The following is a 144,179-nucleotide window of genomic DNA, read 5'->3' as shown; positions in this document are numbered from 1 at the left end:
ATTCGCATTGGGCGCTAATTACTAATCTAAAAATGCTCTGATTTGTTACCAAACTTTGCAAGCATGTGGGGGTAGGCCCCTCACACATGCTTGCAAAGTTTGGTTCCCATCGGAGGATGTTTGGGTACGATGGTATGGGAAAGGCCCGGATTTTCCATGGCCTTTTAAGCACCAAGAGACGTAACAAAATCCGCACTGGGCACTAAAATTACTAACCCGAACATGCTCCGATCATCATGACCAAACCTTGCAAGCATGTGGGAGGGGACCACCCCCACATTCTTGAAAAGTTTGGTCCCCATCAGAGCATGTTTGGGTACGATGGTATGGGGAAGGCTCGGATTTTCCATGGCCTCTTAAGCATCAAGAGACTTGAAAAATCCACACTGGGCGCTTATTACCAATCCAAACATGATCCGATTGAGACCAAACTTTGTAAACATGTGGGGGTGGGCCCCTTCCACATGCTTGCAAAGTTTGGTTCCCATCGGAGCATGTTTGGGTATGATGGTATGGGGAAGGCCTGGATTTTCCATGGCCTCTTAAGCACCAAGAGACTTGAAAAATCCACATTGGGCGCTAACTACCAATTTAAACATACTCCGATTGTGACCAAACTTTGCAAGCATGTGGGTGTGGGTCCCCCCCACATGCTTGCAAAGTTTGGTCCCCATTGGGGAGCATGTTTGGGTATGATGGTATGGGGAAGGTCCGGATTTTCCATGGCCTCTTAAGCACAAAGAGGCTTGAAAAATCTGCACTGGGCACTAATTACCAATTTAAACATGCTTTGATTGTGACCAAACTTTGCAAGCATGTGGGAGTGGGTCCCGTACATATGCTTGCAAAGTTTGGTCCCCATCGGAGCATGTTTGGGTATACGATGGTATGGGGAAGGCCCCAATTCTCCATGGCCTCTTAAGCACCAAGAGACTTGAAAAATCCACACTCGCCGCTAATTACCAATCCAAACATGCTCTGATTGTGATAAAACTTTGCAAACATGTGGGGGTGGGCCCCCTTCACATGCTTGCAAAGTTTGGTTTTCCTAGCGGAGCATGTTTGGGTACAATGGTATGGGGAAGGCCCGGATTTACCATGGCCTCTTAAGCACCAAGATACTTGAAAAATCCGCACTAGGTGCTAATTATTAAGTGGAACATGCTCCGATGGAGACCAAGCTTTGCAAGAATGTGGGAGGGACACACCCCCACATGCTTCAAAAGTTTGGTCCCCATCGGAGCATGTTTCGGTAGTACGAGGGAATGGAGAAGACCCGGATTTTCCATGGCCTCTTAAGCACCAAGAGACTTGAAAAATCCGCACTGGGCACTAATTACCAATTCAAACATGCTCCGATTGTGTGACCAAACTTTGCAAGAATGTGGGGGTGGGCCCTTCCCACATTCTTGCAAAGTTTGGTTCCCATCAGAGTATGCTTAGGTACGATGGTATGGGGAAGGCCTTGATTTTCCGTGGCCTCTTAAGCACCAAGAGACTTGAAAAATCTGCACTAGGCGCTAATTACCAATTCAAACATGCTTCGATTGTGTGACCAAACTTTGCAAGCATGTGGGGGTGGCCCCTTCCCACTTTGCAAGCATGTGGGGGTGGCCCCTTCCCACATGCTTGCAAAGTTTGGTTCCCATCGGAGCATGTTAGGGTATGATGGTATGGGGAAGGCCTGGATTTTCGATGGCCTCTTAAGCACCAAGAGACTTGAAAAATCTGCACTGGGCGCTAATTACTATAACCCGAACATGCTCCGATTATGACCAAACTTTGTAAGAATGTGGGAGGGGCCCACCCCCACATGCTTGAAAAGTTTGATCCCCATCGGAGAATGTTTGGGTACGATGGTATGGGGAAGGCCCGGATTTTCCATGGCCTCTTATGCACCAAGAGACTTGAAGATTTTGCACTGGGCGCTATTTACCAATCCAAAAATGCTCCCATTGTGACCAAACTTTGCAAGCATGTGGGGGTGTGCCCCTCCCACATGCTTGCAAAGTTTGTTCCCATCGGAAGATGTTTGGGTACGATGGTATGGGGAAGGCCCGGATTCTCCATGGACTCTTCAGCACCAAGAGACTTAAAAAATCCGCACTGGGGACTAATTACTAACCCGAACATGCTCTGATCATCATGACCAAACCCCACACCCACATTCTTGCAAAGTTTGGTCTCCATCAGAGCATGTTTGGGTACGATGGTATGGGAAAAACTCGGATTTTCCATGGCCTCTTAAGCACCAAGAGACTTGAAAAATCCACACTGGGGGCTAATTACCAATCCAAACATGATCCGTTTGTGACCAAACTTTGCAAACATGTGGGGGTGGGCCCCTCTCACATGCTTGCAAAGTTTGGTTCCCATCGGAGCATGTTTAGGTATGATGGTATGGGGAGGGCCTGGATTTTCCATGGCCTCTTAAGTACCAAGAGACTTGAAAAATCCACACTGGGCACTAAGTACAAATTCAAATATGCTCTGTGTCAGGACTATGGTCCTACGGAAGTCGAACCCTAGCATAAGTTAATAGCTTTCGGAGTCTCAAGAGTATTATTAGTGCTAGCGGGGTTCAGGGGTTAATGGGCGTTAGGGTTTGGTCGATGTTGTGTGTACACATCTAAGTTAGCACGGCTCTTAAGTAAGATGGGCGGCCGGGCTAGGAGGTGTGGACACAGGCCAGGGTTTTAGTATAAAACCCAACGAGAAACCCTAACTCATCATTATATGGTTGGGAGGTGAACCGACTTCCACCCTCTCTTCTTCTCCACGCCTAGGCTATGGCGGCTTGAGGAAGACGCAGCCGTATAGCGGAGGCGTTACACTGGTATCAGAGCTAGCGGCGACCGGCGTGACCTGCACGAGAAAAAGAGCTCAACGTTACAGCAAAAGAAACGAGCGCCGCCGCCCGTACGGTGACCTGCACGAGCGCAGACTTGAAAAATCCACACTGGGCACTAAGTACAAATTCAAATATGCTCTGTGTCAGGACTATGGTCCTACGGAAGTCGAACCCTAGCATAAGTTAATAGCTTTCGGAGTCTCAAGAGTATTATTAGTGCTAGCGGGGTTCAGGGGTTAATGGGCGTTAGGGTTTGGTCGATGTGTGTACACATCTAAGTTAGCACGGCTCTTAAGTAAGATGGGCGGCCGGGCTAGGAGGTGTGGACACAGGCCAGGGTTTTAGTATAAAACCCAACGAGAAACCCTAACTCGTCATTATATGGTTGGGAGGTGAACCGACTTCCACCCTCTCTTCTTCTCCACGCCTAGGCTATGGCGGCTTGAGGAAGACGCAGCCGTATAGCGGAGGCGTTACACTGGTATCAGAGCTAGCGGCGACCGGCGTGACCTGCACGAGAAAAAGAGCTCAACGTTACAGCAAAAGAAACGAGCGCCGCCGCCCGTACGGTGACCTGCACGAGCGCAGACTTGAAAAATCCACACTGGGCACTAAGTACAAATTCAAATATGCTCTGTGTCAGGACTATGGTCCTACAGAAGTCGAACCCTAGCATAAGTTAATAGCTTTCGGAGTCTCAAGAGTATTATTAGTGCTAGCGGGGTTCAGGGGTTAATGGGCGTTAGGGTTTGGTCGATGTGTGTACACATCTAAGTTAGCACGGCTCTTAAGTAAGATGGGCGGCCGGGCTAGGAGGTGTGGACACAGGCCAGGGTTTTAGTATAAAACCCAACGAGAAACCCTAACTCGTCATTATATGGTTGGGAGGTGAACCGACTTCCACCCTCTCTTCTTCTCCACGCCTAGGCTATGGCGGCTTGAGGAAGACGCAGCCGTATAGCGGAGGCGTTACACTGGTATCAGAGCTAGCGGCGACCGGCGTGACCTGCACGAGAAAAAGAGCTCAACGTTACAGCAAAAGAAACGAGCGCCGTCACCCGTACGGTGACCTGCACGAGCGCAGCCTACACGCGTCCGCGTGAACAGCCCACAGCGAGCGCCGCCGCCTACCCGTCGTCCGTACGGCCCTACCAGACGGCCACCACAGCGGACGCCTAAGGCGGCGACCAAGGCAGACCGGTAGTCCTTGAAGGCGATCGGTGAGCGATCGTTGGCGCGCCGTTGGCGAGCGCGCGAGAATTCTCCCTTACTTGAGTGGCACAAGGGGGAGGCTTCACCATCCAAGGAGTGGGGTTTTGAACCCACAACCTCAAGCTCCAAGGCAAGTGTGCTAGCCACTTCACCTTTTCACTTGTGTTGTTCTTCTCTTCAAAAGAGCTCTACTTATTCTTTCAAGGGAGGACACAAACTACAAGGAAAGTGACACAAACTACAAGGAAAGTGACCTTTTCACCTTCAACTTTCCTTCTTTCAATTTGTGAGAGGAGTTTTCTATGCTCCAAGTTTGGAAGTTTTTGGTGGACGGATCTTCAACGACATGCTACATGCAACACACTTTTTTGCATGCATGTGTTGATTGACGACTCAAGTGGTGATTTCTTCTCGATTTCCGTGCATGCAAGAGGAATTCTTCTACGACGCTTCAATTGGAGTTCGCTTTTGAAGGTAATCCGTTCTCTATTTGTAAGCACGTGCATACCATGGCCTCAGCGGAACCGTCTCATGTTCACTTCGATTTTGAGAATGATATGCATGATGTTAGTGAGGCACACCCTTTGGGTGGTGGTGTGGGTGATTCGCGACAGGCCGTTGCGCCTGATCGGGATGACAACATGACCGATGCCGAAGGGGGTGCGAGTCCAATAGATGATTATGGTTTGGTAGACACGGTAGAGTTTGGGCGTCTCACTTCAAGGGTAGTTGCACTTGAGCGCACTATAACAAATGTCAATACCAATCTCACAAACATGAGCACGCTTTTTACTGAATTTATGGCACGTTTTGCAAGTGGATCGGCGGCGGCAAGTGGAGGGCCTATTCCGATAGTTATGCCTCCTCTTGTTCCAAATCCTATAGTAGAATCTATTGCACCATCTGCAACGCAGGAAGGGGCTATGTTGAAAAACGTGAAGCCGCCTGTGTTTAAGGGAGAGGAGCGCGATCGTAACAAGGATGCGGTCCATACATTTTTACACAAGTGGACGGACTTGCATCGCTTACGCCGCACTCCCGCTGCTGTTATGGTCACTGAGACGAGTCTCACACTTGAAGGTGAAGCCTACAAGTGGTGGATGAGTCTACCTATTGAAACTCGCCCTAAGACTTGGGAGGAGTTTGCGGCAGCATTTAAAAAGGAGTTCTTACCGCAAAACGAGAAAGATCGGAGTTGGACAGCCTGGGACAAGTGCAAGATGGAAGGTCTTACACTTAATCAGTATGTGTCCAAATACCGTGAAGTCATTCTCAAGCTAGATGGTTTGGACGACTTTCAAAAGGTTCGTGGGTTTGTTAGAGGCCTTGATAAAGAATATCAGGCAAAGGTTAAAACCCAATATCCTAAAACTTTGGAAGCGGCTATCCAAAGTGCCCTTATCTTTGATGACACTATGGATAAGAAGGGCATGGATAGACCGGCCAAATTCAATGGCTCGCAATTTAATGCTAATAAGCGTAAACTTGCCAGCAATTCTACTGAAAACACAAAGAAGTCTAAAGGGTCAAGTGGTCCGTTGTCTCCACAAGACTTTGAACGGGCCAAGAAGGAGAAACTATGTTATCATTTCTTAGGTAGTGATCATGAGAAGAAAAATTGTCCACAGTTGCCTCGCAAGAATAAGGATAAGGAGAAGGTCAAGGAGAAGGCTGTACACATGGTGCAAACACTTCCCTTGGATGCTGATCCTAAGTATTCTGCGGTAGAGGTTTCGCACACTGCCGAGATGCATGAGTGTAATCTCACTGCATCTATGTGGCAAGAGACAGTTGGACCACATGATTTGGTCCGTATGCATGGCTCCATTTATGGTCATCGAGTACGTATTCTCATTGATGATGGTGCCACGCACAATTTCTTGAACTATGCATTAGTTAAGAAATTAAAGTTGCCGGAGACAAAGAGTTCTCATCGTTATGTGGTGTCCACCATTCAGGGGGATGATCACGATGTGTGGGATACTCTAGTACGGCAAGTGCCTGTGTTTGTGCAAGAACACACTATGGTTCTTGACTTCCAAGTGATGAATATGTCTCGTGCGGATGTCATCTTAGGACGGGAGTGGTTGTATGGGTTAGGGTCATCCCTCAAAAGGAGTTATGAACATAATACGTTTACGTTTGAGGCCAATGGTAAGCATGTTTTACTTATTGGGGAACGTGATGTACCCACAACACCACTCATATGTAATGCCGAACTTTCTTTTTTGGAGCATAGTAATCAAATAGAAGAAGTCTATTTTTGTTATTGTGTGTCTCAAACTAGTGGGTTTGATGTGCATGATGTTTCTTCTTCAAATGAATCTTCCTCAGCGATGCCTTCTTTCTCTTTACCTTCTTCTAAAATCTCTTTAAATAATCTTAAGCAACCAGTTAATGCTTTGTCTTTGCAACAACTGTTACAAGAATTTAAAGATATTTTTCCTAATGAATTACCAGAGGGTTTGCCACCCGAACGAGCTTTGCCTCATCGCATTGATGTCGTTCCGGGCACCAAACCAATTAGTAAGCCGTCGTACAGGCTTAGTGCGACTGAAGCAGCTGAGGTGGAACGTCAGCTTGCTGACTACCTTAGTAAGGGCTTCATTCGCCATAGTGCTTCACCATGGGCATCGCCCATTCTTTTGGTGAAGAAAAAGGATGGATCCATGCGCATGTGTGTGGATTATCGCTCCTTGAATGCGGTAACCATTAAGAACAAATACCCGCTACCTAAGATAGATGAGTTGTTTGATCAACTCAACGGTGCGAAGTATTTTTCTAAAATTGATTTACGTTCAGGATATCATCAAGTGCGTATTAATGCTGATGATATAACCAAGACTGCGTTCCGAACTCGCTTTGGACACTATGAGTTTTTGGTTATGCCGTTTGGGCTTACTAATGCCCCGGCAACGTTTATGACGCTTATGGATAGCGTACTAAGGCCGTACTTAGGCAAATTTGTCACTGTCTTTCTTGATGACATTTTGGTCTATAGTTCGACTTTAGAAGAGCATTTGGAACACTTACGAAAAGTTTTTCAGTTACTACGCGAGAATGCACTTTACGCGAAAGAAAGTAAGTGTGAATTTCTCAAGGATAGCATACAATACCTAGGTCATGTAATTTCTGCAGACGGAATTGCTATGGATGCTAGTAAGGTTGATGCTATTATGCGATGGCCAACACCTCGAAGTAAGGAAGAACTTCAAATCTTTTTGGGAATGGCAGGATTTTATCGCAAATATGTGAACGGTTATGCAAAGATTGCCGCTCCCATGACTGATCAATTGAAAGGTGCGGCAATTACCTTTCAATGGCATGAGGAGCAACAACGTAGCTTTGATAAGCTTAAAGTTGCTTTGGCTACAGCTCCTATCTTGGCAATTGTGGATCCTCAAAAACCATTTGTGATTGAAACGGATGCCAGTGCTAAGGCAGTGGGTGCGGTTCTCATTCAAGATGGTCATCCTGTTGCCTATGAGAGCAAGAAGCTCAATCGTGCTCAACAAAACTACTCAGCTTACGAGCGTGAGCTCTTTGCCATCATATATGCCTTACGAAAATGGCGACATTACTTATATGGTGCGCAATTCGAGCTTGTTTTTGATCACGAAAGCATAAAGTGGTTTATGAACCAAACAGATTTGCAGGGTCGAAAGGCCAGATGGGCTGAGATCCTTCAGGAGTATGATTGCAAGCTACGCTATCGCAAAGGACGTTACAATATTGTAGCTGATGCTTTGAGTCGTATGCCGGAGATTAATTCGCTGCTATTCACAGAGTTGAAAAGCGAATTGTTAGAATCTTTACGAGGCAAATGCAAGCAGGATTCAACATACTCAAAGGTGTGGAATCATGTTCAAATGAGGGGTCCCTCTCACTCAAACGGTAGTGTTTCCAGTTCTTCCACACATGGTTCTTCTTTATCACAAGATGAACTACAGCGATGGAAAAACTTTTCCATCGATGATGGATACTTACTCCACAAGGGGAGAGTTTGTGTTCCATTGGACTTAGACACTAGGCGCCAAATTCTTTTTGAGTGTCATGATAGTCCAAGTGCAGGTCATGCGGGCATTCGCAAAACGTATGCTCTCGTAAGAAAGCATTTCTATTGGCCTGGACTTCACAAGGATGTTACTGACTATGTTCTGCAGTGTCAGAAGTGTCAAGTGAACAAAGCAGAACGTCTTAAAGCTGGCGGGTTACTGCATCCATTAGAGATTCCTGACGGAAAGTGGGAAAGTATATCTATGGATTTTATAACGGGCTTGCCCACAACAAATCGTGCACATGATGCCATTTGGGTAATCGTGGATCGATTAACCAAGCTTTGTCGGTTTGTGCCTACTAAGAAAACAGTTACAACTCCAGAATTGGGACGCCTTTTTGTGGAGAATGTTTACCGACTTTATGGCTTACCATCCAATATTGTCAGTGATCGCGATCGCAAGTTTAACAGCCATTTTTGGCGAGCAGTATTCAGTAAGTTGGGTACTATGTTGAACCTTAGTACAGCTGATCATCCGCCGCAGACAGATGGTCAGACTGAACGGGTTAATCAAGTGCTGGAAGATATGCTTCGGGCATATGTCAGCAAAAAACAATCTGATTGGGAGTCTTATCTGCCTATTCTTGAGTTTGCTTACAATAGTGCAAAGCATGTCTCGACAGGCTTTAGCCCTTTCATGTTGATGTATGGTTTTCAGCCACGTTCACCAATGTCGGTAGGACTGGCGAATGAGAAAATCAGTCAGGTTAAGGATTTTATCCAAGACCATATGGATATGTTGCGCCTTGCACGATTAAATGTTCGTCAAGCGCAAGATCGTTACAAGAAGTTTGCGGACCAGAAACGTAGGCCACTTCACTTTCAAGAAGGTGATTGGGTGTTTCTGAAGGTACCCGAAAACTCCACTAGTTTAAAAACGGGTCCCGTACCAAAATTGTCGCCCCGATTTTGTGGACCATTTAAGATACTCAAGAAGGTGGGCTCAGTAGCCTATAAACTTGAGTTACCAGCACATTCCAAGGTTCATCCCATCTTTCACGTAAGCCGTTTGAGGAAACGCCTTATGGGTCATGAAAGGCCGGTGGATGATTCTTTCTTGGTAGAATATGTGGAACCCCCAATACTGCCTCATGAACCAGAAAGAGTATTGGATTACCACATGTTACGTACTCGCCACCAAGTTCGGAAACAAGCTCTTGTCAAGTGGAAGGACCGTCCAGAGGAAGGCTCCACTTGGGAAAACATTAGTGTGATGAGGAAACGTTTCCCCACTTTTGTTTTCGAGGACGAAAACTCTTTTCGAAGGGGGGAGTAATGTCAGGACTATGGTCCTACGGAAGTCGAACCCTAGCATAAGTTAATAGCTTTCGGAGTCTCAAGAGTATTATTAGTGCTAGCGGGGTTCAGGGGTTAATGGGCGTTAGGGTTTGGTCGATGTGTGTACACATCTAAGTTAGCACGGCTCTTAAGTAAGATGGGCGGCCGGGCTAGGAGGTGTGGACACAGGCCAGGGTTTTAGTATAAAACCCAACGAGAAACCCTAACTCATCATTATATGGTTGGGAGGTGAACCGACTTCCACCCTCTCTTCTTCTCCACGCCTAGGCTATGGCGGCTTGAGGAAGACGCAGCCGTAGCGGAGGCGTTACACTCTGATTGTGACCAAACTTTGCAAGCATGTGGGGGTGGGTCCCCTCCACATGCTTGCAAAGTTTGGTCACAATCAGAGCATGTTTGGGTATGATGGTATGGGGAAGGTCTGGATTTTCCATGGCCTCTTAAGCTCCAAGAGACTTGAAAAATCCGCACTGGGCACTAATTACCAATTAAAACATTCTCCAATTGTGACCAAACCTTGCAAGCATGTGGGAGTGGGTCCTGCCCACATGCTTGCAAAGTTTAGTCCCCATCGGAGCATGTTTGGGTACGATGGTATGGGGAAGGCCCGGATTTTCCATGGCCTCTTAAGCACCAAGAGACTTGAAAAATCAACACTCGCCGCTAATATTACCAATCCAAACATGCTCTGATTGTGATCAAACTTTACAAACATGTGAGGGTGGCCCCTCCCACATGCTTGCAAAGTAAGGTTCCTATCGGAGCATGTTTGGTTAGGACAGTATGGGGAAGGCCCGGATTTTCCATGGCCTCTTAAGCACCAAGAGACTTGAAAAATTCACACTGGGCGCTAATTACTAATCCAAACATGCTCTCATTATGACTAAACTTTGCATGCATGTGGGGGTAGGATCCCCCCACATGCTTGCAAAGTTTGGTTCCCATCGGAGCATGTGTTGGGTACGATGGTATGGGGAAGGCCTGGATTTTCCATGGCCTCTTAAGCACCAAGAGACTTGAAAAATCGACACTCGCCGCAATCCAAACATGCTCTGATTGTGACCAAACTTGCAAGCATGTGGGGGTGGGTCCCCCCCACTTGCTTGCAAAGTTTGGTCCCCATCGAAGCATGTTTGGGTATGATGGTATGGGAAGGCGCGGATTTTCCATGGCCTTTTAAGCACCAAGAGACTTGAAAAATCTGCACTACACGCTAATCCAAACATGCTCCGATTGTGATCAAACTTTGCAAGCATATGGGGGTGGGTTCCCCCCACATTCTTGCAAAGTTTGGTCCCCATTGGAGCATGTCTGGGTACAATGGTATGGGGAAGGCCCGGATTTTCCATGGCCTCTTAAGCACCAAGAGACTTGAAAAATTTACAGTAGGCGCTAACTACCAATTCAAACATACTCGATTGTGACCAAACTTTGCAAGCATGCCGAGGTGGGCCCCTTCCACATGCTTCCAAAGTTTGGTTCCCATCGGAGCATGTTTGGGTATGATGGTATGGCGAAGGCTTGGATTTTCCATGGCCTCTTAAGCACCAAGAGGCTTGAAGAATCCGCACTGGGCGCTAATTACCAATCGGAACATGCTCCGATCATGACCAAACTTTGCAAGAATGTTGGAGGGACACACTCCCACATGCTTGAAAAGTTTGGTCCCCATCAGAGCATGTTTGGATACGATGGTATGGGGAAGACCAGGATTTTCCATGGCCTCTTAAGCACCAAGAGACTTGAAAAATCTGCACTGGGCGCTTATTACCAATCCAAACATGCTCTGATTGTGACCAAACTTTGCCAGCATGTGGGGGTGGTAATCCAAAATGGGATTAATAGTGAGACAAAGAACAAGGCCAAAAGAAAGCATGGCAGAGGGATGGTTGATGCAAGAGTCTCTTATTATGTATATCTCAAAACATCTGTCTCACATAGATCCATCCATGCCATTACTGTGGAGAAATGAGGAGGATGACCCACTAATCACTAATGTGCCACAAGGAAAAGGAAGGCAATGAAGACTGGAAGAAGCATTACGCCACATGGTGAATACATTCTGCATTCTAAATAGTCCCATTATGGAGAAGTGGATTGGGAGATACAAGGATGCAATCAATGGATGAAAGTATGAGAGAAGAGTTTTCAGAAGAGAAAATAGACACTTGCGATATGTTTTATAGAGCGTTAGAATTACTAAAACTTTATAGTTTTTTGTTTTCTCTAATTTCAAATAGATTCGAAGATATTACTCTCCCAAAGAGATCAGTTGTCAAGATTTGCCTTAGAAATTCTTATCAAAGATTGACTATCTTATCTATATAGACCGGATGGACTAACGCATAAGCATAGTTAAGACTTTGCTATAGTGACTAGAGATAATCTCGGTGGTTCGAACATGATAATTGATTATGTTTAAAACAAAGATTCTCATGTGACTTAAAAGACTAAGAGAAGTTAAGGAATGTTTGAATTAAAAGCTTGTGTTATACATAAAGTCGATTTTGATTGATTTGAATATGTGTGCCTTGAAAGATTATGAACTAGGGATGAGTGTGAGATGATAAGAATGACTTGTGATTGATTTGTTTTGGAATGAATGATTGATATGCATGTGTATGATGAGACTTGACATGAGATTTTGAGATTCGGACCGGCCATACAAGGAACGCCAGACACACAGAACGAGATTTATGGCCTCTAAGAGCCATGTGGTAGAACCCAAAGAAGATGAGATTTAGAAAGAGGCATACCTGGGATAGCCGCGATGTCTAGTGTGGAGGTTGGGTGGACGAGCATCGAAGAAAGCCCTAGATTGGCTAGATTTTGGTCATTTTGACTAACCATGTTGTTGAGCATGGTGATGATGACAAAATCTTTGAGATGGACACATACATGGTAATTGATTGAGATGATATGCTTTAATTGATAGAGATTTGTATTATATGAATTTTTTTTGAGATTCTGTGATTCTTTTCTTATGTGATAAGAATCTTGGATATGGCATGCATGCTTATTTTGTTATTTGAGAGGATTGATTTGATTATATTGCTATGAAATAGCACGATTAAGTGAGTTTCAATGTTTGCTTAGATTAAGTTATATGATTAAGATATGGCTAGATTCGGGACCGTCGCAACCATGATGTGGATGTGCATTCTTATATGCTCTTGGAATGATGATTTCCTCCACATATGGTTTTATGTGTTCATTATCTTTGATGAGGATATTCTTATGCTTGGAGCATTGATGTTTCTTAAAGGATGCATGGCAGTGCATAGGGAAGATGGAGCAGATGTCACTCGTGATGCAAACAAATCTTATTCTTATGGATAATATCACCTTGATTGGTGATGTAAATGCTCTCAATCTTGATGATGTTTTCATGGTTAATGAGCATTATGATGCTCTAATAGTTGATCTTGATGTGCGTACTCATGTCTTGGAGGCAGATTCCATGGTGTTGGATCATGGTGGTTACATGATGATTTCTTTGTTGGATGTTCCTTCCATACATTCATTCTTGATACACATTCTAAGATTTTATTTTTTTATGGTGATGATATTTACCCACGTGCTTCATCAACACATTTTTTTGTGTTATGCCACCTTGGGCACATGTGCCAGATCCTAGAGGATTTACACCACCATGTTTTCTTCAAGATAGGCTACTCTTGGCCTATGATGCAATTGTTGGTGCATCAAATTTTCATGTTTCACTTAATGTCTTTGGATTATGGATCTTCTCATTGGTTCATGGTTCCATGCATTCATATTGTATGATACAACATGGTATTGCATTTACCTCTTGGGATTTCATTTATGCATACACCTATCATATGTGTAGGTTCGAGTTCAAATTTGCATACGACCCACGAGTGTCCCAAGTGTTAGGGATCTAAAACCTCATGCCTTATTATTACATTTATATGGTGCTTAGAAGTTGGGGCGATGCACTCATTTTGATACATGCTCATACGTCCTTTTCATAGCACAACCTCCACGTACCTCGAATTAGTAAACTTAATTAAATGCTCATTCTTTATGAACATGAATGGTGGTGGGTTGTAACTGATAAGCACTACTGGCCAAGTTGACCATCTACTTGATTGATGTGAAAAGGGGTTGATACCCAAGGGACATAAAAGTAGGCACTCCCTTCTAGGGGAGGTGAAGAGTCATTGGATAAGGAAAAGGAAATATCTAGCCAATGAAAGGTCAAGGGGCTGAAGTTGGAAGGTCATGCATCACTTAGGCCTATAAAACCAAGAGTAAAGGTACTATTTGGGATGTGGTTGGGTGGAGAATCAAAGTTCTAGTCTTACAAGTCCTCAAGCTTACAATGCAAGGAGAATTAAAGTGGTATCAGAGCTAGCATTAAATCTCGAAGGACTCTTCATACTTCTTGCAATGGACACAACGAATGGATAAGTTATCTTTTTCTCTTTTTAGTAGTAAGACGATAAGGTGCTTTCCTTCATCACTTTGCTATATTATCTTGATTGAAAGCTTGAATAGTCATAGCCATATTTTTGGCAATTATTGTATGGTTTCTCTTTTGAAAAACAAAGGAAAGTTTAAAGTTTTGAAGAGAAATTATCAATTCAAAATTTGTGTGTAGTCTCTTGCATAAAAGATGGAAGAACTTTTTCTTTTCAAGAGCAAGGATGTTTTTTAAAAAAGGGAGCCTATTTAGACTTTCTTTTAGGAGTTCTAAATTGGGCATATGGGGTATGTTTGAGTATACACACAAGAGCCAAGGATTCAAGGGAAAACATCATTAAGAGAGAGAAGGTGTGGAATGGAATGAGGAGTGTTAGTGTGTAGAAAATTATGAGAATGTGTGTGTGAGTATGGTGTGTGTGTGTGTGTACTGCACACGGAATGCAAAGAATGGTGGGGGCACAATAGCCCCCGTGCGCTCAGAGAGCCTACCCATAGCAAGCAATAGCCACCACATGGGTAGGAAACAACACCAGAACTACCAATAACAAGCACAAATGGCTCCCCCCAGACAAATAGTGTCATGGCAAGAAATGACGGGCAACAAATGGGTGCCATGTGTCACACGAAATGGTGCACACACTAGATCTGTGAGAAGAGGAAATATCTCACTCTCTCTCTGTCTCTGTCTCTCTCCCTCTCCCTCTCTCTCTTTTTGCTCTGTGCAATCCTTTAAGATAGAGAGACTGACGGAGTTATCTTGCTCCTATTTTTCATCTCTTGCACTAATCCTCTCTTTTGGCTTCACATAAGAGTAGTAAGCTCTCTTCTTTTTTTGATTGCTTGCAACATGTTTTTCCTTTATTGCATCCTTGGGTGCTAGATTTAGGCTTAGCTTAGGTACCTCTATGCATGGGCTCTATGCGTAAAGATTATATGCGTAGGCTCTATGTATAAGTCTCTATGCGCAGAATTTATGATGAATAAGGCTCTATGAGTAGAGCTCTATGCATAAGGCTCTATGCGTAGCTCTATGCATAAGGCTCTTTGTGTAGTTCTTTATGCATACTATGTGTAGCTCTATGCATAAGGCTATATGCATAGCTTTATGCATAAGGTTGTATGTGTAGGCTTTATGCATAAGACTCTATGCATAGAGCTTGATACATTAGGCTCTATGCATAAGCCTTTTATATTTTATGCTTCAAGCAATTGACTCTTATGCATGTATGTATAGGAAATGTCGATCAATCCATCGCAAGACCTAGATGTTACAAAATCTAATATCTATTTTAAATGAACGATATGGGCAAGCTTGGACTCAATTTACTCAGATAGGGAGATGGTTCCATCAAACCTTTTCACATACACAAAGTTAAACCTTTATGTGTTCTATAAGTCTTATTGTTTAATCTTATATGTAGTCGGCCTTTACCGTCATCAGGCTAGTCCATGCCATGGGGGAAATCTACCCTTCGCCAGTCTCAAGATAGACCATGTGTTTGATAGGCGCAGGTCTGAGTGGTGTAGGCCCATCAAGGTATGGCTGTGATGTGCCTACACCACCTACCTCGACTAGACCCAACCCCACTCCCTCATGCCCATTTTCACCACAACGACAACGTAGTAGGGAGTCAATGGGGGCTGGTAGCCTTTGGGAGGGGGGAGAAGGCTGCTTTTGCTTTGGCAAAAGTATCACTAGGTCCCCCTATGCATCTCGCCACCATGAGGGGGCTCTTCATGTGTTATTAACAGCCAGAGCCCCTAGGAGACCGATTCTACCATTTGATCCATGCACCCTACCATACAACATGGATGTCGATGGTTCCCTCGTGATGGATGCACGAGGAAAGTAAGTCATGAACTACATGCATGTACTTGCTAACTTGGAATTTATAAACTCCTTGAAAAAGTGGAAAGGCCAAGACGAGATTTCAAAGAAATATGTCATTGATGTGCTTAAGTTAGAGTTCCCTATTCCACATGCAATCCTTCGCTTCTCGGTGGAGTGGATGAAGAGAATAATAAAGATTTTGCTCTCTAATAGACGAGCAAACATCAATAGAGTGAAAAAGAAGAATTTGGAAAGGCCCAACTTTTGCATGCACAAGGAGTGGAGGCACGTACACAGCTTTGTGAGAAAGCACCCACATGATTTTCAACAACAAGCGGTGGTGAGTGCTTCCTTACTATGGAAGTAAGGAGCTTCACACTTCAGCTCGGGAGGAAAGTCTTCTTTCATTGCTCGTTTCTTAAGTACCTATTTTACTAATCATTTTCTTGTCCTCTTTCATTTTGTTTTATACTATATTGTTTTCTTTGACTAATTATATATTTACTTAATTATTTTTTATAGAGGGAGATTATTGGGTGTGATGACCCAACAAAGGAGTATGACTATGGCTATCGAGTCCCCATCTGTAATTGTAGCATACACTTGGACGAGTTCATTTTGGGAACTCAAGAAGATGAGGTAAGTAGTGAAACAATCCTTATTTTATCTATATTTAGATGTATTTTATTACCCTATGCTTACCTTGCGCTTGATGGCATGTCTAGGATGAAGGGGAAGAGGAAGATTAAGATCCAGATTACGAGCATGAAGTGGTAGAAGGAAGTGAAGAGGAGGACAAAGACGATGATAATGAGCACCCAGAATCCGATGAGGATTTCAATTAGCCACCTCTCCATTGATATATTTTTTGTATATATGGCCAAAGGCCCAACAATTAATAAATTTTGGACTCACTTGCATTCTTCTCAATATATGTGTTTTTCATTTTTATGTTTGTATCATAAAACTATGAGTTTCCAGTCTGCCCCAGCTTTTTTTACTTCGTAATACGTTTGCTACTATACACAATGAAAATAACAATAAAATATCGTTTCTCAACAACGCTATTTCGTTGCTATATTTGCTACTAGATAGTGAATCCGTTATTTGAAAAAAAAAATACCAGCTTTTTTAGCACCGAAAGTAGCCCAACATCTCCCTACCCTTCTAATTATAAAAGCATTGCTATTTTGGTTGCCACACCCTCATTTTGTTGTAGTGTATAAAAGATTATTTATATATAAAAGGTTGCATATGAATAAGGTCTAGGAAATTTCAAATAAGAAATACCTAAGCAATGGCTAATAGGCATTCAAATTAAAGTAAAAAGGGAAGTAGGTAGTTCACAATGGAAGCCCAAGGGACACAGAAGTAGGCACCCCTTCAAGGGATAGTTGAAGAGTCATTGGACAAGGAAAAGACAATTTCTAGCCAATAAAAGGTCAAGGGACTAAAGTTGGAAGGGCATGCATGACCTAGGCCTATATAACCAAGAGTAAGTACTATTTTGGATGTAGTTGGGTGGAGAATCAAAGTTCTAGTATTACAAGTCCTCTTGAAAGCTTATGAATTACATTGGTATCAGAGCTAGCATTCAATCTCGGGGGACTCCTTGTGCTTGTCGTCAAATGAACACAACAAATGGATAAGTTATCCTTTTCTTTTTTTAGTAAGAGGATAAGGTGCTTTCCTTTATCATTTCGCTGTATTATTTTGATTGAAAGCTCAAAAAGCCATAGTCATATTTTTGGCAATCATGGTATGGTTTCTCTTTGGAAAAACAAAGGAAAGTTTGAAGTTTTGAAGAGAAATTATCAAACTTCGAAATCTGTGTGTAGTCTCTTGGGCAAAAGATGGAAGAAGGATTTTTTCCAAAAAAATAGACTCTCTTTTTAGCAGTTCCAAATTGAGAATATAGGGTGTGTTTTTGGTATACACACAAGAGCCAAGGATTCAAGGGCAAACATTATTAAGAGAGAAGGTGTGGAATGGAATGAGGAGTGGAATGAAGGGAAGTAATACATGAAAAAGATGAGTAATCACCATGTAAACATGATGCCTAAGTGTGTTTAGTCTCTCACACCAAGAGAATGGAAATAGCCTTCCACAAGCCAAGAAGCCATGAGCTCCAAGAAACATAAGTTTCAATTTCTAAAAATGAACATCAAAAGTTACATCCATGGGCCAAGCCCCCTCTTTTATACATGGACTTGTCCCCATTATTAACCCTATTTAATAAAGTTCCTACTTTATTACAAACCATCCCTTCCCAAAGATTTTGTCCTCAAAATCTATAAAGTGTACAATCTCCAAGTATGAGACTCTAATGTAATCAATGGGAAGTGGTTGAGAGTCCTCAAGTACATCCAAAACACATATACAATGGAAGTCCGGATGTACACATCTCCACAAAGCTCCAAGTCCACAAAGTATGAGTGAGACTGTTATGACAGCCCTTCTAGTCGATGAAGTCCCTTGAAAATTCTTCATGTAAACTCCATAAAATGGGCTGGAAATGATATGTACACTCAGCCATATATGTCCCACATCATGGTCTTCCATTTTGATGCCGAATGAAGCTTGTTGGAGTAGAATGGTAGGCCCAATAGTAGACCTTCCCAAAGCTGTCCAGAAATTACAGCATGTACCATTCTTCTCATATTACCCAATTTACTCAAGTAAACCATACCACTTGGCCAAGAAAATCATCCCCAAGTAAACCATATTGTTGGGCATAGTCCAATGATTGCCAAGTAGCCATATTCATGGGTAATAGCCTCCATTTGGCAAGGTAGTTTCAGCACTCTAGGCCCCACCAACCTTGTGTGCTTGGGTCCTTGCAACCCATCAATAACTCTTGTGAGATAGAGCATATGCAAGCTGAAATTTCCGCATTGGTAGGCATGTCTCCATCCACAAGATTTTCCTTAACTCAACCTCCTGGGTCAAAAGGAAACTCACCATCCTCATGCACTTCATCATTGCAATCCTCCCATTCCACAATGTCATGAGAGTCATCCTTGTTCTCTTCCTTGTCCATGAGGATCATAGTGATCACCATCTTTTTTGATTTGCAAGCATGCCCGGGTGACCACCCCTCTTTGCACTTAAAGCATAGCCCTTTGCTTCTCAACTCCTCAATGTTTTGATCATCCATTCTTTGAATCTCCTTGAGATGTTGAAAGGGCTTCTTCGTAGGATCACTACCCTTTTTGGCATCAATATGCACTCCATCCTTTGGCTGTCCACTCCCACATGATGTAGGAAACCTCGGAGTAGAGGATGGTAATGTGGAGGTAGGATCCTTCCCAAGGTTACAAGTAGTAGTGGTTGGTTTGGGTGTGTCTATGGCGAAGGTCATGGGCTGAGACCTCTTGTACTTTGGCTCATAAAGTTCGGCTAACCTCATAGCTTCTTTGAGAGAGCTAGGCCTTTGAGCCGACACATCCGCCTTGATGAAATGTTCAAGCCCATGCACAAACTTTCTCATCTTCATGTCTTCACTCAAACCTTCCACATACATTGAAAGCTTCAAAAACCTCTTGATGTAATCTCTCACCATCATCCCCTTTTGAGAAAGCTCATACCATTCTTCATGGTATCGGTCAAGCACTAAGGGTGAAATGAAGGCCAAGTTCATCTCCCGCTTCAATCCTTCCCAAGTTGATGGCGTGTTCCCTTGTTTGACCATATGCCTCCACCATTGATGAGCATAGTCTTCAAGATGTAGGGAAGCAAATTGTACCATATCACGCTCACTCTTTGGGTAAAGTTGGAAGTAGGTGTCAAGCTTGGTAGCCCACTCCTCCAACTCTTGCGGAGATGACCCGTCACCTTTGAACTTTGATAGTGAGACTTTGTCTTTGACATCCTTAGAAGCTGTGTAGGATGGGTTGTCATGTTGGGTAGAGGGTTTGAACCTTTGCATCTTCATATACGATTCCATGAATTGCGCAAAGTCTTTGTAGTCCCTCTTGATGTCATTTGGTAACTCCATCCACTTCTCATGAGCATCCCTTTGTCTTTGGGCAAAGGACAATTGGTTCCAATCGAGTACCACCTCTTCATCAATCATGTGCATATTGGAATTAGATGGACCCGAGTGAAAAGAAGAATGAAACATGTCCTTGACAAGGGGCCTCCGTGCATCCGCCATGAATCCAAAAGTAGCATTCTTGGTGGCATGCTCATGCATTACTTTGGGAGAAACCTCTTGTGCCATAGGTAGCTTGCCTTCCCTACGGCCTTCAAAAGCTGTCCCATATTGCTTGCCTGCATGTGAAACACCATGACCACTATCAAATGAAGGTTGGCTCATTGGCCGAGCCACCCTCTCTTCCAAGACTTCCATCCTTGTGGCCATAGTATCAAGTCTATCATTGACCTCCACCCTTGTAGCCATCGTGTCCATCTTCGCATTCATTTGCATCAGCATTTGCATGATCGAATCGATGGGGATGGTATGTGACGCTTGTGGGGTGGGCTTGTGGGCACTTCCAACATTCACTTCTTCATGCACTTCCCTTGAAGTAAGCCCACAAGTATCTTCCGGAGCATCTAAGATTCCTTGCTCCATAATTGCTTCTTCTCCCTCTACCTCGTCGGGAGTCAAGGTGTTATGCTTTGGTCGCCCTCTTGTCCTCGTTCCCATGGAAAGTATCGGTTTCAAAGATTTGGCTCTAACTTGAGGTAGGGATGTCCGATTGAAGTGGTCTAGAGCTTGTTGGAGAGCTAATGAGGTGTACTAGACCACTATACAAAGACCCTTAAGAGGTGAGAAGTGCTACTATTCTCTGTTTTAGGGTTTACAGGGTTATAGGCTGAAATAGTATTTTGAGCATAACTTGAGCTAGAAATATCCAAATGCAAAACTTCTTAGCTCAAATCGAAGCCCTCGATGAGTACTACGAGCCTATGTGATTAGATCTTGAAGACCTTAAAACCCCTATGACTGAATTAGGGTTTACTGTTTCTGCAAAAACCCTAATTTCTACCCCAAAGAGATATCGAAACGGAAAGGTTAAGGGCTCGTTGGGTAGCTCTAAGGAAGCACTAAGAGCTCGTATGATCACCTTTAATTCAGTCCAAAAGGTTTGGGACTGAATTAGGGTTTTGTAAATCTGCAATTTTCTTGCCCAAGTGACCCTTTTGTGCCCCCAATGATCCTTGCTTGTTCCCGCACCTTTGTTAGCACCTTTTGCACTTCCTTTGCATCCCAAGGTCTGCAATTAATGTTTCACCAACCTCAATTGCCATGCATAGTCAAGATTTTGGAAGAATTTCGCCATAGTCTCCTTTGTAAATGGAGCCAAATCTCAACTAAAAATGCAATTTCTGAAGTCAAAATACAATGCTCTTTGCATCCCACAATGCCACGAAAGCTCTTATGCAATCTTTGTCCATCAAGGCATTAGCAACATCCACACAATATGATGGAATAGGGGGTCCCATTGCCCAAATGCATCCATAAAGTCGATGTGAGGATTGTTGAGGACGCGCGTTGAAGCTTGCCGATCTCCCGGCCAAGCCCTTCTCACCCCTTCACCAAGTTTCCCTCCAAGGTGAAGGTTGAGGCCATTTCTTCACTCCGTGTACCTAATCCCTCTTTGTACCGCTTTTCCAAGGCAATCACGGCACAAAGAGTTCAAGACATTCTCCCCTTGGCCTCTCCAACCAATGCCAAGGTACCCTCACACATTGCTAGATTCTAGAAAACTTGAAGTGGTAGCAATGGTGAGTGTAGGTACAAAATGATGTGAATGTAATGGAAGAGATCACTTTACAAGTATATGGCATGACTCATGCCATTTACAATTTTCTCATGAATCAATACGCATGAACTCATGCTCATTCTCCTCACTCCAAGTGTTCACCATCCATCAAACAAATTCCAACATCAACAACATCCAACAACACATTGACACTTGTGAAATATGAGTTCAATCCCCCAAAATTGATCCAAGAGCTATGCTTTCTTATGCCAAAATGCAAGTCATAGCATTGAATGGCTATGTAGATGATTCAAGGCATCTATGTGGCATAAAGATAAGCATGAATGGCTCCCAAAAGCATTGAGTAAACTTGATACTCCATCAATGGCATGCCAATTGAATCAAAGTGAAGAGAATCTCCAAAAATATGATCCATTGTTTGGCCAAGGCTCATGTGGAAGCAATCCATTGCACAAATGCAAGCAATAATGCATAGACAAGCATCATTGGCATGTGAATGGTCAAGCCAAATGGTTAATTTCTGAAATTTAGGGTTTCTGAATGTAACCAACCCCAATCAACTCCCAAAGCTCCACCAATGCTTCAAACTTGCAAGAGATTGATGGAATCACTCACCGATGACATCCCATGAGCTTCAATGGTGGAAAATGTTGAAGAATGCTTCATGTTGGAGAAAAACGTAGCTCTCTTTTGCTCTGAAATTTGCAGCCACAATACACCTCCCATGTGCTTGAATAAGGCTTGAAAATATGCTCCAAATAATAGCTAAAAACCCTATTGCAAAGCTTCCATGTCTTGAGGTAGTAGAGCTAGGTGAAGCCTAGCTCTCCCTCTCCATCATTTCAACGCGTTTTGAGGCGGTAGCATGCTGCAGCCCGCCGTGTGCATCTTAGCCTCCTCCATGAGATGATTAGAATGCCAAACATGCCTATGAAATGTGTAGAAGCTTAGCAATGCAAGATATGGTTCAATGGAAGGTAGGTTAAGCTCAACTTTCAGCCATGGAGAAATGAACAAAAGCTCCCAAATCTTGAGAAAAAAAATTAGCAAGAAGAGGCTCAAATGAAAGATCTCAGAAAGCTCTACAAAAACCCTAAGGTTTGGCATCAAAACGGGCGGGGGGGTCACTCGAATAAATATGTAAGTATCACGTGGGTTCAACAGAAGGACATTTTAAATATTTAAAACTTACAAAAATATATTTACAGAGGGGATTTATTTATTGTATTTTTTAAAAAAATTACAGATTTGAATAGGAAAGGATACATTATATTCACTAAAAAATTCACAGATAAGGGACTTTTTAAATAGGCCTTGAATGCACGTGATATAGAGGATTTACATATAGTGACCCCCCCGAGAAAACGGGTAAAGGAAGAGCATCCCATGGCTATGGAAAGCTTGAGGAAGAAGAAGATGATTACTAATCATGATTAACAGAAAAGTTAATTGCAATTAGTCACTTGCCCTAAGTTTTGGCCCGACTGCCCCAAACTTTTGGTCGAGAGGCCCAAAATTTGGTCCAAAAATGGTAAAATTGGCCAAAATCACTCAAAATTCAAGCAATTTCCATGAAATGCTCACCATATCCATGAGATTAAGCAAGATTAGAGAAGATTTGTCAAGAATCACTCAAGGATTACAAGAAAATGAGAAAAAGATTAAAAGAAACTCAAATTTTCAAGCAAATTTTCCCAACAACCCATGCATGCCCATGATCAAAATCAAGAGCTCTGATACCAATTGGAATGAAGGGAAGTAATGCATGAAAAAGATGAGTAATCACCATGTAAACATGATGCCTAAGTGTGTTTAGTCTCTCACACCAAGAGAATGGAAATAGCCTTCCACAAGCCAAGAAGCCATGAGCTCCAAGAAACATAAGTTTCAATTTCTAAAAATGAACATCAAAAGTTACATCCATGGGCCAAGCCCCCTCTTTTATACATGGACTTGTCCCCATTATTAACCCTATTTAATAAAGTTCCTACTTTATTACAAGGAGTGTTAGCATGAATAAAATTGTGAGTATGGTGTGTGTGTACTGCACACGACATGCAAAGAATGGCAGGCGCACAACAGCCCGTGCGCTGAGAGCCCCTTCCCATAGGAAGCAATAGCCACCACCAGCGCTACAAACTGCCGCCCCCAGACACAATAGTGTCATGGACAAGAAATGACAGGCAACAAACGGGTGCCATGTCACACAAATTGGCGCACACAGTAGATCCGCGAGGAGGAAATCTCTCTGTCTCTCTCTTTCTCTCTCCAGCGCTCTTTGCAGTCCTTTGAGGTAAAGAGACTAATGGATTAAGCTTGTCCCTCCTTGATGGTCCTTGAGAGAGAGATCTCACTTGCACGATGACATAGAGTGCCATGCATTAGACCATTAGATACCTCATCTCAATAGTTACATATGGAGCTCCTCCTTTCCAATCTTTGGTTGCCATTTTAAACTGCAAGTTGTCAAAAATTTCATGGAAGCCATTGGGAGGTGAAGACAATGCAAGATATACACTCATAAGTTTGTAATTTGTTTTACTACATGTACACCCAGGCATTGGTTTCTTGCAAAGCATAGTTCCAATTGCCTATTCTAAGGTTGGTGCAACATAGCTCACGACCAAGTTCAGAGAGTTGGGATGATTTGTGTGTGTAGTCACACACAGTGCACTTTATGTTATATGCTTGATGGGCATAGGGATAATATTTTTACGTCAAAAGCTTCATTAAGAGCGTGGAGTAAAGGTTGGTGCTCATTTTTGTTTGCAAACTCATGTATGGGACCATAAAATGAATTTATTCATATGACTTGTGTCATCTTAATATTTATAAGTTTTGTACATCACCAAGAACTATTATGTGTAGAAGGTCTAGTTGTACATATTTTACACTCGTGATATATGTGTTTGAGTATGATGGGCTTGGGATGTATGGGTCTAGTGTGTTTCACAATCAATTATTTGAGCTTCAGCTTGCTCTAGTTACTCTGGTATTGGCCTCATGTGGACATTTGATTTTTTGCAAGTGAGCATCTACATAAACATCCATGTATGGGTCATGCATGAGATTAAAGTTTAATATTATGTGCTTTTAGCATGAGATTGGAAGCATGGATATGTTTGATTTTTGCATGCTTACATCAAATATATAAAGCATGATTGGCCACATGTTTCAATACAGTTGACTAGTGGGTGTAAGAACACTAGTTAAGTTTGTTTATTGGTAAAGTGCTAGTGATAATCAATAATTAATGTTTTTATGGAGTTAAGGGTGTACTATTGACATGGGACTTGAAAGTTATGGACAAGAAATTTCCCCCTACTCTCTTTATGTATTGTATAAACAAAGTTTAAACTATTGGAGATTTTAGTTGAGGACGTGTTTTTCAATTCTTTGATTTATGTCCAAGCAACTCATTGGAGTCATAGTCTACATGTCTTAGTGTAGTACCCTTGCTTCCACAGTAAACAAGCTTTTGCACTTTTGAGAAACCAATGCGTTTTTCTCGTAAGTTTTAGTTCCATGTACATAGAGTTGTTGGCCCTAAAGTTTACCTATTTTTATGCATATCACGTGTATGTTTGTGTTATGTTATGTTATGTTGAGTTCACATCAAATAAGTTGGTTTGTGAATTTTTATCATAAGGTCCTATTGTGTCGATCACATTCCTTTGTAAATTTATGGTCGAAGGTGTTTCACAATGTTATGTGGCTAACCTAACACAGTTTGTGTTTATTGTTAAAAGCTAGTAAAATATACTTCAATATCAAAAGTTATGTGTCATGTGCTCAATACGAATATATTCCAATGAGGTCTTACCTTTCCGAAGAAGTTTGTTGCTAAAAGGGATATTCGTTTGATCATTAATTTTTTATTGAGTTCCAAAGGTTATCTAAAGATAAATGTTGATGTTTATGTATTTCACATACAAGTACTTTAAGGTTGAATTCTTTTAGTATTTATGTTGTGTACAAGCACTTAAAGGTTGGTAATAACTATAGCATTTCATCTTGATTTATGTAAGTTGTCTGAAAATGGAGTACAATTCACATCTATTATTAGGTAACTTCATTTATGAATTTTAGCCTTAATGAATGGTCACGGTGCATCAAATGTAATCTTTTTAAATTTGTTTAAAAGTATGACTCATTGAAAAGTACCACTTTGGGTCATGAACAAAGACATTTTATCAATGTAGATTCGGGATGGGAAAGATAGTTAATGCCTCGTAATAGTGGCTTGTCTATATGTAAATAAAATTCTAAATCCTTGGAAAACAGGAAATACTATAAATTCTCATGGTGGTGACATAATAAAGTGATGTCTACTTTGGCCACATCGTAAAGGTATGAGTATGTACTTGCAAAAATAAAGTAATGAGACGTGCTCATTTGTGAAAAGAAAAGTTGACCATATTAAAGAGAGGCATAATCACGAGTGGTTATGCTTGTGGATTCCATAATGGTAGACATGGTACAACAAACCGTATAATTGTTTATACTACGCATGATATGATGATCATGTTGATGTGGTCTTATGTGATGGTTATATAGGATCTCCCACCAATTATTGATCTTCATGATGCTCCTTTATGTCATAATGATTGGTATCTTGGCGATCTTCATGATGTTTCCATGCATGATGGGATCCATGTTAAAATGGAATTTTCCATGTGATGGAGAGTTCATCCCATTATTTTATGAGGCATGGTGGGGTTAAGCATGATGGGGATGCCTATTCTTTCCATGCTTATGTTTATCATGGGAGATGTGTTCTCATGGGAGATTTGCATACGATTCTTGGTGATACTAAGGATTACAATGGAAGGGATCCCTTTATGGGTTCCTCCACATGTATAGTATTTTTTTCAAGAAGCTAGCTAATAAGTTTTTCCCCATTCTCAGGGTCCTAAAGATCCTCCCACTAGCAATCAAGAAGCTTTTCAAAGCCGCACTTCCTTGCCCACTCCTAGTGTTCTTTCTTCATGTCGAGAATCATCATAGGCATGCAAAGGCTTTTCTATGACCTCTTGTCTAGCCTTAGAGTCTTGTTGACCTTTAGTGTGGCTTTGTCTTCTAAGAGAGTGTTGCGAATGGTGAGAAAGCTATGACTAAGAAAGCGAGTTGAGAGTGTGCACATTTTGGCTCCTTGTGCTCTTTTTTGGCGATGCCTTTTCCTTTCTCCTTCCTTTCTTGGGGCATTGTCATTTTTGACTTCCCACTTCTCGATGTGATTTGACTCTTGATTTGTATCATCCTTGCCATCCTAGCGTAAAGGAATTAAAGTTTGCCCATCGTCTCCCCATCTTACCATTGTATGTGGAGTTTTAATGATATTGTGAGAGTTTTCCTCCATGTCGTTACTTATGCTGACATCGTGGAAATTTGCATTGCTAACGTGGATGCTAACGTGGATCTCATTGGCATACACTTGGTTTCGTGCTTCTTTGCTGACCTGGCCTTAATTTGTTATGGAATTGTGTTCTTTTATGCACTAGCCACCCCTCTTGAATTCTTCCACGGCTTTGTTGCTTCTTGGATTTTTCGCATCATTGTTCGCTAGTGAGATCATGCCACAACGAATGCTCTGACTAGCTCCTTGTCCTACGCTTGTTCTTCTCCTCGTGTAACTTTCACCGGTTGGCCCATGTATTTTCTCATCCTAAAGTCTCTCATTGTTTTGGGAAAAGGTACACCACTTAGGCTTTCTAATGTGAAGGCATTCTGAGTGACCGGGTTTTCACCATAAATGGTCCTATCCACCGGATTTTCAATTTTCTAGGGTGCGATCCCAACTTGGAGTTGTGGACCAATACCAGGTTTGTCAAAATACCAGGTCTCCTTGCTTGAAAATTTTGTGCTTGAGATGCCTATCAATCCAGGATTTTCTTCTCCGCTACACCATCTCCTCCTGTAGAGAGATAAGTTGTCTTTTTTCTTCTAAGGCTAGGAGCTCCTATATTCTGTGCTCGTGGAATTCTTCCATTGGTATCTTTTCTTGGACTTGTACTCTTAGACTAGGCATCACAAATTCCATGTGCAATATTTTCTCCAAACCATAGACTAGTTTGAATCGTGTTCTCCCTATTGAGACTTTGTTTAAAGATGTGCGGAATGCCCATAGGGTTGCATCTAGCTTCTAGTCCCAATCATTTTTGTTGGTATTTATAATCTTCTACAGGATTTTGGTCATAACCTTGTTGGTAGATTCCACTTGGCCATTGCAGTGTGGGTAATAGGTTGAGGATTTCTTGTGATTAATTAGGTACTTTTCTATCAACCCTTTCGTCACCTTGTTCCTGAAATAGGGACCCTAGTCACTGACTATTTCCATTGGCAATCCATGCCTAGCAATACTATCCTTTCATCACCTTGTTCCTAAAATGGGTGCCCTGGTCCACTGACTATTTCCATAAAAAATCCATGCCTACTAGCAATAATATCCTTGAAGAGGAACTTCACCACCGCTTATGCGGAATTGCCCTTCATTACTTTAGCTTTTGGGCATTTGGTGAAATATTCGATTGCCACAATGATGTATTCACACTTGCTGCCTTTTGTGGGTGTCTTGATTGGTCCAACAAAATCCAATCCCCACTTCATGAATGGAAATAGCAGTAGTATGAGTGAGATGGGAAATCTATCAAAATCACATGATTGACCTATCCACTAAGAGACGTCACATTGCTTTGCTTTGCTGTTGGCATCGCTCATGATGGTTGGCCACCTTCGGCCTGCTTGAAAATTTTTTTGGGCTATGATTTCTCCACCCATGTGTCCTATGATAATGCAACCATGTGCTTCCCTTAATACTTCTTGCTGCTCATGGTTTGGGACACACCTACATAGGATGTGGTCTAAGCCTCTTTTGTAGAGTTGCCTTGTAGTCATAGTGAAGTTTCTGCTCCTTCAGCCAATCCTTTTCTTTTTGTCAACAATGTAACCTTCCGAGAAAGTTCCATCCTCTAGAAACTTAATCATATCATAATACCAATTTTCTTGCACTTCTGCGTAGCTGCTACTGTGAATAGGTTAGTGTCTCAAAGTTGGTCATCCACTCCATCTAGAGAAGGTTCTCCAGAATCCAGTACGGACAAAAAGTCCGCCACCACCACATTTTCTTTTCTAGGCATGTGTTGGATGGTGAACTCAAGCTCTTACAGTCGAAGCATCCATCTTGCCATCTTCCCCACAGGAAAGGCTTTGTTCACGAGATAAATCATGACTTGATGGTCCACATGGAAAACAAACTTGTTTCCCAAGAGGTAGTGTCGGAACTTGTTCACATCATAAATCATTGAGAGAGCTTCCCGCTTTACTGTGCTGTAGTTTCTTTCCGACCTTGTGAGGGCTTTGCTAGCATAATGAATGGGTTTCATATACCCCTCTTGCTTCTCTTGCATCAGTTCACTACCCATAGCTTTGTCTGAAGCATCAACATATAACTTTGCATCTCTATGGACATAGTCTTAAATGATAGATGTACTTTGCCTTATCTCCAGACACACTGAAGTCATCTACAAAAGCTTTCATGAAGTGTATCAGGTAATCATACAAGATTTCTTGTACCATTCTTTGAAAAGTAGTAGGTGCATTTTTCAAGCCAAACATCATGATAGTCGCCCGAAGACACCCCATTCAATGATGAAGATTGTTTTCTCCCTATCTTTTGGTGCCATTTTTACCTGTTTGTACCCACTAAATCCATCTAGAAATGAGTACATTTTCTTTCCAGCTACCTTGTCCAACAAAGAGTATGTAAATGGAAGTGGAAAGGGATTGAGGTAGTTCTGGCATTTAGCTTACAGTAGTCCAAACAGATGCTAATCTTCATGTTCTTTTTGGGAACTACCACAATTGGGGATATCTAAGTAGCTTTCTCTACTATCACAATGAAACCTACTCTTAGTAGTCTATCAATTTCTTCTTTGACTTATTTGACATAGTTGGTCTTCATTCTGTACCTCTACCATCTGACTGGTATGGCTCCTTGTCTTAAATTGATGCTATGCTGAAAGAATTTAGGGTCAATGCCCTCCATATCCTCAGATAACCAAGCAAAGAAATCTTGGTATTCTTTCAATAAAAGGACACCAACTCTTGCTTGAATTGTTCTTCCAGTTTCAAACTAATCTTCACAAGCTTTTCTTCTTTTTCATCTCCGAGATTCACCTCTTGTATTCTGTTTAGGCTTACTTTTGCGGCATTTTTCTTCTGGTTCTCTTTCTTCTTCTACACCCAATCATGGATCTCTTGAATTTCTTCGTATTGATCTAGATTCCACACCCATTCAATGTCTTTCGAGGCTTTCTCCTGCATAGTTTTGCTCAACTTTGTTCTCCTTGATCCCTCTAGTTTTGCAAAATTTGATTCTATTTCTTTATTTCTTTGGCTATTGCTTCTTCATTTTCATATTTTTCTTCCACATAGTGTTCCATCACTTCATCCACATGCAACATGTACAAGGGCACCAGGTCTGGATGTCCGTGGAGTATTTTGTCTTCTTCATCATCATCAAAGCCTTTTGACATAGTGAATGTCTCCGCATGAACTGGCCTTTGAGCAGGTGTTACTAATCCCCTTACATCGAAAAAATCAACATGGACTTTTTGCTTCATCTTTCTAATAGAGATTTTGTTTTTGCCCCAATCTTGCTTTACTTTTCTATGTCTCAATCAGGGCCTTCCTAATAACACATGGTAATACCCAGTGTGGTTTTTAGGGGTTATGACAACCAAGTTAACCTTGAAGTCTACTTGTTTGCTTTTCATTTGGACATTCTTGATAATTACTTTATGAACTACCAAATATCTGCCATTCTTATGTTGAATGGAATGGGCTCCCATATGAGACCCAATCCCACTATAGTTTCCACCATCTAGTACTACATCATTGATGAGAACATTGTTCAGTTAGATCGTGAATTTGGCTACTTCATCACCTTTGGATACTGGGGGTTCCTCATTTGGCATTCTGTTGCATTCTAGGATTCCTTCTTCTTCTTAGTGTTTCAGTTCCTTGCTTAGTCCTTCAATGCCATCAATATTTTAGCCTTGAACCTTGGACATAAGTCCAGCACATGTCTCAATAGAACCTACCTATCTAATAGCATTGATACTACATTGGTTTGCAACCAATCAACATCCTTCTTACTTTGCAGGCTTTGGGTGTCATGATTATGTAGCAGAGTTATTACTACACCATATTCATTTTCTTTTGCTCTTGTGACTACCAAGATGTCTTGAGCATCTATCTATATGTCATCCGTAATGTATCATGTTAGCACTTGGAAGATTTTCTTTGAGTTGCATTAATTCCGCCTATCTTTCTTCATCATGTTTTTTCTTCATGGAACATTCCGCCTTTATGTGCCTAGGCTGTTGACAATAGTAGCACGTAAAGGTTGTAGAACCACTAGCATGTCCCTGGCTTCTTCTTTAAAGTAATTTTCGAGGCCTTTGCTCCCATACCTTCCCATCTCTGGGGGTCTTCTTCTTGCTCCCATCTCTTGCGGTTTTCTTCTTTTTGTCCTTCCTTTTCTTTACTGCCACATCGGAGTTTCCTGTGAGGTGTCACTTGAATCATCCTCCTTAGTTGTGACACTTTTCTTGGGCTTCCTCTTTTGTCTTCTTTATTGGCTTCTTTTTTCTACCATTTTGGCCAGCTTGAGACGAGTTCCTTGAACTCCTCTTCAGTTTTCGCCTACTTTGTGCTGAGTGTTACATGGATGTCTGGCTTAAGCCCTTGGACAAACCAATCTGTAACTATTTGCATTGAGGGTTGGGTTTGTTTCGCTAATCTCTGCCTTAAGCTCAGCAGCTTTGTTGCATAGGCCTCTACATCCATGTCTTTGTGTCAGATTTCTCTCATTTGATCACAGAGTTGAGTTGCAGATTTTATCTTTTCGAAATCTCCCCAAACAAGTAGTCATGAACTCTTCATAAGTCTGGAAGTTTGGGAAGAATACTTGACCTATCCTGGCGGCTAAGCTTTCCAAGTCTCTTCTCATTCAGGGGGTGCCAGTGTGAGATAGCCTAGAATTTGAAGGTTGGATAAATAATTCTTTCCTTGGACCAAGTCGAGTGCTGGTTGACGGACCCATGCCGGAAGAATGCGCTTCCTCATCGTTGCTAGTTTGGAGACCAAAAAATCCCCGGGCTATATCAATGATACCACTGGATCTCTTAGGGGAGGGCGGTTTCTCCTCTTTCCCAAACCCAGAGAATCGTAGCCCTTCTTCCATAGATTCTTTACTACTAGTCTTTGATGTGGTTAGATTCCTTAAGACACTCAATTGATTGTTCATTGAGTGGCCTGAACCAACACTCTTTTGATAGGAATATCTTGGGTGATGATTTAGAAAGATAAAATATGCAACTCAACTCAACTCTGTAATCAAATGAGAGAAATATGACACGAAGACATGGATATAGAGGTTAGATTCTTCCATAGATTCTTTACTACTAGTCTTTGATGTGGTTAGATTCCTTAAGACACTCAATTGATTGTTCATTGAGTGGCCTGAACCAACACTCTTTTGATAGGAATATCTTGGGTGATGATTTAGAAAGATAAAATATGCAACTCAACTCTGTAATCAAATGAGAGAAATATGACACGAAGACATGGATATAGAGGCCTATGCAACAAAGCTGTTGTGCTTAAGGCAGAGATTGGCAAAACAAACACAAACCTCAATGTAAATAGTTGTAGATTGGTTTGTCCAAGGGCTTAAGCCGGGACATCCATGTAATAGTCAACACAAAGCAGGCAAAAACTAAAGAGGAGTTTGAGGAACTCATCTCAAGCTGGCCAAAATGGCAGAAAAAAGAAGCCAATCAAGAAGACAAAAGAGGAAGCCTAAGAAAAGTGTCACAACTAAGGAGGATGATTCAAGCGACATCTCACAGGAAACTACGATGGTAGTAAAGAAAAGGAAGGACAAAAAGAAGAAAACTGCAAGGGCACAAGTGAGCCCCTGAGAACTTGTGTTGCACAGAAGCAGTTGATGCAACAGATACCATATATAACATGTACAATCATAGTACATGGAACTACAAGTACAGCATGAAAATAGAGCTCCCATGGTGAACATCATGGAAGGACCAAGAAGAATACCCCGAGAAATGGGAAGGTATCGGAGAAGAGGCCACGAAACTACTCTGAAGAAGAAGCCAAGGACATGTAGGCGGTTCTACAACCTTCACATGCTACTATTGTCAACAACCTTGGCACACAAAGGTGGAATGTTCCATGAAGAAAAAACATGCAGAAGAAAGATAGGCGGAATTGATGAAACTCAAAGAAAATCCGCCAAGTGCTAACATGATACATGCGGATGACATATAGATGGATGCTCAAGACATCTTGGCAGTCACAAGGGCAAAACAAAATGAATCTGGTGTAGTAATAACTCTGCTAGATAATCATGACTCACCCAAAGCTCACAAGAAGGCAGATATGGAGTGGGAACAATAGGAGATGGTGACGATCCAAATCACTAAAGAAGTAGAAAGAAGATAAGGCAAGGAGAAGGAGGTTGGCTCATATGAAGTCATCTCGCAGATCACCCGAAAGAAGGTAAAAACTTGCACAAGATGTGCGTAGAGCAAAACAATGAAATCTGCTTAGAAGAAAGCAAGAAGGATGTTGATTGGTTGCAAAAAAAATATAGTATCCATGCTACTGGATAGGCAGGTTCTATTGAGACAAGTGCTAGACTTATATCCCAGGTTCAAGCCTAAAATCTTAATGGCAGGCATTGAAGGACTAAGCAAGGAACTGAAACACTCAGAAGAAGAAGGAACCCTAGAATGTAACAAAATGCGAGCCGAGGAACCCCCAACATCCAAAGATGATGAAGTAACCAAATTCACAATCCAACTAAACAACGTTCTCATCGATGATGCAGTACTAAATGGTGGATCGAATGTAAATACTATTATTGAGGAAATTGCAGTGGGATTGGGTCTCAAATGGGAGCCCATTCCATTTAACATAAGAATGGTAGATAATCAAATGGTTGTTCCTAAAGGAATTATCAAGAATGTCCAAATGAAAATCAAACAAGTAGACTTCAAGGTCAACTTGGTGGTCATAACCACTAAAAACCACACTGGGTCTTACCAGGTGTTATTGAGTAGGCCTTGATTGAGACATGGAAAAGTAAAGCGAGATTGGGGAAAAAACAAAATCTCTATTAGAAAGATGAAGCAAAAAGTTCATGTTGATCTTTCTGATGTAAGGGGATCAGTAACACCTGCTCAAAGACCAGTTCATGCGGAGACATTCACTATATGAGAAGACTTTGATGATGATGAAGAAGACAAAATACTCCGCAAACATCCCAACCTGGTGACCTTGTACATGTTGCATGTGGATGAAGTGATGGAACACTATGTGGAAGAAAAAGATGAAAACGAAGAAGCAGCGCAGCCAAAGAAATAAAGAAATTGAATCAAATTCTACAAAACCAAAGGGCTTAAGGAGAACAAAACTGAGCAAAACTATGTAGGAGAAAGCCTCAGAAGAGATTGAATGGGCTTGGAATCTAGAGCAAGAGGAAAAAATTCAAGGGATCCGTGCAGAAAAAAAAGGGAACCTAAAGAAAAATGCCACAAAAGTAAGCCCAAACAGAATACAAGAGGTGAATCTCGGAGATGAAAAAGAAGAAAATCTTGTGAAGATTAGTTCGGAACTGGAAGAACAATTCAAGCAAGAGTTGGTGTCCTTACTGAAAGAATACCAATATTTTTTTGCTTGTTCATATGAGGACATGGAGGGCATTGACCCTTAATTCTTTCAGCATAGCATCAATTTAAGATAAGGAGCCATACCAGTCAGACAGTAGAGGTACATATTGAACCCCAACTATGCCAAACAAGTCAAAGAAGAAATTAACATACTACTAAGAGTAGGTTTCATTGTGATAGTAGAGAAAGCTGCTTAGATATCCCCAATTTGCAGTCGTTCCCAGAAAGAACATGAAGATCAGAATCTGTTTGGATGACTACAAGCTAAATGGCGAAACTACCTCAGATCCCTTTCCACTTCCATTTACGGTCTCTTTGCTGGATGAGGTAGCTGGAAAGAAAATGTACTCATTTTTGGATGGATTTAGTGGGAACAAACAGCTAAAAATGGTGCCAGAAGACAAGGAGACAACAATCTTCATCATTGAATGGGGTGCCTTCATGGCAACTATCATGATGTTCGGCTTGAAAAATGCACCTACTACTTTTCGAAGAATGGTACAAGAGATCTTGTATGATTACTTGGCACACTTCACGAGAGCTTTTGTAGATGACTTCAATGTGTTTGGAGATAAGGCAAAGTACATCTATCATTTGAGACTGTGTCCATAGAGATGCAAAGTTACAAGGCTTAAGTTGAGTCCAGCCATGTGTGGATTTGCAATAAAATTAGGAACATTATTAGGACACATAGTGTGAGCTCAAGGATTGGCCATAGATCCTTCTAAAGCGGATACCGTATCTAGGATGTCTGCTCCTCAGAATATTAAGCAACTAGAGAGGCTCCTTGCTAAGGTTAAGTGGCATGCGAGATTTTTAAAATATTTAGCATATGTGGCTAACCCATTGTATACACTTACCAACAAAGATTCCAAGTATGAATGGAATCTGGAGTAACAAAACGAATTCCAGTAGCTAAAGAGAATGGTTTTGACTGCACAAGTAGTAACCATGACAGACTGGAATGAAATGTTCCATGTGTATGTTGATGCTTCAAACAAAGCTATGGGTAGTGCACTCATGCAAGAGAAGCAAGAGGGGTATATGCAACCCATTCATTATGCTAGCAAAGCCCTCACAAGGTTGGAAAGAAACTACAACACAATAAAGCGGGAAGCTCTCTCAATGATTTATGATGTGAACAAGTTCCGACACTACCTTTTGGGAAACACGTTTTTTTTTCTGTGTGGACCATCAAGCCGTGATTTATCTGGTTGAACAAAGCCTTTCTTATGGGGAAGATGGCAAGATTGGATGCTTCTACTATAAGAGCTTGATTTCTCCATCCAACACATGCCTGGAAAAGAAAATGGAGTGGATGACCAACTTCCAGACACCAACCTATTAACAGTAGCAGCTCTGCAGAAGTGTGAGAAAATTGGTATTATGATATGATGAAGTTTCTAGAGGATGGAACTTTCTCGGAAGGTTACATTGTTGACAAAAAGAAAAGGATTGCCTAAAGGAACATAAACTTCACTATGATTACAAGGAAGCTCTACAAAAGAGGCGTAGACCACATCCTATGTAGGTGTGTCCCAAACCATGAGCAGCAAGAAGTATTAAGGGAAGCACATGGTGGCATTATCGGAGTACACATGGGCGGAGAAATCATACCCCAAAAAAATTTGCAAGTAGCCTGAAGGTGGCCCCAACGGTAATGAGTGATGCCAATAGCAAAGCAAAGCAATGTGATGTCTCTCAGTGGTGGATGGGTGAACCCGATGATTTTGATAGGTTGCCCATCTCACTCGTACTACCACTGTTTCCATTCATGAAGGGGGGATTGGATTTTGTTGGACCAATCAAACACCCAGAAGAGGCAGTAAGTGTGAATACATCATTGTGGCAATCGATTATTTCACCAAATGGCCAAAAGCTAAAGTAATGATGAAAAGAAATTTTGCAGAAGAGGTGGTGAAGTTCCTCTTCAAGCATATTATTTCTAGGCATGGATTTTTTATGGAAATAGTTAGTGACCAGGGCACCCATTTTAGGAACAAGGTGATGAAAGGATATTATTGCTAGGCATGGATTCCCAGTGGAAATAGTCAGTGACTAGGGTCCCTATTTTAGAAACAAGGTGATGAAAGGATTGATAGAAAAGTCCCTAATTAATCACAAGAAATCCTCAACCTAGAGAGTTTCCTTTTCGTGAAGGTGTAGAATGCTACTTTTTGGGCGAAGACTTTTTCAATCTACCACAATTTCTTGAAAAGAAGAGATTTTTGACTCAATTGTAGTAGAGGTTTCCCTCAGCAGGAAGTTTTCGATTGAAGTTGTGGTAGAGTTTTTCCCAACACGATTGACAAGTGTTTCTTGCCGACTTCCCTCTCGACGACGACAGAGTGGCAAGACAGTGGGCTGAAGTAACAAACCGATCTAGAGTAGTCATGGGGACACTCAAAACACTGCTCAGCTTTAGAACTTCACACACTCTCACTCTGCTCTCACTTTGCTGTGTAATTCTCTCGCTCTCTTTAAGGTGCATAGCATGTTTACTAAAACGAAGACACATTACTCTTATTTAACACATTACAGAGATTGCACATAGACATAATGAATGGCAACATTTCTCTTTTGTTACTTCCAGAATCATTGTGGATAATTATAGAGCAACTCCTCACCACAAGGACTACCACTTCCTAAAGACTATCACCATGTTTCACTTCTCACTACTAGTTGTCAACTAGTGTGCAACCTTCACTCATGCATCCTTGGATGCAACCTTGCACTAATGATCAACCATCCTTTTAAGATTTGTCTTCCTGATCTTGGCAACAACTACTCTAGGGGCTACAACCCGCCACCTGCACACGTCCAGTACCAACGTGGTGCTCACGACGTGGAAGGTGGTTCGACTAAGCGCTTTGTTGGCACTGAGCCACTTGGTGCAACACCAAAACAAGAGAACTCTTCAATTCCACATAATCTTGCCTTTTGTGAATATAAAATTGTGCCCCGTTCAACAAACCCGTAGAGTTGGGGATTGAATAGATAAAAGAAAACAACAAGAAATCAAGGGAGTCCCATACAATTAACCTCAACAAAAATGAGTCTTATATTCTCAACCCTATTAAGATCAACAATGACAATAAGAACTGCAACATCAGCTTGCATGATTCTCAAATACAACTTGGAATTATTTTTGAGCAATCCTTGATCTAGTCCAAGTTCCTATAGTGATGCAACTTCAAAGGTTCTATGGGACACCAGCTTCCAAACAGAACTCTCATATAGCCCTTCAATCCCTGCTCTAGAAAGATCCAAGTCTCATCTAGTAGCCCCTACGTCGTCTTCTTCTATAAAAAAAACAACGGATTTTAACAAGCTACATAGATCTTCCCATAAAAAAAAAGATTTTCTCGCCACTCTCTTCCTCAAACTAAATCTCTCAGACACACAAATTTCTCTCCTGTCCCTCTTCACACACTGTACTTTTTTCCTCTGTGCACACCTCTACTATTCTACCCAACCTAGTCAGCTTTTCTCCATGCAACAATCCTCCCTCCACTTAATAGTAATTGATAATGACTAGTTCACTAATGCGCAGATGACCATGCAATAATCTCCTATCTTCTAAGGTTTCTAACCATACCCAATGTGTTTTTTCTTTCTCTTGGGGTTGGGGTGGACACCTCCATTGGACATACCTCTTGGGCCACAAGAAATCCTATCAACGTGGGGATAAAACTCCCCTAGTGCCTAAACATTTCTTGCAACAACTAGAGGATGGAAAACAAGAAGGCATCCCTACATCCAGGGGTTGCAAATCAAGTAGCTTTTGAGGAGGATGCAGTTTTGGTTAATTAGTAACATTATGGGAAGAATCCAAATAGTTTCAATTAAGTAGCAACATTATTGGATGAATCTGAAAATATGTAAAGTAGGTGAAGAAAGAAATATATGAATTATCAAAGGTCAAATTCATATCATTGATGCATAGTGAGTTGTTTGTTTCCCATATTGATAGTACCAAAAAATAATAGGAAGAAACAAGTCTGTGTGGATTACACACGAAGCTGAATACTCAGAGGGTTCACCTAAAAATATGTAACTATAGCACGTGAGTTTAAATGAAGAGGTTTTTTATCTCAAAATTTCAAGGTAAATTTACAGAAATACATTTACAAAAGGGGTTTTTTAATCTATTTTGAAAAAAAAAACCCGTAAGTACATAAAGAAAAAGGGGTTATTTTATTCATGAAAAATTCGAAGGTGAGGGGTTTTTTAAATACCTCTTGAATGCACGTGAAACATAGGGTTTCTTATTATGAGTGCACCCCTCGAGGCTGATTGCAACAAGGATGGATCTATTCCCACTTCTATTTATAGATTATGTTTTAATAAGCCATGACATGTATTCACTTCTAGATGGCTTCAGTGTGGTAGATATAATGATGTCTTGATGGTTTTGCAAAATTTGGAGAAGTTAGACTTTATGGCTAAATGAGAAGCATTTTCTATCAATGAATGACTTTGGTCTCACAAATGCTCCAAAAGGTTGGCGAAGTATTATATGAATGCCTCATCACATGTATGCATGTATTTCTAGATGTTTTTAGTGTGTCTTTAGTAAAGTGGTGGACTTATGTTTATCTCTATGTCTTGCAAAATGTAATTCTGGCTAGACTAAGCCTAAATGTAGCTAGGTGTACATTTGTAGTAGTAGACAATCATATTCTCCTAGGCATGTAATATACAATAAAAGTAGATTCTAAAAAAATGAAAATGATCAAAACATTGAAGGCACAAACTTCAAAGAATTGGGTTGATCTCTTGGTTAGTGTGGCATTGTCAATTCTTGACATTCCTTGCTGACATAGCTTATTTCATGGATATGGTAAAAAAATAAGAGTGCATGGTATGATTGGTAGAATGATTGATCAAAGAAGTGCCACAAGGCTTTCTGCAATTTACATATTATCTAGGTAGAAGTCACCTAGTGGTGGATTGGTCGAGATCATGTTCCACATGTTTAATGATGCATGTGTTGTGGTGATCGAGAGAATGTTGATGTAGAAATCTGAGGAGGATCCACCCTATCTTCTATGCTAGTGCAATGTGGAATGTAAGTACTCCACCACACGGACAAGAAGATCTTGGAAAAAATTACTCGAGCGTTACCTTCCGAATAATCATTTTACATTTCATGTAGATTATTAGGCTCTATTGTTCTTGGTGAAAAAGTTGAGCTTAGGATGTAATTATCCTGAGGTGGATATTGTTATTGTAGGAGTTCAATTTATCTTTCAACATACATGGGTTGCAAAGTTCTTGTCTGAGATTGAATCAAGAGAATCATCGAACGAGGTAGTGTTGGACCAATTTTGGGTACAAAAGTGTTTGAAATATGTCTACATGTGATGATTAATGTGTTGAATGCATCATTTCATGAGCTGAGTCTTTTTCACGTAGTTATGCGGCCTTTGAGCATCTTTGATAGTTTTTTTGATACTTCACAGCATTACTACTTGTCATCTCAACAATTTAAGTTGTCAAAGGCCCAAAAAAGAAAGGGTTGGTATTCATAGATAGTTGAAAATAAATACTACTACTACTTGATACTTCACACCATTACTACTGGTCATCACAACATCTTATGTATTTAAGTTGTCAAAGGCCCAAAAAGAAAGGGTTGATATTCACACATAGTTGAAAATAAATATACTTGGTCATCAATTACTCCATACATTCTGGTGATCGATTCAGGTCTTCAGTTATCTTTGAGCGCTTTGCAACAGGAGCTGCAGAAGTTTGATTGCTCTGCTCACTTGAGTCTACCCTGCATAATGGTTCAAAACACAGTTTACAAATAAACTGTCTTAAATGACTTTAATATGGAAGACCTCTTACAACATATCTTCACAGAAAACCTGCAATTACAGTGGACCTGCAACATTCTTGTTTTCAACTATAATTTTCATAAAAAAAACTTAGATACAAAAAATCTGCAAGATCTCATGAAAAACCTTCAAATTTTTAAGGCTCTAGCCTCCAACTTTGGTGACTTTGTTGAGAAAAATGTTATGCGACACTGCCTCTTCCTCTTACTCTATCAATTGCCAGCAACTCTAATTAAGGACGTTGGAGTAGTTATGCAGAACATATGAGGTTACTAACCAGAATTGCAGGGATGCATCATTCTGAGGGACGTCCTGCACATTTGGATCACCATAACCGTATGAATTACGCGAGCCAGTTACTTCTGAGGGACAATTAGAGTCCACTAGTTTGGCCAGAGCGTTGGAGTTTGCATTGGACATTTTCCTAGCATCCGAGACCTACACAGCAAGAAAAGGAAATATTACCTTGCTGCATGACTGGCCAATCCAAAAGATGATTGCTTATAACATGCGACTTAATGCTATATTGGTATATTTCACAAGAAGTTTTAATCATCCTTAAGAACCCATGTTGTGGATGGCTTTTTTTTTTTCTTTCCCATTGGCTATGCAAAACCACATGGGTATTTTGAAAAATCTCCGGTGTCTATGTTCATGTGCAAACCACATGACATGGGAACTTTTTGTGGTTTGTACAACTTAAACCTTCAATTGGGTAGTAAGCATCCAGATTTTTACAACTCTCGAGTCTCAACCATTCAGGAAATAGGCTATAACTATCACGGGGATACTTACTTTGGTTTCAACCTTGGGATATCCCACAAATTCACAGTTCACGAGGTGTATGTGCATTTATTCATTGTCTCTATATTTGTGTAGTGGCCTCATGGTCTAGTGGCCCCAAATCCAGCATGCAAACAAGCTAAAACTGATGGCAAGGAGCTAGTAATTGTAGCGAAATGAGATCAAGACTTTTAGAACACTACATGTTAGTGGTTAGAAAACAACAGCACATAATTCTATTTAACTGTGTAAGTTTGTGGTGGTTAGCTCCTTGCCATTAGTTTAACAGATCCTTTACTCAACTTAAGCTATATTTCAATGGGCTCGAGTCGTCACTAGCACCTCCCAAGAAAAGTCCAAGTGCAATATTATTTTTAAAAAAACAGAAGGGTGGGGGGCGGGGAATACTACACACACGTCATACACTAAATAAGATGGGATTCACATGAGTGGAAAAAGGTCCTAGCCTAAAGGTAGTATAACCATCCTTTGAGGGTGTGAATGAGGTCCTCCAAAATGGAGCCAATAGTCTCCATTTTGGAATGATAAGTGGAATGATAACAAGACCTTAAGATGTATGTTTTCTCACAACACCACTCTCTTGGCCACACTGATGATCAACACTAGAGCAAACACACAACTCACACTCCAACACAAAACCCAATATCACAACATCAACAACTCCAAGCACCGTTGGAAAGAGAGCCATAAAGCACATGAGCTCTCTCTACCTGCCAGAATTCGTCCCTTGCTTTCAACCTTGGGATATCCCACAAATTGACATTTATTCATTTATGTGCATTTATTCATTGTCTCTATATTTGTGTAGTGGCCTCATGGTCTAGTGGCCCCAAATCACCTCCCAAGAAAAGTCCAAGTGCAATATTTAAAAAAAAAAAAACAGAAGGGTGGGGGGCAGGGAATACTACACACACGTCACACACTGAGATTCTATACTACTAAATAAGATGGGATTCACGTGAGTGGAAAACGGTCCGAGTCGCCATCCTTTGAGGGTGTGAATGAGGTCCTCCAAAATGGAGCCAATAGTCTCCATTTTGGAATGATAACAAGACCTTAAGATGTATGGTTTCTCACAACACCACTCTCTTGGCCGCAAACACACAACTCACACTCCAACACAAACCCCAATACACAACATCAACATATTACATGACTCAAGATCAGTTTGTCGATAAGCATCACAACTCCAAGCACCGTAATGGCTATGGAAAGAGAGCCATAGAGCACAGGAGCTCTCTCTACCTGCCAGAATTCGTCTCGTATCCTGTAGTAATGCACAAAGCAATCTCGGGGATCACAGCAGCAATCAACTTCTTGAGGGAAAAAAAGGAACCAAAAACCTCCAAGTCTTTTTGGTCTTCAAGTTTAATGACTCCCTGATGATCTTCTCTCACTCCAGCTGCCCCACAACCTCCTTCTTCTCTCCAGCCTTCAATTGGAAAGCACCATGATCTTCTTCTTCTATTCCCACTCCTCACGATAGCAGGATAATGGCCGTTTTCTCCACACGATGACAGCATGTACTCCTTCTTTTCTTTTCTCTACCTCACGAGCTACTTGTCTCTCCTTTTCACACACACGCACAGAAGGTCAAATGGCAAGACAACAACCTCTTGGCCTCCTTCTCTCCCTCTCTCTCCTCTTCTTCTTTCCTTCTTCTACCCCTCACTTTAGAAGCCTGTCGGCGTTCTCTTCACCCCTCTCTTGTTCTTCCTCACGAGCTCTCCGTCCCCCCTTTTTCATGATCCCAATGATCCTTTTTATACTGTGCATCAAGGCTAGCATCACAATGAACAGGTTAATTGTGTTTTGCCAGGTGGATAACCACCCAGTGCTCTCCATCTGTGGATCGGTCGTCGGCCATAGTCTTTTGAAAGTTTTTAAAACCTTAGTGTTTTTTTTTAAAAGGTTTAATAGCCCAGAGCCCTTGTTCACATGGCAAAGCTTCCACTTAACAACTCCATCACAACAAGACTACATCCATTTGCCATTTTGTCCCCACCCACCACGAATGTCTATCATAAGGCTCCATGTCAATGCCAACACCATACTCAAAGCAAGTGATATAAGCCTTCCGAATGCAAGTTTCTCAAGATGTGATAGCTACAACTTCATCATCAATCCAATGCCCAAGTGAGTTAATGGCACCATATATCATCAAAGTCTCTGAGATCAAGAGTGCAATGTCATCAAGAGCTTCCTCAGAAGAGTTGTCATCATGTTACAAATGCACACACATTATGCAACAAGCAACATGCTATATATAAAGATGAGTTGATGCATCATTGAGATCCACAATGCAAGCATACTAGTTGATCATTAGTGCTCCCTTGTAAGAGGATCCTACTACTACTCCAACACACACACAAAGTAAGAAGACATGAGTGTACCAAATCTAGATGCACATGCCTTGGGCTCTTATGTACATGCATTTGGGGTTTGTCGATTTCTCCTAACAATGTATGCGTAGGAAGTCCACACAACCCTTATTTATTACTAAGTTTTATGATGAGCCACTCTCCATCCCAACTACAATGGGACTCTAAGAGTTGCCATGGAGGAACCCAAACATTCACCCCCAAGCTTGAGGCACCCTATCTAGTATACTAGTTGATCATTAGTGCTCCCTTGTCAGAGGATTCTACTACTACACAAACACAAAGTAAGAAGACTTGAATGTACCAAAGCCAAATGTGTTATCATTATTCATCTCCTGGTAGTGTGCCCAAGTTGTGTATCAGGGGTGCCCAACAGCACCTTATTTTTTTCTCATGTTTAGGCCCTTGGTTGTAGGATTGGCCACCCATTATCATCACATGTTTATTTTTATCCAGTCGCGTGAGACTTTTCTGGAGCAAGTCGGCCAGCTTATCTTGGGGCTATATAAGGCTTGCCTCCTTCTCATTTGTACTCACTCTGACAAGGGCTTCCAGGCCCGCGTCCTCCCTTAGGGGAGTAGTTCATCATGCCCTCACATACGAGGACCACCCCTTGCATAGGGCTGATTGTATCATTGCTTCTTCATCATTATGTAGATTTGTTCTCTTTCTGTCTCTGCCTATGTCTCTCACACTTTTCGCTGTGCACTTTTGACATGGTATCAGGGCACCGGGTTGAGGCTCTTCTACAGAAGGTGTTCTGGTGTATTTTTAGAGAGAAGAATTTCTGCGTTTTTCTATACTGCTAGTTGCAGAGGAGGAGGGAGCGTTTTGCCCTTGTCTAGGTGGTTGAAGGAGTTACATGGCAGTCCCTACTAGCTGCGTTTTGTAGATATGGGACAGCAAGTAGGTCAGATATGGGACAGCAAGTAGGTCAGATAGCCTGGCTACGTTTTCTACAGATATGAGGCAGCAAGCAGGGGAGACACCATGGCTACGTTTTCTGTAGATATGGGGCAACAAGCAGGGCAGATAGCCTGGCTGCATTTTCTGCAGATATGATGTAGCAAGCAGGGGAGACACCTATGGATGTGTTTTTTGGTAGCCAGAGGAGGTGCTGAAGTTGCTTTGTTTTCCTCTTCCCTTTCTTCTTCTTGGTACACGTGCTGTTGGCTGTTTACAGCAGCGTTTTTTGCATTAACTCATCTGCATTCTTGGAGGCAGTGGAGGTAGGTGTTCTTTTTTAGGAATGGTGCCTTCCCACATGGCCTTGAGCCCTTGCTCGGCCAATCTTTGTTTTGTCAGAGTTTTCAGACTCATGGGTGCACACTTGGATTCTCATCCTCGAGGTGTGTGTGGAAGATAGTTAGTTCTTTCTCTATAGCAGAGGGGGTCTATGAGTTTGTTCCAGTTCAGCATAGTTTTGCTGGTGTACAGGTGTTTCCTTTAGGTTCCAGGGTGTTCACCTTGAGAGGGGGATGCGGTTACTTGGCAGTGAGCCACTCCTATTCCCTAGGCAGATGGCCTTCTCGGTTACAGGGTACAGGCACGGGAGTCTTCATCCCTAGGATAAGCATTGATTTGGGAGCTTGGTGTACAGGGTGATATCGGCATTCATGCAGAGACAGGCTAGGTCACTTGGTGACGAGAGCTGTTGTCGAGGCTCACAAGTACTTGCTCAGTTTTGCAGGATGGGTACAGGATGCATGGCAGGTGTAAGGCTCATTGGGTAGTACAGGTAGGTACCAGTGGAGCAGCAGTTTGGAGTAGATGATTGACATCAGATTGTGCTTTGGGATGATGAGTTGTGGATGGTTGGTTCCACATGGACACGTGACTAGTTGGGGGTGTCAGGTTTTGGTACTGGAGAGATTTCTTGAGCTCTCAGTGCCATAGTTAACACCAAAGAGCTCAGGGGGTGTTGCCATGTGATTGGGTGACTCATAGGGGTGTGTGAGTAGTAGTCCCATCACGCGATGGCGAGTTATGGATATAGGTTTTAAAGGATAGGTGCCGCAGGATTGTCAGCTACTACAGTGTTGGAGGTATGTTTCTTCCACTTCGAGTGTTAGCAGGGATACATGGAGATCCGAAAACCTTGTATTTGGAGAGTGGTGCTCAACAAGCTCAGAGTTGGAGGCTTGAGTACCTAAGCTGATGTAGACATTGTGGGCCTCTAAGGTGTCTAGAGGGGGTGCCAATAGGGAGACAGTTTGGTGGTGTTCTCTAAGGAGCAGATTTTTCTTGGAGGTAGAGAGTCAGACGACATCCTTTCTTGGGCTGAAGAGGGAGCACATTGTGTGACAGGTGTGATATAGATTGGGTTGGAGATATGGACATCTGGTGGTTCATTCTTCGGATTTTGCTGGACTTCTAAATCGGGAGCAGTTTCTTGGAGTAAGTGGCAGAGGCGGGAGCAGATCGACTTTTCGACTTGCTTTGGAGGTTTCCTTATCCAGCTCCTTGGACCAGTTTCTCTCCCAGGATTTGAGAGGGGGTGTTAGCATTATTCATCTCCTGCTGGTAGTGTGCCCAAGTTGGGTATCAGGGGTGCCCAGATTTATCTCGGGCAACACCTTATTTTTTTCTCATGTTTAGGCCCTTGGTTGTAGAGTTGGCCACCCATTATCACATGTTTTTTTTGTCCAGTCGTGAGACTTTTCTGGAGCAAGTCGGCCAGCTTATCTTGGGCCTATATAAAGGCTTGCCTCCTTGTCATTTGTACTCACTCTGACAGGGGCTTCTAGGCCCATGTCCTCCCTTAGGGGAGTAGTTCATCATGCCCACACATACGGGGACCACCCCTTGCACAAGGCTGATTGTATCATTGCTTCTTCATCATTATGCAAATTCGTTCTCTTTCTCTCTGTGCCTATGTCTCTTGCTTTCCGCTGCGCACTTTTGAAAAATGCACATGCCTTGGCCTCTCATGTGCATGCGTTCTGGGGTTTGCGGATTTCTCCTATTAACGTATGAGGGGGAGGTCCACACAACCCTTATTTATTACTAAGCTTTATGATGAGCCACTCTCCATCCCAACTACAATGGGACTATAAGAGTGTCCATGGAGGAGCACAAACATTCACCCCCAAGCTTGAGGCACCCTATCTAGTATTTGGCCCAACTCAACTACTCGATCAATAATGCATCCATTGCTATAGCCTATCAAGAGATTCATGACCCCACACCCTTGCTACTCAAATAATAACACATACATTGCTATGGTCCATAAAGAGGTTCATGACCCCACTCCCTTTGTCCTCAAAGATTTTTTTGTATCATCTATAGGAGAGAATGATACCTCAAAAGTATAATCTCTTCCTTTATGTTCTAGGTCGTAAAAGGTTAGAAGTGGCCATGTGGTTGCTATCATTAATATTATGGCATTGTCTAATGTTCAAAAGACTATGGGGGTAAGATCGTTCTACACCAATGACTACTCTCTTTATGACAGGTTATAGTGACCGGAAGAAATGGGGAAAAGGGAGTCTCAAGCATAGAAAAGGCTAGCCACAAATTTGTCCCTTAAACAAGGTACTAACTTTGCACATAATAACAGTTGTAAAATCCCATTGTGTACATGATCCAAATGGTGCGAGTCAAGATGTAGGGTAAGAGAAAATCCTTATGTAGCTCTCCCCTTGGTTGAAGATTGGGAATATTAATCGTACCTAGCATGTCTATTTCATATCTATGCTTTATTTCATGGAATTGATGAGGTCCATTTCTGTTTGTGGGAACTCAAGAGGTTGGACAATTGCTTGTTAGTAGGTGACCTTATCCTGCATTGCTTCCTTGTCACTTTTCTCCTAGAGGAAGTTATGCATACAACACAAGACCTTAAGAAGGCATCAACTAGTAGCCAAAAGATAGTTTGCAAGAGAGCCATCCCAAAAGCCATGTGATTGTGCCAGTTGATATATGCGATCGAGTAAGCAAAATTCCTCTATTTCAAAGGCAAAGTCTGAGGCTTTAGTTAACTAGATTTTAGATGTTACACGCTAACATAATGGAACTTAATTTAAAAAAAATCCATGTGATCCATATACTTCAAACCTCATTACTTATAAATATGTGTAACATCCATGTTGAAAAGTAAAATGTAATGTTTTGGAATTCCACACATTTTAAAATATCATCACATGGAAACTCTCTCTTGGGCATTGGGCATTCATGGTTTATGTGGATGGTTGTTGGAGAGTCATCTTGGGCATCATGCACATCATGCAATCATGTGCGAGATTGTACTATTTATTGCACAGTACAACTGGGGGGTTGTCATATGTGTTGTGCAATACATGTGGCCTTTCTTGGACATTGTTTGCTAGTAGTGCCTAAGCGTAGTGGGTTTCTCTTCGGTCTACTTCATATCTTGTTCTGCTCTAGCAGATTGCTAGGCTTGGTGTAGGTACCTCTTGCCCTAGTTGGACTTAAGGATTAGGGCTAGTTGTTGAGCATGTTGAGATCCTAGGAATGTCTCCTTCGCTATTGAGCAACACCCACAATTATAAAGAAAGCGAAAAAATGATAGTTTTGTCCTTTGAGAAATCTATGAGTCAAAAAGGCAAAAACTACGAGTCAATCACTCCTACCAAGACTTAAACACTGGCCAGTTTATTACTTCCCACACGATAAAAAATCAAATGCTCACGAGTCATAATCTTGCCCATGTATCCTTCAAAAAATTACTCCCCAGTTAAATTATCTAAATGTAACAGATTTATCCCACCACTTGGTTGGATAGTCAAGGCTATCCTTTTTGCCTTATAAAGGTGCAAAATCATCATTTATTTAGTTAAATGGAGCCTGACACAAAGTGCTACAGAGGTAAGCATCAATGTCATCATTTATGAACTCCACATCCACAAGCTTCTCTAGCCTGTAGATAGCACCAATGTCATCATTTATGAACTCCACATCCACAAGTTCGTCTAGCATGTAGATAGGGAGGCTACATCCCTAAAGACTTACATTATACAAGATCAAAAAGCTAATCAAGGCCTCAAAGATGAAGAGAAAAATTAAAAGGACCAAGGGTAGCTATGTTGTAAATAAATAAGAATTGGGGAAGTGTTTTGCTTCTCTAGCCTACAGAAAGGGACGATAGGTCCCTAAAGACTTGTATTGTACAATAAATAAGAATTGGGGAAGTGTTTTACTTCTCTAGCCTATGGAAAGGGAGGATAGGTCCCTAAAGACTTGTATTGTACAATATTAAAAAGCTAATCAAGGCCTCAGTGATGAAGAGAAAAAGTAAAAGGGACACATGGGTAGATATGTTGCCACAAACATGCATTGGGGGAGGGGTTGTGCCCCTTACCCTTGCATAATCACATGATTATAGGCCATCAACTAGAGTGCTAAGCCCTCCCGAATCCAAGCCACTAAGGATCCCACCATTCATAACAATGTGCCCCTCCTTTGATGTAATAATTTACCTAAGACTTTCATCTCTATATCATTCTTGGCAAAGGAGCATTTTGTGATGGGACAAGATAATCATATTTCAAATTTCTAGCAACTTGTTGGATTTTAAATACACCATAGGTGACCTATTGGCTTACATCTTCATTAGAATTTGACTTTTGTCGTATTCTTCTATATCTACCCATTAATCTATGTGCATCCCAAATGTTAGAGTGACCCAAGTAGCTTTATAGTAGGTGGTGACATGCCCGAGTGTAGATGTTGCACTTATACTAGCATAGAGTATAGGAAAATTATGAGATCCCAATTATCATAACTCTATAAAGTAGTTGACTTTTGCCCTTGCTCTGATGAAATCTTTCACTTTAAGAACTTGTATAGAACACATTTGATAGCTACTGACTCCTCAGCTTACCAAAAAAATAATTATTATCTTAATTATGATTCTTTACTCTCAGTATTAGAACTAGTATATGGCCACACCCATATTTGATACACTTTTCTACAATAATACCGAAAACAATTTAGAGTTCTATATTTTTACTTACTCCTGAGGTTGCCATATATTGCATATTTCTATTTTGATAATAATTCTTTGAAGAAATAGTAATGCCCATATTTGACACACCTTTCCACAACAACACTATAAACATTTGAAACCATTCAAGGAAAGGTCCATTTGAGCTTCTTAGACCTAGCAACCATGCCGACCATATATTTGCATTACCTTATCTATGAGCCACATATAAAAGTATATCTTATTTCATAGGTTCCCATTATGGTCACTTGTATCCACACTGTTAATATCCTTGTAGCCAACTACACACAAAATAAAATCGTTCTCCAAAAAACTAGGTAGTTGTGTAATTTAGGTATGGCGTTCTTGATAAACATCCCAAAAACAAGTACACCAAGTGCACCTCTAGTCAAGTATGCAAAGTGTACATCTACATAAGTACTTTATGTGTGACATTTTTTGTAAATAAAATTAAGAAATTTTAAAATAGAAATTTTAAAAAATATAAAAAACTAAAATTATTGAGAGAAATTGGTGAAGTTTTAGAGAAAGAAAATTTAGAGAAGCTGCAACGAATTGCGAGGAGTTGGGAAAAAATAGGAGAATTGGAAGAAATTGGGAATTTAAAAAAAATGGGAAAACTCGGAGAAATTCGAGGGATTTGGGAGGAGTTGGAGAGACTTGGTGGAAACTATGGAGACTTGGTGGAAATTGGAAGGACTTGCGAGGTGTTAAGCTCATGTGCATGCATTGTATGGGAACCACCCTTAGCCGCCATAAACCTTAACTTCACCTACCCTGAGGGCCGCCATTCTTTACCTACCTTGGGCCATCATCTACCTTGGTACTTTTTGTATGTGCATTCACGTATTATTGGCAATCATGGATTTTAGCTAAGAGCACCAATGGAAACTCTTGGGTTTTCTTTGTATTTTTCCTGTTTCTTTTGTTCTCTCTGTTAGGTCATTTTCCCCGTTAACACCTTGGCGGCCCACGATAGAGAACCCCATAACCCCTTTGGGAAATGAAGCTCTCCTTTCTCAAAAAATCTCTAGTAAACTATCCTCCTTGTAGATAGCTATCTTCTTCAATGCTTCTTGCACCTTGCTTTTGCATCCAATGTGCTTGTGGGGCCTCATCCAGCAGAACTATCTTGGGATTTCTTACCATCAATCTTAGGTGGCCAAAAGCAAAGGATAACAATAGCGATAACTGCACCCAACGCCCATCTGTTGTCAAAGCAACCATGTATGCAACTACTTGATGTCCACCTTGTTAACAAAAATCTTATCTCTTGGTCATCTCAATACCTTGGAGATCTCCTCAACGACAACTCCCTCACATCACCTTATTATTGCACATGGATCGTAGGCTTGTTGGCGGTTGACCAAGAACGAGGCATCCAAGATAGTATGGGTAGGGTTCCTACCTCCCTAGCAATGCCAAGAAGCAAGAACCACTTCTACCGTCATAACCACCCTGTCTGCTGCCCTTTGTTGTACTTGTTGTTGTTGTATTTTGATGAAGGTTTCTAAAATCATAATCGGTTGTAGCAGTGTCTTCTTACTCCGGCTAGGTCCATTGATGCATGGAAAGCAGTCACGACCTTCTTTACATATGTCCTAATCATTGTTGTGCTAATTTCTTCTCTAGTTCTTGTCACATGCATCCCGCACTTGGATGCCATGTAGACATATCTGTACAGAAGGTGCAGGACGACCTGGGATGGTGAACTGGTCCGCCCGAGATGAGTCAGCAAGGGATCCATCTCAGTTGTCCAAGGTCAGGTGTGCATTGACCTGCAGAGAAGTCCAAGGTCAGGTATGCACTGTCCTGCACATGGCACAGTGCCATTCCGTGCTGTAAGTCTCCCTCTGGAATGATGTCAGTGATTCTGTGTATCTGGTATGGTATCGGATGCCAGATCATTGTGTAGATAGTTAGGGTTTTCTTTTAGAACAAGGGGCCAACCCATAGGGTTACCCCAAGTCTTGGTGTGGGCATGGGGATGGTGTGAAACCACCCCCATAAGGGCCAGGAAGACCTTGGCTGAACCCACCAGCCATGGAAGGCCGTAGGACAGCCCTAGGGGAAAGCATACAAGCTATACAACCTGGTTATGGCTGTAAGGGCAAGTATGGGGGTAGCCCATACAGGTTGCCTAGTCCCCAAACAGCCTAAAGACTATGCCCCAGTCCCTAAGGAGTCATGCGCATAAAGCCGAGCCATCTAGGGAATCAAGCATAGCTTTTATGGGATTTTTCTAGCATTACATGCTGTTATCAATCATGGGACAATTCAGTGCTAGCTGACCTTGGACTTAAGCTGTGGCCGACTCCTCATCCTGGAGTAGTATAAATAGAGGAGCCCAAAATCCCATTGTTTCATCTCAGATTTCACCAAGAGCTCAAGCATACAAGGGCTAGACAAGCCAAGGAGTTGCTAAAGCAAAGGGGTGAAGGACTGCAGATCAAGGGCAGAGTTTTCTTAGCCAAGAAAGGTCAAGATTTCTGTATTTTCTTTTCAGATTTACATCATTCTAATAAAGCAAATGCACCATCCGTGGTGGGGGCCCTACAGAGAGTATTTGGGACCCAGTACTGTGTCCTCTCCATCTCTCCCTCTCTCTCTCTATTTTTTTGCACATCCTATTTAGTTTGTGCATTAATTCCATCGCGAAAAGAGTGCTGATTTTATGAGCATTGAAGTTACCGATCTTCTCCGAGGCTTCCGCATATGTTACAGTTGTTGGAGCTATATGTAGCTAGCTCTAACTCACTCTAGGTCTTGCCTATATATATGTGACTTGTGACTAATATGATTCATTCTTGTGGAGCATATGTGGTGTCTCTTGTCTTGTCTCTCTCCCTCTCTCAACATGGTATCAGAGCGATTCTAGTCATAAGGGAAGCATCTGCGTCTTCTTGTTCAATTTATGATTATGATTTCATGTCTTACAAGATTGATCTTTGGTAACAGTTTTGTGTAGGGTTGATTGGTTCTTTGATTATATATGTTGCCTACATGATTTTATAGCTCCACTTGTTGTAATTAGAATTGTTTCTTTATCACGTCCTTAAAACCAAAACCAGGTGTTGGTGCGTAGATGGTACAGTGCTATGGTGAATCTTATCAAAATGGTTTTTCAATCCATGTCATATGCTTTATGGGACTATCTTATCACTATGTTTGAGAAGAAAACTGTTACAGAGATTCTATATCTCCGTAATCTTCTGGGCAAGCTTCAATTCAAGGTAGGTACATCCATGTCTAGTCACATTGAATCATTCAAAGGTATTATGAATCAACTTTCTGTAGGGGATCCTATTCCTCGAATTCAATTGGTTACATACCTTGATACGGTGAAGGATCCTTTGTATGATAATATTGTCACTATATTATCTAACAAGGATGGAATTGACTTTGAGCATACATGTTTGTCTTTGATTGAATATTCTCAACGTCATGATCATTAGATAACTCATGAAACGATCATGATTGCCCAAGAGTACACAGAATCAGAGACAACTTTTGCTCTCCAGAGACATCCATTTCAGTAACGCCCTTCTTCCTCCCACCAATTTACATCTCGTGGCTTCCAAAGAGGAGGTAATTCTTCTGGTTTGAGATTTCTTCAAAAGCGTTGTTCTTATTGTGACAAAACTGGTCACTTGGTATCTAAATGTTGGGCACGAGAGTACGATGAAGAACACGGTATTACAAATAAGCAACCTCATTTATCAAGGAGTTCTTCCTCTTTTGCAACCTGTGAATATTGTGGGAGCACAAGGCATTCATCCAATCAATGCTTCAAAAGGCATTATGATGAAGCTTAAAATCAAGCTTATGCTACTCAACAAAATCCTCATGATGAAGACAATGTTTATCAAGAGATTGATTTGGTTCATTATAATGTCTCTCCAAAAAAGGTGCTACATGTTCGTGATGGTTCTCTCTTTATTGTTGATTCTAGTGCTACTGGCAACATGACATATCAATTGCAATGGTTACACAATTATCATCCAATTCCTATCAAGAAAGTGGTTTATCTTGCTGATAATACAACTTGCCAAGTAATGGGTATTGGTGACTTGTATTTGGGAACTTCTTTCTCAATCAAAATATTGCGAGGAGTTTTATATGTTCTTGTTCTTCCTCACGAGCTCTCCGTCCCCCCTTTTTCATGATCCCAATGATCCTTTTTATACTGTGCATCAAGGCTAACATCACGTTAATTGTGTTTTGCCAGGTGGATAACCACCCAGTGCTCTCCATCTCTTGATCGGTCCGCCATGATTTTGCCGAAGTGAGATCTCAGATGCGGTCGCCGGTTGCCATAATGTAGCGCCATCAACTTGCTAGCGCCATCGACTTGCTCAAGAAGACTCCTTTGCCACCATGATAATAAGCTCCATATACCGGCAGAGTTGGCTGGCTGCCATGCTCCATACACACCACTAATGCGTGGTCGTCGGCCATAGTCTTTTGAAAGTTTTTAAAACCTTAGTGTTTTTTTTTAAAAGGTTTAATAGCCCAGAGCCCTTTTCACATGGCAATAACAAGTCCATCACAACAACACTACATCCATTTGCCATTTTGTCCGCACCCAACACGAATGTCTATCATAAGGCTCCATGTCAATGCCAACACCATACTCAAAGCAAGTGATATAAGCCTTCCGAATGCAAGTTTCTCAAGATGTGATAGCTACAACTTCATCATCAATCCAATGCCCAAGTGACTTAATGGAACCATATATCATCAAAGTGTCTAAGATCAAGAGTGCAATGTCATCAAGAGCTTCCTCAGAAGAGTTGTCATCATCTCTTGAGCCTTGTTACAAATGCACACACATTATGCAACAAGCAACATGCTATATATAAAGATGAGTTGATGCATCATTCAAATCCACAATGCAAGCATACTAGTTGATCATTAGTGCTCCCTTGTAAGAGGATCCTACTACTACTCCAATGCAAACACAAAGTAAGAAGACATGAGTGTACCAAATCCAGATGCACATGCCTTGGCCTCTTCTGTACATGCATTTGGGGTTTGTCGATTTCTCCTAACAATGTATGAGTAGGAGGTCCACACATATTACTAAGTTTTATGATGAGCCACTCTCCATCCCAACTACAATGGGACTCTAAGAGTTGCCATGGAGGAACCCAAACATTCACCCCCAAGCTTGAGGCACCCTATCTAGTATATTAGTTGATCATTAGTGCTCCCTTGTCAGAGGATTCTACTACTACACAAACATAAAGTAAGAAGACTTGAGTGTACCAAAGCCACATGTGTTATCATTATTCATCTCCTAGTAGTGTGCCCAAGTCATGTATCAGGGGTGCCCAGATTTATCCCAGGCACCACCTTATTTTTTCCTCATGTTTAGGCCCTTGGTTGTAGGGTTGGCCACCCATTATCATCACATATTTATTTTTATCCAGTCGTGAGACTTTTCTGGAGCAAGTCGGCCAGCTTATCTTGGGGCTATATAAGGCTTGCCTCCTTTTCATTTGTACTCACCCTGACAGGGGCTTCTAGGCCCGGGTCCTCCCTTAGGGGAGTAGTTCATCATGCCCACACATACGGGGACCACCCCTTGCACAAGCCTGATTGTATCATTGCTTCTTCATCATTATGTAGATTTGTTCTCTTTCTCTCTATGCTGCCTATGTCTCACGCTTTTCGCTGCGCGCTTTTGACATGGTATCAGAGCACCGGGTTGAGGCTCTTCTACAGAAGGTGTTCTAGCGTATTTTTAGAGAGAAGGATTTCTCCGTTTTTCTATACTGCTAGTTGCAGAGGAGGAGGGAGCGTTTTGGCCTTGTCGAGGTGGTTGAAGGAGTTACATGGCAGTCCCTACTGGCTACGTTTTGTAGATATGGGACAGCAAGCAGGGCACACAGCCTCACTGCGTTTTCAGCAGATATCAGGCAGCAAGCAAGGGAGACACCATGGCTGCGTTTTCTGTAGATATGGGGCAGCAAGCAGGGCAGACAGCTAGCTGCGTTTTCTGTAGATATGAGGTAGCAAGCAGGGGAGACACCTATGGATGTGTTTTCTGTAGATCTCGGGCAGCCAAAGGAGGTGCTGAAGTTGCTATGTTTTCCTCTTTCCTTTCTTCTTCTTTGTAACGTGCTGCCGGCTGTTTCTTCTTGGTAACGTGCTGTCGGCTGTTTCTTCTTGGTAACGTGCTGCCGGCTGTTTACAGCAGCATTTTTTGCATTAACTCATTTGCATTCTTGGAGGTAGTGGAGGTAGGTGTTCTTTTTTAGGAATGGTGCCTTCCCACATGGCCTTGAGCCCTTGCTCGGCCAATCTTTGTTTTGTCAGAGTTTTCAGCATTAAGACCTCAATGGAAGGCTTCTTGGGCCCTTTTATTTGGCAGTTTAAGGAGTCAAACCTTTTCTCTTAAGAAGAAACGTTTTCTAATTAGAAGCTTCAAAACGGCTACTTTATTCAAATTTGAATTTTGGGGGAAAAATGGAATTTAAAATCTAGCGGACAAAACCATATCATGTAACATATCTATGGAAAGCTCTTGATGCGTAGATCACAGATCTATAATCTCCGCTCAAATCGGAGCTTGTATGTAGAAGTTATGGAGGTCCGAAAATTGTAAAATTGCCTCCCTCCCTTTTTGGGGAAAAAAGTGCACCCTTTGACAACTCTTACACCTCTCTTACAAACCCAACATTTCAGTCCACATGGCAAACCCCCATTTGGCTATTCCTTAATCACCTTGATTAGGCTTGGGCAAATTAAAGGGCCCAAGAAGACCCCATTCACTTCCTAATGGACTCGTGGGTACACACTTGGATTCTCATCCTCGAGGTGTGTGTGGAAGACAGTTAGTCCTTTCTCTCGATAGCAGAGGGGGTCTATGAGTTTGTGCTGGTTTAGCATAGTTTTGCTGGTGTACAGGTGTTTCCTTTAGGTTCTCAAGGTGTTCACCTTGAGAGGGGGATGCGGTTACTTGGCAGTGAGCCACTCCTACTCCCTAGGCATATGGCCTTCTGGATTACAGGGTACAGGCACAGGAGTCTTCATCCCTAGGATAAGCATTGATTTGGGAGCTTGGTGTACAGGGTGATATTGGCATTCATGCAGAGACAGGCTAGGTCACTTGGTGACCAGAGCTGTTGTCGAGGCTCACAGGTACTTGCTCAGTTTTGCAGGATGGGTACAGGATGCATGGCAGGTGTACAGGTTCATTGGGTATAGGTAGGTACCAGTGGAGCAGCAGTTTGGAGCAGATGATTGACATCAGATTGTGCTTTGGGATGATGAGTTGTGGATGGTTGGTTCCACATGGACACGTGACTAGTTGGTTGGGAGCTTGCCAGCTGGGGGTGTCAGGTTTTGGCAGGAGAGCTTTCTTGAGCTCAGTGCCATAACACCAAAGAGCTCAGGGGGTGTTTCCATGTGATTGGGTGACTCATAGGGGTGTGTGAGTAGTAGTCCCATCACGCGACGACAAGTTATGGATACAGGTTTTAAAGGTTATGTGCCAGCAGGATTGTTGCTACAGTGTTGGAGGTATGTTTCTTCCACTTCGAGTGTTAGCAGGACAGAGAGGAATTCTTGGACTGAGGGATACATGGAGATTCAAAAACCTTGTATTTGGATATTGGTGCTTAACAAGCTCAGAGTTGGAGGCTTGAGTACCAGAGCTGATGTAGACATTGTGGGCCTCTAGGGTGTCTAGAGGGGGTGCCAATAGGGAGACAGTTTGGCGGTGTGTTCTCGAAGGAGCAGATTTTTCTTGGAGGTAGAGTTAGATGACATCCTTTCTTGGGTTGAAGAGGGAGCACATTGTGTGAAAGGTGTGATATAGATTGGGTTGGAGGACATCTGGTGGTTCATTCTTTGGATTTTGCTGGCTTTCTAAATCGGGAGCAGTTTCTTGGAGTAAGTGGCAGAGGCGGGAGTAGATCGACTTTTCGACTTGCTTTGAAGGTTTCCTTTTCTAGCTCCTTGGCCGGTTTTTCTCCCAGGATCTGAGAGGGGGGGTTAACATTATTCATCTCCTGGTAGTGTGCCCAAGTTGTGTATCAGGGGTGCCCAGATTTATCTCGGGCAGAACCTTATTTTTTCCTCATGTTTAGGCCCTTAGTTGTAGGGTTTGCCACCCATTATCACATGTTTGTTTTTGTCTAGTCGCGTAAGACTTTTCTGGAGTAAGTCGGCCAGCTTATCTTGGGGCTATATAAGGCTTGCCTCCTTGTCATTTGTACTCACTTTGTACTCACTTGATAGAGGCTTCTAGGCCCAAGTCCTCCCTTAGGGGAGTAGTTCATCATGCCCACACATACGGGGACCACCCCTTGCACAAGGCTGATTGTATCATTGCTTCTTCATCGTTATACAGATTTGTTCTCTTTCTCTATGTGCCTATGTCTCTTGTTTTCCAGTGCACACTTTTGACAAATGCACATGCCTTGGCCTCTCATGTGCATGCGTTATGGGGTTTGCTGATTTCTCCTATTAACGTATGAGTAGGAGGTCCACACAACCCTTATTTATTACTAAGCTTTATGATGAGCCACTCTCCATCCCAACTACAATGGGGCTGTAAGAGTGGCCATGGAGGAATACAAACATTCACCCCCAAGCTTGAGGCACCCTATCTAATATTTGGCCCAACTCAACTACTCGATCAATAATGCATCCATTGCTATAGCCTTCAAGAGATTCATGACCCCACGCCCTTGCTACTCAAATAATAACACATACATTGCTATGGTCCATCAAGAGGTTCATGACCCCAATCCCTTTGTCCTCAAAGATTTTTTTGTATCATCTATAGGAGAGAATGATACCTCAAAAGTATAATCTCTTTCTTTATGTTTTAGGTCCTATAAGGTTAGAAGTGGCCATGTGGTTGCTATCATTAACATTATGGCATTGTCTAATGTTCAAAAGACTATGGGTGTAAGATCGTTCTACACCAATGACTACTTTCTTCTTATTATGACAAGTTATAGTGACTTGAAGAAATGGGCCAAAGGGAGTCTCAAGCATAGAAAAGGCTAGCCACAAACTTGTCCCTTAAACAAGGTACTAACTTTGCACATAATAACACTCGTAAAATCCCATTGTGTACATGATCCAAATGGTGCAAGTCAAGATGTAAGGTAAGAGAAAATCCTTATGTAGCTCTCCCCTTGGTTGAAGATTGGGAATATTAAGCGTACCTAGCATATCCACAGATCACCAATCTTTGTAGTACATTTGTGATCAGCCAGACTTGAAAGGTAGAAAGGCTAGATGGGGTGACTTGATGTTATGAACTCCGCATCCACAAGCTTCTCTAGCCTTTAGATAGCACCAATGTCATCATTTATGAACTCCACATCCACAAGTTCCTCTAGCCTGTAGATAGGGAGGCTACATTCCTAAAGACTTATATTATACAAGATCAAAAAGCTAATCAAGGCCTCAAAGATGAAGAGAAAAATTAAAAGGACCAAGGGTAGCTATGTTGTAATAAATAAGAATTAGGGAAGCGTTGTGCTTCTCTAGCCTATAGAAAGGGAGGATAGGTCCCTAAAGACTTGTATTGTACAATATTTAAAAGCTAATCAAGGCCTCAGTGATGAAGAGAAAAAGTAAAAGAGACACATGGGTAGATATGTTACAACAAACATGCATTGGGGAGGGGTTGTGCCCCTTACCCTTGCATAATCACATGATTATAGGCCATCAACTAGAGTGCTAAGCCCTCCCGAATCCAAGCCACTAAGGATCCCACCATTCATATCAATGTGCCCCTCCTTTGATGTAATAATTTACCTTAGGCTTTTATTTCTATATCGTTCTTGGCAAAGGAGCATTTTGTGATGGGACAAGATAATCATATTTCAAATTTCTAGAAACTTGTTGGATTTTAAATACACCATAGGTGACGTGTTGGCTTGCATCTTCATTAGAATTTGACTTTTGTTGTATTCTTCTATATCTACCCGTTAATCTATGTGCATCCCAAATGTCAGAGTGACCCAAGTAGCTTTATAGTAGGTAGTGAGATGCCCGAGTGTAGATGTTGCACTTATACTAGCATAGAGTATAGGAAAATTGTGAGATCCCAATTATCATAACTCTATAAAGTAGTTGACTTTTTCCCTTGCTCTGATGAAATCTTTCACTGTAAAAACTTGTATAGAATACATTTGATAGCTACTGACTCCTCGGCTTACCAAAAAAATAATTATGATTCTTTACTCTCAGTATTAGAACTCGTATATGGCAACACCCATATTTGATACACTTTTCTACAATAATACCGGAAACAATTTACAGCTCTATATTTTTACTTACTCCTGAGGTTGCCATATATTGCATATTTCTATTTTGATAATAGTTCTTTGAAGAAATAGTAATGCCCATATTTGATACACCTTTCCACAAAAACACTAGAAACATTTAAAACCATTCAAGGAAAGGTCCATTTGAGCTTCTTAGACCTAGCAACCATGCCGACCGTATATTTGCATTACCTTATCTATGAGCCACATATAAAGGTATATCTTATTTCATAGGTTCCCATTATGGTCACTTGTATCCACACTTTTAATATCCTTGTAGCCAAGTAAACACAAAATAAAATCGTTCTCCAAAAAACTATGTACTTGTGTAATTTAGGTATGGCATTCTCGATAAACATCCCAAAAACAAGTACACCAAGTGCACCTCTAGTCAAGTATGCAAGGTGCACATCTACAAAAGTACTTTATGTGTGACATTTTTTGTAAATAAAATTAGGGAAAAAATAAAATTTAAAATTTAAAAAGTATAAAAAACTAAAATGATTGAGAGAAATTGGTGAAGTTTTAGAGAAATAAAATTTAGAGGAGCTGCAACGAATTGCGAGGAGTTGGGAAAAAATAGGAGAATTGGAAGAAATTGGGAATTTTAAAAAAAAGGGAGAAATTCAAGTGATTTGGGAGGAGTTGGAGAGACTTGGTGGAAACTATGGAGACTTGGTGGAAATTGGAAGGACTTGCAAGCTGTTAAGCCCGTGTGCATGCATTGTATAGGAACCACCCTTAGCCGCCATAAACCTTAACTTCACCTACCATGAGGGCCACCACCCTTTACCTACCTTGGGCCATCATCTACCTTGGTACTTTTTGTATGTGCATTCACGTATTATTGGCAATCATGGATTTTAGCTAAGAGCACCAATGGAAACTCTTGGGTTTTCTCTTTATTTTTCATGTTTCTTTTGTTCTCTTTGTTAGGTCATTTTCCCCGTTAACACCTTGGCGACCCACGATAGAGAACCCCATAACCCCTTTGGGAAATGAAGCTCTCCTTTCTCAAAAAATCTCAAGTACACTATCCTCCTTGTAACTGTCTTCCTCAATGCTTCTTGCACCAGTAGCCTTGCTTCTGCATCCAATGTGCTTGTGGCCTCATCTAGCAGAACTATCTTGGGATTTCTTACCATTAATCTTAGGTGGCCAAAAGCAAAGGATAACAATAGCGATAATTGCACCCAATGCCTATCTGTTTTGTAAAAGCAACCATGTATGCAACTACTTGATGTCCACCTTGTTAACGAAAATCTTGTCTTGGTTGTCAATACCTTGGAGTAGATCTCCTCAACGACAACTCCCGCACATCACCTTATTACTGCACATGGATCGTAGGCTTGTTGGCGGCTGGCCAAGAAAGAGGCATCCAAGACAGTATGGGTAGGGTTCCTTACAACCTCCCTACTAGCAATGCCAAGAAGCAACCACTTCTACCGTCGTAACCACCCTATGCCCTTTGTTGTACTTGTTGTTGTTGTATTTTGATGAAGGTTTCTAAAATCATAATCGGTTGTAGCAGTGTCTTCTTACTCCAGCTAGGTCCATTGATGCATGGAAAGCAGTCATGACCTTCTTTACATATGTCCTAATCACTGCTGTGCTAATTTCTTCTCTAGTTCCTGTCACGTGCATCCGGCACTTGGATGCCACGTAGACATATTTGTACAGAAGGTGTAGGACCTGGGATGGTGAACTAGCCCCATGTGAGCCCCAACCCGGGACAAGTCAACGAGGGATCCATCTCAATCGTCCAAGGTCAGGTGTGCATTGTCCTGCACAGAAGTCCAAGGTCAGGTGTGCACTATCCTACACATGGAATAGTGCCATTCCATGCTGTAAGTGTCCCTCTGGAATGATGTCATTGATTCTATGTATCTGGTATGGTACCGGATGCCAGATCATTGTGTAGATAGTTAGGGTTTGCTTTTAGAACAAGGGGCCAACCCATAGGGCTACCCCAAGTCTTAGTGTGGGCATGAGGATGGTGTGAAAGCACCCCCATGAGGGCCAAGTTGGCCCTAGCTGAACCCATCAGCCATGGAAGGCTATAGGACAGCCCTATCCACAGCTGTACAACCTGGTTATGGCTGTAAGGGCAAGTATGGGGGTAGCCCATAGAGGCTACCTAGTCCCCAAACAGCCTAAAGACTATGCCCCAGTCCCTAAGGAGTCATGTGCATAAAGCCGAGCCATCTAGGGAATGAAGCGTAGCTTTTATGGGATTTTTCTAGCATTAAATGTTGTTATCAGTAGTGGGACAATTTAGTGCTAGCTGACCTTGGCTGGCCAATTGCTCATCCTAGAGTAGTATAAATAGAGGAGCCCACAATCCCATTGTTTCATCTCAAATTTCACCAAGAGCTCAAGCATACAAGAGCTAGACAAGCTAAGGAGACAAGTCCTTCACCTCTTTGCTAAAGCATTGAGATGAAGGACTGCAGGTCAAGGGCAAAGTTTTCTCAACCAAGAAAGGTCAAGATTTTTGTATTTTCTTTTCAGACTTACATCACTCTAATAAAGCAAATACACCATCTGTGGTGGGGGCCCTACAGAGGGTATTTGCGACCCAATACTATGTGCTCTCCATCTCTCCCTCTCCCTCTCCATCTCTCCCTCTCTCTCTCTATTTTTTGCACATCTTCATTGAGTTTGTGCATTGATTCTGTCTCGCGAAAAGAGTGCTGATTTTTTGAGCATTGAAGTTACCAATCTCTGAAGCTTCTGCATGTTACAATTGTTGGAGCTACATATAGCTAGCCCTAACTCACTCTAGGTCTTGCCTATATATATGTGACTTGTGTGAATAATATGATTCATTCTTGTGGAGCATATGTGGTGTCTCTTGTATCGTCTCTCTCCCTCTCTCAACATGGTATCAGAGCGATTCTAATCATAAGGGAAGCATCTACGTCTTCTTGTTCAATTTATGATTATGATTTCATGTCTTACAAGATTGATCTTTGGTAACAGTTTTGTGTAGGGTTGATTGGTTCTTTGAATGTTGCCTACATGATTTTATAGCTCCACTTGTTATAATTAGAAATCTTTCTTAATTGCGCCCTTAAAACCAACACCAGGTGCTGGTGATAGATGGTATAGTACTAGCACCGCGTTATGACGCAACTTGCATGACTGGTGAATCCTATCAAAACGGTTTGTTAATCGGAGTTCTGAGTCAAAAGTTAGGACAGTTCAGGTAAACTACATCTAAAATAGTAAAACAGGTTCTTTGTGAGAGCAAACAGGTAGTTGTCTCCGAGTCGTAAGCAGGATTTGATCGTCAAAGCTTTCTGTGAAAGCTTCAGATGGATGTTTGCTATACAAGCTACAATTAGATACAAAATTTGTCGTGCAAGTTGCGTCATAACACGATGCTTTTTTTCTTAACGCGATGTTTTTTCTTATTATAATTTTTGTCTTTTATGGACCTCTAAGTTTGCTTACGTGCATGAGACACGGGTCTCTACTTTTAGAGTTCTACTTTTGGTTCACGTTCTATTCTTTACACGATCACTTTATGCTCGTCAAGTGGTGCATGCCTACTTTTGGCTATGTTTCTCATATCTCGTACATGGTCTGTAAGTTCTGCGATCTTATCTTGTACGTGTTCTCACAACCCGACATGGCAAACACCATACTTGTTAACGGATTTCCTTCTGGCAGTGTTCTGTTCCTCTTTTCCAAGGCCAAGGATTTCCTGGTTGGAAATACAAGATGCTATTAATTTTGGAAGGAGACGAATTGGCAGATATTGTTCTTGGTATTCTTGCATGCCCTCCTCAACCTATTGATCCACTTCAGAATGATGTTATTATTACCGAAGGTCCTATTTTTGAACAGTGGAAAATTGATCATGCACACTGGATTTGTCGTGATAAGGCTGCTCATCGATATATGCCCTTAACAATTTGCTCATGCTAGATGTTTATCCATTATCCACGTCATATGCTATATGGGACTATCTTATCACTATGTTTGAGAAGAAAACTATTACAGAGATTCTGTGTCTCCGTAATCTTCTAGGCAAGCTTCAATTCAAGGTAGGTACATCCATGTCTAGTCACATTGAATCATTCAAAGGTATTATGAATCAACTTTCTACTACACAGGATCCTATTCCTCGAACTCAATTGGTTACACACCTTGATATGGTTTAGGATCCTTTGTATAATAATATTGTCACTATATTATCTAACAAGGATGGAATCGACTTTGAGCATACATGTATTTCTTTGATTGAATATTCTCAATGTCATGATCATCAGATATCGGTAACTCATGAAACGGTCATGATTGTCCCCACCAAGAGTACACGGAATTAGAGACAGCCTTTGCTGTCCGGAGACGTCCATTTAAGTAACACCCTTCTTCCTCCTCCCCCACCAATTTACATCTCGTGGCTTCCAAAGACGAGGTAATTCTTCTTGTTTGAGATTTCCTCAAAAGCGTTGTTCTTATTGTGACAAAACTGGTCACTTGGTATCTGAATGTTGGGTGCGAGAGTACGATGAAGAACACGGTATTACAAATAAGCAACCTCATTTATACGGGGGTTCTTCCTCTTTTGTAACCTATGAATATTGTGGGAGCACAAGGCATTCATCTAGCCGATGCTTCAAGAGGCATTATGATGAAGCTCGAAATCGAGCTTATGCTACTCAACAAAATCCTCATGTGATGAAGACAATGTTCATCTGAAGAGGCTGATTTGGTTCATTAAAATGTCTCTCCAGAAAAGGTACTACATGTTTGTGATGGTTCTCTCTTTATTTTTGATTCTGATGCTACTGGCAACATGATATATCAATTGCAATGGTTACACAATTATCATCCAATTCCTATCAAGAAAGTGGTTTATCTTGCTGATAATACAACTTGCCAAGTAATGGGTATTGGTGACTTGTATTTGGGAACTTCTTCCTCAACCAAAATATTGCGAGGAGTTTTATATGTTCCTGATTTACAAAGAAACTTACTTTCTGTTGCGCAGCTTGTGGATCTTGGTCTATTTGCTGAATTTGATGATACAAAGTGTCGCATCGAAAAGGATGGCACCACTTTTGTGGTTGCTCCTCTACATGGTAATCTCTTTGAGCTTTCATTGAATGAGGATGTTGCAAATGTTGTTATAGCTCTAGGAGATCTGGATTGTAAGCTATGGCATCATCGGTTTGCTCACTCAGATTTCTCAAAGCTTCTTGATATTCATCGTCTCATGATCTTGTGAGAGGTATGGACCTCGAATCTCACCCGCATATGGGGATATGTTAATATTGTGCTCTAGGCAAACATCATCGTAAGCCATTTCCATTGTCTACAAATATTCATTCAAATAATCTTTTGGATCTCATTCATACTGATATTTGTGGACCCTTTCCTCCATCCAAGTCTTGCTACTATTACTTCATTACTTTTATTGATGACTATTCATGGTATACAAATTTCTTTTTGCTACGACATAAATGAGAAGCATTGGACACATTTAAGAGGTACCAAATATCTGTGGAGAATCACACTAGTCGAAGAGTCAAAATTCTTCGAAGTGATAATGGTGGTGAATATATTTCCAACTTATTTCATGATCATTGCATCAACCAAGGCATCCACCATGAGTATATGATTCCATATTCTCCCCAATAGAATGGAGTTGCAGAGCGAAAGAATCGTACAATTTTAAATGCAATCAGACGCATGCTTATTCATTTTGGATTATCTTGCTCTTTTTGGGCAGAAGCAGTATATTGACAGCCGTTTTTGTTCAAAATCATGTTCCAACTATTGCACCTTCTGGTAAGATTCCCATCACAACTTGGACAGGCCAAACTCCTTCTGTTGCACATTTCAAAGTCTTTGGGTGTATTGCTTATTTTCATGTCCAAAAAGAGACATGACACAAGCTAGAACCTTCAAGTTTGAAGGTTATTCTTATTGGTTATTCTGATAACTCAAAGGGTTACAAGTTTTACGATCCAAGTTCTCAAAAGGCAATTGTTAGTCGAGATGCTATATTCAATGAGCAATTGATGGGAGATTCGTGGTCCACAGATGATGCTGATGATACAAAAACATTACTCACTTCTTTTCCTTTTCTACATTTGGACAATGATTTACATGATGACAACACTCTTTTGATGGATATTGGAGACAAGTCTATTGATGTTCATCCTACAGTTTCAAAGGAGACTGCTACAGATCTTGATATCTATGTTGATCTTCTTATTGAACTTGAGCACGGTGCAAATCATGTATATGATGATGATCTTGAAACCTTTAATCACGTATTGGCTATTTGTTAAGATCCTTCAACTTATGTAGAAGCTATGTCCTCTCCATAAAAGGAACAATGGAAGCTGAATATGAGTCTTTGATCTTGAAAGGTACATGGGTTCTTACCAATCTACCTTTTGATCATACTCCTATCAAATGTAAGGGGGTTTACAAGACTAAAACAAAGGCAGATGGATCCTTTGATAAACTCAAAGCTCATTTAGTTGCAAAGGGATACTCACAAATTGCAGGGATTGACTATCATGACACTTTTTCAATATTGGTCATTCTCCTTCCAAGCACTCCTCTTAGATGTGACAACCAAAGTGCTATTAGTCTAGCCACCAAGGACTACGTGCAACATAGCAAGTCTAAGCATATTGCAGTTCATTATCACTATGTTCGACATGAAGTAAGGAAAGGAGCAATAATGGTAGAACATTGTCCAACTGATCAAATGATTGCAGACATTCTCACCAAAGGACTCCATGAACTTGGAGTTGCGGCGGCCTCTCTCTTTGGAGATTAGCACATCTCACGTCATGTCAATTTTGTCTAGACTTATACATAGCCTATAGACTTTAGGACACTTCGCACATTACTTCACATCATGCACATTTATTCTTTGTACTTTATATATAGAAGCACATTGCACATGGACTTTACGGTGGCATTGTACATTTATATGTAGGAGCTGTGGTTTTTCTCTTGTGCTCCCAAGGGTTTTTTTACTTGCAGCTGGAGACCTTTATTTGAGTGGGGGTGTTAGAGCTATATATAGCTAGCCCTAACTCACTCTAGGTCTTGCCTATATATATGTGACTTGTGACTAATATGATTCATTCTTGTAGAGCGTATGTGGTGTCTCTTGTCTTGTCTCTCTCCCTCTCTCAACAAAAGTGGTATCAGAGCCTACTTCAAGTGCAAAGATTCAGCAAAGAAATCAGAATTTTTTCTCGCTCGTGTGGTTGGTTGTCGGACGCCAGTGGACTACCCTTTTTGGAGTGACTCCTATCCCTCGAAGGATGGTTGGTTTTTATCCTCCGGAAGCCTCCGAACGTCTCCCACACACAGATAGTGGATGGTCAAATTGCGTTCCAAAAAGGAAGTGCATTTGCTATGATGAGCTTCGACGACGAGAGAGACTAAGAAGCATGGGACCAGAGTGCACCAGGCAGCCCAACTAGAGCACCAGGCTTGAGTGTTACAAATATGTTCCAGCAGATGATGCAAGCAATCGCAGACCAGACAACCAAGTTCGATGAGCAGAAGGCGCAGATCTTGGCTCTAAAAGAGCGTACCTGTTCTCTAGCCTCGCGTTTTCCATCTCCTTTCGTATCCCAAATTCCAGATCCTTAACACACGGACCCTCTCGCAGGGTCACAGCCGCAGCCCGAGCTCTTTGCTTGAGTTGTAGATGCGTGCATTGGAGATCCGACAACGTGAAGACGAAGCCATGCGATGCGTGGAGCACGAGCATTACCTAGCAGCTTTGGACGAAAGATTGACACCGACGACATCCTCGAATCATTTTCCCGAGAAAATGAACTTCAGTAAGTGTAATGGTAAACTCGATCCCACAACTCTCTATTCATGGTTGCATCAGTTTGAAGCTTACTTTGCCACCGCAGTTAGAAAAATAGATACTGAGAGAGTGATCTTAGCCAGTTGGTACTTGGAAGGTGAGGCCATTCCTTGGTGGAGTCAGTGGGCTCATGCCCACACCAGATTAGGTAGTGGGACTAGTTTGTCCGGGACCTTAAGCAGCGGTTTTTACCGCCCCACTACCTTGAGCGACTCGAAGACGAGTTCAGGGGGGTCGTCAAACACGCAACCAGTCCTTTGGTTTTTGCCAATAGAATTTTGACTTTATGTTTGCAATTAGGCTTATCTGATTTGGACAAGAAACGACAGTTTTTGTATGGCCTTGACACGCAAATCCAATGGGAGGTGCGTATGTTTCAGCCAGCCACCTTTGAAGATGCACTCTCGCTTGCGTAGAGTACAAAAATGAAACATAATGGTGGCAAGCCCAAGACTTCCCTGCTGGATTCTCCCAGGGCTACCGCCTCGGGGGGCAAAGGCCAGAACTAGACAGGGTTTTCCCCAGGACGCCAGAGCCCAGGAGCCTCTTACTCTAAGAACTCGAACAATACGTCTAAGCTTACTCCAGACCAGAAAGTGGAGGCAGGCAAGACAGGTGGCAAGTTGAGTGCTGAGGAGCTTTCTCAGTACAAAAATAAGGGTATATGTTTCTTTTGTCATACAAAAGGACATACTTCTCGGGATTGTCCTAAGAAGCCTCCAAAGCCCGCCACTGCTGCCTCCACAACATCCGTGGTGAGCTCAGCTCCCACACAGACTCCAACGCGGCTACCCCTAGTTCTTCAAACCGCGGTGCTTCACTGGGAGCAATTATTAGCCAGGAGCTCGAAGATAAGTAGAAGGGCACCCATGACTAGAAGTATGAGCGCAATGAATTGCTCAAGTCCTTTTGCTACATAGGTGGCGAGAGAGTCCTTGTCTTGTTTGACAATGGTAGCACGGAGGATGTAGTCACGGAACAGGCTGCTAGGCGTGCCCGTTTCGACATGACTTTGGTGGACAAACAGGTTGAGGGTTGGCACAGAATTTGTGCGGGATTTTATGGTTGCCCCTCTTGTAAGAGCAGACATAATTTTAGGTATTCAGTGGTTTCACAAGTTTCTTCTAGATGTCAAGTGGAACAAGCACACGTTCCAGATCAATTAGAATGTGTCAAACGCCTTAGTGACCATTAAGTGTGAGCCAAAGAATTCCAAACTTTTCACTCATAAGCCACTTGTTGTTGCAGGCTAAGCGAGCAGTCACAGGAAAGGCGCACAGTCTGCGATGAGATACATCCAGATAGCCCAGACGGTGGGCCAGTGCTTCCGAGATGTACTCGACTCTCCATGAAAAGTTCCAGACGATTTTTCTTCAATACAGCCTCCCTCCCCAGCTCCTCCCGTCTAGACTGGAGGACCATAAGATTGACCTCCTCCTAGGCTCGGAACCCCCGAGCAAGTTTACGTATCGCCTTTCCAAGGCAATGGAATCAGGGTTGGACCGCCAACTCCAAGAATTGTTGCAATCTGGCTTCATCCGCCCCAACATGTCGCCATTTGCAGCACCGATCTTATTTGTCTTTGTGTGTCAATTATCGTTCACTCAACAAGCTGACTATCAAGAGTAGATTCTCCATGCCTCGAATTGATTATATTGTCGAGAGGCTAAATGGAGCAAAGGTGTTCTCAAAGCCCCAACTACATTTAACCGCATGATTATGCGTGTTTTCCAGGATTTGATTTGAAAGTGTGTGTTCATATTTTTGGACGACATACTGGTATTTTCAGCTACGGTTGAGCAGCATGATGTTCATGTTGAGAAAGTCCTTAGGTTGCTCGAAAGCAATGAGCTCTACATTAACGAAAAGAAGTCAGAATTTTATCTATTCTAGGTGCATTACTTGGGATACATAATTAGTGCTGAAGGCATTTGACTTGATCCGGCTAAAGTGGCCGAGATTGTCAACTGGGAAGTACCTTAGATAGCCTATGACATTAAATTCTTTGTGGGTATATGCCAGGCATACTCCAGCCACATTGACAAGTTTTTTGAACTCTCGACAGATCTCACCGATCTGCTAAAGGGAGTGAAGACAAGAAGGCAAAAGATTCAAATGACTCCACGAGTATTGGAGGCATTCCTTAACATCAAGGTGGCTTTATCAGAAGCGCCTTGTTTAGCACTTGCCTCGTGGGACGAACCATTTCAGGTGATCACCGATGCAAGTAGCATCGCAATTGGAGGTGTATTGCAACAGAATGGTCATCCAGTAACTTACATGTCTCGTATGTTACTGACCGCCCGCAGAGAGAAACCACTCAGTCTTTAATCATGAACTCCTAGCAGTTACATAGGCCTTGAAACATTGGAAACATTTTCTCTATGGTTGTGACTTTGAGGTTTGCACTGACCATCAGGCATTACGTTGGATTCAGACAATGCCAAGTGCACAGTGGAGTGATCGACAACACCACTGGAGTCAGATATTCCAGCAATTCGGTGGTATGATTGAGTACCTTCTAGGAAAGGCCAATCCAGTGGCCGATGCTTTGAGCAGGAAGGGACAGGTGACTACGATTCAAACCACTAGACTTGATCTTGTTGGTATAGGACTAGATGACATGAAGCACACGTACGCGGATTCCGAGGAATTTGGTACACAATGGGAATAGGCCTTGGATGCCACAGGACCATGCCACTTTCTGAAGTCGTTTGAGGGCAGCTCTTCTCCATGATGCCCATGACGCCATTACAGGTGGTCATAGGGGCATGAATTCGACTCTGGAGAAATTGGAACGGTAATACTATTGGCCAAAGATGAGGCGTGATGTGTTTACATATGTACAATGCTGTGATATTTGTCAAAAGATGAAAGCTCCTTGTGGAAAGAAGATAGGGTCTTTACAGCCCTTGCCAATTCCTGAGGGTCCTTTCCAAGACATTTCCATGGACTTTGTCACACGAATCTACCTCCTAGTCCAAGTAAGCGTAATACGCAGTGCTTAACTATTATTGATAGATTTAGCAAATTTCTTATGCTTATTCCTTGCAAGGCCAATGTGACCGCCGAGAATGTTGCCCAGTTGTTCATTCGGCATTGGTACTTGATTGGCAGGATTCCTAGGACCATAGTGTCAGATCGAGATGCCAAGTTTACCAGTCGATTTTGGAGGGCATTGTTTGATAACTTTGGTACTAAGTTGAATTTTTCCAGTGCATTCCACCCCAGACAGACCGCTAGAGAGAGATATACAACCAGTTGGCCTTTGATGTGCTGAAGTGTTATGTCCACGATTAGCGAGGTAAGTGGAAATCTTATTTATCTTTAGTTCAAGTTGTTTTGAATGATTGTTTTTCTTTAGTTATTTGCTAGACTCCATATGAGGCAACGTTTGGAAGACCTTTCTAGTCGTTGTTGACTAGAACTTCGTCTTCAATATCTGAGGGTGAACAGAGTGACGGAGCCTTACCAAGAGATTTTAGAGTCAGTAAAGGATAGATTGGCTAAAGCGCAAGAGGCCTACACTCGACAGGCCAATAAAGACCGAAGGGATATGAAGTTTTGGGAACGGGATTGGGTTTATCTTCGGATTATGAAGCAAAGGTTGAAACAGGTGGGCAAGCAATGCCCAAAGTTATCTTTTAGGAGATTCGGACCTTTTTCCATCATGAAAAAGATTAATGAGGTGTCTATGCAATTAAAGCTACCTCCGAGTTGGACTATGTAGGATGTGTTTCACGTCAGTTGGTTAAAGCAATATGCAGGTTCTATCCCTGCAGAAGTCAAAGACAAAGCGGAACCAGATATTGTTGAGATGAAGCAGAAGTTATGGTTGCAAAATAGATCCTTCTGCACCGTTTTAAGCATGGCTCAAGCCGAAGACCAAGATAGTTCCTCACACGAAGTTTCAGGACCGAGGGACCACGAAGTGGTATGGCTCAACAAAGAGTTTTTTGAAGACTATCCGACGTTATTGACGGATTATTTGGAGGCTATGCAGCTTTCGTCAAGTTAAGCATCAGGGGATGTCACGTGCATCCCGCACTTGGATGCCACATAGACATATCTGTACAGAAGGTGCACGACCTAGGATGGTGAACTGGTCCCATCATGTGAGCCCAGTCCAGGGACGAGTCAGCTAGGGATCCATCTCAGTTGTCCAAGGTCATGTGTGCATTGTCCTGCACACGAGTCCAAGGTCAGGTGTGCACTGTCTTGCACATGAAACAATGCCAGTTCGCGTTGTAAGTCTCCCTTTGGAATGATGTCAGTGATTCTGTGTATCTGGTATAGTACCGGATGCCAGATCATTGTGTAGATAGTTAGGGTTTGCTTTTAGAACAAGGGGCCAACCCAAAGGGCTACCCCAAGTCTTAGTGTGGGCATGGAGATGGTCTGAAACCACTCCCATGAGGGCCAGGAAGGCCCTAGCTTGGAAGACTGTAGGACAGCCCTAGGGGAAAGCATACAGGCTGTACAACCTGGTTATGGCTGTAAGGGCAAGTATGGGGGCAGCCATATAGGCTGCCCACCAGTCCCCAAACATCCTAAAGACTATGCCGCCCCAGCCCCTAAGGAGTCATGCGCATAAAGCCGAGCCATCTAGAGAATGAAGCACAACTTTTATGGGATTTTTCTAGCATTATTGCTAATTTATCAATCGTGGGACAATTCAGTGTTGGCTCACTGCTCATCTTGGAGTAGTATAAATAGAGCAACCCACAATCCCATTCTTTCCTCTCAGATTTCACCAAGAGCTCAAGCATAGACAACCCAAGGAGTTGCTAAAGCAAAGGGGTGAAGGACTGCAGGTCAAGGGCAGAGTTTTCTCAGCCAACAAAGGTCAAGATTTATGAATTTTCTTTTCAAATTTACATCATTCTAATAAAGCAAATACACCATCCGTGGTGGGGGCCCTATAGAGAGTATTTGGGACCCAATATTGTGTCCTCTCCATCTTTCCCTCTCTCTCTCTCTATTTTCTGCACAACTTCATTCAATTTGTGCGTTAATTTTGTCTCGTGAAAAGAGTGGTGATTTTCTGAGCATTGAAGTTACCGATCTTCTCCAAAGCTTCCGCATGTTACAGTTCCCCTAATCATTTTTATGTTTTCCCTATTCATAAGGGTTATAGCTTGCAAAATTGATTGTTGCACGTTTGCTCACTGAGTTTCACCTTCTCTATGCGTTCATGGCCTGGTTCTAGATGTGCTACTGCCCTGATCATAGGACAAATGGGAGGCCATTCATACAAGTGCGGTACCACCACCATCTTGTGGAAGCTGGACCAAAGTATTTGGGCCAATGAGGGCTTGCAACACTAGTGATGTTGTTCGTAGAGGTCCTCTCCTAGAACTGGGGGGACTACATAGTTGATAAAACTCACAATGAGCTATTTTCATCTACTTCCCTTGCAAGGCCATTCATTTGGCACTATGCGGAGTTCACTATAATAGGAATCCTACCACTGGGACCATTCTGGTAGAGCTCATCTTGTTCAATGTCATTTGGCACTATGCGGAGTTCACTATAATAGGAATCCTACCACTGGGACCATTCTGGTAGAGCTCATCTTATTCAATGTCTTTTCCTGGAAGGTATGAGATCCTCTATTTCCCTCTTGTGCTTGAGAAAGTTTGGTTACCTTTTCCTTTAGCCATAACCTCACAAGGTTTATAGCCCAGCCTTGCCATGATCGAGCCTTCCTTTAATGGCTAAAAAGCATGAGGAGTGTGCTATTCGCTTGCACCATCGTCATTCTACTAGAGATTGCCCATATTTGTGTGACCCATGTTCCAAGGAAGAAATATGCATCATATTTTGCAGGCAACATCTATGCAAGAAGCTGTACCTGATTGTCAAGCACTTCTGGAATGCATCCGACTATGACGAAATGGAGGAAGCATAGGACGAGTTGGAAGAATTTTCAAATTTTCTTGACAAGGCAGAGCATTGGCATGATCGTGATGGGAAAAGGAAGAAATCCTTCTCCAACATTCGTTGCATTTGAATGTTGCAAGAAGCAGTGGATGCCTTGAGTGACAAGTATGAAGATAAATTTGACTATGATGAGTGTCGGAATGAACTGGAATACCCCATGGCTGTTGCTATTCACGTTGCTCACAATCGTGGGGCGAATATGGTATGGATCTGCCCTACATCCTTGCACAGAGAAAAGCTCTATGTGATCTCCATTCCATACAGCCATGGTCATCATATGCTCCCCAACAGCATGGATGGCCATATTCTATTGTTCTGGATGCAATGGTCTTGGTACTTATTGAGAATGCTCCAATAAATGAGCCGAAAGGGTTGCAACACGCAACCATGGATTAGGGAGAGGGTGGAGGAGCGCCAAGAGAGCCCAGGAATGCCCTCACATGTCGTGAAGTCTCCGATAGGTATGCCGAATAGCATGGAGGATGATCTCCCGAATGCTCAAATACATGAGGACAATAGTCAGGTTGTGGAGGAGCAGTGTGGCTGTAAGAGCCTAGAGAATGTCACGGATGATCCAGATAGTATTTCTAACCATGATGATGGGATGGTTGGTATGAAGGTTTAGGGAGCATAGAAGGAGCATGAAGGCTGGAAGAGCTAGATGATGCCCATGGATGCCTCTAGCACTTCATCAAATTTTTCTGATGGGGTAGATAGTCAGGATTATCTAGTATCAGCTGCTCATGAGAAGGTTCTCCATAGATGTGGGTCACTTGCACCAAAACCAAGAGTGTTTGATACACTGCCAATTTATTGTGTTGTCACGTGGACTGCACTTAGCTGGGAGAGGAAGCATTGATCTATTTGGACAAGATGATGTTGAATGGCATGCTTTGGGATGCAGTCATGGTTGCTTGCTGCTTGAAAGCATGTGTGGCAGCATAGGAGCTATGGATAGAGGCCGTCAAATACATGCTGAGCATGGGCATGGTGAGGAAGCGCTTAACTGTGTAAAGTAGATGCAAGCAGAGGGGGTGCCCCTAGATGCTCTCACATATGTCTATAGCTTGAAAGCTTGTGGTAATGATGGCTCGCTTGCGGAAGCTCGGCTAGTGTTTGACAGCCTAGAGGTTTGATGCATAACCTTCTGGAAAGTGCTGATGGCTGTATCTTCTGACCATGGGCTCTGTGAGGACGTGCGTTGTGGATTGAAACGGAAGCGGCATATCGCCAAATTCTGTGACATTGAGATGCTACTTGAAATCTTCCGGTATTATTGGATGCCTAGAGAGGGGTAGAACTATACACCAGGATCATGAAGGAGGGACTCGAAGAAGATCCCTTAGTTTTTTTTTTTCCGGGAGAGAGATCCTACTAATAGTTAACATTACAACTCGCTCAACGTCCCAGCCACGCTGGTGTCGTGAGCTACAAGACCATCTACGCGGTCCTCTGAAGAGGGCGACGAGCACACTCGACCACAGAGAGTGGAGGGGCTACACTGCAGTCCTCCTGGGAAAGGCGGCCAGGACACGATCGACGCCGCAAGGGAAGCTTATGGGGAGCGCGGATGAGAGGTGCCGCCGAGGGGTCCAAGCAGGGTTTGAACCCAAGACCTTTCGGTCCTAGGCAAAACACTTTACCACTTGGACTATCACCTCTTTGGCAAGAAGATCCCTTAGTTGGCAGCAGCTTGGTTGGCGGACATGTATGCTAGTTGCAGCTTCCTTACAGAACTACAGGCGATGTTTGATGAATTGCAGAACACATCATTTGCCAAGCACATAGAACAAGGGCAGGCTCAACACATACGAATGGAGGGTGTCTCTACTGATGTGGTCTCAAAGATGTCAGTAACCCTGTGGTACACTGAGCAAGAAGGGTATGCCAACTAAGGAGATCGTGACCTTGTTTTACATTGTTTTCATTCCAACGAGTGCTTTCTGGAGTCAACATGTCGAGAAGCTGCACAGTCAGCAGTCGGAAGCCTCCAGAGCTTATAACCCGGAGGGCGGAATGCGGAATGCAGAATCCGCATAGGCCAGAGTGCAGAAGCCGGAAGTCGGCTCGTGTGTACAACCCGGAATTCTCTGGACCTGGTGGTATGTGCGGAAAGCGGAACACGGAAGCCTTGCCCGGAATACGGAACCCGGAAGCTGACTAAAACTGGGCCGGTCGTACTGCTAGCTCCAAGTTCAGAGGTGTTTCACGTTATCCTTGCGACGGATAGTCCGGAGGTGTGTCCACAACTCCATTTCAACATGAACTCTGCTGGGATTGACCAAATTCAGGGTGTGGCAATGCACGCTAATCAATGCGTATGGTCAGTGCGTAAGCATCTCTAATGTACAAGCAATCCTTGGTGGTCATGCACGCGAAGGTCATGAAACAAGCATGCACATTTCTAATGGACTGCTTGGTAGGAATGTTCTATGTTGGAATGCAATGATGGCAGCATCTGCTCAGACTCCGCATGACAAAGACGCTTTAATTCCCTTCCATCACATTCAGCTTGAAGGCATCAAGATGAATACATGTGCCCGCCTGCGTGCTCTCAGGGAGGGGCCGAAAGTTCATACAGTCGTATTAATGGATGGATATGAGTACCACATGGTTCCAGGATTGAACCTTGCAGACCTCTTTCGATGTGCAAGGGACTTCAACATGGTACTGGGCAGTTAAGGAGGACGCCGATGGTTGCTCATCTGAGCCTATGGCGATGCATGTTGGGTACCTGCTCTATTCCATGCCCCTCAAGTATTAACATTGTGATCCACACATGGTTTTATGTTTTTCAGTTGTATGATCACGTATGGATGGCACTGTATCTGATGGGTTCTCAGCCTTGGCATGTTGCCATGAAATGGTTACACTGTACTTCCACTAGATTTAGGTTATGTGCATGACACCAGCATGACCCTATGATTGTGGGTTCGAATCGTCGGATTGGGAATCCGACCCACCAAATGTGCCAAGTGTTAGCCCGTGTGCTGCACTATATGGGAACCACCCTTAGCCGCCATCAACCTTAACTTCACTTACCTTAGGCTGTCATCTACCTTGGGATTTTTTACATGGGCATTCACATATCATTGGCAATCATGGATTTTGGCTGAGAGCAACAATGGAAACTCTTGGTTTTTCTCTATACTTTTCCTATTTCTTTGTTTTCTCTGCTAGGTCGTTTTTCCCATTAAAATGAGCATCGGGAGAAATAGAAGGAAGTTTTTTCACACTAGCGAGTTTTTTTTTATAAAGAGAATCTCCAATCATGAGGAATTAAGGTTGACGTAATGGATAGCCTAAGATATATCCCTGACAGTTGTGTGTATGGTCCCTCTTATTTTCTATCACTTCAAATTTGGTTTTATGCCTATACCAGCTTCTTGGATGTGTCAAGAAAAAAATGACTAATAACAACAAAATAAATTAGATAACGGAGTCAAGAATGATGGAGACTTCATAAACCTGATGTAGATTTCATTATACAAAGGATTATGGGAATGGCAGTAAGAATTTAAATAAATATTGACATATGAAGAAAGAAATCTAGCATGGAGCAAAAAAGAAAACATGAATACATATGTCCTCTAGTATGTTTAGCATGGAGAAAAGATGCACACAATTCTCCTTTCGTATGTCTAAAATTATCAATCCTTTATCCCCTTTAGAACTCATATGAAGAAAACACAACTTGCGTGGAGTAAAAAAAGATAATATCTCCTCTTGTATATCTACCATCGTTAATCCTTTACCCTTCTAACAAGTGGATTGGTTAATATATGTACCATAGGAAACGTTTGGTTATTTCTCAAACTTAACAGAAGTTGAATAATTAACTCTACAACATAATGGAGGCATAGCCAGGCAAGATTAACGAGTTGGAAGCTAGGTGCATCCGCCCGCCTATCAACCTGATAGCTATGTGTACTTTTATTGTTCTTCTTTTTCGCGTTTTTAGTGTGCACTACCAGGCTAGTAGCACACTAGAAAAAATATCAAAAACTGTTTAAATTAGGTAGGATTTCCTCCCATCTCCTATTTCACCTTCTTCTTTTGCAAGAACCCATAGCAATATTGTTGCGGCTTTACCGTCACCTCCATTCCTTCAGTCTATCTCTTCATCCTCAAACTCATCTTCTTCTCATAACCCTCATCTCTCTCCTTTCATCAAAAGCACATGCATAAGCCCTCTCTCTTCTCTCCCACAATCTCATGCATAAGCCCGCTCTCTTCTCTTCCATAAGCATGCAACAATAGAAGGTATGTGTTTATATAAAGGCATTCATTAGATGAAGGATGAATGCTAAGATTATGCTTGTGAGTAGGGTTAATGTCATTTACTGCTATTTGTGTATGCTATTTTCACTTCTTCTTTTAAATCGTTTTTTTCTTATCCTCTTCTTAATAATCAGCAGGGCATGTGTGGCTTGGCTTGTTTTCTCTCACATAATATTTGAGTTTTTACTAGATATTTTCACATGACTACTGCAACCCTCTCTTGCACATAAGTTGACAAACATCTCTAATGTTCTATTTTATTCATGTTCCCTAATGCTCTAATGGTCTTTTCTCTTTGATTTTTCAAACAAATATCTAGGTGTTTCTTTTGTAAGTGTTTTGAGAAGCTCACCATCTTGTGCGACTCCTCTCCAATCCACTCAGCTTGTTATTTCAGTTTACTACTCTTTGCCTTTTTTGTTAATCATTTATTTTTCAATGCTTTCAATCTCTATGTCTATGTTTTATATATAATGCATCCTCTATGTATGCAAGCATAAAGCATACATATACTTCTTGTATATATAAATAGAGCTTGCAAGCTCTATTTATGATTACATATACTATATGTATGCAAGCATAGAGCATACATGTGGATCTTACAAGCTCTATTTGTGCATATATAGACCATATGTATGTTCTATGTGTACATATACACTACAACACGTCGAGGACACAATAGGATTTTTTAATAACATTTTGCAATGGGGGATGTTGGGACCTTTTAATGCAACAAAATCGTGGAATTTCACTGGATTTTCGTTGTGAAGAGAAAAATTTTGTCTGATGTTATTGCTACTAAGCAGTAACATACAAGAGTTTCAGTATCCAGAAGGGAAAAGAACACTATTATGAAGAGAAAAATTTTGTCTGATGTTATTGCTGCAAGCAGTAACCTACAAAAGTTTCAGTGTCCAGCAGCGCGACGTGCGAAAAGTGTACTCCCACCTATTTCTTCATCGTCGAAAGATAATATCATTTGAAATGTCTTTTGCATATTTGGGATTTTTTGGAGACAGATATCTATTCCATCTCTTTCACCTCTCTTATCCTATGCTTAAGGAAGGTATGTCCCCTTCATCTCCCTCTCTTATGCATACAAGCTTTCTACGAAAGCTTTATCTCCATGTCCATCTTCCTCTCCTATGCAAACTAGCTTTCCCCTTTCTTGTAAGTTATTCCGCTCTTCAAGTTTAACCCTAATCTAAGCTCCTGGATAACAACCCTAATAGAGAGTTTTGATGCAAAGCTCTCTATTAGGGTTCTTATTTAGAAGCTAGGATTAGGGTTTTATATATTAATCCAAAGCTTTCTATTAGGTTTAGGGTTAGGGTTAGAGAAACTTATCCTCTTCTTCTCTTCTCCTCTTACTCTTTTCTACCACTTCTCATGTAATACAATGTTGTTTATTACTAATTTAATGTTGTATACTCATTTTCTTTCATTATGGTTTGATTTTATAGGGTCTCTTACATCTTCAAGTGAAGACTTACAAGCCTCATGATATAAGAGATCTCTCTTTTATCTTGTGTTTTTTTTATTTGTTTAAATATGTTCTAGGATTTATTTACGTTTTTAGGCTTATGCATAAGACCTAGTCTCATGCACGAGGCTCATGTATTATATACTAATGCATGTGGCTTAGGCTAATGTATGAGGTTTACGCTTATGCATTAACCTCATGCATGATACTCATGGATTAGCCTAATTCATAAGGCTTAGTCTTATCCATGAGGCTTAGGCATAAGGCTTAGGCTTATACATCAGGCTTATGCATTAACCTCATGCATGATACTCATGGATTAGCCTAATTCATAAGGCTTAGTCTTATCCATGAGGCTTACGCATAAGCCTAATGCATAAGGCTTAGGCTTATACATCAGGCTCAGGCAAGCATTAGGCATGAGACTTATGCCTAATGCATAAGGCTTAGGCTTATACATCAGGCTCAGGCAAGCATTAGGCATGAGACTTATGCCTAATGCAAGAGGCTTATACATTAGGCTCATGAATTAGAAATGAGACTCATGCATGATGCAATTATGCATAATACATGAGACTCATTCATGATGCAAGAGGCTTATGCATATTGCACGAGGCTTATGCATAATGCACGATGCAACAGACGCTAATACATGATACGTGAGACTCATGCATGATGCAAGGGCTTTTGCCTAATACATGAGGCTAATGCTCGCATAAGACTTCTGCATTAACATAACACATGAGGCTTATGTAAGCATTAGGCTCATTCATTAAGCATAAGCCTCATGCATACCCTTTATGCATAAAAGCTTATGCATAAGCCTCTATGCATAGAAACTCATGAGGCTCTATGCATAAGAATCTACGCATGAGCTTCTATGCATAGAGCATCATGAGTTTCTATGTACAGTAGAAGCTCATGTGAATGTCTCATGATATTCTATGCATGCTTCTATGCACATGCTTCTACGTGTAGAAGCTCATGCAAATGCCTCTATGTGTATAGGCCTCAGTGCATAGAAGCTCATGCATAGAGCCTCATGAGTTTCTATGTATAAAGGCTTATGTATGAGCTTCTATGTAATATTGTGTCGTCAACTTCACTTCTATTCTCTTTTCTCTCTCTACTCTATGAATTGGATGGTATAGATCTCACAATAGAAAGGTATAAAGAAGGCCTTGTTGTGCATTGCTACAATCAACCTTATTGCATGTAACATTGGTTTCAAAGCTTAGGTTGGTACCCAACTATCATACCTAAAGAAGTGAGAGCGTTTAGTGGATAGAAAAGCTGCAGTCCAGAAAAAACACCCATATCTCCACCATGTCGGGAGAGAAGTCACAAGCAGAATGCGAAGAGGAAGTTATGGAGGCACAAAACTGGGACACACCAAAAGAAAGTACGCTTCCACCAAGAACAAAATATCTCTTGAGAGTAATGAAGGAGTAAATAATCTTTTTGAAGATGCATCTTGCCGTTTTAGAAAAAGAGAAGCCCAAAGAAGGCCTCTTAGATCTGATATGTTTTTTGGTCTAGAGGAACAAAGAAGACATGACGACGAAAGACGTGAAGAAGCAAGAAGAAAATCAAAACGAGAAAAAAATAGATAAGAACAGAGACGTGAGGAGGAACCAAAGGGATAAGAAAGCCACATGCAAATATGACAAAGATCAGCGTCGTTGTGCAAAGCCATCGATCGAGAGTTTTAGCAAAGACTCAACTGGGAGGTAAATACATGTGTTCTATGCATGCATATTAGACCTATGCATGCTCTGTGTGTGCTTAGAGAATGCATAAGAAATAATATGCATGCTTAGAGAATGCATAGGAGGATTATTTGCCTATGCATTGTCTTTACTCTATGATTGTAGGTCTTGTTTGTTTTGTTCCATATGTATGCTTTATGCATGCTCTAATATGCATACATACAACATGTATGCATGCTCTAATATGCATACATACATACAACATGTAAAGCTCTAATAATATTCATGCTTAGAGAATGCACAAGAGGCTTCTATGCCTATGCATTGCCTCTACTCTATGAATGTATATCTTCTTTGTTTTGGTCTATATGTATCCTTTATGCATGGTCTATGTATGCTATAACATGTATACATACAACATGTAAAGATCCAATAATATACATGCTTAGAAAATGCATAAGAGGCTTCTATGCATTGTCTCTACTCTATGATTATAAGTCTTCTTTGCTTTGGTCCATATGTATGCTTTATGAATGCTCTGTATGTATACTTTAATATGCATACATGCAAAACTCCAATAATATGCATGCTTAGAGAACGCATAACAGGCTTCTATGCCTATGCAATGCCTCTACTCTACATTGTTTGGGTCCAAAACCCTGCATAGAGAATACATATGTTCTACGTATGCATATTAGAGCTATGCATGCATAAAGAATACATATATATTCTCTATGCATGCGTATGTATTCTATACATGCTCTATGTGTGCTATGTGTGCATGCATATGTATGCTCTATGTAGACTATGCATAGGAGTTTTAAGTATTTATGTTTATGCATGGATATATGGCAAACAACTTGCAGAGTGAGATGTTACACATGAAGGAGGAGTAGATACCCCAGTAGTCTTTATACATGTATTTCCTCGAACTGTATCTTATCTTTTAAGAAAAAAACGTTATCCCATAATAACATAAAATCAGTATTTACTTGTTTGTATATTGGTAGTTTGAATAAGTGCATCGTCCTCCTACATAGCATGCATTACAAGGGGGTTTGAAAAATATCTTTGAAAGAGTGCAAGATGAAGGATGGATTGTTTCTTTAGGAAATGTTTGGCAAGCATGGCAAGTACATTCCTAAAACCACAACCTCTTTATTTTTTAAAACTGAGTTTCACTTCTGCTAGTTTTGTTGTGTTTTAGGATCATGTTACTCCAAACCGTGTTTTTGCAACAAACAGTGCTCATGTGTAAATGAAAAGTAATGGAAATTTCAGAGAAGAGGGTGCAACTACAAGGAGCCATAGGAATCGGAATGCATGAGATGACGACAATGATGCAACCCCTAACTTAATAGACTTTCATTACGCGTTATTTAGTATATGGACATATGGGTTAAGGCCTTACCATTGTGTATATATCATTTAATTTATCAATGAATAAAAATCATTTTGTGTTCACTTCTTTCTTTTATGTTTTCAAGTTTTACTAACTTAATAGACTTTCATTACGCGTTATTTAGTATATGGACATATGGGTTAAGGCCTTACCATTGTGTATATATCATTTAATTTATCAATGAATAAAAATCATTTTGTGTTCACTTCTTTCTTTTATGTTTTCAAGTTTTACTATGTTACTATCTCTTATATACTCTTTAAAAAAGGCTAGGGCAGACTAGGGAGTCCTGTGATTACTTTCCAATCTATCCCAACTTTTTTTAAAAGATATTTATTTCACTATTAAGTAGCGATTATGGCACCAAAATATCGTTGCTTGTCTCGGGGATATTTCGTTTCTATAAAAATTGTTCACAATAGTGATCCAGTTGTAGCAAAAATAGTAACATCTATAGGCAATAACAAAATAGCCCGGAAATTTCCCAAGACTTGTAGTTAAAAAAAACGCTGCTATTTTTGTTGCTATACTCTCATTCTATTATAGTGATATTATATGTATGCAAGCATAGAGCATAAATATGCTCTCTTGTATGCATACATAAAGTTATGTATAAGGCGAACTTATGTATAAGGCCCTATGCATAAGCTTGTGAGACGACAAAAAGACGAAAGGACTAGACATACGAGAGATCAAAACAATACAACACAACATGAAATATATGAGTGAGTCTATATATAATGGTGTGTGAACATATGTACAAGATTCCTCTCATGTGAGGTGACTCTAAGTAGAAAGACTAGTGTAGAAGCAAAGATGATGTCGGAGGTGAAGCACGGTCGATGACAAAGGCTCAAATCGATGTGAGGCAAAGCACTCCGAGATTAGACTCTGAGAGGAGGTCGATGTCAAAGGCTCGTGTCTGTAGATGCAAAGGTACTCTGAGGTGATGCAGGGTGTGGTGACAAGGGTGCTACGCTACCTAAGGGAGTAGATGAAGAGCAAAGAGGACTATTGTCCCAAGTGGTGTAGTGGTGCAAGCTCTGGTGACAAGGGTGTTGCTTACCCAAAGGGTGCAGGCTCTTGTGACAAGGGTGTTGTGTACCTGAAGGGTGAAGAGCAGAGAGGGTTATTGTCCTGAGTGGTACCGATGGTGAAGATAAGCAGAGAGTAGATTGCCGTCCCGATGGTGTGACGTAGCAGAGAGTGGGGTCTAAGATGATGAAAAACGTCAAAGTGCTCTATGTAGCAGAGACATCTGTTATCCCATGAGCTGAAGATAAAACGATGATATGCTCTACTATAGCAAAGAGGGCTGTTGTCCCATGATCAGATATGTAACACTGATATGATGTATGTAGCAAAGAGGGTTGTTGTCCCATGAACATATATGAACGTTGAGGTGTTGAATGTAGCATAGACGGCTCTTGTCCCATGGTGTAGCCTATAGTAGTAGAGAGTGGGTTGATGTCCCAAGGTGTGCCAGTACTAAAATGCTGATGTGCTAAGGCTAACAACCGATGATGATAATGTGGTATAGTGTATGGCGCCAGTAGCAGCAGTAGGAACAAATGGTACCGAATATGGTTAATAAGTAGAACACATTGATGAATGATGAGGCTGACCTATATATATGGTGAGGGATTGATGGTCGGCCAACCTAAAGATTGCCGGCCACCGATAGCAAAGACACAAAAAACCTAAATAAAACCAGTAAAAGCCTAGAAATTTTCCTTTTTAGGACTAGACAAAAAGATGTTCACACACCGCCTCTCAGGCCACAAAAAGGGAACCATGAGAGAAGAGAAGAGAAGATGATGGATGCTAGGGTCCCACACTAACACACTAGCAGAAGGAATATATCCCCCTTTGGAAGAAACAAAATCTAACAAAGTGAGAGAGGGCAATCGTGATGGCAAAGGTGGTGAAGATGAGATGATGTACATGGGTTGATCGTCTCCCCAAGTAAGATCTTGAATGGAACTTTCCACTAAGCAAGAAGTCTCATTCCCTATGTGGTCTAGAAAAGATTTTGGAGAATCAACTTCTAGTAAGAAGAATTTGTCCTCCGAGAGTGCGGGTAGATGATCCATGTTGTGTTCTCTCGAGGTCTTCAATCCCTTTACTCACGATAGCTCTGACACCATGTAAGGGCAAAAGGATGAAAGCACTATATGTACAAGAAATCAAAACAAAACAACACAACATGAAATATGTGAGTAAGTCTATATATAATGGTCATTGAACATATGTACAAGAGCCCTCTGATGTGAGATGACTCTACGTAGGAAGACTAGTGCAGAAGCGGAGATGATGTCGGATGACCTGAAGTGCGATTGATGATGAAGGCTCGTGTCGATGTGAGGCAAAGCACTCTGAGAGGAGGTTCATGTTGTGAAGGCTCGCGTCGGTGGATGCAGAGGCACTCTGAGAGGTTGTAGTGGAAGCGGAAGATGAGGTGATGTAGGCTCTGGTGAAAAGGGTGTTGCAGTACCTGAGGTGGTAGATGATGAGCGCACAACGCTACCATCTTGAGTGGTGTAGTGGTGCAAGCTCTGGTGACAAGGGTGTTGCGTACCTAAAGTGTGCAGGCTCTGGTGGCAAGGGTGTTACGTACCTGAAGGGTGAAGAGCAGAGAGGGCTATTATCCCGAGTGGTGCCAATGGTGAAGATAAGGAAAGATTGCGCTGTTGTCCCAATGGCGTGATGTAGAAGAGAGTGGGATGCTCTCCCAATGGTCTGAGTTGAGGAAAAACGTTGAAGTTCTCTAAGTAGCATAGAGGGATGCTATCCCATGAGAGGTGAAGATAAAACACTGATATGCTATACTAGAGAAGAGAGGACTGTTGTTGCATGATTAGATATGTAATGCTTGTATGATTTATGTAGCAGAGGGGGTTGTTGTCCCATGAACATATATGTAATGCTGAGGTGCTGAATGCAGTAGAGAGGGCAGTTGTCCCATGGTGTGGCCAACCAATAGTAGAGAGTGGGTTGTTGTCCTAAGGTGTGGCCGCCAGTAGTAAGACGTTGATGTGCTAATACTGACAAGTGATGATGATAACGCATGTATGGTGTATGCGTCGGTAGCAATAATACTAGTAGCAGATGGTGCCAGGTATGGTCAAAAAGTGGCACACTAATGAATGATGAGGCTGACCTATATATATGGTGAGGGACTACTGGTCAGCCAGCCTACAAGCTATCGGCCATCACAGCAATGACACCAAAACCTAAATAAAACCAATAAAAGGCTTTAAAATTCCCTTTTTAGGGCTAGACAAAAAGCTATTTTCACACAGCCTAATGCTTAGGCTTTATGCATAAGGCATCAGGCTTATGACTGTGGATAAGTTAGCAAGGCTTCTGCACATGCATAAAGAGAGCAATATACATACTTTATGCATGTGTATACAGCCTATGCATAAAGCCTTTATGCACAAGCTTTTTACACATAAATCTATGTAGAAAGCCTAAGGGTTAGGCTTTATGCAAAGCCTATGTAGAAAGCCTAAGGGTTAACTTTTATGTTAACCCTTAGACTTTCTACATAGGCTTCTGTAAAAAGCTTGTGCATAAAGGCTTTTGCATAGGCTGTATAGACATGCATAAAGTATGTATATTGCTCTCTTTATGCGTGCATTCTTGCATGCACAGAAGCCTTTTTATTCTTATGCACAGTCGTAAGCTTGATGAAGAACAAGATGTTGATTAAACAAGATTGAGATAGTGGAGAGATAAGAAGAGAAAGATTCGTGTCAGGGTTTTTCTTGTATTTAATATTTTACAAAAAGTTTGTTGATGAATGTACATGGCTCGGGCCCTTGACCTTTGGCCCTACATAACTTCTAATGACTTTCTAATATGCTAAAAATGATGAATCATCTTGATTATAGTGAAAATGATGTCAAATGATTTTATAATATGTAGAAGCGTTGGTCAGCCAACAGATGCTATTATGAGCCATCTTGGACATGAATATTCATGACTTTTGCCTCATCAATGTTGTGCTTCATGCACCTTGTTGTCCTTCAACCTATTCCATACCACTTACTACCTAGGTCTCCATGATGACTAGTGACTATACTACGTTGGATGCCTGAGAAGGCTATTGATTGGGTTCCCAAGCCCTCCTTCATGGTGATGATGAAGATGCTAATGATCTGATGATGTACTGTTGATAGTCATAATGATGTTGCTAATGCTGATGATCTGATGGTGATGGTGATGGCAACAATGACACCTATATGTTATCCTAACTACTAGATTAGTTAGGATTAAGATCGTTCATATAGTTTATTAGCCATAGCACATGCGTGCACGTCATCCTTCCTCCTTGGACTGCTGACTTTGACCTTGACTTCAACTGATATTTATGTCTGAACACCTTCACTCTTGATCTCCACTTCTTCTGAAGAATTGAGCATCTGCTCCATTTCTATCCCCATGCCTGCTAACTCTTAGCAACGTGGTGGGTCACCTACTAGAAATGATCATGCCTATTTTTAGGCCTTTGTAACTGATCTAAGAGCTTAATAATGTACTAGCTCTACAAGCATACCCTCAGGGAATGCTTCCTCTAGCTTTGCCTATATGTAGATCACTCCATCTGCTACCCTGATACATCCTTTTTGTTGGAACTTTGCACCTTCCTTGGGACTAACTTAGTGACTAAGCCTAAATGCTCACATACCAATCTTGCATGCACAAAAGCCTTGTTGTATTGATCCATAGCCCTAAGCCTCATAAAGAACAAGATAATGACTAAACATGATTAAGACAAGAGAGAGAGAAGAAGAAAGAGATTGGTGTTAGGGTTTTTCTTGTACTTAATATTGCGTAAAAGGTTATTGGTGAATGTACATGGCTTGGCCCCAAAGGGGTTGACCTATGGACCTACATAACGTCTATTGACTTTCTACAATGCTAAAAATGATAAAATGATTGACTTAATTTTTGAAAATGATGTCAAATGCTTTTATAATATGCTTAGGTGCTAGTCGACTAGCAGATGCACTTGTCGGCCAGCTTGGACATGAATATTAATTTCTTTTACCTGATAGATGTTGTGTTTCATGTACTGTTTTCCCAACCTTACTAACCTTCAACCTATTGCATAGCCACATGCTACCCAGGTCTCTGTGATGATGGCTACCGACTATATAGGGTGAAGGCTTGAGAAGGCTGTCGGCTGGGTTTCCAAGCCCTCCTTCATGGTGATGATGAAGATTCTTATGATCTAATGACATTGTTGATGTGTTGTGCTGATAATGATAATGATAATGATACTGCTAATGCTCATGATCTAATGGCGATGACACCTATATGTTGTCCTAGCTGCTGGATTAGTAAGGATTAAGACTACTCATGCAAATGATTAGCCACCATGACACGAGCATGTGCACGTGACATGCATAGAGTATATGTATATTTCTCTCTTTATGCATGGTCTATGCATATTACTCATATACATAGAGCATGTATACTCTAGGTATACATAGAGCATAGAGCATACTATATGCTCCATGCTCTATCCGCTTCTCTTTTCAGAGGAGAAAAAACATCACTTCCCCACATACCCACTCTATTGACTAATCCTCCAACTGTTCATCAAACTCATTTTTCCTCCACTCTCGCCTAGTTCCCACACTTCTCCTCTTCAAACTTCTCTTCACACTACTACTGTTCAACCCCTTGCACGCACTTCTACTCTTCAAACCCCTACATATTTTGATTTACATGATCAGTGTAGGAGTAGTAGAGGTGGGGGAGTCTTGCCTAGAAAAATGTTTTCGGGGCTAGCTATAAGTGAGAGGACCTATTCACCTCCCTCCCACACACCTAAATCCAAAGGGCTACATATACTACATTGTAAGGAGTAATGGTGGAGTTTTCATGGGGATAAGTCTTGTATGCCATATAGTACACACTTCAAACAACTTATGAACTCCACCTATAACTCTTTCTTTAAGAGGTGGGAACAACAATCCACTCGATACTTTTACTATGTCCATAGGTGCCTAGATGAGAGATTCCCCAACCCTATTGATGAGTAGTTCTTTGAGGATTGGCTTTAAATGAGGATGATGAATTTCCTCCAAAAGAAGAAATAATGGATTAAATCATATTTGATTTAACTTTGACAAAAGTTAAGTATAGTGAAGCTATGCATTTACACAATTACCCTATAAATGATTTTACTAAATGACAACAATCATATTTCTTTTATCTCTAATGCATGAGATTTCACACAAGAACAATATTGACTTGCTAAAATGTGACATCAAACTATGCTAATAAGAGAGGAGAGAGAGAGAGTTCCAATTCCTGTCTTAATATAGAGGTTTAAAGCTAATGTGATTATTCTTCTAGAGGTAATGAATCTTTGTCAAAATTTAAATTCCTCTTCTTAGAGATTATGATCTATGGCGGCAGACAGTGTAGCTCAAAAATAATGCTAAGCATGACATTAAAGTGTGTTGATAATAAGAGACAATAGAGAGAAATGTATATGTGTGTCTCAATAGTAAAACCTTGTCCATTTTATGGAAATGGTTGTAGCTAAAATGAAGCTTTAATTTTTTAAAGAATGCTTTTGTGGAGGGAATGTTGGAACAAACACTCAAAGACTTCAAAACAACTTTGACATGTGTAATGTCTTGAAAATCAGCAAACACATTATATAAATAGTCATTGTGAGCATGCAAAAGTAATGGTGTGGATTGTTTTGATTATGAATGAGGAACCTTGTCAAAAATCTAGATTAGAATTTGAGGAGCTCAAGCTTATTGCATGAAAGTTATAGGATAACTCGTTGCACATATTCTACAAAGATATAGAAGCCCTTCAGCCTTGAAATTTGGACCTTTGTCCTTAAACACCATATTAGTGAATTTGGGAATTTCCCAATTCCCATTTTTGAATACTTAAAAAAGGGGACATGGATAACATGTTTGTAAGTTTCTCAAAACCCTATCATATGACCTATCATTGGAAAGCGCTTGAAAAATGGAATCTAAAGAGCTATAAAGCGCTCATTTTGGATTAGTGGTGTTCAAGTTATGGTTAATCCAAACTTTTGACCACGTGTCCCAAACTTGTGGGAAATTCTCATATTCTCCAATATGGTGTTCTTACTAAAGACAAAGTCTAGCACCATATTTTAGTAGACAAGGATGACATTTGATTGTGACATGGTTTTACTATCTCGTCACTATCCACTATATATGCAGGAACACATAATGTGTATGCCTACATGTTGTGAGAAAAATAAAAGGATGAAGTCATTAAAAACCCTAATCTAAGAGAGAAGAAACTCAAATCCATGAGAGGTTAGAAAAAAACAAAGAAAGAGAACATTCTAAGGAGGATCAGATACTAAAACTCGAGAATCCATGAGGTGTTTTAAAAAAACAAAGAAAAGGATGAGGTCATTCAAAACCCTAATCTGAGAGAGAAGAAACTCAAATCCATGAGAGGTTAGAAAAAACAAAGAAAGAGAATATTCTAAGGAGGATCAAATACTAAAACTTGAGAATCCATGAAAAAACAACAAGTCTGACTAGCAAGATAATACTAAAAATGACAAGATACTTTTGCATTGATTAATGGCTCTTAAATAGCAAAAGAGATACAAGAATATTATTATGAAGTGATCCCTATATTTTATCCTTGGGATTCCCTCAATCAACTCCTAAATTCTCTCTCAATATTTTCCTAGAATATCTCCTTATTTTTCTCCATCATCCCATGTGATGTCACGTGACATAATTACTTACCTCATTTACATAGGGACACTTCACATAACTAATGATCGTCGATTTTACCCTTAAGAAAGGTTCTTTGACTTTTTGAGGAGCTCGCGAGGTAAGAGACGATGGTGGTAATAAATATGAGGTGGAAGATGATGTGCGCGCTATCGTTGAGAGATGATAATTTGCCTAACCAAGTAACATGAATATCAATGAAAGCTCATTGCTTAGCTACAGTCTAGAGGGAAGGTGATGCTCACACTTAAAGAAAGAGTAGGCAATGGCAGGAACTCAATTAGGAGTTCATGAAGTAGAGGATGAAGTTGGTGATGAATATGATGCTCACACTTAAAGAAAGAGTAGGCAATGGCAAGAACTCAATTAGGAGTTCATGAAGTAGAGGATGAAGTTGGTGATGAATATGAGGTAAAAGATGTTGTGCATTGTATAGACCTTCATTGTATGCAAGCCTATTTTTGTTTGGTAGTTTTTGTTTCCATGTTTGTAAACTTAAATTTTGAAACAGTTTTAGGTCTCCTAAACCCATTGGGTCTTCAGTGGATGTTTATATATATATATATATATACATGCATACATACATATATATATGCATAATATATACACACATGCATATTTATATGTGTGTGTGTACACATATATACACACATATATGTGTGTGTGTATGCATATATACACATATATGTATATATGTATGTATATATATATGTATGTATGTATGTATGTATTTACGTATATAAACAGCACACACATACACATGGAGCATACACTCGTACATCCATACACACTAACAAGCTACCACAAATATCACTATGTAAGGTTCATGAGCATAGAAGTGACTTATAAAAAAGGACAACTGAATGTGGGAAGATAGTAACCAAACACTCCTTTCTTTCTAAGGATTGGTTTGCATATATTGAGGGAGCCATACGACGCCATTGTAAATGACTTCTCCATGTGAGGTAGTGCTGAAAAAAAACCGTATTCTAGTGTATTTGTCCTGTCCACATTAAGAAAAGTTGGCCGAGACTTTTAGCCTTCATTTTAAGGAATGATTTTTATATATTTTCGTTATCAAAACGGTATATAGTAGAGATTTAGAGAATAAAAACCGGATAGGATTAAGAGTTGTCCTTATTTTGATTGGTTTAAAAATAAGTTTTTTTTTTCAAAGCACAGAAATCCTGAGGTCAGACCACAAGAGACATCGGTATCCTATAGGCGTAGTCTACATGAAGGCCCAGTGTCTTGTAGGCTCGCGATACATGGAGCCACAGAGGAGATCACAAAGAGATAGCAACCACAAATCAGCCACGCACATGAGCATCATCTCAACATGTTCTATGGACGCATGGAGGGTTCACTATCTATACCCTCAGAAGATAAGATCATTTGTTGGCTTTATAACCATATTTCTGTGATCCCGAGTTAGCATGCAGCGCTGATAGGGAAGCATTTTAGAACCCAATGGTCTGAATCTTTTCATGCATTAGCTAATTTTGAAGCCATTTAATAGATCTTTTTTTTTTTGTAATGCCATCAGGGGATGCTAGCATCTTCTATACAAACTGTATACAGACTGTATTTTCTTGGTCTAATAGGCTAATTAGGCATTCCACCGAATCCTGATGATAATAAACCCACCCTCTGTGTCTGTGTGTGTGTGTGTGTGTGTGTGTGGGTGGGGGGGGGGGGGGGGGTGGTGTACCTTTTCTTTAATCTCGTCGAACTGCTCCAGAAGTAGATTCTCCTATAAAAAAATGGAATAGCATGGAAATTTCTCAGATGACAAAACAAAGACAGAATGTCCTGAGCAGAATACCAAATGAGAAAGAAATTAGGTCAAATAGATTGCACTTGCCTTCTTTGCACGAACACGTCCCAGGTTTTCATGGATTTGCTGCTCCAAGTGGATGAGATCTTTCAGGGACAGACGCTCTAGATCATCACCAATGAGATTTCTGCATGGGTTAGACCCAGTTACAGTTAAGGTTAATATAGCCGATCATCCCGCAGTAACCTTTGCAACGTTTATGAGAGGGTACCTTTGCAACGTTTTCAATTTTTCAGTGTATTGAGCCAACCTATCTTTTTCCGTATTCTGCAGCATCACAACACGCGGATCAGATGTGGCTTTTTGCCCTTACAATATAAGATTTTCCTGATCACTGACGATCGTTTTGTTGAACTCTAGGAAGAGTGAGCATCACGTTTTGTTCAATTGAAGACGTCTGTGAGCTACGCTTTCATCATGCCAGTTCTAAGATTCTTATAGTCAGAAAATTTACATATCAGGAAATCGACTCACATCTGAGGAATTATTATTGTCAGTAGACTCGGAATCTTCTCGGCACTTTACGTAGCGTTCCAGTATGCTTTGCATGCTGAAATGCAGAAAGTGCAGAAACAAAATAAAAATTAGAGCACCACAAAAACATGATGAGATTTACAATGGCTGTACACTTTTTAACCTTCTCACAAAACAACCAAGTTTTTCATGCACAAAAGCAAGTATAAATGCTCCTCTATAGAAAGTGGTGTCTTCGTCCCAGAAGCCAGAGCACAGAGGCACGCGGTAACGCATGGAGGGGCGCAAGGAGGCAGAGCAGAGGTGTAGGGTACCTTAGAAGTTAGGACACTGATGCATGCAAAAATCAATGCAACAAAATTATTGGGTGAATATGCAAGTGAACGGTTTGTGCGTGGATACTTAGTTCCGGTGTGAGGGCGAAATTTGTTTAGCAATCGAGTTGTTTTTGGATCAAAGGAGTTCGCGGAAATGAAGGTACCGAATTCCCATGAACTATATATTCCATTTGTTATTCTACCCATAATCGTGAAGTGTATATGGTACTCTGAAATGTATCCAGCCATCTATGTTGTGTGTGGATGAAGGTTAATAATGAGCCAAGCCACCTTTTTCTTTCTTATGATCTTTTTTTCCTCCAACATCTATACATACTCTTATGAGTGAATGTGTAAGTGATCTTATTATGTCACTTAACTTGTACTTCACTCATTCTCATCAATCTATATTGACTGTTATGTTTCTCTCCATCGTTTCTTGCTTGCTACATTTGTATGTGTGTGTTATTACCTTTGTCACTAGTCTAACAATTGGTATATCAGAACAGGTTCTCTTAGCCCTCACCTCCTCGTCTCATTATCTTCTTCTGATTTGTCATAGATTGAGTTATCTCCTCTTAGTTAGAGAAAGTATACCCTATAATGTGTTGCATGTTAAGTGCTCATTCTTTGAGGAAGGAAATATATATCAAAGGAGTTTCATGTATATATGGTTGAAAAATGAGCAAGACATCAACGTATGATGCCTTATACACCTTAGCAAAATGGTATGGCTAAGAGAAAGAACATCTCTCATAGAGATGGCATGTTGCATGGTTAGAGACCATGATTTGCCTCATATTTTTTGGTTGGAGGTAATTATGTGTGCCACTTGCTAAACAAATGTCCCACCAAGGCCTTACAGATCATTATCCCTTATGAAAACTTGGAATGTTTTTGGTTATCTTGATTATGCTCTTACGCCTGAGTAACAACGCAATGAGCTCGATGGTAAGACATTCAAAAAGTAAAGTGTATAGATTCCACCATTCGGTCACAAGAACGATTTTGGTGAGTAAAGATATTGTCTTTGTTCAAAACTTAGTTCAGCCCATGATCAACAACAACGTGTTGCAAATCAACCCATATACCAATTGAGAATTAGTTAAACTTTCAGCCCAAACATAAGCCTATTGATGAGGCAATTGTGGATGATGCATGATGTAGTAGGAACCCAAGAGTATGCCAAAATGATTAGTGCAGACATTACTCGATAGAAAATTAGCTATTTCTTTGTCTAGCAGGACACATGTGGGTTTTCATCTATTCTTTTTGTGGATCGTGCTCTTGATACTAGTATATGAAATAAAAGGAAACTTGCTTTCTCTGAAAAAATATAAGAAAATGATCATTAATGGAAGCCTTTCCAAGATGAGTATGACTCATCCTCAAAAATGACACTTGGTATTTGGCAGATTTACCTCATGGTAAAAAGACCATTGGTACAAAGTGGGTTAATAAGTTTAAACGTAAAGCTAATGGTAACATTATTAGGGTAAGCATTATGATTCATGATGACATAGGATTAAATAGAAATTATTTGGCAAATTTACCTTACAGTAAAAAGACCATTGGTACAAAGTGGGTTAATAAGCATAAACGTAAAGTTAATGGTAACGTTGTGACCGCTAGCTACTACATCTAAGTATGAAGCTTATTAATGTAAGCATTATGCTTATTAGTGTAAGCATTATCTTGATGATGCCATAGGATTAAATGGAAATTATTTGTGCTTTGAGGATTTGCTTACATCTTCATGTATACATAAGTGTCTGCACCTCATCTTCACATACTAAATGAATGCTTCTACATCTTTAGTCCATCTCCATAGAAGTACTCTTCCATAACTGAACACATGGTTGCACAACAAGCCAGCTTTAGCCCCTCTCATGAGCTAGAGCTAATCCACATTCATCGCACCAATAATGTGAGGGCAAAATTGTTAGCCATTCAGGCCTTCTAGTTGTGTTTGGATGAAAGTTGTTCATGGAAACGAGGGTACTTCCATTACCCTAAACCAACACAAATCTATCCATCCTTACATTGCCTTGCACTTCAAAGAAACCTCTCCCCCTTATAACTTTTACTTCATAATTTTCATGATGATTCTCCCCTTCGTGTGATTTGTATTTTTTTTGGTAACTATGTACAGGACAAAAACAATTGTGGTTGGAAGCCTTCTACATGGCCCGGCCTGGCTAAAAAATACCATAAAGCACCCTTCGCTGTGTAGACTATGGTGAAGGTAATAGAAACACCCACCTGCGTGAGGGACAACCACGCCACGAGAAACCACATAAGAGCCGACCGAAGACAAGAGTGTGTACACCACTCACACAAAATGTGACTTGCACAGGATCATACCCGCAAAGAGAAACACGCTGTAGCCCCCAATAAGCCAAGTGAGCTTGTATGCGTGCAGCTTCTCCATGGCTTTACAAGCCATAAAACCGGCTCTCTCCTAGAGTTGCAGACTCTCAAACAGCACGATGACCAGCTCACCTTCGTCATCCATCCACTCTCTTGCTCCCTCTCTACTAGCGTTAACATGCGTCTTCTTCTTATATACCAAATTCAACAAATAACGTGCTTCACCCTTTGTGGTTGTGCTTCTCATGCCAAAAAAACAAGCTCCTCCTCATCACGGAAACGAAAAAAACCAGTGAGAATATTCCTAAAAGAAAATACATTCAGAGTACGGACGACCTCTGCTGCACAGATGGTCTGTATTTACAAGCTGCCCAATCTTCGAGTGCACAATGTTGGAGACAACATGTGTTGTCCTGCTATTTATCATTGTAGGGGTTCCAAAGTCAATGGATAAGTATAGTGTGTGTTTCTGTGTGTGTAAGCAATGATATCATAGCTTTGCTTTATGCCATGTGTCATTGAGTGTACTAGCCAGCAGACAAGGTTTTATTCCATGTGTCATTGAGTGTACTAGCCAGCAGACAAGGTTTTATACTTATAAAAAGCATGTTCTTGGTGGAGGTTCAAGATATCTAATCAATCTCTTTGAGTCCTGCAAACTTGGTTTCATTCTATCTCTAGCGTATCTCTTTCGCTTTTTTCTCTACATAGCAAAAATCACATATGCCTTATTTCATTTACATTCAAACTTAGATCTGTTAACATTTTATGGAACATGATTTGCCACTACATATCTTATGCAACATGATTTGCCACTACATATCTTATGCAACATGATTTGCCACTATTTATCTTATGTTGGAATATTTACAAAAAGTGAAAGTGACTTTGATCGAAAAAAACAGTGGCTCATCGACACCTAGAATGATGGATGGAAAGAAATCCTAAGTTCATAGATGCTACTATACGATTTATAACCTTTGTTCAAAGTATAACTTTCTAAAGAAATCTAGATGGAACTATCACAGTTCTAAAGCCTTTGGTTTGTTGTTTACGCCTAATCAATCAAGAGAATTTTGTGATTGGTAAATTATATCGAAGATTACATGATATCAAGCAGTAACTCAATGTAAGCAAATGCATACACCTATGCAAGGTGGGGCATTTGTTTTCCACCCATAGTTCCAACCTTATTAACAATCAAATAATTCACTGATAAAAGACTTTGAAACCCTCTATGAACAATTGTTGTACCCTCTATGAACAATTGTTGTGTACTGATAAATGTGAAGAAGATTTGGAAGTGAAGTTGTTGAGTTATAATATGTTCTCATATCTAATTCACTAGAAGGGCTATAGAGGCACCTTAGTGCACTTCATCAATTTTTCTATGAAAGGGAGATTACAAGGAATCTTTGTAAAATCAAGATAAAAAAATAATTTCTTTTATTTTTTACTATCAATACCTCAACTAAAGAGACACCTTAATTCACTTCATCAGGTTTTTCATGAAAGGGATCTTACACTGAATCCAAGATCAAAACTAAATGATTTTTTTTAGGATGAATTAATATCTAAAATATTAAGAAGCTTCATTTCATATGCGTGGGTTGTTAGAATCCATGGTGGTTTAAGCAAGATGCTAATCACTAAGATTAATCATGGTGAATGAAGATGTGAAGTGATTAGGATTAAGCACATAAGATTAAGCAAGAGCTTAGCCTAATAGCAATGTAGAGAGTGGAAAAAGACTTATGAATATGCATTAGATGGAAGCCTATAAATAGATTTGGTACAAAATGGTTAAGAAGTGATTAAAAAATAATCACGTCTACCTAATTCAAAAGTAGCATAAAAAAGAGCACCCATTGCCTAAAATGGAGTGTACCACCTAAGGTTCCCTTCACATCAACCTATGGATGTCCTAGAAGTTTAGGCATGCCTACCCCCTAGGTGCTAGCAAGTTGGTAATAGTAGTAACAATATTGCTATACTCTTCTTGAGGAAATATCTTCTAAAGAACTGCCATAATGATATCTTCTCAATGCGTTTCTTGCTACTTGCAAGCTGGGTTAGGATACTCTTTATGTAGTTAAGATGAGTTGGAAGAGAGTCATTTGAATTCATCTTAAATTTATGAGCAGACAGATCTTTGAGATTTTCGATTGAGGTCTAAACAATGTATTAAGAGTATTTGAGGCCTGTATTGAAGTCTCTTTTTCATCTATGTGATGGATGTAAGTGTCACTAGGGCCTAACATAATTATTGCCCAATGGCTTTTCATCCTTGCAGACAGATCTTTGAGATTTTCGATTGAGGTCTAAACAATGTATTAAGAGTATTTGAGACCTATACTGAAGTCTCTTTTTCATCTATGTGATGGATGTAAGTGTCACTAGGGCCTAACATAATTATTGCCCAATGGCTTTTCATCCTTGCTTACCAAAATTCCATTGTCCTCTCTAGTGGCATTCTCTCTTTTTCATTTGTGACACCCATAGTGCCTTCCTCATTAGTGTAAACTTGATTTTGGTTTGCCATATGTGGAAACCATTTCCCTCAAACTTATCTCTTGAATGTGTTACATGACACCATGTTGACATGATGTGATAGGTCTTACCACTTTAAAAATCAATCCAAGGTTAGAGTCTAAAATGTTTACAAAGGGATTAAACACATGCTAGAAACCCCCCATCACAATATAAGTGCATATTGTTTGCAAGAGAAATTTTGAAAATCCTAAAGTCTTTGCATGAGAGTAATAGTATGGTTGTTTTTGCCTTGTACTTCTTTATTTTCTTGATTATCATCCTTGACTTGATGTGCCTAGAATTTCATGACTCATAATCAAAAGAAATCTTTAATCCCTTCTTCTTAGGCCAATAATAAGATTTAAGTGAATCATAATCACCTCATAACCAATTAAATCATTATTTTGGGGGTGAAAATCTTAGCCCAAAACTCAAACCACTTAGAGCACATAATTGAGGGCCCTCCTGAAATATTAACCCCGGTGCTTAAAGACAATGTTATAGAAGGGTTTCTAGATGTGTTTGAAGGCCTTAATCATGTCATCAATCAAAATAAGAAAGCATTAATCACTATTTTACTTGTGTACCTTATGTGGATCATTTGCTTGCTATTATCAACATCTAATCAAATATTAAATTCGTCATTGTGTTTTCCATCTTCCAAAACCCTCATGGCTATGAGAAATTATATTATTCTACTTCAATGCTGCCGCCATTGACATTTCCCCCCAAAACACAAGTTTTTGCAAAAGGTCATTTCTATGCCACAAAATCTTCCACATAGTTGAGGCATTATGCTAAAGTATCTTTGAGTTAGGAAGAGTCTTGAAGTGATGGCAATGCTCAAGATTGAAAGGATGAGGAGAAATCAATCCTCCATGGACTGTGGGGGGAAGAAGAGGCAAGAACCCTAAAAGAATAAAAATTGATTAATAATGAATAGAGCTTAGTGACTACGATTATTCGCATGGATTAAAGAAGCATAACCACTAAAGTTTTAAGTGACTTAGGCTCTAATACCATGTTAGAATCCATGGTGGCTTAAGGAAGATGCTAACTACTAAAATTAATCATGAGATGAATCAAGATGTGGAGTGATTAGGATTAAGCAAGAGCTCAATATAATAACAATTTAGATAGTAGTCTATAAATAGGTTTGGTATAAAATGATTAAGAGATAATCAAATGTAGCTAATCTAAAAGTTGCATAGAAAAGAGCACCCACTACCTAGTAAGGTTCATTTCACATCAAATTCAATGGCTATCCTAGAAGTGTGAACATGTCCAAGACCTTGTGTGGTTTTGGTAGTCCTCCACAAAAAAAAAAACAATCAAGTCCATCATGCATAGTATAGACAAGATACTACAACATCCCCATTAACGTCATCCATGCTCAATAGTGGGTGTATAACTTGGTATTAATATATACTCCCACACACACACACACACACACACATAACAACATACATTTATACAAAGGTCTCTGTACAGAGTTTCTGTCAGAGCTCAAGAGATATAGGGCAGACTCAGCCAACATAATGAAGCCGAGCATTAAGGATCATACGAATAGAAAGAAGTATTACATCAAAAAGTTATGCACCACTAAAGATAGAAAGAATTAACACAATATCAACTCGTTGTAACTTGGATGAAAACTTCACAATATGTGAATTTTACATGTCTGCTAATACAACATAAAGATATAACTAGATGAATCCAAGAACATGCCCAAATTCACCTTATAAGAAAGTGCAGTTTATAACCTCATGGTAGTCATCCACAAGAAAATAAACATCAACTTCATCATGCATAGTATAGACTAGATACTACGACATCTCCACTAACGTCATCAGTGCCCACTAATGTAGAACTTGGTATTAATATATTCTCCCACACACACACACTCAACTTGGATGAAAACTTCACAATGTGAATTTTACATGTCTGCTAATACAACATAAAGATATAACTAGATGAATCCAAGAACATGTCCAAATTCACCTTATAAGAAAGTGCAATTTATAACCTCATGGTAGTCATTTACAAGAAAATAAACCATCAACTTCATCATGCATAGTATAGACTAGATACTACGACATCTCCACTAACGTCACCAGTGCCCAATAATGGTTGTAGAACTTGGTATTAATATATTCTCCCATACACACACACTCCACGTGCACGCACGCACACACACACACACACACATAAGAGCATACATTTATACAAAGTTCTATGTACTAAGTTACTATTAAAGCTCCAGAGATATAGGGCAAACTTTGTCATAATTAATCCTAGCACTAAGAATCATAACAAATAGAAATAATTATTGCAACAAAAAGGTAGTTGATAGGGCATATGCACCACTAAAGATAGAAAAAGGTTCTTAACAGGGCATATGCACCATTAAAGATAGAAAGAACTAACACAATATTAATTGGCTACAATCTAATTTTATTGATTTAAAATTCAAAAGCAATGATGGGAAAAAGGTGCCTACTTCATGAGGGGGAATCCCCACTTTGAGGTGTCAAAAATTTATTTTTTTAGTATTTCCTTTGGTCCTTAGTCCACTCTTCATCTTATGTGAGTATTTACTCATTTTTGGGGGGATTTTCTTTATTTCTTCAATTTACCTCCTCCCTACATTTGGATTAATCTTATTGGTCCATAGGAACCTTAATTTAAAATTTTCAAAAAATCTAGACCCTTAGGATAAGGCTTTTGAACAGATTATAATTTATTTCTAATGCACCTTCTGAAATTCTTTTTGAACTTCTGTTTCGGGGGAATTTATTTTAATGAGATGAGATATTTTTCCATCCAAAAATATTTAAAAACTGAATCACCTCTCTCTAGAAGATTTTCTCTCTCTAGGCCGGGTAGAAAAACAAGATCTTTTATATTTCTGAAAAGGGATTTGATTACAGGGGAAGATACTGGACTTCTAGAGAGGCTGGGGAGGAATCTTACAATCATCGAAATCCAAAGTTTCTACTTGTTCTGCTGCATTCTCCCCAGCAACTACAGCATGCTCTCCCGTAGGCTGTGGAACTCTGGCTCTATGTAGTTCATCAATTTCTCATACCACGTTCATGTATCTTTCTGTGACTACTGGCCTGGTTGCAAGCCACTACGTGCGAGGAATTCATTGTTGCACATAGTCATTTTCCGGTCGGCCCTTCATTCTTCAGGTGTAGGTTCTCTGAGAATGACCCTTTCAGTAGGAGGGGCTTGAAGCTAAGCAAAAGGTACATGTCGCTCATAATGTCGGCTAAGATAAGAATCAGCTTCAGTCCAATACGATGGTTGAGGGGGTAATGCTAGGGCAAAAGAATGCCCCATCTGCTCTAGCCAGAAACATAGGCGCGCTGAATTTGCTCTTTCTATCTATTCACCATTGAAGAAGCTCTGCGCCTCTTAGCAGTTTGCTTTGCCAAAGCACGGGCTGCATCGTCGCGTTCTCGGACTAGCTTGGCAATATCTGCATCCGACCAAGCAACAGCAGCCGAAAGAATAGACTGTGAAGAAGCAAAGCCTTCTTCCATAGGAGCCTTACCCCTATCATTGTGCAATGGGCACAGAAACAGTACTTGCGTTGGAAACTTGAGATGGCTGTTGTTGGGAGACGCGGCCTTCCATAGTTGGCCTTCCATAGAGCAATTTGTTCTTCCCACCACTAATGAGCCACTTCAAAACTGAGCATTAAAGCTAAAGATTCTAGATCTTCCATATTGATCAGGACATCCCCCGGGTGCTGCTATAAGTAATTAGCTAAGGCTTCATTAGTGCGGTGCCTAGCCAGTTCATCATTAACAGCTCTGCAACAAAAGACTTCATGATTATCTCTGGTAGCCTCCTCACTGCTTTCAGCCTACAACCGCTACTCCACTGCAGAAATTCTGTTCTGAAGACTGGGAATCCTATTGGCTTCATGCAATAAATTATCATTTTGGGATTGAAGCCGCGCCACCTGCGCTTCAAGAGTTGAGATGCAAGTAGCTTGGGCGCTAGCTTGAGGAAAGTGCAATTTATAACCTCATGCTAGTCGTACAATAAAAAAGGTAGTTGATATGGCATATGCACCACTGAAGATAGAAAGAATTAACGCAATATCAACTAGCTGCAACTTGGATCAAAACTTCACAATGAGAACTTTGCATGTGCTCTAATACAGCATAAATATATACCTAGATGAATCTAGGAACATGCCCAAGTTCACCTTATAAGAAAGTGCAATTTATAACCTTATGGTAGTCATCCATAAGAAAATAGACCATCAACTCCATTATGCATAGTATAGACTAGATACTACGACATCCCCACTAACATCATCACTGCCCAATTGTGGGTGTAGAACTTGGTATTAATATATGCTCCCACACACACTCCACACGCCTGCGTGCACATACCCACCTACATAAGAGCATACATTAATAAAAAAATTTGTGTATTGAGTTTCTATCAGATCTCTAGAGATATAGTGCAGACTCAGCCATATTGAAGCCTAGCACTAAGGATCATAACAAATAGAAATAATTATTACAATGGAAAGGTAGTTGATAGGGCATATGCACCACTAAAGATAGAAAGAATTAGCACAATATCAATTGGCTGCAACTTGGACAAAAACTTCACAATGTGAAATTTGCATGTCTGCTAATACAACATGAAGATATACCTAGATGAATCCAGGAACATGCCCAAATTCACCTTATGAGAAAGTGCAATTTATAACCTCATGTTAGTAGTCATCCACAAGAAAATAAACCATGAACTCCATCATGCATAGTATAAACTCTATATACAATCTTCATTTTTTAATTGGCTATCTTGATTCCATAAGAACAACCTAAAGAAAGGGTAAAAGGCAATTTGTGCCAATTTTATAAGTTTTGTGTTATCTTATAGAAGTCAAAATTAAGGGTCAAAATGCTGGAGTTTGGATAAGAGGTGTGAAGGAATGAGTCATGGAGATCCTTAAGATCCTTACAATTATAGACTTCAAAATTTTCCTATTATTTAGGGATTGGGAGATACAAATACTCAAAATGAGGCAAAATTATTCTCAACTTACATGACGTCCCTCTATGCCAAGGTTCATTGTCGCTACTCTAGGGGTGTTATTTTTTGAATCCTTGTACTATAGGAGGATTTGCATACTATCAAGAGGCATGAACAATCAACAAAAATCAATTTATGATTTGAATGGACATGTTTTTTTGAAACTATAAAAGCCTTTTTATATTTAAATTCTATTTTTTGAAGATTTATAATCATTATGATCCTTTATATTTCTGAACCTTTGAATAACATGTGTGATTTTAAATTTGGATTAAAAATTCTAAAACTTAAACTTTTATATTTAAATTTTACTTTTCTTTTAAGTTTTTAATTATTGTAATTCTCTATATTTTTGAATCTTTTTAGTGTGGGATGCAATTGAGTCTTTTTAGTGTGATTCAGTCTCTTCTCCAACATGATTTGAAGGCTCTTTGGAGTTGCAATTGAGGATTTTTAAAGTCATGATTGAGAACAACACTAAAAGAAGTCCTCAAAGAATGCAAGATTTAAGGCTTTAAGGAGTCGGGTCGATTCTCTTTGGAGATGTACCAGATTTCCGTAGGCCTCTCCTCCCTACTTACCTTGGTGCCCATTACCAACTTTGTGGAAACATTTGTCCCAATATCTAGTACAGTTCTTGAGGTGACAGTAGTGATCCAACCATAAGGAATATATCATCTCTCTTATCTCTTCCCCAATCCCCCTATGAATTCTATGATGGTGGAACAAGCTTATAGAGATGCACTATAAGAGCTTGATTACACCCCACCTCAAAGCCAATCCCTCAAGCACCTCAAGTACTACCTACAACCCCACCTCAAAGCCAATCCCTCAACTCATACTTAAGCACCTCAAGTACTACCTACAACCCCAAATATAGCCAATAATTGTAAGAAGCTAGCCCCACCCCTCCATCTTAAGAAAAATGGGAGATCCTCTTTACTAACCTAGAAGTCAAGATCACTCTCTTCCAACTATGTACTCCATGCTCCCAAGATGGAGAGGATTTCATAAATCTAGTTAGTCAAAGAACTTCATTTGTCAAAGTTAATGAGAAGGTCACATCTAATAGTGGTAAGAATCTACGGTATGTAGTTACACCAAGATCATAGTGATGGTGAGGTCCCACTCCACTCACATCCTAGTAGTCCGGGGTGTGCTTCACCACACTAACAAATTTACATCATCAAATTCCTAGGGTAATAGATTTTTTGCAGGGTACCCAAATTCCTAGCATCATAGTGGATGGCAATTCAGGTGTGAATATCATGCAAAAAGTTACTAGATGCACACCTTTGGTAGTAGAGCAGATCAAATGGAGGTTGCTACACTATGTACCCATCACTGTTGTTGGTTTAATATTTTTAATATTTTTATGGTTCTAGATTTGTTCCCCACCAAAGTTTCTTATGACATGCTAAATCGATCAACCTTGGGCACAAGAGTAGTGAAAGCTTTAAGCGGTCATGATTGGGGTCAAGGCAGTGTATTTTTTGTGGTATCCTTATGTGCGATACTCCTACCATTAGAAAAAGAAGTAGATGAAGCAATTGGTTTTTTTAGGGTGATTAAGTCTCTTCTACAACATGATTTGAAGGCTCTTTGGAGTTACAATTGAGGCTTTTTAAAGTCATGATTGAGAGCAACACTAAAAGAAGTCCTTAAAGAATGCAAAATTTAAGGCTTTAAGGAGTCGTGGTTGATTCTTTTTGGAGATGTACTAGATTTCCCTAGGCCTCTCCTCCCTACTAACCTTGGTGCCCATTACCAACTTTGGGGAAACATTTGTCCCAATATCTAGTACAATTCTTGAGGTACCAGTAGTAGTGATCCAATCATAAGGAATATATCCTCTCTCTTATATGTTCCCCAATCCCGCTATGAATTCTATGATGGTGGAACAAGCTTATAGAGATGCACTATAAGAGCTTAATTGCACCCCACCTCGGAGCCAATCCCTCAACTCACACTTAAGCAACTTAAATGCTACCTACAACCCCAAATATAGCCAATAATTGTAAGAAGCTAGCCCCACCCTTGTATCTTAAGCAAAATGGGAGATCCTCTTTACTAACCTAGAAGTCAAGATTACTCTCTTGCAACTGTGTACTCCACGCCCCCAAGATGGAGAGGATTTCATATTCCAACTGTGTACTCCATGCCCCCAAGATGGAGAGGATTTCATAAATCTAGTTAGTCAAAGAACTTCATTTGTCAAAGTCAATGAGGAGATCGCATCTAGTAGTGGTAAGAATCTAAGCTATGTAGTTACACCAAGATCATAGTGATGGTGAGGTCCTGCTCCACTCACATCCTAGTAGTCCAGGGTGTGCTTCACCACACTAACAAATTTACATCATCAAATTCCTAGGGTAATAGATTATTTGGAGGGTACCCAAATTCCTAGCATCATAGTGGATGGCAGTTCAGGTATGAATATCATGCAAAAAGTTACTAGATGCACACCTTTGGTAGTAGCAGATCAAATGGAGGTCGTGCCACCAAGCTTAGTACACTATGTACCCATCACTATTGTCGGTTTAACATTTTTTATTATTTTTATGGTTCTAGATTCCTTCCCCACCAAAGTTTCTTATGACATGATAAATCGATATTGACCTTGGGCAAGAGCAGTAAAAGCGATCCATGATTGGGATCAAGGCAATTTATTTTTGGTGGTATCCTTATGGTGCGATGCTCCTACCATTAGAAAAAGAAGTAGATGAAGCGACTAAGGGACCCGTGAAGATGCAGCACCCTCTTGGCCTATTAGGTGAGTTGGGAGATATCACCATTCATGCATGGGACGACCTACACCACAAGAGTGTGATTGCACAACCCCATAAATAGTGAGAGAAATTAGTTAAAGAGTAGTGCCAATAGTGAGATCATAGGTACCAAACATGGTACGGTTCTCTACATGGCTACAAGTGTTACTACACGCATGGCTCTAGCCGAACGTATAGCTGCATATACTATAAAAAAATAGATAACCCCTCCTACTACTATCACAACCCTATACCCAAAATATAATCTTGTTCTTCCTTGGCTACTCTTGATCTCCTTCCTTTCCTGCTCTTCCACAAATATATTGGTGCTCTCTTCCATAAGCATGTGTAGATACAAAGTGTTAATGTATATTTTTTTCACTTTCTAATTCATAATTTGGAAATTTTGGATAATGTATGGTTTTGTCACAATGGGTTTATGTATTTTGTTTATAGTTTTATGCCTTTATTTTATGGTTTTGTCCTTTTTTGTTCTCACTCACCATATAATCTTTTTATGGAATCCCCACGCTTTAGCTAGCTCTGGAAAATTAAGAAGATGAAATGTGGGAATGGTTAAAATAATGAGGAGTGTTAATTGAGAAGGTGAGGAAAAGGAAATTATGAGGTGACACAAGTCGATCTGCATGGTTTTAATTTCTATGAAGCTTTATATGAAAGTGAAGTAGTACTAGTTATGTATAATAATTTTCATTGTATGTAATGTAGGATGAGGATGAAGGTGGTGAAGATAAAGCACATATAATCTTTTTATGGAATCCCCACGCTTTAGCTAGCTTTGGAAAATTAAGAAGATGAAATGTGGGAATGGTTAAAATAATGAGGAGTGCTAATTGAGAAGGTGAGGAAAAGGAAATTATGAGGTGACACAAGTCGATCTGCATGGTTTTAATTTCTATGAAGCTTTATATGAAAGTGAAGTAGTACTAGTTATGTATAATAATTTTCATTGTATGTAATGTAGGATGAGGATGAAGGTGGTGAAGATAAAGCACATGGTGGGCACGATGATGACATTAAAGAGGATGAAGACAATGAATATTAGTTTGTTTCTTAATTAGGACATTATAATAGGAGATAGACCATGCTTCAAGATCACGTGTTACTTTTGGAAACACTACATTTTGTAGAACATTTTTGGGCTTATATGTATATGCTATTCATAAATTTTTGGGCTTACGTATTTCTGTTATTTGTAAGGTGATAAATGACAGCTTGCCCTTTTTGACTCAATGTTCATCACTTTTTGCGCTTGTATACATAAATGTTTTTAATGTTCATTACATGTTTAACAAAATAAGGGAAAAATGGGAGAGAAACATGTCCCCTATTCTAGCCCTTTTTTCTTTCTTGTGGTTTTCTACAATGCAAGTTTACATGGGGCTATAGCTGCATGGGGCTATAGTCGTGTGTACCCATATGGGGCTATAGCCATGTGTATATGGGGCTATACCCTCCACTACAAGATGATACTCATTTCTTCAAGTTTAAGGAACCCTTTTTTGGAAAGGTTTACCTTTAATAAGCCTAATGGTGAACTCAATCCTTATGACTTGCATTCTTGGCTACATCAATTTTAGGCTCATTTTCTTTTTGCCAGTAGAATAGATAAGGAAACATTAGTTTTGAAAAAGCTCACCTACCAAGCTAACAAGGGGTGTCACTGAAGGGTTGCATGATTGGTCTAGCATAGTATTATAGAATAGGATGGGATCAATTTGTTATAGACTTAAAACTATAGTTTCTCTTATCACACTAGTATTGTAGAATTGGATGTGATCAGTTTGTTATAGACTTGAAACTATAGTTTCTCTTATCGCACTATTGTAGAATACGGATGGGATCATTTTGTCATAGACTTTAAACTATAGTTTCTCTTATCGCACTAGCATCAAAATTTGCAAGCCCCCCTCCACTTTTCCAACAAGGTCACTCACCTAGCCTTATGGTTGAGCAATTTTAATGTGGACAAGAAATGAAACTCCTATCAATTGGCTAGACATGAAACTCCAATGGGATATGCAGATGTTTCAACCCAAAGACTTCCACTCATTAGTGCTTAGTACATAGAGTGTTGAGCCCAAAGACTTCCACTCATTAGTGCTTACATAGAGTGTTGAGCCCAAAGACTTCCACTCATTCTTGCTTACATAGAGTGTTGAGATGAAGTACAATGGCACGTAGCCCAATACTATTCAACCCCAAGTACCTAAGGCATCACATGCACTTGTTGAATGGAACACTCATGCTTGAGCTACATGTGTTTTTGCTCCAAAGAACAATGTGTGACACATCTATGAGTAAGCATGGTGAATCAAATATAGTAGCACACAAAAGGTAGGCAGAGTCAAACATCACAAGTGGCACATGGCATCGCCATGTGGTGTTCTAGTATTGAAGATGTCACACCTACAAGTATGTAAGGTGCAACACATAGTAGTCGCGATAGGTAGAGTTAGACATCATAGGTTATAAATGGCACCACCACATAGTAGTGATGATGTGGTGGTGGTGTTGTGGCATTGATGATGTGGTGGTGGTGTTGTGGCATTGATGATGTGGGATTTGGTGTGTATAGGTGGTCGACAACAACATTATTGCTTGACTACGAAAATTGGTGCGTGTATATATATGTGGGTAGCCAAAAATTATCATATTCATGTATTTTCTTTGATGTTCAACTTCCTATAGAGTTTCTCTATATGTATATTTACCATGGATTCAACGCTCACTAATTTTCTTCTTTTAGCAAGAAGGCATCCATGGACATGTAAAACGATGGCTAAAATGCAGACTTTATCTACCCATCTCGATAGGATGGAGTTGGCAGCACCTAGTAATCTAGATTTGGAATCTACAAGGCATGTTCTTTCAGCAACAATAAGAACCTTCTATGGAGGAAGAGGAATCCCACAACCCCCAAGTCTCCACACTTTACCTCAAGCTTCACGCACTACTCCTACCATGGATTCTCTCATAATGACCATTGATGCATACCATTCATCCCCTAAACCCATTTAACCTTATGAAGATTTAAAAGATGCACAGTAGTGGAGGAACATGGAGACACAAAACTTGAAGGCTTTTGTTTAAGTCAATCATCAGCAAGATGAGGCTACTCGTCGATAGGCCAAAAAGTGCCATTTCCAAGCTTAGGAGGCATGGGCCCTAGCCAAAAGGGTCTGGGATGTATAATGTAGCAAGACATGCCTCTACCATGGAGAATCAAGAAGCGCCATCTCCAAGCTCAGGAGGCATGGGATATAGCCTATAAGCCTTGTATAATGTAGCATGACATGCCTCTAGTGTATTGGAGCTAGTGTGCTCCAAAAACAAGGGGGCCTAGCCCCAATTGACAAGAGAAAAAGCCTAGTCAAGGCATGATAGGAGGGAAATTGACCCTTGGTAGAGTTGCCTCAATACCAAAAATATCATTGCTTCTTTATCTACCATATTCTCGGACTACCCAGACAGCAATGTCATAAGAAGATGCAATAATCATCCACATGTATGTTTGCTTCTACACCTTTTGTAGTTACACCACTAGCACCTCCAACTCTCATAGTTGGCAACATTATTAACCAGGGGTTGGAAATTAGGCTTCCATTGAGTTTGAGAATAAAACATTATTTAAATTATAGGTGCAAAGAAAATTATTGGTCCTTTTTAATAGTGTGGTAGCACAAGAGTGGAAATTAGTATGAAACAGGCATGTGATATACCCATTCCCCATTGACTTCCATTGATCATAAATCACCAATTCTTAATAGAAAAAACATCTATTTATGATCACATCTTATAAGTCTAATCCATTCATTCTCAAAGGGGAACATGGTGTGATGGAATTCTTTGCTCGAGTTTCCAATGCACGTTTAGCTAGAGAAGTGTGTGCACATCCATGTTCATCTACATGGTCTTTGTTGTTTTCCATTTAGAATTATCTCCTTGGCATCAGGTTGGGTGTTGGGTTTTTTTGGATCTCTGATAAACTCCCATTAGTGGGGGCGGGCAATCTTTTTCCCTAGTTTCTACATCAGATGCCATCATTGTTATCTTATAAATATTTTGTGGATTAAGTTTATAGGAGGCTAAGTTTATAATTTTTTTTGGAAAGCCATAATAGCGAGAATGCCTAGAAGTGTTTTTTTCCAAGCTTTTTTAAATTAGTTTTTAGAAAGCTAAAGCTGGTAAAATGCTATGGCTATTTAAGCCTTTGGCTTCTATTTGTAAAACGCTATGGCTATTTAAGCCTTTGGCTTCTATTTGTAAATGAAGAGAAGAGAGTCGGGCTTGTAAAAAAAAAAGTGTGGGCATTGAAGATAACAAAGAACGGCTTGGTTTTCATACATCACATAAGCTTTCGAAAAGCTATTTCTTTTTCTCTTCTAAGTGTATATACAAGAGAAAGAGAGAGAGAGCTTCAAGCTACTGCACATAATAAAGGGAAGATCATCATCCTTTTTTTTTCCCAAGTGGCCTTTGGCCCAAAATCTTCCCATAATTACCAAATTTCATCGTACATAGATAGCCGCTCATAGGCACCTATTTATCCACCTGCAAACGATATTGCGGAAGAAGCACCAAGGGGGGTTTTGAACCCAGGACCTCTTGGTCCTAGTAGGCAAACACCTTCACCACTTGAGCTATCACCACATTGGTGAAGATCATCATCTTTAACACCATATTCATCATCATCATCATCATTGTTGAAGTGACATCGGGAGAAGGGGTAGAAGCAGGCACCCAACATATGTGGCAACAGTGGGTGGTGACATTAACGCTCCTAAAGCAGATGGCATTGGTGGAGGTGTAGGTACAGTAGGCACCAATGGTAGGTTGTGATACTGTTGGGCAGCAACTTTAGAAAGGTACATAGCAACATGGAAGATGGGCACAGAGCACCATGGAAGGTGGGTGGCAGACTAGCACACTTCTACACTCATACTACTACAATCGTGCTTTAGGATGGTGAGAAGAGTCATATGGCTCTGATATCATTTATAGGGTTCAATGATGAGTGATGAACTTAGCCATGGAGGCTTGAAGCAATGGGTAGCCATGGCTAGGGAGCAGACAATGAGAGAGAGAGAAAGAGAGAGAGAGAGAGAGAGATCTAGAGAGAGAAACACTATGCTTGAGAGAGAATGATAAACACGACTAAATGATGTTGATTGATATTACTTCACACAAGTACAATATCTTTATAGGTTTACAAGGTAAATCTCTTGACATCATTGCCTATGTCAAAGTACACAAAACATGTGGTTAGCTTTGTGAACTCCATCCTCTTCAAAATCGGCTCCTACGTAAATGTCGGTTGTTGCTCCTCAAGATGTTGAGTTATCTAACCTTGAGTTCATTTATCGACAGATTCAGTTATTACAGCAACAATGACCTAGAAATACCCAGCCTAGAGAAGAAAGGTAGCTAAAGTGGAGTATTTTGCTGAGAATATGGCCATCATGTGAAATTTTCCAAGGCCCCCAAGGGCCAATCCACCTTCTATGCCATGAGATAATGTCTTAGATGTGTCTATTGTGAGGAGATAGCTTTAGGAAATGTTGAACAAATCAAGGCAAGGTTCTTGTAGCTGTTGCTTGAGTGGAGGCAAACACAGAAAAGTGTGAGACTTAGCATACATCATAGAAATGCAAGAAGAAGAGATCAAGAAGGAAGATCAGATTGGGTGATTTTGAGCTTAGCCATGGCATTAAGCCCTATCACTTGATCAAGGATCTACGAACACTCAAAGTGGACATTACTCTTCTACAACTTTTGGCTATTAAGTCCAAGCATGAGGAAACAATGGTCATGAGCTATAAGCCATTGTCATGTGCATCCATGTGGACATGCTAATCCCTGATTTGGAATAGATAAAACATTAGGGTTAGGAGTAATGGCAGCTATCACAAGCATGAGGCGGCATATTATGTGGACCAAGACCCTGCCCGCGGCTAGTAGTTTAGCACTTATCTGATGGAATCGACAATATATGAATTTATGCATGTCCATAGAATGACAAGAAGTCAGCCAATTGATTATTCCTCAAAAGACCTATAAAAGGCATCTCATTGCTCATTGTTTGTTATCTTTCCCCAAGGTGGGGTAGGTCACAAATTAGGCTTTTTGCTACCCCTTTTGGGAAGGCCAAAGGCCACAAATGATGAATCTTCTTGTACTCTATATTTATATAGTGAATATACAGCCATCTCTCTCTATTCTACATCTATGTTGATTGTCCTTAAATCAAGTGCTCATATGTAGTGTCTAGGGTTGAAAGAAGCCTCCCAAATCTTCTACATGTGACATTGGTACTAGAGGTTTAGGCTGATTCTGAGGGAGTGTTGCTACACATGCACCACCCACTCTTATTGCATCGTGCACTCACCCTTGTCTTGATATTTTGGTGCTATGAGGGGACCAAGCAACATTGTTTCAGCATTAGGCACAGCTTTGTTAATTGATGTTAGTGTCCAAGAAGAAGTGCATAGGTCCAAGGACAGAAATGTATCATATGTGACAAGACCTGCTAGAAGTCATCTCCTATCTTTATGTGGACACCAGGGCCTCTGTTGTGGGTGTGCCCGCCTAATGTAGGTGTTTTTGCATTTTTCCTCACTCCCCATATTTTTTTCCGCTTTTTCCCATTTTTTCGTGGTTAGGGTGGCAGCCCTAAGGTGGCAGGATGTCTGAGCAGCCCTAAGGTGGCAGCCCTAAGATGGCAGGATGTCTATGGTGGCCGACTACAGCTGTACGCGTTTACTAATGCTGGCTGACTGGTTTATTACTAGTCGTGGTGGACATGCTCCTATCGGCTGCCCTATAGTAGGTCGACTACTGTTTGGGGGCCATATAAAATGGCCCCACAACCCCTTGTCATTTTTTCTTGTATTCATCAGGATCTTCCTTGTGTATATAGAGCAGAGTTACATGCCTCTATATCTCTCTCCCTGTCTTGTGCTGTTTTTTCTGCATTGCGTTTGCTCTTGTGTTCCCAAATTTGATCATCATCTCCACTGCGCATTCTGACAAGACCTCCAAAAGCTGATGTTGGCTGCCCTACAGTAGGCCGACTGCTGTTTGGGGGCCATATATAATGGCCCCACAATCCCTTGTCATTTTGTCTTGTATTCGGGATCTTCTTTGTGTATATGGAGCAGAGTCACATGCCTCTATCTCTCTCCCTCTCTTGTGCTATTTTTTTTGCATTGCGTTTGCTCTTGTGTTCCTAGATTTGGTCATCATCTCCGCTGTGCATTCTGACATGGTATCAGAGCCCTAGGCTCTTCATTGTTCTTGGGATTTGTGTGAGCAAGAGGGGGACTGTTGTGTTGTTGATTGGTGGACTATACGGGACTGTTTGGGAAGAGGAGACACAAGAGGATGGCGGGCTGATTTGCTAGACAGCCACTTGCAGGTGTAAGTCCTTCTTTGTTTACACCCACCCACCCTTTTTCAGAGTACATCCTCGGGCAATGGCACATCTATTAGAGATGGCCGAGAGACATGTAAAGATCCCTACACTCCCCACGTTCCCAGTGGACCGTCAGTTGGACGGGAACAACTACGGCATATGGAAGGTTATGATTTAATGTGTTCTTGAGTCTTATGACCTCGTTGATTTCATCGTTGTTGGGGTTCCACAGCTCGAAGTAGAGGAAGGGGAGGTACCGTCAATCCAAAAGGACCAGGAGGCACAGGCACAGATGTGGGATCATGTCAACGCCAGGGTCCATTCGTTTATCTTCCTCAACTGCACACCACAGGTAATCAATCATGTAAATCATATGACGCTGGCTAGAGGTATATGGCAGCATTTGGCCTCTCTTTACAACAGGGTATCGCCCATGAAGAGGATTTCCTTGGAAGTAAAGATGCGGGTTATGAGCCCTGCAAAGTCATTGACGATGCGGGAGCATATTAGCGAGCTGTAGGCTCTTTAGTAGGAAGTTCTTCAGGCTGGGAAGGAGATATCGGTAGAGGACATGGCCATAACATTGCTGTCACACTTGCCCTCTCAGTACTCAGCATTTTACTCGTCTTTGATTTTACCAGTGGTGGCAGGCTCAGCACCATCACATGGGAGGAGCTTGTGCCCATGGTCTCGGACCAGGAGGAACGATTCACGAACCCTCCTTAGGGTGGAGGTTCAGAGGCCTTAACTGGCCAATGGTCGAAAGGCCGTAACACGGGCAAAGGGAAGGCTTCATTGGAGAAGTCTTCTAAGAAGAAGTCCGTCGTCGTCGCTAACCGTGAGAAACTATAGGTAGAGAGGACTTGTAATGATTGTGGCGAGAAAGGCCACTATTGGAGGCAGTGTCCCAAAAGTGGAAAACCGAGAAGGGTGAAGATTCCTCAGCAGCAACAATCATGAAGACTCCGGCTTTTATGCACCTAGAGGTGATGGACACTGTTGTTTCATTATCTTCAGGTAGGGAGGAGGTTGGAGGACTCTCCGCAACGGATACTCGGGAGTGGATTCTACACAGTGGTGCTTCCAGGCACATGACTCCTTCCCATTCAGATTTACAAGATCTCTGCAGGTATTCTAGTCACATTCTTACAGGGGATACATCCACTATCCTAGTTCACAGTTAGGGCAAGATGGAGATAGTTCCTGATGGCAAAGGGGGGAAGCATTCCTCCCAGGTGTTGTATGTCCCGTCAATTGGTTTTCATCTGTTGTCAGTGCATCAAGTTTGTAAGACTGGTGTACGGGTGGAGTTTGATGAGCATTTTAATGCTCTCTTGGACAACGTAACATGCCATGTGGTTTGGGAAGGCAGAGTGGAGAATGGAGTTTACAAGCTTTCAGCACTCTCTCTCCTCCTCCCAGGTCAGTTTTGTGATGAGTGGCAATCTGGTAATGGCCACTTAAGTGTGGATATGTTGTAGGTGCAAGCTTTCTGGGACCAGATGGTGGATAGCTTGCCAATTGATGGCAGTAGTTGTTGGCAAGAACTTTCCAGTGTACTGATGTTGGTGGTTCTTGGTTCGCTAGTCAGAGGAAACTGAAGAGGTAACTTATGCTCTGATGTCTCTCAGTGTTTGGGACAAAGAAACTCCTTTAGATGAGGATGTTCTTTCCACAGGGACCTCTCAAAAAGCTAGGCAGGTGGCAGTTGATTACTTGCAGAAGGAGGTGCATTCTCCAGGCTTTGTGGTTCCAGATTCACAGGGGGTGGTTGACAGGTTTCAGAAGGCCTTGCATGGTTTTCAGCAGCAGAGGTTTCTAGGACTTGGCTTTGCACCGTAACAAGTGTTGATCCTTGTGAGTAGTGTGATGCCTCTTTGACTTAGAAGCAGAATGGTTCATTGATCTGGTTGATGAACACCAGATTAGACGGGAGCTTCCTGATGAGGCAATTGAGCTGATGGTTACAGATGACTCTTTGGGAGAGGCAACATTGCGTATCCTGTGGTTTCTGTGGCATGCGAAGGATCATGGACTCTTTTACACAGGACGGCAATTGATTGATGGAGTCTGAATCCACGGTTTGAGTGACTCACTTTGGGAAGGAGATCCAGACACGAGGAGATCTATTTCAAGCCCAGGAGGAGCAGTTTTTTGGAGCACGAAGAGGCACTCATCTTTTGCCTTGTCATTGATAGAGGCAGAGTACCGGGCTGCTTGTGATGCTGCTTGTAAGGTGGTGAGGCTGCAGAGGTTGCATTGCAGGATTGGGCTTCCACTAGAGGAACCCATGGTCATCCAGAGGCACTTTGTTCATAAGTGAACAGATCGTGCTGATGACATCTTGCTAGAGTTTTGTTCGACAGAGGATAGTACGGTGGACGTCTTCACGAAGTCGCTATCTTAGGATTTGCTTAGGCAGCACCCCAGCTCCCTGTGGTTGGTTTCATAATGAGGAAAGCTGAGAGGTGGTGTTAGAAGTCATCTCCTGTCTTTATGTGGATACCAGGACTTCTGTTGTGGGTGTGCTTGCCCATTGTAGGTGTTTTCTCATTTTTTCTCACTCCCCATATTTTTTCTCGCTTTTTTTCTTTTTTTGTGGTTTGGGTGGCAACCCTGAGGTGGCAGGATATCTTAGCATGTGGCTGCCTGTAGCTGTACATGTTTACTGATGTTGGCCGACTGTGTGGACACCTTCTTGGTGTGCTGGCCGACTGTACACAGTACTGGCTGACTAGTTTATTACTAGTCCTGGTGGACATGCTCCTATCTATTGCCCTACAGCATGCCGACTGCTAATTGGGGCCATATAAAATGGCCCCACAACCCCTTGTCATTTTGTCTTGTATTCAAGATCTTGTTTGTGTATATAGAGCAGAGTTACACGCCTCTATCTCTCTCCCTCTGACTAGTTTATTACTAGGCCTGGTGGACATGCTCCTATCGGTTGCCCTACAGCATGCCGACTGCTAATTGGGGGCCATATAAAATGGCCCCACAACTCCTTGTCATTTTGTCTTGTATTCAGGATCTTGTTTGTGTATATAGAGCAGAGTTACATGCCTCTATCTCTCTCCCTCTCTTGTGTTGTTTTTTATGCATTGCGTTTGCTCTTGTGTTCCCAAATTTGATCATCATCTCCGCTGCGCATTCTGACAAAACCTCCAAAAGCTATTGGTGTTATGCAAACCCAAGGGGAGGGGTGATAGAATGTGCAACAAAAAAAGGGAAAGTGGAAACACATGAGAGAGAGTGAGAGAGAGAGAGATGGAGAGGAAACACAGGTGAGAACCTGCTCTCAATATCATCATCCAAAGGAATACATGTCCCGAGCAAGAGGGGAGAAAACCTCGTATGTGAGGGACTGCAAACAAACAATGCTAAGCAAGCATTGAAGAATGAGAGAGGCAAGCTAGCTATATATATGCGTATATGAAGGTAGCTGCGACTAGGGAAAAAGGTCCTCCACGGCTAGGGAAAGAATCCCAAGACTCCATAAAATGGGCAATAATATGGGAAAGCATATGTGAGGGGTGACCAGTCGCTCTAGATAACACGATCAGACCTAGAGGCTAAAATAGGACACCAAACAGGAAGCCAGCACAAGGGGATGATGTCTAACACCCCCCCTCAGCACGGGATGATGCTGAGTAAAATCTAAGAAGCCAAAGACACCGTCTCCTCAATCAAAGATAAAAGACTATAGAAACAGGTACCAAGAAAGCTCCACAAGCAATCTCCTCAGCAACTCAGCTACAAAAGCTATAGAGCAAGCTACCAGGTACACCGCTTCTCTAGAAGAAAACAGCCAAGTAGGTTGCGACGTGCTGCTCCAAATAATGGTTCCAAATCCAAGTGTAAGAACACTCCCCGAGCGAAGTTGTATGTTGTGTATCCAGCCTAGAGAAGGTATGAAAAAACTCATAACCAACCAAGATTAGATCCTGTATAGAACCAATCTTGGGAGAAGCAAGCTTCTCCTCACTAGAACCCTCAAAAGAAATAGAGTCAATCTGCTCCAACTCTGTACCAAGAGTAGCCAAATGCTGTACACAAGCATCCTCTGAAAAGATCAGCATCCCAAGATGTACAAACTTAGTAGAAAAGATAGGGTCCATCTGCTCAAACTCTGTACCATAAGTTATCCAATGCTGTACAAAAGTACACACCACTCAGGTGGGCATCACAAGATGAAAGGACTCCACATCCCCCTCTCTGAAAACTGATGTCGTCTGACTGGTGCAACCCCAACCTAATTCTGATCCAATCCAAAAAAATCTAGAAGTACGAGTGTGCCCCAGGCACGGCTAGCAACCACAAATCTATAGCATCCCACTGGGTCCAAAAAGCCATCCTCCAAAACAACAAACTTACACAAGGGGTAGGGGGAGAGGCATCCTTAGAAGCATCACAAAGAGAGGCAGAGGTAGACTCTTCATAAATGAGGAAGGGAAGCACGAATGTAAACTGGATTGACTACCTCGTCTATATACACCAGATGGACTAATACATAAGCTTAGTTATAACTTAGCTATACCAACTAGAGATGATCTTACTGGTTAGAATGTGATGATTAATTATGTTAAAAATAAAGATTCATGTATAACTTGAAATAATTAAAAGATACAAAGAAGTTAAGGACTGTTTGAATTAAAAGCTTGTTTTTATACTTGAGGGATATTTTGATTGATTTGAATATGCTTCATGTTATATGCACATTATGTGTGCATATACTAGGAGGCTAACCCACATTAGTCTTGTGAGCATGGGAGTATGGAAACAAGCTCTAGTGGAGCATGGATTAGGACTAACCTTAAGGGTTAAGGTTAGGGTCAGGCATCCAAGGGTCACACATGGGAAATGGAGACTCAAGAGTCACCTGAGGACCCTCCTATATAATAGGGTTAAGGGGCACACTCAAGGGGGCTTGAGGCTTAGGCTATGGTCTCTTGATGTTATCTTGAGGCTAGGTTATGTTATGTTCTCTTGTGTAGAGGATCATAACTGTACCTACTTACAATTTCACACTATAGTTGCATGATGCTGATGGATTGGAGTTATACCTCTTGATGGTATGGGACATCAAGGTAAAGGTATGATGTACTTCATTATAATTCATGTGTGCATCCCTTGGGCTCAGGGGTGGTCGGGTGGATGAGTTTATGCCGATTTTATGCATGTTTATGTATAACAATTATCTAGAGAGACATTAGGGTTTTAACAATGGTATCAGAGTAATCTCTAGTTAATTGTTGTTTTTTTTTCTTATTGTAAATTTTTGGTATTTTTGAAGTAAATTTTAATATTTACTAAATAAAAAAATTATTTTATTCATTTGTATGATGATTTACACGTGGATCATCAATATGGCAGTTGGAACATGTGTTACTACTATTCAATGGATGAATCGACATTGCGGGGGAATTCCATGAGTTTAATGTTCTTTTTTCTTATATTTTGTGGTTTAAAATACGCATCAATGGAAATTTTTATCAAAATACCACATATTTTATTGTGGATATTTTTGGTAGAATGGATTCCTTGAATTTCTAGAAATTTTAAGAAAATTTTCCTAATTTCTTAGAATTTTTAGAGCATTTTTATGGTTTAAAATGTATTTTTTATACATTTTTGTGGGTTTTTTTGCAGGTATGCTATCAAATTTCTACCGATTTTCTGCTGAAATACAGTAGGGGACAGCATGTTGATGCATGACATGCTCTCCCGTGTGCGTGGGATCCTCTTCGTCTCTCAAATCTGATTTTTCTCTTTTATTTTCTACCCGCCCGTGTGAACTTCTCTTAATAGGGATTTTTTTAATTAAAAGTTAATCATAATTAATCTTTAATTATGATTAAGCTTGGTTTAATTAAAATAGTTAATCAGCCTCCTCTCTAATAGAAAAGCAGTGGGTAGAGAGAGAATGGAGTGGAGAAGATGGAGAGGAGAGAAGAGTGAGAAGAGATGGATTTCCATCCTTCTCAGTTTTTTTTGTGCAGGCGCGCGGAGAGGGGGGGTGCTTTCTGCATTCCCGAGAAACCTTTTGGCTTTTCGAATTTTGAAAAATCTTTTGACCTTCTCAGTTTTCCCTCCCCTCCCCCATAATTCGTTTTTTTAAAGGATTTTAAAAAAAAACCTTAGTTATAAAAGTTTTTTTAAAAGCTTACAAAAAGCTTTATGTTTTTAAAAAAATCTTTAAAATATTTTACAAAAGAGTTTTTTATTTTCAAAAAACCTTGAAAAAGGGATAAGAGATATTGGAAAATTTTTACTTCTCTAAGATATTTTATTTTCCCTTTGGAAATTTAACTTTTTCTTGAAACCTTTTGGCTTTCCGCATTCCCGGGAAACCTTTTGGCTTTTCGAATTCCAAAAAATCCTTTGACCTTTTGAATTCCAGAAAATCTTTTGACCTTTCACATTCGGATTTCTTTTGTCTTTTCATTTTCCGGAAGCTGTTGGCTTTTTGTACTCTGGGAAAACCATTGGGATTCTGAATTTTTTTTACTGTTCATATTCTAAATGCATTCAAGGTTATTTAAAAATTTTAAAAAATTCATAAAAATTAGTGGAAAATTAATAAAGAGGCCCTATAAAATTAGAGAAAATTAGAAAAAATCATGATAATTCTTTTTCTCGAGAATTTATTATTTTCGAGAATTATTTAATGTTGAAGTACGCTTTCTCGTGCTGACATTAGATAGATGCGGACTATTCGTATATTATTAATACAATTATACCTGGTATAAGTAGATATTTCTATTTGGATTAATTCTAAAAATGATGTTTTCATGATTTTTTGCCATTGTTTAGTCATTCTTTTTGGACATGTTCCATACTTTTGATGGCTATAATCTTGCCATTGTTTAGTCATTCTTTTTGGACATGTTCCATACTTTTTGCCATTGTTTAGTCATTCTTTTTGGACATGTTCCATACTTTTGATGGCTATAATCTGCGTTCAAAGTATGTTTTATCTTTGACACTTTTTCCATGATAATTTATTTTACACTTTTTTAAGTGTGGTCTATGTTTAATTTCCTAAGCCTAAGACAAATTTTACCATGGGTTAGTCAATCTATTTGTTTTGGTGGATTTTATTGGATGTTTTTCAAGTTTTATATGGACTCATCAGGTTTTGCCTAGATCACTTGTGTCTAGGGGTTTTTTAATGAGTGCCACACACATGTGTTTCAGTTGCTTACTTTGGAGTTTTGTTTGAAGGCTAGTACGTTCATATACTTCGGATTGATGAGTTGGCCACCAATTTTGATACTTCTTTTTGCATGATTAATGACCATTAGATGGTATGCGTTGATTTTTATGATCAACTATGGTTTTTATGGATTCGAGGAGCTTCTATGCTTTTATCCATGGTTTTATAAGGATCTTCTAATCTTTTGGATAATATCATGTGCTTTAAAGGTAGCATTTGCCTTCATTTTTTGCACATAATTTTGGACTATGTTCCTTGTACTTTTGTACATATTCCAACTTAGATACCCAGTTGCTTATATATCTAGGTGAATCGTTATTTTTATACCCTAACTTTATTGAGTTTATTGGGTAGTTATCATTAGAAAGACGCTAATAATTCAAAATTCTTTTCTAATGATATACTCGAAAAGAGTTATTCCTTGATGTAGTCTTAGGAATATAGAGATAGGTTTTAGTATGTGAAAGTCTAGGATAAGACCATCTTATTTCTTTTATATAAAATTTTATTTATATTTCCTAGACGGCATACTAGGGAGTTACAAATTAATAAGGTATAAATGGGTGGTATCATGGTGGTATGGGACGCTAGCGATCCCTCACATATATTATCTTATGGGATAATTTGGGCTCAAGATTGTTACTTTGCTTACATCACTTAGCATGTTGACCTCAAAATTCAAAGACAATCTCATTTTTTGAATTTATTTAAAGTTGTTGTGTGTGGGAATTCTCTTCTTTTATCTATAGCTTGCATGTTTTGATGAGTGTAATCTCGTCGACATTTTCATTTGTTGAAATCTCTTTCTTTAGAGTTCAACAAGTTTATCTTGTTGTGTTCGGATTAAGAAAAATTTGGATTTTTCCTTTGTTAGCATTTCTTTCTCTAGTTTCGTACTTTAGGTGATTTATACAATCAACCTGATGGTTTACGGATGGACATATGTGACTCATCGAGACGTTGATGACTCTCTATGTTGATATGGGTAACTCGGGACATCGATAATTCCATGTGCAGATGTCGATACGTCGGGGCACCGATGAATCCCTGGGTCCTGTTATTATAATGCCATGTTTTCCTACTTTATTTCGAATGGTTTACAATGAGGAAACTACTTTGAGTATAAGTTCCTCTGATCATCCGCCGCCCCGCAGGTCTAATGGGCAAAAAGAGTGTATGAATCAGATTGTAGAGGATATGCTTCGTGCATATGTCTCAAGAAAAGCATCAAATTAGAAAAAATATATTCCAATGATGGAATTTGCCTATAACACTCTTAAATATATGGCTATTGGTTTTAGTCCGTTTATGCTTATGTATGGGTATCAACCCAGGAGGGCACCTATTGAAGTCAGTCTTAAGGACATCGAGCTTGATGCATCGAGGGATCTCTTGCATGATATGTAAGAAATGCTGACCAAAGCTCGGGATTCTATCAGGAGTGCTCACGATAGAGCACGGTTGTATGCTGATAGAGGATGCTAAACTTGTTCTTTTGAACTAGGAGTGTTGGTTTATTTAAAAGTTCCTAAAGATTCAAAGACTTTGTCAATAGAAAAATGCTCGAATTTATCTCCTGAATATTGTGGTCTATTTCAATTTATATATTGGATTGACACGCGGTTGTGTATGAACTTAAACTACCTCCACATATTAGAGTTCATCCAGTCTTTCATATTAATAGATTAAAAGGAAAACTGGGAGATGAGGATAACACACTTACTCCTCAAGAACTCGTTGAAGTCGAAGAATTTTCCTATGTTCCACATGAGCCTGATAAGGTACTTGAACTCAAGGAAAGCAAACTCTGTAGTTGACTAATCCCTGAGGTTAAAATATAGTTGGAAAGATAGGAAAATAGATGATTCGACTTGGGAGTAGGTTGAGATTGTTCAGCGTAGTTCTCCTTCTTTTTATTGCAAGAGTGTAATGTTTTGAGAGAGGGGAAGTATGTTATATGCACATTATGTGTGCATATACTAGGAGGCTAACCCACATTAGGCTTGTGAGCATGGGAGCATGGGAACAAGCTCTAGTGGAGCATGGGTTAGGACTAACCTTAAGGGGTAAGGTTAGGGTCAGGCATCCAAGGGTCACACATGGAAAATAGAGACTCAAGAGTCACTTGAGGGCCCTCCTATATAATAGGGGTATGGGGCACACTCAAGGGGGCTTGAGGCATACCCCTATATAATAGGGGTATGGGGCACACTCAAGGGGGCTTGAGGCTTAGGCTATGGTCTCTTGATATTATCTTGAGGCTAGGTTATGTTATGTTCTCTTATGTAGAGGATCATAACTACTCACTTACCATTTCACAGTATAGCTACATGCTAATGGATTAGAGTTATACCTCTTGATGGTATGGGACATTAAGGTAAAGGTATGATGTACTTCATTATAACTCATGTGTACATCCCTTGGGCGGCTCGCAGGTGGTCAGATGGATGAGTTTATGCCTGTTTTATGCATGTTTATGCATAACAATTACCTAGAGAGATCTTAGGATTTTAACACTTCACTTAAAATATTATGGACTAGAAATGAGTGTAAGATGATAAGTATGACTTGTGATAGCTTTATTTTGAAATGAATGATTGATATGCATGTGTATGATAAGACTCGACATGAGATTTTGAGATTCGGGCCAGCCGTCCTTAGACAAGGAACGCCAGATAGAGAATGAGATTTATGCCCTCTCATAGCCATGTGGTAGAACAACCCAGACAGGAAGAGATTCAAGAAGAAGCATACGCGGGATAGCCACGTTGTCCAATGTGGAGGTTGGGTGGATGGGTATCGAAGAAAGCCCTCGATTAGCTAGATTTTGTTATAGAATGTGCACCCGGAAGAAGGGAAAGTGAAAACATAGGAGAGAATGTGTGTGTGTGTGTGTGTGTGTGTGTGTGTGTGTGTGTGAGAGAGAGAGAGAGAGAGAGAGAGATGGCGAGGAAACATAGGTGAGAACCTTCTCTCAAAATCATCATCCAAGAATACATGTCTCGAGCAAGAGATTATAGAATGTGCACGGAAGAAGGGAAAGTGAAAACATAGGAGAGAATGTGTGTGTGTGTGTGTGTGTGTGTGTGTGTGTGTGTGTGAGAGAGAGAGAGAGAGAGAGAGAGAGAGAGAGAGAGAGATGGAGAGGAAACATAGGTGAGAACCTTCTCTCAAAATCATCATCCAAGAATACATGTCTCGAGCAAGAGAGGAGAAGACCTCGTATGTGAGGGACTACAACAAACAATGCTAAGCAAGCAGTGAAGAATGAGGGAGGCAAACCCACTATATATATGCCCACATGAAGGCAACTGACTAGGGAAAAGGTCCTCCACGACTAGGAAAAAACACCCCTGACTCCATAAAATAAGAAATAATATGGGAAAACATATGTGAGGGGTGACCAGCCCCTCTAGCTAACATGGTCACCCCTAGAGGCTACAATAGGACACTAAACAGGAAGCCAGCAAACAAGGAGGAGATGATGTCTAACACCCCCTCTCAGCACCGCATGATGCTGAGTGAACTCCAAGAAGCCAGAGTTGACGTCCTTAATCAAAGATGAAAGACTATAGAAACAGGTACCAAGAAAGCTCCACAAGCAATCTCCTCATCAACTCAACTACAAAAGCAACACATCAAGCTACTAGGTACACCGCAGTCCTTAAAGAAAACAACCATGTAGGCTACGACATGCTGCTCCAAATAATAGTTCTAAAACCAAGTGTAAGAACAGTCCCCAAAGTCGAATGTCGTGTATGCACCTTGGAGAAGGTATGAAAAACCTAATAACCAACCAAGATCGGATCCTATATATAATCAATCTTGGGAGAAGTAAACTGCTCCTCATTGGAACCCTAAAAAGAAATAGTCAATCTGCTCCAATTCTATACCAAGAGTAGCCAAAGGCTATACAAAAGCATCCTCTGAAGAAAAGAACGGCATCGCAAGATATAAAGACTCTATAGAACAGATGGGGTCCATCTGCTCAAACTCCATACCATGAGTTACTCAATGCTGTACATAAGAAAACCCCACTAAGGTGGGAATCTCTAGATGAAAAGACTCCACATCCCCCTCTGAAAAAAGATGTCTTCAGATTGGTACAAGACCAACCTGATTTTGATCCAAATCTAAGAAACGGTAGAAGTACCACTGTGCCCCAAGCACGATTAGAAACAAATCCAAAACATCCCACTGGGTCCAAGAAAACATCCTCCAAAACAACAAACCTACAGAACTGCCAGGGGGAGGCCCCTTTGAAAAAAGATGTTGTCGAACTAGTACAAGCCCAACCTGATTCTGATCCAAATCCAAGAAACTCTCAAAGTACCACTGTGTCCCAAGCACGGTTAGCAACCATAGATCCAAAACATCCCATTGGGTCCAAAAAAACATCCTCCAAAACAAGAAACCTATAGAACTGGCAGGGGGAGGGGCATCCTTAGAAGCAGCACAAAGAGAGGCAGAGGTAGACTCCTCAAATGAGGAAGGGAAGCAAGAATATAAACTGTACTAGTAACAAAGTCCTTAAGAACATCACTAAGAGTAGAAGATTGTTCCATAAGTAGAATCAGATCCCAAGAATCAGCAACAAATAATGTGAGAGGATCACACCTCACAAGCAAAACACCCAGCTTGTTCTCTACAACACTCCAAAGAGCATAGACTCACGATCTCTGAAATGATCACTGCTCTCTTCCAAAATCTGTAAACTCCTGTTCACAGAAGAAAGTCTCCACGGAAACAAAATAGCTCCCAAAACTAATCCTCAAGTGAAGTAGCTAGAAATGGGTCCCCTCTCAGTGTAGAAAACTCCTTTGGGAAGAAAAACGCAGCCAAAACACTGTTGTCTAGCAAAAAACAGCACTTCACCACAACAGAAGGGAAGGAACATGAAGAACTCGGGTAAATGTGTAGGCCAGGAATGAAACATAGGTATAGATGCTCCAAAATCAACAAAACGCTGGACTGAAATAAAAAATTTAGTATCCTCCTCAAGTAGCAATTTACCTCCAAAGCCACAATCCAAACAAGTGATCTGAGTCCACTGGAGAAGAAAACACAGCCAAACAAGGGCCACAAACTTGAAAATTCAGGCCAATTAGTATCCACACCTCCTATAAGAAAAAATGCTGAAGAGAAGTTACCTTCGGGTCCAACAAATGAAGCCCAGATGAAGGGACATCTACCGCAAGATCAGTTCAGAAAAATGCAGCAACCATGGCTACAAATCTGAAAATGCAGAGGTATTCCAGGCAGTAGAAAGGCATGAATCTGGAAACGCATAAGAAATAGGTACACCCAAGTCTCAAATTAGCAAGTCGACAGAAAACCTGTAGGAGAAAAAACACACCATGTAGGCTCTGTTGTCTTGCACAGAATAGGCGGCCAACACTATAGGGGGTAGATGTTGCTGAATACTGGACTTGCTGCAAAATTGCTGTAGATAACCACCTATAGAAAAATGCAGCACTCTAGGTGCAGCTCCCTAAAAACAAAGTACAAAACAGGTGAGGGGGGAGTCTTAGGAGGCCAAACCGGCTATAGATGACCATGGGCTGCAATGGATAAGCGCCTAAAAGAGGCAAGTGACCAGCAGCAACCTACAGGAGGGAGAGGAGGGAGCATCCAACATTGTTCTTCAACAGCGCTCTAATACCATGATAGAATGTGCAACGGAAGAAGGAAAAGTGGAAACACAGGAGAGAGTGAGAGAGAGAGATGAAGAGAAAACATAGGTGAGAACCTGCTCTCAATATCATCATCCAAGAATACATGTCCTGAGCAAAAGGGGAGAAGACCTCGTATGTGAGGGACTGCAGCAAACAATGCTAAGCAAGTAGTGAAGAATGAGGGAGGCAAGCCAGCTATATATATGTCCATATGAAGGCAGCCGACTAGGGAAAAGGTCCTCCACGACTAGAGAAAAATGACCAAGACTCCATAAAATGGGGAATAATATGGGAAAATATATATGAGGGGTGACCAGTCCCTCTAGCTAACATGGTCAGCCCTAGAGGCTAAAATAGGACACCAAACAGGAAGCCTGTAAGAAGGAGATGATGTCTAACATTTTGGTCATTATGACTAATGCATGTTGTTGAGCATGGTGATGATGATAGAATCTTTGAGATAGACACATACATGGTGATTGATTGAGATGATATGCTTTAATTGATAGAGATTTATATTATATGAATGTTTGTTTGAGATTCTATGATTCTTTTCTTATGTGATAAGAATCTTGGATATGGCATGCATGATTATTTTGATATTTGAGAGGATTGTTTTCATTGTATAAATAGCACGATTAAGTGAGATTCAATGTTTGCTAAGATTAAGTTGTATGATTAAGGTATGACTAGATTTGGGACCGTCACACTCTACACACAATCGATGTGAAGAAGCTTCACCCACCTTAGTCTACAGCAAACCCTAACCAACACCATTTGTAAAGGAGAGAAGAGAATCATGCTTGTAAAAGAAGAAGCATGGACATTGAAGAACCAACACTATTTGTAAAGGAGAGAAGAGAATCATGCTTGTAAAAGAAGAAGCATGGACATTGAAGAACCAACACTATTTGTAAAGGAGAGAAGAGAATCATGCTTGTAAAAGAAGAAGCATGGACATTGAAGATAACAGATGACTATACTTGGTGGAGTTTGATATCACATCAATAAACATAATTGAGTCATGTAATATTGTCTCTATCATTACTCTCTCTCCACCACCCTCTCTTTTCTCTCTCTACAAAAGAGTCGACATGAAGAAGCTTCACCCACGTTAGTCTACAGCAAACCCTAACCAACACTATTTGTGAAAGAGAGAAGAGAATCACGCTTGTAAAAGAAGAAGCGTGGACATTGAAGATAATAGAGGACTTTGTTTTTTCATCAGTAGCTTTTGAAAAGCTTTTGCTTTTTTCTTCTAAGTGTATACCCGGCCTTACCTGAGCCAAGCCAACATTCGCACGGTCATTTTATTCTTTAAAAATTCACATAAAAGATTTATTTTTTTCACAAAAGAAAAAAGGCTAAAGCCTTGCTTGCTTTTTAGAAACATAGAAATCCTCCCATGAGGGGATTTTTTTTTTTCCAAGAAGTATAAGGTCTCACCAATGACCTTTTCCTTGGAGTGTGGTCACAAAAGATTGGTGCTCTTACGTGCAGGCTTCTCAAAGTTGCTTTTTGTGGTAATACCTTCTTGACTCTTCCACAAACATAAATTGATGTATTCACACCGATCCTTAAACATGTCACCATGGAATTCAAGTAAATGACATATTAGAAAGAATGCTAAATATGTTGTCATTTACATCCAGTCTAACATGGATAAGGCTAGTACTTCAAAAAAGTATGAAGCATTATTTGCCAAATTACAAAAGGTGTTCCTACTAGATGACTTATCTCCCCACCTATGCGTAGAATGTTCGAAGGATCATCACATTTTACAAGCTAGGAAGCCCCATGCAAGTTTTTCTACCACCTTAGTTACTCTATCTAGGTAAAATTGAACTCCAAACTAGAGAAGTTGATATAGCCATATCTAGCCTCTTGGGATGTCTTGGTTTTGTTATCATAGATGACATTGATTGTGCTCTTGGCATTGTGTAAAAAGATGGCCATTAAATTGAGCTCGACAAAAAGAAATTACTCCGTTTATTATTACAATGAACTCCTAATAAAAATTTAAACCTGAAGACATTGTTTATATAGGTGTAAATTCACGGTTTGTATTGCCAACAAGCACTTAAGTGGCTTCAAATCACAATTGAGTGACCACTAGGCTTATAGTATTAGTTTTTCATAGTGGTTTGTGTGACGATTAACAATAATATGAAAAAGTCTAACCGAGTTATAGATGATGTTAGAAGAATAGGAGTTACTTCTTTGATTTTATGATTTACTCCACTTGACTTAAACTTGAGAGGGTTATTCTTCATGGTGTACAAAAACAGTACATATATAGTCTTAGCAGAAAAGAAGTTACTACTTTTAATTTTATAATTTACTCCATCTTAATTGACCTTGAGAGGCTTCTTAGTCATGATATGCAAAAGAACTACATTATGGGCACACAAGCTTGAGACTAACCATGTCATTTTATAGTGCATGATGAGCGGATCTTATACAAAGATCACCTTTTATAGTGCATGATGAGCGGATCTTATACAAAGATCACCTTTTATAGTGCATGATGGTTGGATCTTACACAAATATCACCTTTGTGTAGTTAAGTCTCACAGGAATGCACTTCTCCACATGACATTGGAGAAACTTGAGCAATATTAGCCAGCAATGTACAAGGATGTCTTGACATATGTTGCCCATTGTTTGATTTGCCAAGAGATTAAGGTACCCCATGGCAATAAAGAAGGGATGCTTTTCAAGACATTGTTTTGGATTATGTTATGACCCTCCTTACTAGTGTAGGCAATAGGAATATGACTTGCTTGACTATCATGAGTAGCACTATTTTCCATGACTTTGCTATAGTATTATAGCCGACAAGGGCACTTCACCTATAGAGGGATGATCAAACAAAGATACATAATCAATAATCTTTTCATATTAGATTCTCACATCCTCGAGAGTTATATCTGAGTGACCATAAGGTAGTGGGGATAATTTTTATCATTAGTATAAACAAGAAAGAATCTTTTTCTTCATCCACTAAGGTAAGTGGGGTTAATTTTTTTCAGTAGTATAAACAATTTTGAATGACTCCTTTTCTTATTATCCATTGTAAGCCACTTGACAAGGTTGGTTTTTAGGATATCTTTTCACTCATTGACGGGGAGGACCATTTCTAAGGTTCTCGAAGCCAACAACATGAGTGAGTCCTTGAATGACTCCTTTTCTTGGTTCTTTCCCAATTATAAAGAAAATCAATGATGTCACTACGCAGTTTCGACTACCAGTGAGTTAATAGACAATGCACCTCGTGTAGTTAGCTGCTGAAGCATTATATAGGACTAGTAGATGAAGACATCCTCGATTTGCTTAAGTTTTACTAATATGGGTGCCAAATTTTCAAAACACATTAATTAATTAGTTGCGCAAGAGGAACCTTAGGGGGTGGTATTATAAGGTTTATTTTTCTTGTGCAAGAGCAACCTTAGGGGGGTGAAGGTGGTGAGGATTTCTTTGAAAGGCTCTAGATTCTCGAAAGTTTGGATGGAGGCTATAAAAGCTTGCCTCTCTTTCATCTTTCTCTCTCCAGACACGAGCAGGTGGTGGAGGAGCCGTAGAGGAGGAGGAGGCTCGTCTTTCTCTCTCCGAAAGGAGGACATGAGGAGGATGTACAGAGAGAGAGAGAGGAGCAAGCACCTCTCTCTGCAACACTCTATAAAAAGGCTCGTCTTTCTCTCTCCGAAAGGAGGACATGAGGAGGATGTACAGAGAGAGAGAGAGGAGCAAGCACCTCTCTCTGCAACACTCTCTCTCTGCAACACTCTATAAAAAGGCTTTTTCCTGACTGGCTCAATCTGCCTCGCTAGTAGTTTGGAGATGGCGAATCAGAAATGTTCATTTTTATTTTAAAAAAAGGTGCATCCAGAGAGAGACGATCTCTGTAGTTTGAATTAAGACAAAGATGATGTCTGCAGTTTGAAGAGAGAGAGAGAGAGAGAGAGAGAGACGACGTCTGTGATTTGGACGATCACACTGTAAATATTTTTTAAAATTATCTTGAATCGATGGAGACAGAGAGCATTCGCCAACGTTTGTGGCTGATTTGGACGATCACGCTAAAAATATTCTTTAAATTACTTTGAATCAATGAGAGAGAGAGCGGGCACTAATTAATGATAAAATTCACTAGACCAAATATTAATCATAATAAGTGGAAGAATTGGTCTCGCACCATTTCAAACATGGCATTGGTCACAAGAAGTATCACTTCATGACCAAGTTCAAGGATTAAAGAACCATCAAGCAGAGGGTTACAAAAGCCCGCATTGAACCACCGGACCTATCAACTCTTCTCTAGGGTTACAAAAGCGAACCGGAGATTCGTAACCGAAATAGATTGTACCTATCAACTCTTCTCTCGGACATACACTCACTTCCCCCGAGCCTGAGGTCCATAGTGTGCCCTAGTGTCCCATACCACCAGACTGGCTGCCCACGTGGACCTAGTCTAGCCCAATGATAAAAAGGTAAAAAAGGGCCATGTGTGGCGACCACGGATTGAGGGCAGGCTGTGGGCGAGGTGGACAGGTGCAGGCTGCCACGTAGGCATTTGAGCCTGGATCTGTGCCTCCACGTCACAGGCCACAGCTCCAAACTCCTGCCGCCCATTGCTCCCTTGAACGTCCAGAACCCGCACGCATCCAATGCTGCCGCCATCACCTTGTTTACCCTCAATGCCCGCAGGTGTGCCCTAGATAGATATACCCAGGATGCAGAGAGGGGGTAGGGCATGGCATTATTTTCATTGTTTACTTCTTATTATTCATAGCAACCCACACCCAGAAAAGCCCACAGACATACTGGATCCTACCCACAGACACACTGAATACCCAACGAGTGACGGCCGAAATCCAACACCAACGAAGTCGGGTTCAACATGAAGAAAGACAGCCCAAAAAAGAGGCCAAGATGTTAGAAAAGCCCACCTAAGCAAAGCACTCGCAAGGTGCACAACCAAGCAAGCAAACGGAAAGCGGAGAAACAAAGAACAAGCCCGACAAGACGGAAAAAAATCAGGAGGTCAAGCGCAACGGCCAAAGGGGAGAAAGGCTGCAAGCACAGAAGACTGCTGTAAGTAAATAAAGCGGCATAGCAAGTAGTAGCCGGCAAGGCAGTACCCAGCGGCAAATGAACAAGCACCCGAGGCCACGAACTCAGTGAAGAAAGAAGGCCGATTAAGAAAGCAAAGACGCAACTAGCACCCAAAAAAACTGGCAACCCAATTAAAGCCGACAAAAAGCTCGAGAATGGAGGCAACCAGAAAAGAAGCCGAAGAAGAGACGACGACGTAGCGGAAGTGGGAAAGTTTTCCCATCAATACCCTCCAACACAACGCGTGACCCCACGACTGCCAACCCACGACTATCCCTCCAAGCCCACCTCAAAGACAACAATCCATCAAACACAACCTTAGGTGAACCACTGGTGGTCCGTGACCATCAACATGGACAAACAGGTTTGTCCGGTAAATCTCTAAATCCTCTTTTTATGGTTTATTTTGGCCCCATTGATTGGGTAGAGCACTCCAATCGGAGGGTAGAGTTTGTACAGGTGGGATTATTTGCAAGTAGATTATCGAGAAAGTTTAAAAGCTCAAAATTTAAAGAGTCTAAAAGTAAATCACTTTGTGTCTAAACCCAAATCACCTTGCAAGAAGATCCTTGTAAAGTTGTCGGTTTGCATTGAACCACTCTTCATGCACACATCATTTGGCTAGTAGCACTTAGATCCTTAGAACTGGACAATCCATTCGACCTTGTTGTCCATCCAACACCAATCTCTGCACCTATGCCTCTCGTCAGTAACGCCCAATGCTCTTTACCGCATGACACTGCCTGCAACAATGCTCTATGCCAATGAAAGACTGCACAGAGCGGAAGCAGAGTGGCACTAGAATGTGTTGAACAGAGAGTGCAAGAGAGAGAGAGAGAGAGATGGAGAGAACTATGCTGAATATACTGAAGCAAAACAGTCCCAAGCAAGAGACACATATAGTCTCATGAGTGAGGGAGCAAAATATGTACAAGACTGAATGAGAAAAGAGGGGCCAGCACCCACTATTTATAGTGAGGGAATACTAGCCGACTGGAGCTGATAAACAGGCCGACTGGAGCTAATGGACATGGCGGACTGGTAAATGCCAGAATGGCTGGAAAAAATTCTAGAAAAATAGTAAAAAAGGGGTGGCCATGCCACAAGCAAGGGCCATGCAAAAGGGGACCAAATGGGCACCATAAAAGAGCAGAATCTGGGGATGAAGGTGCTAACACCCCCTCTCAGCACCAGATGCTGGAACAAACTCTGAGAATCCGAAGATGAGGAGCCAAGGAAGCCTGAGAAACCGGCTTGGTGAACAAATCTGCAGCATTCTCCGTGGAAGGACAATACTCCAAATGCAAATCTCCAGCAAGAACCCATTCATGAACATAGTGATATTGAATCTCAATGTGTTTCGTACGGGCATGAAACACAGGGTTCTTGGCGATGGGGCGATGGGGCGATGCAACTCTAATTGTCACACCAAAGAAGAGTAGATCCGATAGGAGGACAGTCGAGCTCCTCCAATAATCTCCGCAACCATATCGCCTCACATGCAGCATAACAAATTGCACGGTACTCTGCCTCGGTAGAGGAAAGTGCCACAGTAGGCTGATTTTTACTGCTCCAAGAAATGGCTCCAAACCCAAGTGAAAAAACACAACCAGTGGTCGAACGCCATGTATCTGGATCTCCAGCAAGAACATCCAACAAGAGTGCGCCCTTGGCCATAAAAGATGCCAAAATCCAGGGTGCCACGCAAGTACCGAAGAACGCTGAGAGCACACCGCCAATGCTGCTGACGGGGTTTGGATGAGAAGAAACTCAATAAACTGACTGCGAAGCATATGTCCAATCAGGAGTAGGTTAACCTTACCAAACAACCGACGAGAACCTGATACTATCCCTGATCAGTCCCTGGATAAGTATCAAGTGAAGAAAGCTTCTCACCAATATCCATAGGAGAAGATACTGGTTTGCACCTAGGCATCTGAAATCTGTTGAGAATATCCTGGGTGTACTTCTGCTGAGAGAAGAAAATGCCCTTCGAGGTCTGCCAAATCTCAAAGTTAAGAAAATAATACAAGAGGCCAAGATCCGTCATCTCAAACTCTGTCTCCAAAGCATACATAACAGAACGGATCCATACAAAATAAGAATCTATAAAGATGAGGTCATCAACATAGACCACAATGATAACAATCAACCCCCTCTCAAGGAGGATATCAGAAATGATCCTGAGTGGCTAGTGGAGTGGTGCCAGAACAGTGCGAATTTTGAGCCTGCAGCACCGTTGCAGAGCCTAAATTCGTACTTTTTTGGCATAGCTTTCCCAGTCCTCCAGGAGTAATTCTGGTGCATTGGATGATAAATTTTGTAATTTTACACATGATTAAAGCTGTTTTTATCTTATAAACTATTGTTTCTCACAATTAGTGTACTCAACTTCATTATAAATGCATTAAAAATGATCCTGAGTGTGGCTAGGGGAGCAGTGCCAGAACAGTGTGAATTTTGAGCCTACAGCACCGTTGCAGTCCTCTAGGAGCAATTTTGATACATTGGATGATAAACACTGTATTTTCACACATGATTAAAGGTGTTTTTATCTTGTAAACTACTGTTTCTCATAATTAGTGTGCTCAACTTCATTATAAATGCATCATAAATGATCCTAAGTGGCTAGGGGAGAAGTGCTAGAACAGTGCGAATTCTGAGCCTACATCGCTGTTGCAGAGGTCAAATTCACACTGTTCTAGCACATCTTCCTCAATCCTCCAGAAGCATTTCGATGCCTTGGGTGACAAATTGGCACCACATGATAGACACTCCATGTTAAAAAAACATGATGACACTAAGACATTGTAAGAGAAACTTAAAATTTTAATTATCAGAAGGTTACAAATGAAAGCCAGATAGGCTTGTTATAAAGGGGGATTTAAAACAGAAGAGTTACTTCAAAAAGAAGGTTAACATCTAAGATCTCTAGATCGTGTCTCGCTCACCTCGAATGCACCGAGCTAGTTGCATGTCCTTGGTAGATATGGTAATCCTCTTTGTATGTATTGCAGGAGTTGGTGTCTTCAAAAAGCCCAACAAGGTAAGCCTCGGAGGCTTCTTGCAATGCTTCAAGGACAATGCCCTACACACGGAACTCTGTTCTATATCGTTTGGAGAATCTCCTTCACTGTGTGAGCGAAAAGGGCTCTTCTTATTAGCAACTCAACGTTCCTCTGATAAAACTTGATTTCTTGATTTATTGTGATGCTTGCAATTGAGAATGGAGAATATGGGTTTGCCAAGCTCCACTTGTAGTCAATCTTTTGTAGTATCCTAACAAGCCAAGCTCTCCTTCACCACCAAGCCAAGCTCTCCTTCACCAACAAATTGTATAAAAGATGATAAATCATGGGAAAAGGAGGGTTTGCTCTTTTAATGGAGGGCCAATTGGATAGAGATGCCCATCAACCCAAAGATCCTACATTTTTCTCCTTAGCTATCCTACGAGCTTGGAAATATTGTGCATCAGTAGGATGGGTTTTTTTAGAGCTGCCATACTCTTCAGGAATACAAATGTGTAAATCAACCTTCCGTTTTCTAGCTTCACAAGGGACTACACACACAACTTGCAAAGGCTCCATAGCTAAGCAGAGGAAGAAGCTAAAGCAGAGAGATCCTCAGAGGGGGGGGGGAAGAGAGAGAGAGAGAGAGAGAGAGAGAGAGAGAGAGAGAGAGAGAGAGAGAGAGTGAGTGAGAGAGACTGTTAAAACTTTGCTGTTGGAAGTTAAACACAAATCCATTTTTTTAAGTAGAAAATGATATTTTTGATATACAAATATACTAACATGGAGTTTCATCAATAAATTATATTTATGAGAAAATTTAAAAAATAATAATTTTTGGGGTCCCCACAGTTTCGGGATCTCATGGATGTAGTGGTTCTGACAGTTAGTTATGTTTATGGGGTTGTGGGGACCTGACAGTTAGTTATGGATGTACTAGCTCCTGACAGGCTTCTGACGTGACCCTTGAATTACAAGTTTTTTGCAGGAAAATTTTTTTTTTCATCATACATATTGGTTGGGTGGTGTTTTTTCCACCTCAAAATGTAAAAAAATAAAAAATAAAAAAATTTCACTTTTTGGGACCCACCTAAATACGAGAATGTTTTGGTGATCTGGAAGGAAGATATGGTGGAAGTTAATGAGAAAGGAGATTTCAAACTGACAAGAAAGATTCAATTTGTAGAGAGTGAAGATAAAAAATTCATACATATTGGTTGGGTGGTGTTTTTTCCACCTCAAAATGTAAAAAAGTAAAAAAAAATCACTTTTTGGGATCCACCTAAATATGAGAATGTTTTGCTGATGTGGAAGGGAGATATGGTGGGAGATAATGAGAAAGGAGATTTCAAACTGACAAGAAAGATTTAATTTGTAGAGAGTGAAGATAAAAAATTCAAAAAGTAAGAGAGAGAGTATGAGAACATTCCCTTTAAAAAGTGAAACTAGGGGGGTATGGCTGATGTGGCAAGGCAAAAAATAGGGGTCAGGGTCATCATAGCCTTTGTCTCCCTTAAGCCCAGCTTTTTAAGCTCTAATCTCTTAAAATTAGGAATTCTTAGGAGGCCCTTTTTGGGTCCAAAAAATTCCTAATGGAAAGCAACTCCCATCAAGATAAACAGGATGGGATGTCACATGCATCCTGGCTATACAAGGCTACCATGTGTACATTATTTATATATATATATATATATATATATATATATATACCTAGATGAATCCAAGAACATGCCGAAATTCACCTTTTAGGAACGTGCATGTTATATACTCATGGTAGTCAACCCACAAGACTATATAACTATCAACTCCATTATGCATAGTATGGACTAGATACTACGACATCCCCACTAACGTCATCAGTGCCCAATAGTGGGTGTAGAACTCTGTATCAAGATATGCTCTCACACACGCAATCCACACACACACACACACATAAGAACACATATTCCCACAAAGCCCTTTGTACTGAGTTTCTGTCAAACCTCTGAAGATGCAGGGCAGACTCAGCCATAATGAAGCCTAGCACTAAGGGAAGTAGCAAATAGAAAGAATTAGTATAGCAAATAAGATAGGGCAAATGCACCACTAAGATAGAAAGAATAAGCACAATATCAACTGGCCACAACTTGGACAAAAACTTCACAATGTGAAATCTACGTGTCTGCTAATTTGGCTGAGTTATATACCTAGATGAATCTAGGAGCATGCCCTAATTCACCTTTTAGAAACGTGCATGTTATATACTCATGGTAGTCAACCCACAAGACTATATAACTATCAACTCCATTATGCATAGTATGGACTAGATACTATGACGTCCCCACTAACGTTATCAGTGCCCAATAGTGGGTGTAGAGCTCTGTATCAAGATATGCTCTCACACACGCACTCCACACACACACACACACATAAGAGCATATATTCACACAAAGCCCTTCATACTGAGTTTTTGTCAAACCTCCAGAGATGCAGGGCAAACTCAGCCACCATAATGAAGCCTAGCACTTAGGGAAGTAGCAAATAGAAAGAATTAGTATGGCAAATAAGTAGTTCATAGGGCAAATGCGCCGCTAAAGATAGAAAGAATAAGCATAATATCAACTAGCCACAACTCGGATGAAAACTTCACAATGTGAAATCTGCATGTCCGCTAATATGGTTGAATTATATACCTAGATGTGAAATCTGCATGTCCGCTAATATGGTTGAATTATATACCTAGATAAATCCAAGAACATGCCCAAGTTCACCTTTTAGGAACGTGCATGTTATATACTCATGGTAGTCAACCCACAAGACTATATAACTATCAACTCCATTATGCATAGTATGGACTAGATACTACGACATCCCCACTAACGTCGTCAGTGCCCAATAGTGGATGCCCAACATTATGCACACTAAGGACATTAGAAGGGCACTATGCATATTGTAAGTCTTTGTCCAATACATATAACCAAGCATCTCATCTGGGTCATAGGGTAAAGTTAGTGTCAAGGCTTATGTTCAAGTCCTACTTATTAGGTTTCTATCAAGTATCTAGTAGCACTCAAAGTCACTCAAATAGGTCTCTGGATGTCAACATGAAGTCCTAAGGTTACTAGCAATGTTAAAGGAAGCCTAAAATGCATTTAAAGGCACCATGGACATGAGCCAACTTGACACTAAGAGACTTGGGGCAAGAAGTCCACTCATGAGAATAAAAGTCCGCGATCCCTCTTTTTATCATTCCCCCAAGTGAGGGCTCCTGATCTAGGGTAGATTTATCCGTCTCTTGTACTTGATTCTCTTGTAGCAATAAGGACCACGTATTGTGCAAATCTCCCTATCTTTTCTCTCTCTTTTTCCCGCAATCTCTTTGAATTGAGTAATTAACGCCGCATACTTTTATAGGTACTTCGGCTACCACTTATGTACAAATGTATCCACCTTCATATACATGCTTCATGTAGACCCTAGAAAGATTGAATAATAAAAAATAGTGAGAAGGAGAAGGGTGCGAATCATAATCACACTATTCTCCTAAAGCAAACAACAGCTTGCTTATCCACACCTATGTGACACCCAAATACGTTTTCCAACACACCAATGCAGTCTAGATTTGGTCTTCTTTTTGCATAATATCATTCTTCATACGGTTGTTTTGGAAGCGGCACAAAGTGTTCACTTCCATTGAGCCGTGCTACTCAACTTGTCCTCTAGCTCATCCCATATTTTGAGTTCAAAATATTTGAAAATGTGGTGCCCCTTCTAGTATTTGAAAACATGGTATCCCTTCTTGTAAGATGATGTACCCATTGTAGGAGTTGGGTGTGAATACCCATTGTAGGAGTTGGGTGTGAGTGTGCCCTTACATTAGTATTAGTTGCCACTTAAATCATCACAATAATGTGACTACCACTAACACATTGGTATCACCATGCTTTCTACGAAATATAATAACATTGACGCATCTACATTGTTCACAAAATATAATACACATGAAAACAAAACTACATTGTCAATGTGAAAACTATGTAGACCAACGAAATTGTTGGTCAAAATTGAGCTTCTTCTTCAATGGAAAAAAATTAAGACTCTCAAAGAGGTCAAGAATTCAAGAGACAAGCACTCAATGCGAGTCTAATATAATCGTTACACTACAGGGCCAATATTTGGAAGGGTGTTACTCCCTTGTACGCAAGTCTTATATAATCGTTACACTACAAGGCCAATACTTGGAGAAGAGTGGTACCACCTTGTGGTACTCGGGGGTGTGTGGGGTTAGTATTAGTGTGAGGGTATCCGAATGAAGTGTTGCACTTATAGGGGTGTGCATGTAGCTAGGTGAAATTCCCATGTGGAACTATGTAAGGAAGTGGGGGGAAAAAAAGGGGGAAAAAAAAAGAAACAAACACTCATTATAGGGTAACCGAACTGTCCCTAATGAATGCAATGTCAACGCTTAATAAGGAGAAACACAAAAGCCACAAATCGTGGTGAAAGTAACATTTTGAGCTCCACTTGCAAACAAGACGAATAACCCATATCATGCTGACAAGACGATGTAGGAAGGTTGGCGATTTCGAGCTTGTGATCTATGGCTAGAAGGTGCCTTGGATTATCCTATAAGTGGAAGCATGGGAAGTTGAAGAGCCATATATAGGCTAGAGTGGTACCTTGTCATAATCATCTCCTCCGGTCGTTGTTTTGGGAGGCAGCTCACCGAGAGATGGGAGCCCAGTGGAGGGATGTTGCAGTGCTCATTGGGGGTGTTCATGGAGCTCGATGGTGATGCGTCTCCTACGTGCGTTAGTCTTCCGCTGTGCATTTTGACATGGTATCAGAGCCAGGAAAGCGAATCGAGGGAGGGTGTTGGAAGGTTGGTAATTTTGAGCTTGTGATCCATGGCTAGAAGGTGCCTTGGATTATCCCATAAGTGGAAGCATGGGAAGTTGAAGAGCCATATATAGGCTACAGTGGCACCTTGTCACATAATCATCTCCTCCGGCCGGTGTTTTGGGAGGAAGCTCACCGGGAGATGGGAGCCCGGTGGTGGAGGGATACTACAGTGCCTGTTGGGGGTGTTCGTGGAGCTCGATGGTGATGCGTCTCCTACATGCGTTAGTCTTCCGCTACGCATTCTGACAGACGAATAACCCATATCATGTTGCTAGTAATGAAACCCTAGTTGCAAAAGCGATAGGAAGATTAAGGACTATGGAACTCCTTGCTTCCCATGTTTTGTAGCAACATTTGTTGGATGTACACTACAAGCTACTACAAGCAAGCCGTGAAGGTGAAGATTATTTTCCATGTTTTAAAGCAACATCGGTTGGATGCATAATCAAGCCATGAAAATGAAGAAGATATAAACAGAGTTAAAAACTAAATAGTCAAGCCCCAAGGCACACAACGGTTGCTTGTTACTTGAACACTACTTTTTGGTATAAGCTTAACTTCAACACTGCTTTTTGGATCTCAGGGTTTTTAAAAAAAACGTTCTTTATTGTGTTTTCCACGGCTAAGATTGGAAAAGAGTGATTGGCCTAAAAAAACATTGGATAACGTGTTCCCCCCAAAACAAAATTGATGTGTAGATTTTTGAAAGGAGAACTGGCAAAACCCAAGCATGATTGTCAAGTAAAAGAAGCAGCGATAAACCTAAATTAGGAACGAGGCCCGTATGTGGTGGAGTTGGGTCACCGGCATAGCCCGCGGCCGCATGGTGCAATACTGTGTTTAGCTGCAGCCAAAGGCCTCGAAGATGAGCAGAGATCTTTGCTCATCTTCAAGAAGCTCGCTTCTTTCAGAGACCTTGTTTGGTCTTCTTTTTAAGGACAAGAAAAATGATGGGGTCGATTCTCCGGAGGCCTCGATTGCTCTTCTCTAACGGCAACAATGGTAGTTAGGTTCTTGTTTGACCAAGACTGTGTAGAGACTGTTGTTTCGTGTGGTTCTGGGCTAAGCCCAGACTGCAGCTCCGCGTGAGTTCCACGGTAAATCATGCCGGTGGGCGTAGACTGGGTCAAGATTTCGCACATCTTACGAAGGAAGAAAATTAGCCGGAGTTGATTAGGGCCGTAGAATCGACACCCAAGTTTGCAGAGAGCCAAGGTCAATAGTCTAGAGCAGTCCCAAAAACGAATACAAGATCTTATGCACCTACCTGGGGCTAGCAAATTGGAACAGCTTCCCTTTGCCGGAGAAGATGATGACGGCGACCTCGGCATCACACAGAACGGAGAGATCATGGGCCTTCTTCATCAATCCCCCTCGACGCTTCGAGAAGGTCACCTGCCGCGTGGTTGCGTTCTCGATCTTCTTGATCTTGATCTTGCGACGCACCATCCTCGCCGGCTGGAGAAAACACGACAAAACACCCAAAGATCTTTATTTGTGAGTCGAGTGCAAAACGCAACAGAAAGCTTCAAAAAGCCGGCTCTCCGCATGGGGAGAGAGAGAGAGAGAGAGAATGAAGATGAAGACGAAGAAGAAAAACACGGCCTTCTCTCCACAGGCCGCAGGTTTTGCCTTAGATATTATACACAACAGCGAAGCACACGTTTCCTGCAAAAAACAGACACAGACGTAGCAGCGAAGCTCTTTCTTACCCCTGGTAGCAATCTTCAAAATTCGTTTCTCCACGCTATGGCGCTCAAGCACGACAGAAAGCCCTCCCAGCACAAAACAGGCCGTGCCGACCGAGAAGCCCTAAGAGTCGTACTGTAAAGATTGTACGATACTCAGTTAGGGCATGACAACAGATTTACTAATGCGGCAGGGCGACGGCGATATTTGATTGGAAGAAAAAAACCCCACCTACCCACTCATACAGCCACTCGCTTCTGGCCTTCACAAGTTTGAACTTTGAAGTGGCGACAAGACCGCACGTACATCCCGATTCCCCTCTCTCTCTCTCTCTCTAGACTTGCGTATGTCCACATATCATATCACAATAATTGATTCTGAATTGGATGAGACAAGATGACTTCCCATTTCCCCTTTACGGTGTGATATGATATATGTGACAGATTTTCTTCCAAATTAGTTATAAAATGAAAAAGACACCAACGGTAAGGTTTTTTCGAGGACTTCTTGTGACCAAAAGTAGCATGTTCCTTGGCAACTAATGAACTTTTAATCTTGGTAATTAGAGTGATAGATTAGCTAAGCTTATTAAGATGGAAGATTGTGCATGTGTGTTGGCTCCCACTCAATTCCACTTAGTATTCTCATACATGTCTCAAATAGGCGGTGTAGTTACAACTCAGGACAGATTCAATAAACCCTTCTTTTTGGTAATCTTTTCTTGGGAATAAAAGAAACTATGACTATGGTTAACTTTTGTTTATTTACAAGTTACTAGTTGGCCACATGCTTGAGTAGTCATCCACGTGTCAAGCACACACTATTAAACTCCCACTCGCTCAACACATGGGTGGTCCAATTAAGTAGGTGACACACTCATGTCAACGCCACCCTCGTTTTAACAGGTAGGTTATTGCTTCGTTGTTGTAGATGGGTGCTCTCCTTGTTGGCTACTTATGTGTGTTCCCTTATGTCTCTTATATGTCTCTATCCAGCGTGTTGCCAAAGACCCTTAGGGGTAAAGGAATTAGGCAATGATGGAGTGAGGTGGCCGATTTTGTGGTTTCCCCCAAAATAGAAGGCGACTAGCGTTTTCTCTCTCCCAGGCTACTGCGTGCACATTTTCCAGCATCGATGCTCCACGTCTCTTCGCCTTTGAGCTGAGAAGCGCCGACAAAAGGAAGCCATTAGGGGAAGGTTGAGGTCTATAGGGGCCCTTTAAGCTGCCATATTATGATTTTAATGACTTTTTGTTAAAACGTTAAGTTTCTTTGACTTTAGATACCTTCTTGTTCTTCAAACGGCTACTAGAAGTTTGAATTTCAAAGTTTCCCGCCAAAATTGAATTTGAAATCGAGTGAGCAAAACTATATCATGTGACATATCTATGGAAAGAGCTCGACGAGTAGATTCTGGATCTGTAATCTCCGACAAATTTTGAGCTCATATGTAGAAGTTATGGACGTCTGAAATTTCAAAAACTTTCCCCCCCCCACTTTTTGGAAATGAAAAGTACAAAAAGGCATCTTCTAGAGAATCTTTTGACCACCTTTAATCACCCAACATTTTTGTATACATGGCATCACATGATTGGCTCTTTTCCTTAATAACCTTTTAATCACATGGCATCTTAAAGGGCCTCTATAGACCTCAACCTTTCCCTAATGTCTGACTTTGGTTGAGTGTGGAAGGAGAACTCTTCACTCCAATGGCAAGGGACTATGGAGAAGATGACCTAAGTATAAGACTTTCATGGAGAGAGTTTAACCACTAATCCTAATTAGTGAAAATTATAAGACAAGATAATGTAATCTCAAGGGAGGTAAACCTACCTCTAATACCATGTTATAATTAAGTAGGCATGAGCAAGATGATAGAGGCTAGAGCTCAATGTGCTAGCATTAGAGTAAACTAAATAAAAGAGGGATTATTGCTAGTCACATCTTAATCAAAATAGACAACATAATGACTCAATGAGTATGATAATGGAGGTGTACTCTTGCATTAGAAGAGTGCCCTTAAATAGGTTGGAGTACAAAGGATAAGGGTATGATTAACCCCTAAGTAAAATCCTAACAAACTCTTGAAGTGAGCACCCATTGCCTAGATCTGGGTTCAAGCTTGATCCATCTCCTACTTGCTCTAGGCATCTCGAATGTTCCTCCTTTGCATAGATCATATATATGCATGCACGCATATCCGATCTATGCATATGCTCTAATATGCATGCATAGAGGCCTCTTTATGCATATAGCCCTCTATGTATATACTAGCAACATGAAAGAGAACTCCCATAGCACTCGAGGATTACCATTAATAGAAAGGGTCAAGGGTTTTGAGCTTACCTGAATAGGAAGGGCAAGGTGTTGGACCAAAACAAAGAAGACCTACAAACCGATTAGCCATGAACCATAAACATAGAGCTTATTGAAAAAAATTGAGAGAGAGGGTTTCTCACCTTATGTGGAGGAGAGGGTTGCTCACCTTATATGAAAATTGAGAGAGAGGGTTTCTCACCTTATGTGGAGGAGAGGGTTGCTCACCTTATATGAAAATATCCTATAAAAATAAAAAAGTTTAAATATTAGGTGAGATAAAACATAAACCCACATATCCCTACTTATTGGTAATAGAAGGAGAAGAAAAGAAGCAAGGGCAATAGCAAGAGGTCACCCTTCATAGATGGAGGTAAGGATGAGTTTAACCCTAATCACATGTATAATCATTACATTAAAAAGCATATACCTTCATGTATTGCATGCTTGTGGGAGAGAAGAGAGGGGGAAATAGTACTACCTTTTGATTAGAGGGAAATGAGGTGAGGGTTTCTATGGAGGGAAATAGTACTACCTTTTGATTAGAGGGAGATGAGGTATGGAGGTATATGAGAAGAAGGAGATAATCGATAAAGAGATGAGGTGAGGGTTGAGATGGAGTTGAAGGGATGGAGGTGCTGGAAAATGAGATTTGAACTACATTAATGATCCATAGTATAAACCTATGATTCTATGAGATTCATATCTCACAGTATTGTTTTAGCGACACACAAAATGTCGTTCAATGATACCCAACTTTTTTCTTCAAATAATGGTTGAAAGTGTCACTATGTGTGTGGTTTAGCAACGCTTGTGATTTTTGTTGTTGGTGGCTAGTCTAGAGGTCCCATAAGATAATCGGCTATGCTGGAGACCCCCTTGTATGGAAAACTAGTAAGCCCTCCCATTGTAGGTCACCGTGCCATCGCATTATAGATAGTAAGGCTATGGCATGAGCCAAGTTGTAGAAGGCATCTCTCATATAAAGTGATGTCTCCTTCCTCTTGTGAGATTTCTTATAGCCATATGCCATCCTACTCTACTATCACATGTAACCTGATAGGGTCCTCAAAATAATACATTTGTATGTGCTTAGTCTTGATCCTAGCATTAAATTTCCCAAGTAAGAGGACTTCACCTAGTCCCAAGAAGCTAGTATCATCCTAGGAGAGAGGTACGTTTGGAGACTCCCTCTGCTCCTTGTGGAGCATATCATGAAGAATCCAGAATGATTGCCACATGGATGCATCTCAAGGCTGTAATTTGTTATTGAGCCCACATGGATAAGGCCTCCTCATCCCACGTATTGTGGGTTGTATGTGTGTTCTGAATAAAACAACTACTCCTCCTGATCCCCTCACACCTAGCAGGTCTACTCAGGTCTCCCGCCGCGCTGATAAGTTCTCTCCCACTAGTGGTAGTCCCCTCTCTTGGCTCAATGCATCTTCATGTAGAAGATGATGCCCCATTGTGTGAAAGTATCCCTAAATCCCCTAATGTTTAAATTTCAAGACTGCCATCCTCAAGTATGGCATTAGAACATTTTGGAGATCATTTG

At 40.9% G+C, this 144,179-nt stretch overlaps 1 protein-coding gene across 1 annotated transcript; it reads right to left on the bottom strand.

The window, feature by feature from the left end:
* Nucleotides 1–39,678: 39,678 nt before the first annotated feature.
* On the bottom strand, nt 39,679–140,529 carry LOC147605886 (MADS-box transcription factor 23-like). Its single transcript, XM_086792606.1, has 8 exons — nt 140,330–140,529; nt 139,885–140,075; nt 92,237–92,312; nt 91,974–92,029; nt 91,790–91,889; nt 91,637–91,678; nt 40,310–40,470; nt 39,679–39,971 (listed from the first exon to the last, which is right to left on the bottom strand). Exons 2-8 carry the CDS (start codon nt 140,064–140,066, stop codon nt 39,869–39,871), a joined length of 720 nt encoding a protein of 239 aa, XP_086648732.1. The 5' UTR covers nt 140,067–140,075; nt 140,330–140,529; the 3' UTR covers nt 39,679–39,868.
* Between the last annotated feature and the right edge of the window lie 3,650 nt (nt 140,530–144,179).

This window comes from Cibotium barometz, chromosome 58 (assembly GCF_041138505.1).
Source record: "Cibotium barometz isolate CiBa-2024 chromosome 58, ASM4113850v1, whole genome shotgun sequence".
NCBI classification, from domain to species: domain Eukaryota; kingdom Viridiplantae; phylum Streptophyta; class Polypodiopsida; order Cyatheales; family Cibotiaceae; genus Cibotium; species Cibotium barometz.
This window is presented reverse-complemented; position numbering and strand designations above follow the sequence as displayed.

Bases quoted from the DNA above. Each gene is read 5' to 3' on its own strand.
- LOC147605886 (XM_086792606.1), bottom strand. From the start codon at position 140,066: ATGGTGCGTCGCAAGATCAAGATCAAGAAGATCGAGAACGCAACCACG. The intron at 92,313-139,884 runs GTAGGTGCATAA...TCTGCATTTCAG, and splicing joins TTCCAATTTGCTAGCCCCAG to CATGCAAAGCATACTGGAAC. The intron at 39,972-40,309 runs GTTAGTAACCTC...ACCATTATGCAG, and splicing joins GATGCATCCCTGCAATTCTG to GGTAGACTCAAGTGAGCAGA.